Raw genomic sequence first — 144179 nt, 5'->3', positions numbered from 1 at the left:
TGAACACAACTACAAAACACTCGCCACACAACTAAAACTAGACTTGAACAATTGGAAAAACATTAACTGCTCATGGATAGGACGAGCCAATATAATAAAAATGACCATCCTACCCAAACTTATTTATCTCTTTAGTGCCATACCCATTGAACTACCAAAATACTTCTTCACTGATTTAGAAAAAACCATAACAAAGTTCATTTGGAAGAACAAAAGATCAAGGATATCCAGGGAAATAATGAAAAAAAACACATATGATGGGGGCCTTGCAGTCCCAGACCTCAAACTATATTACAAAGCAGCAGTCATCAAAACAATTTGGTACTGGCTAAGAAACAGAAAGGAAGATCAGTGGAATAGACTGGGGGAAAACGACCTCAGCAAGACAGTATACGATAAACCCAAAGATCCCAGCTTTTGGGACAAAAATCCACTATTCGATAAAAACTGCTGGGAAAATTGGAAGACAGTGTGGGAGAGACTAGGAATAGATCAACACCTCACACCCTACACCAAGATAAATTCAAAATGGGTGAGTGACTTAAACATAAAGAAGGAAACCATAAGTAAATTGGGTAAACACAGAATAGTATACATGTCAGACCTTTGGGAGGGGAAAGGCTTTAAAACCAAGCAAGATATAGAAAGAATCACAAAATGTAAAATAAATAATTTTGACTACATCAAACTAAAAAGCTTTTGTACAAACAAAACCAATATAACTAAAATCAGAAGGGAAACAACAAATTGGGAAAAAATCTTCATAGAAACCTCTGACAAAGGTTTAATTACTCATATTTATAATGAGCTAAATCAATTGTACAAAAAATCAAGCCATTCTCCAATTGATAAATGGGCAAGGGAAATGGATAGGCAGTTCTCAGATAAAGAAATCAAAACTATTAACAAGCACATGAAGAAGTGTTCTACATCTCTTATAATCAGAGAGATGCAAATCAAAACAACTCTGAGGTATCACCTCACACCTAGCAGATTGACTAACATAACAGCAAAGGAAAGTAATGAATGCTGGAGGGGATGTGGCAAAGTAGGGACATTAATTCATTGCTGGTGGAGTTGTGAACTGATCCAACCATTCTGGAGGGCAATTTGGAACTATGCCCAAAGGGCGACAAAAGAATATCTACCCTTTGACCCAGCCATAGCACTGCTGGGTCTGTACCCCAAAGAGATAATGGACACAAAGACTTGTACAAAAATACTCATAGCTGCGCTCTTTGTGGTGGCCCAAAACTGGAAAACGAGGGGATGCCCATCAATTGGGGAATGGCTGAACAAACTGTGGTATATGTTGGTGATGGAATACTATTGTGCTCAAAGGAATAATAAAGTGGAGAAGTTCCATGGAGACTGGAACAACCTCCAGGAAGTGATGCAGAGCAAGAGGAGCAGAACCAGGAGAACATTGTACACAGAGACTAATACACTGTGGTATAATCGAAAGTAATGGACTTCTCCATTAGGGGCGGTGTAATGTCCCTGAACAACTTTCAGGGATCCAGGAGAAAAAAAACACCATTCATAAGCAAAGGATAAACTATGGGAGTGGAAACACCGAGAAAAAGCAACTGCCTGAATACAGAGGTTGAGGGGACATGACAGAGGATAGACTTTAAATGAACACTCTAATGCAAATACTATCAACAAAGCAATGGGTTCAAATCAAGAAAACATCTAATGCCCAGTGGACTTACGCGTCGGCTATGGGGGGTGGGGGGGAGGAAAAGAAAATGATCTATGTCTTTAACGAATAATGCTTGGAAATGATCAAATAAAATATATTTAAAATAAAAAAAAAGTAAAAAAAAAAAGAATCTAAATGACTCTAATTGTGCAAATATCAATAATATGGAAATAGGTCTTGACCAACAACACATATAAAGCCCACTGGAATTGCGTGTTGGCTATGGGAGGGGGGTGGGAGGAAGGGAGGTAAAGAACATGATTCTTGTAACTATGGAAAAATATTCTAAATTAACTAATAAAATAAAAATTAAAAAATCTTTGCCAAGGTTGAAAGATTTGCTATATCTGCAAAAATTGTGACAAATATCCATCAGTTCATAGTTTTTTTAAAATGTCATACAGCAACTCATGTGAATCCTATATGATAGTGGTTTTGTAACTTGGCTATTGTAATAATACTTGTATAAATATTGTATAATAATTTGGCTATTGTAATTTTGGGGATGTTGGTATATACTTTAAATGTGCATTATCTACTGTACTGCTGTTCTTTATTAAAAACTTAATTTATGAAAATCATTTGCACTCACACTCATACATATTCAAGTTAAAAAAGGAAATGCATCTCATTTTTAGGTGAGAAACCTCTGTATTCTACATCTCTTTGGCTGACACAGTATGTCACTGATTTTAAACTATATATTTTTTTATTTTTAAAATATTTTTATTATTGTTTTTCCTTGCATGTGTAATATAATATTTGAGTTTTATTTTTTCTTTCCTTTTTGTATTTGAATCACATGTAAATACAATTGAGAATATTTTTCTTTAACTTTTTTGGTTTTGCAATAATATAAGTTTAAAATGCATTTCTTCTAATATTAATGTATACCCCAAAAAGCTTTAGACTAGGATAATGCCATTGATTGTTTAAAAATTTATGGAACTTTGCCTAATGATTCTGTCTGATTCCAGAAGAAGGGAATACAAAAAGAACCACTGTACAGTGCTAAAAAAGCACAGTTACCTACATAGTGCCTATCAAGCACAAGGTCAAAGAGACCAACCGATTCCAGTAGGATTGATGAAATTTTCAGCCAAGACAAGAGGATTTGAACTTGTTTGGCATTAAAGGTTGCTACTGTTTGACATATGAAAGAGAGAAGACTTCCCTGAGCCCTATCAAGCATCTCACTTTGGCTCCTATCTGGCTCCCATAATCTAGTCCCTTTTCTGTCTTTTATAGTGTGGCACACTTTCTGTAGTCCTAGCTACTGATTGGGTAAGTACATAATTTCTTAAATAATTTTAATTGAGCCCTGATTCAAGGACCTGTAATAGGTTTGTTTTTCCTTTACTTGTATTTTAGACATAAAAATTTGGTATTTTATATTTTATCCATAAGTAGTTTTTTCTCTTTTATTTGGATTTTTGATTTTTTAAAATTTCTTTTGCCAAATGATTCATATACCTTATAACTCAGTCATGCATCCCTGAGTGATCCTTATGTTTGTTATTATTCTCTTCAGGGGGGACTGCTATTGTTTGAACTTTGATTTGAATTTGAGCAGTTTTAGGATAAGAAATAAGAGACTACCTCCCAGAAGGCAAATCTTTGGGAGAAGGCACCACAAAAATAGATGCCTGCAGAGACAACACACTGCACTAGAAGATCCAGGGTGAATTTGGGATGTGCTAATTAAATTTGGGGGGGGTTGAATCTTTTTGTTTTGAATGTATAGTCTTATGCCAAAGGGGACTGCCCCCAAATTGGCTTTTTGTAAGTCTAGCAATCACTGGTTTTGTTCTCTTTTCCTTTTATCCACAAATTATTGCAATTTATAAAAGTTAGTTATGTTTCCATGATCCTTCAGGGGAGATTGGTCTCCCAATAAGATCACAGCAGGGGTTGTATAGTTGGAATATCTTTAACCCCTAAAACTACATTACCCAAAATTCCTTTCTATAATACCCAGGATACTTTTCTCTTTGTGTACATTTGCATCTTCACATAATTGTTTATAAGTTCTGAAACTCTACCTTTTTCTTTCTCTTCTTTTGTGAGTGGGCTGGGTGGTTCAGGTAGCTTTTTACTTTAGTTATTAATAAATTTTATAAAATATAATAATTTAGTTATTGTATATTAATTTTAAAATCCACAATCATATAATATTGACATTCTTTGTAAAATTTCTTTAATCATTCTAAGTAAGGAAGGATTCATATTAATTAATTGAATTAATATCAATTAAGTACTAATATTACTTCCTCCTTTGTTCTATAGTATCACTGAGAAATCCTGAAATTTAGGGTTAACTACTTTTCCCATTATGATTATGAAAGTAATCCTATTTCTTGGTTTCCAAGTCTGGTAAGTCTGAAGGAGGGAACATTTCAGTTCACAAGTACAAAATACTCTGCCTGATAGTCTGCTATCTAAAGAAAGATGACTCATTTTTCTGAAGCTCTTGCCCATACAATGGGAGAATCAAACTATCCTTTTTAAAGTTTTCTTCTTTCATATGCCAGAGACTTAGGAATATCCAAGTCAAATGTAAAAATTAATTTTTGTAGAACTGTGATATCTCCATGTGTCTCTCTCATGGTTATAAGTATGTCAAATCCATGTTCATTTTGAACATCAGATAAATCATATTTCTTAGTACCCTCCTTTAGTATGTCTGAGTCATGCAAACATCTAGTTCCAAAGCAACAAAACAGTTTGTCTGAGACTCTGGTTAGACCTTGGCATCATGTTGATTTTCTTTACAAATTGTCTTTATCATTCTAAGTAACAAGAATTCATCTTACATATTCTTCTCTTCTGGTATTTTTAAGCCAACTAAACATTAGGCTCAAAAGTAGAAATTAATTTCTCTAGTTCTTAAAACTAAGGTCTTCTCTATTGTTATGTCTGAGCCATGAAAACATCCAATTCAAAGGCAACAAATATTTTCTCTGGTACTCTGGTTGGTATCTTGAAGTCAGTTGGGGTTTTTTGCTAATTTTTCTCATTCCTTGGCATATTTATAGCATGATGTTGTGATAACCAATTCATTTTTTTTATTCTTATCAAGGAAGAAACAGTGTTTCATAGTCTTCTTCACTTATATGCTGGAAACATGCTATGATCCAGTTCCATAGTAGTAAATATTTTCTTTAGTACTCTGGTATCTCTTTGCTTTCATATTAATAACTAATTGTCTTTAATTCTAAGGGAGCATGATACCTTATTGTTCTGTCTTGTCCTCTGCTCTGTCTTAGTCATGTAAACATCCACTTCAAAAGAAAAATTTCAAGATTTCTTATTTATACCAGATTATTAGAAAAAGGGAAAGTAATTAAAACTATATGTTCAGACAACTCAGACATACCAGTAGATGAGACAAAGTATTAAAGTTTTTTCCCCACCTAAAAATAGTAAAGAAAATTTGAAATTTTGCTCAATGAGATAAAGAGATGCCTGACAGACCTTAGCCCCCCAACCGCAATGCTTGCCAACCCCAGCAACATCTGGCAGAACACTAGGACTTTGTTCCTCAGCCTATCCTGCATGACTGAGCATCAGACCTGAGAACCATCCCCCACCCCACAAAACTGGGACTCCTCACTCACCCAGAAACATCCAATGAAGTTAACTCAAGTAGCTTCAGGCAATCCAAGTTTCCTTGTCCCCTACACCCCCTTCCTTCTCCAAAACTATAAGACCCTATTTCTCCCCCCCCCCCCCCCACAAAGGTGAGTCGCTGCAGCCACCTCTTCTGGTATCAAACCCCTCCTCCTTGCTACTTCTTCCCTCCCAGCATGGGATCCTTTGCTTATCCTCTTGGCATTGGTCCCCCTTGCTGCTCTAAATAAATCTTGCTGTATCGCCCTACCCTGTTCTCATTTGTCTTTTGGTTTGAACCTTCATAAGCTGGACTAACATATGGTACTGAAATACAAGTGCCAGTAAGGTGTAACTCGACCACTCTCTCTCTCTCAGGCCAGGCCCAGTTACCTCAGTTCTCTCAATCAACCTTAAGACATTCTCTCTCTCTCTCTGTCTCTGTCTCTCTCTCTCTCTCTCTCTCTCTCTCTCTCTCTCTCTCTCTCTCTCTGTCTCTGTCTCTGTCTCTCTGTCTCTCTGTCTCTCTGTCTCTCTCTCTCTCTCTCTCTCTCTCTCTCTCTCTCTCTCTGTCTCTGTCTCTGTCTCTCTGTCTCTCTCTCTCTCTCTCTCTGTCTCTGTCTCTGTCTCTCTGTCTCTCTCTGTCTCTGTCTCTGTCTCTGTCTCTCTCTCTCTCTCTCTCTGTCTCTGTCTCTCTGTCTCTCTCTGTCTCTGTCTCTGTCTCTGTCTCTCTGTCTCTGTTTCTCTCTGTCTCTCTCTGTCTTTCTGTCTCTCTCCTCTCTCTCTCTCTCCCTCCCTCCCTCCCTCCCTCTCTCTCTACCTCCCTCTCTCTCTCCCTCTCTCCCTCTCTCTCTCTCTCCTCTCTTTCTCTCTCTCTCTCTCCTCCTGTCCTCCTACCTCATACCTGCTCTCCAGCCTCTGGAAATCTTCACTCTACACTTATCACTCTGTGGGTGTCTGACTCTTATCCCCTCTAATCTCAATGACTGTCCTCCGACTTTCAGGAAAGTTCACAGCTTCAGACCCCCCCCCCCCAAATCTAAGCATTCAGTCATAGCCACTCTGGTCCCCATCCCCTCTCCTTAGAGACCCTTGGGGGTGAGCCATTTTCCCCACCTTCCTATCTTGGAGGGGGGGCAGGGGATCGACTCTGCACCTGTTTCACCTGCCTTTCTCGGCTCCCTCTGATCCCTCTTCCCCTGCTCTGGCAGAAACCTCTCTTAATTCTTAATTGTGCTGAACTTAGAAAGCTTTCAGGTTCTGAATATAACATCAGAATTCAGTACAGGTTTTCCTTCTTTTGAAGGAGATGTTTAAGGACTCAGACATGCTAGAGCCTAGTAAACATCCTGTTTAAAGCCATGAAGGTTTTCTGGTGTACTTTTATGTTTATGTCTTCTTCAAATTAAATACCAATTCTCTCAATTCTGAGCCAAGATGATACCAAATTTTTCTGATCCTTTGTCTTGTATGTATGAGCCAAGTGAACATCTAGTTCAAAAGTAAAAATCAATTTCACTTGTTGTCTGGCATTTTTATGTCATGATCATATGATGACCAATGCACCTTTTCATTCTGAACCAGGATAAAACTTTATATCTTAGTGCCCTCCACTGGTATATCTGAGTCATGTGAATATCCAGTTTGAACATCCATCTCTTTCTCTGGTACTCTGGTATCACTAAGAAATCTGGAAACCCAAGATCAACCATTTTTCTCATTCTGAATCAGAATGAAATTGTATTTCTTAATCAGCTTTTCTGGTAAATCTGAGCCATGGAAACATCTAGTTCACAAGTACCCATGTGAAAGAGGGAAATGCCAAAATGAATGGTTCCTTCTTGATTTCCCTGCTAGTACACCAGATACTTTCTCTAATACTCTATTATTTCTAAATAATGTTGGTATTTTCCCCCAAAAGCTTTTTCAGTTTGTAGAGAGGATCAAACCATATTTCTTTATTTCCATCTTTGATATAACTGAGCCATAGGAACATCCCAGATGAAAATAGAAATCACTTTTCCTAGAACTTTGACATAATCTCATTTCATATTGATGATAATCCATTTTAACTTTGCTAGCAAGAACCCATATTTCTTTTTAAAAATTTATATATACTCAGTGACCATCAACAATAATAAACAACTTTTGAATAACAAATGCAAAAAATTATGTGCAAAACCACAAACTCACATTACCATTTGTTAAAATGTGTGAATTATATATGTGTGCTAATATAACTATTCTCTGTTTTTGAGATCCTTTTGGATTTATTTTACTTTGATACTTTTTTGTTGGTTTTGTGACTTGACTTTTAATGTAAGTATAATATGTATTATTCTTATTCTCTTCTCTTTTCATCTCTTCATATATTTCCTTTATTTTATTTATATTTCCAATATTTGTCATTTCTAATGACAATATAAATACATTATATTCATATTTCATAATCTATTCATCCATTCCCCTCAATCATTGCATTTATGTTATTTCCATTTATTTTCTCATTAAAAACAAAACTTTATGAATATTTACATACACCCAAAAAAAAATCTTTTGCCTTCTCAGTAATACCCTTAGGGTCTAATCCTAGTAATGGGATCCCTAGGTAAAAGAGCATGAATAGTTTTACAGCTTTTAACATGTCTTCTTACTGTTTTTTTAAAAAACAATTCACAGCTATCCTAGCAATGTAATATTAAGTCTGTTTCTCCATATTCCTATCAACATTTAATTTGATAAATTTTTACTTCAGTTTCAAAGAATTGTGATTTAATCAATGAATGCATTCCCTCCATATTCTTTATCCTCTACACTTTAGTATATGATGTGACAGAGGTCTGAACTCAAAGAAAAGTGACAGGCTGAAGTGTTGCTGAATCTTCTCACCTCATGGGGGAGGGGCCCCAGGAGGTCTGGAATCTTGAGAAACCAGAAGGTTCTGACTGAGAGGCAGTTAGTTCTTTCAGCCTTGAGACAGCAAAAGAGGAAGGTCTTGTTAAGACTGGATCCTGAGGAAAGATTCAAATTGAGGGCTTGATGGGGTTCAACTCTAATTCACAGGAATCAGTGGCACACATGAGAAGACAATTTCTCAAAGACAGATATTTGAGAGATTTCTTCAGATACTACTTCACTAAATATGATTCCATCTCAAACAATGAACTCAGGGACACTGCCACCTACTTAAATGAAAATAAAATAGAACAGGAAAGGGAAAAAGAATACCTTAAGAAAAAGCTTCCAGACACTACTGAATCACTGAGGCAGAAAGAGAGAGATCAAGTTAAGAACCTTGCTACAATTAAAACATTCAATAGATAAACCCCACAATACCAGGAGAGCCCTTAAAATCAACAGACTTTTGCAGAATACTTATACTCCCTAAACCATTGTTACCCCATCTGAAACCATGTTTGGATTATGTATGCCTTCAGGCTTAGATAAACTTCTAGCCTCAAGTAGGTCTATACTCAGAGAGCTTTGGAGAAAATAATATTATAGAGGATGATTAACTCTACTAGATGATCCAGTACTTAACTACTCCATAGTGTTAAAATTTATATAAAAGAGAAAATGTAAAATATTTTTAAACTCCTAATAATTGCTTTAATGTCATCTTCATTGGTGGTATATTTGCCCTTTTAATGCTAGTGATTTGGTTTTCTTATCTTTTTTATCAGATTAACAATGGTTCACTTTTTCATGTGCTTGTTAATAGTTTTGATTTCTTTGACTGAAAATTGCCTATTCATGTCCCTTGCCCATTTATCAATTGGAGAATGGATTGGTTTTTTTGTATAATTGATTTAGCTCTTTGTAAATTTGAGTAATTAGACCTTTGTCAGAGGTTTTTGTTATGAAGATAGTTTCCCAGTTTGTTATTTCCCTTCTAATTTTGGTTACATTGGTTTTGTTTGTACAAAAACTTTTTAATTTGATGTAGTCAAAATTATTTATTTTACATTTTGTGACTTATATTTTGTGTTTTAAAATATTTCCCTTCCCAAAGGTCTGACATGTATACTATTCTGTGTTCACATAATTTATTTATAGTTTCCTTCTTTATGTTCAAGTCATTCACCCATTCTGAGTTTATCTTGGTGTAGGGTGTGAGGTGTTGATCCAAGGCTAAACTCTCCCACACTGTCTTCCAATTTTCCCAGCAGTTTTTATCAAATAGTGGATTTTTATCCCAAAAGCTGGGATCTTTGGGCTTGTCATAGACTGTCTTGTTGAGGTCACTTACTCCAAGTTTATTCCATTGATCCTCCTTTTTTGTCTCTTAGCCAGTACCAAATTGTTTTGATGGCTACTGCTTTATAGTATAGTTTTAGATCTGGAACTACAAGGCCACCTTCCTTTGCATTTTTTTCATTATTTCCCTGGATATCCTTGATCTTTTGTTCTTCCAAATGAAATTTGTTATGATTTTTTCTAATTCATTCAAAAAGTTTTTTGGAAGTTCAATGGGTCTGGCACTAAATAAATAGATAAGTTTGGGTAGGATGGTCATTTTTATTATGTTAGCTTATCCTACCCATGAGCAGTTACTGTTTTTCCAATTGCTCAGATATAGTTTTAGTTGTGTGGAAAGTGTTTTTTAGTTGTGTTCATATAAGTCCTGTGTTTTTCTCGGCAGTTAGATTCTTAAGTATTTTATATTGTCTTGAGTGATTTTGAATGGAATTTCTCTTTCTAATTCCTGCTGCTGAGATTGTTGGAGATATATAGAAATGCTGATGACGTATGTGGGTTTATTTTGTATCCTACAACTTTGTTGTTAATTATTTCCACTAGCTTTTTAGTTGATCCTCTAGGATTCTTTAAGTAGACCATCATATCATCTGAAAAGAGTGATAGCTTTGTCTCTTCACTGCCAATTTTAATACCTTCAATTTCTTTTTCTTCTCTAATTGGTACTGCTAGTGTTTCTAGTACAATGTTAAATAATAGAGGTGATAATGGGCATCCTTGCTTCACTTCTGATCTTATCGGAAATGCATCTAGTTTATCCCCATTGCAGATGATGTTGGCTGATGGTTTTAGATAGATACTATTTATTATTTTTAGGAAAGACCCTTCTATTCCTATGCTTTCTAGTGTTTTCAGTAGGAATGAGTGTTGTATTTTTTCAAAGGCTTTTTCTGTGTCTATTGAGAGAATCATGTGATTTTTGTTGGTTTGCTTATTGATATGGTCAATTATGTGGATGGTTTTCCTGATATTGAACCTTGGACTTAGTGAGACAGTTCTTAAATCTCTCCCTTTGAACTACCACATGGGTGAGTGAACAAGGCTGACTCCTTTCCTGGATTTTCTGAAGGGACTAGCCTCAGGAGAGGTGTCCCCTCTTGAGAGAGGCTTCGTGACTAAAGCCCTTGCTTTATGAGGCCCCTCCAGGTGAGGACTAATTAGCCCTGCCTGGGTTGAGCTAGAGGCTGGAGAAAAATACTTAGTGTGTTAGGTTAGATATCTTACCCAATCCTCTCTCTGATTTTCTTACTTTCACTCTTTCTCCTTTTGTAAATAAATTGTCATAGAAAATCATTTGGAATTAAGTAATTAATACCTGGCAACCATACTCTTAAATAATTTAGTCCAACCCCTTACATTCTCCCCCTCACAGTAGAAACTCCTTTAATTTGCTAAATATTCCTCTTTTTTACATTATATGATTATGCTCAGCTTTGTTGGGTGTTATTCTTGGTAGTAAACACAGTTCTTTTGCCCTATGAAATGTTATGTTCCATGTCCTGTGTTCTTTGTAAGAATTAAAATTATGAGACTGGTCATAAATTAATAATTTTATTCAATTAAAATTAGTAGGAGAAAAGATGGAAAAATAGGACAAAGATATGTGGTTTACTTACTGGAACTTTTAGGTTGCTAATCTATGGGTACCATGAAGGCCTTCCTGACCATGCTCACATATCAGTCCAGTCAGCACCAGAACACAGAAGTGAAGAGGAAGAAATCTGCCCTTGCCTCAGTTTATCAAACTTATTCTCTGCCTCCTAACTCTCACATATGATGTCTCCAGAGCCAACTATGCTTTCTAATTTGCCTACACCACCCAGCATGGAGGTCCAGGGGGCCAGTGCAGAGGAAGATCACCAAGCCCTGTGTCTCACAATTGTGGGGAGCCAAGGAGTTAAATCTCCCCTGAACTTTCCTCCTCTTCCCCAGCTGCAGAGAAAAAATGCAACCTTGAAGATAGAGATACAGAAGCAGGGAAAAATTCCCTCCCTGGCTCCAAATGTTAGGTTCTAGTTAAAAATTATCTTTGTTGACTGTTTGATTCCCACAATGATCTAGCTTTGTTCTCATCCTTGAATTGGATATATACATTGCTTCTGGCTCTGCCAGAGAGAAGCCTGATGTAGGAGAAACGTGATGGAATAAATCAGGATTGCTAAAGCTTGCTGACATAATTATCTCTTTTTAACCTTTCCCTCTTTTCCACCACCATTTCAAACATTCAAACAAAGGAACCCCTCTTGCGACACTCTTGCTTCCTATACACAATATTCTTGACTCTATTTTTCTGGCTGCTGTTCTAACCCTCCTTGTGACTAAATTTATCCAATGATATCCCTCACACAGTCCTTGCTTCTGACCCGAGTTCAAATTCTCACCGGGTACACGTAGTTGAAATGGGGCAGGGTAAAATTTCCTTTGGCACATCTTTTAATGTTGTGACTGCTAAGTCTTGTGTAATTCTGAACACAAAAAAGCTCCACATTTAAATTCCATTTACATTTTTTCTTTTCTTGTCACTTGTATTTTCTCCTAAACCTGAGAGCTAAAGAACTTAGCAATGATGTTCCTGTGCATTTTCATCTTTGGGGCTCTTTGATGTGATAATCAGTACATTCTTTCAATTTCTATTTTATCTTCTGGTTCTAGAATTTCTGGGAAGTTTTCCTTGATGATTTCTTGGAGTCTGGTGTTTAAACTCTTTTTTTTTTTTAATCGGAATTTTCCAGGAGTTCAACTATTCTAATATTGTCTCTCTCCTTCATCTGTTTTCTACGTCAGTTTCTTTTGTGATAAGATGTTTCATATGCCTTTCTATTATTTTATTCTTCTGATTTTACTTTATTATTTTTTGGTGTCCTTAGTTTTCCCTCCTCCATTTCTAGTTCTTAATAAATTATTTTCTTCATGAGTTTCTGGGTCTCTTTCCTATTTGAGTAATCTTTCTTTCATAATTTTCTTTATTTTCTTGCATTGCTCTTATTTTTTCCCTAATTTTCCCTCAACTTCTCTCATTTGGTTTCTGAGGTCTTTTTAAAGCTCTTCTAAAAGTTCTTTTTGAGCTTATGGTCCTTTGTATTTCTTTGCTGTTTTTGAAGTAGATGTTTTTATTTCACTGCTCTCTGAGTTTGAACCAAAGTCTTCTCTGTTCCCATAATGGCTAGGTTCTTTCTCCTTTTTGTGCTCATTTAAAAACATTATTTTGATTATGATTTTTATCAGTCAGGCCAATAGATTTAATTTCCAGTCTTGGTCTATGCTGGAGTGCCAGAGTTCCTAGGGTGCTTGGAGGATGATACCTCAGGTTTCAAGATATTTTGTGTTTGCTATTTCCTGGACCCCATTTAGTTACTCCAATTTTTACAGTCCTGGATCTGATGTAATTTCAGGTCCTCTAATCAAGTGCCATTCAGTGATTAACCTCAGGGGCCAATTAACCTCAATCCTCTACTTTACATTTATTATTATCTTAATACTCCTAGAAGACCTATTAAAAAACTATATACTAAAACCAAAAGTACTCAATCCATAATCCAAGTAATTTAGCAAAAATACTAGCCTTGTAAGCCAGCAATGAAGGAAAACTCCTTCCTAGGGCATTACTCAAGAAGAAGGCAGCCAAACATCTCATCATCAACACCCAAAGCTGATATTCTATTTAAACTACTTCCTGACATAAAATTTCATTTTTTTTGCTCTCCCAGTATTAATTTAATTTATCTTAAGAAAAAAACTAAATTTGGTTCTATGTAAATAGTACTTGGATTTATTTACCTCAAGCATATCACATATACATTATGCTCATATTACTAGTTAAGGTTATATTCATATATGCCAATAGCATAAATATCAATTAGTACCATCATTTTTATAGTACATGATATCCTAACCTTAATATAGATCATAATTTTACATGACATTATGTAGATGGACATGTACATTCTATCCATGGTTACAGGATCAACACACCTTAATTTTTCTAGCTTCTCATCACTACTAGGAATATCTCAATCCTCACCTCACAAGAGATCACCATTCCACCATCCACAGGCTTACAGTCCTTCAGAGGAAACCCATAAATTATGATGTATTTAACACCTTTTACTGGCCACTGGTTATTACTTCAGGGTCATATGTTTGTTCACTGCAACCAAACTGCCATTAAATAAGGCATCACGATATTACACTTATTACTAATGAGCCCATAACATGGCATAATGATTCCAACTGGCACAGGAGAGTATATTTTTGTGGGGGAACTATGTCCAATGGGCAGGCACCTGGAAATACCAATACTATGTCATTTGTTCTGATCTACTGGTGTGTCTGAGTCAAATATATATGTTGTTTGAGTTTGAAGCATTTATTTATCCATTTTAATATCCAATTTAAAAGTAGAAATCCATTTTTCTGATACTCTGGCAACACTATATCATGTTAATGTATAGACCAATCCATTTTATCAGTCAGAGCATAGAAGAAACCATATTTCTTATTTTCCTTTTCTTATATGTCTGAGCCATGCAAACATTCAGTTATTTGTCCTTCACTTTTGAAGACCAATAGACCAATAGCATCACTATGTTAGAGTTTGGGTACATTGTATTTGTTTGAGATTGATCAGACCAATATAAACTGAGAAGGCAATATCACATATTGGGCACAAATTGACAATTCAAACATTCAGAGTTAAAGTGACTCTGGATTTGTGAAGTTTCCACTTCCTTTGTGCTTCTATGACTCTACTTTGCTCATAGATTATAGTGTCTTCTTTGAGATGGTCATGCACCAGCTGTGTGACCCTGGGCAAGTCACTTGACCCCCTTTGCCTAGCCCTTACCACTCTTCTGCCTGCCAATACACAGTATTGACTCCAAGACAGAAGGTAAGGGTTTAAAAAAAATGAGATGGGCATGCCATGCTGGATAGTTCTGTGCCAGCATTTCCCATGTCTCACAGACAATACTAAAATTCTTGACATGCTTTGAGCAGATCCTTATATGGCCACTTCTGATCACCTTTTAAGTTTCCAACAAGGGAGAAACCATATTTCTTTATTTTCTCTTCTGATACGGCAGAGCCATGCAAAATCCAGTTCAAAAGTGGCATATATTTTCTCTGGTCCTTATCTTGTGTGAGTTCTCTACATCAAAATAGCAAACATTTTCTTCATTAGTCTAGATGTCAAGTTTTCTTTATCATTCTAAGTCAGGATGAAGCTATATCCTTAGTTTAAAATCCTGTTAAAAGGGTGATTTTGGGGATGGGAACAGATGAATTGTGTTTGGCCAGTTTAAGAAGATTATCTGTGGTCTGGGAAGGCCAACAAAACCCAGCCAGGCAGAGCCTAGTCTGAGACTCCACAAACAGGCCACTCAGTGAAATGGGAAAGTAGGTTGAATTAAAGAGATTAGGGCAAAAAGGGCATGGGATAACCATAAAGCTACATTCCTAACTAATACCCCAAAAGATCTAATGTCTCCAGAAGGAGAGTCTTCATAGAGTCATTTTCCTACTCTAATCTTCTCCTAACTTCCTAAAACCCCAGTCCCTGCAGCTACACTAAACCCCCCTTAGATGGCATAAGGAACTGGTCTGTGTAAGCTTAGTAGGGCCCAGGGAAGATCCTAAATCCAAAAAGACCTAGTTCTAGTCTCACAAGCTCTGCCGGGTTCTGCTTTGGTGAAATACAGCACAGCAGACAGCAAGCAGGACAGGATCAAGGATAGGATCAGCCACTAACGAAAAGCAGCCGAGAGAGAGAGAGAGAGAGAGAGAGAGAGAGAGAGAGAGAGGGAGAGAGGGAGAGAGGGAAAGAAAGAGGGAGAGAGGGAGAGAGGGGGAGAGGGAAAGAAAGAGGGAGAGAGGGAGAGAGGGGGAGAGGAGGAGAGATTTGGGATTTTTATGTCATATTAATATGAAGACCAACAAACTTTATTGTTTTCTCTGGGTAGGCTGAGCATTTTGTTTATCTATTTTGATTGTCAAATCATTTTTTTCAGATCATATATTGTATCACACATGTTAAACAGGAACAACCATTTTTCTTTTTCTGAGCCAAGATGAAATTCAATTTCACAATCTACTCTTCTGGTACTTTGACTCATATGAACAATATTAAAGATAGTAGAATAGTTTCAATAATAGAAATCTTTTTTTCTGTTTCTCTGGCATCTCTATATCATGCCAGATGGATGACCAATTGAATTCACCTTATTCATTCTGAGTCTGGATAAAGTCATACTTTTAGACTCTTTCTCTGACATATGTGAATTATGCAAACATCCAATAAAAGTAATAAATGCTTTTTCTAGTCCTTTGGCCATCCTACAACTTGTTCATATTATTTTCCAGTCCTTTTTTTCATTATGAGGTAAGTAGGTAGGATGAAAACATATTTTATCCTACTCTATTTTGTCTGAGTCATGCAGTTCAAAATTAACAAACAATTTCTCTGGTTCTATGGAATCACTGTCATTACTTCTTAATCATCTTATGTAATTTTTACTTTATTATTATTATCCTATATAGTTTGTAAGAAAGAAATTTAATTAAGCTATTTCTCATTTGTATAAGCTTAAGAATCCCTTTAGTGTGACACCTTATAATTGTATGATTTGTAGTAAAAATATAGTTCCAGACAAGAGTCTGGGTATGTAAAAAGATTAAGAATATAGTCCCAGGATAACATCTGAGTTATGATTTCAAATAACTCTTTTGTTATAGTAATTTTAAGTGTGTTTGTTACCATATTAATCATAAGTGAGTTGCTATGATAATCCTAGGTTTGTGAATATTTTATGATGTACTTCAAATCAGACTAATTCATAGAGGAGGCTACAGGGACCAGAAGATCAGCCAAAGGTCATGGAGGGCAGGAGCCCTTAGTGGGCAGGAGCCTTAGAGAGCTTGTGAAGGTTGTGATATACTATGTCAGAATGATGTGTAAAGAAGGCCAAGTTCAAAAGTGGTCAGATCTATCCATTATCTATAAGTCACTATTTCTCATGTCAAGAGTGATCCCTGTAAATCTTCACCCCAATTTGGTAAGTTCCTTTTTTTTTGCTTTTAAAAACCTATCAGTAGTCAGACTCTGAGGTTTTGAACTGGGAGGAAAACTGCAGACCTCTGTGATTTCTATATTCAAAATAAAGCCAGATCTTTACCCAGAAGGGTCTCTTAGCATCTCATTTATTTACAAATTCTAAGCCCAGAAAAAAAAATCTTTTTTAGTCATTAATTTTGGTATGTCTAAGTCATGTGAATATTCAGTCCTCATCAGTTACCTTGGTATTCTAGGATCACTAAGTCATGTTGAAAGCCATAACCAATTTTTGCATTCTTATCCAAGATGGTACCATATTTTTTTAACCCCTTCTTCTGGTGTTTGAGTCACATGAGCATTCGTTCAAAGGTACCAACCACATTCTCTTGTACTCCAGTATCTTTACGTTACATTTATACTGATAACCATTCTACTTCATCATTCATAGTCAACATGAAACCATACTTCTAAGTCTCTGCTCTGTTGTGTCTGAGCCAGGTGAACATACAGTTCAAAAACAGAAATCAATTTCTGCCCTCCTCTGGCATCTCTAAGCTACTTTGATACTGACTCTCAAGTCTCTTTATTATTTGGATTTAGTTACTCTCATTTGTCTAAGCCATTATATTAGAGGGCTGGTTTGGCTATAATGGAGAAAGAGTAGATGATTCCAGAAAGTAGGAAGGTGAGATGGATTCCCCCTTCAGTCTTCTTCAAATATGTCTCTCCACCAACCCAGCCTTTACTCACCTCTAATAACTGATTAATGGGTGAGCCTTTTCCCTTGGGGAAAAAAGAGAGAAATCTGCTCTCTCCCCCTTCAATATGACAAGGAATACAATTTAAGATAACTGACACTTTATTCTAACAAATGATAGTTAGAAGTAAGATAAACAAGATGTCTACAGGTTGGAATTTATAGGAAACAGGGTAAGGAAAGTCCCTGTCTGTCTAAAAATAGCTTTCTCCCTCCCCCCCCAAAGTTGAGAGACCCAGGCTTGTTAGCCTGGTCTCTAAGAGGCTCAGGGTTTGGTGACTCCTGGTCTTAGGACAGCCAAGCCAATGTCCAGACTCAGGGGTATCACAGGAGCTGTGTGAGATCTTCTGATGCTGTTCTTCTTCTCAGGGTTTGCCACAACTCTTGGTGTCTGGGGGATGAGGGGGAATGGTGCTTAGGATCAAGGAGGGATTTTGTATGGCTCAGGAGAGAAATCTCTGATCCTCCTGTCACCCTTGGCTTCTCAAGCAAGAGAGAGATCAACTGTCTCCCCCTGGAATCTCCTCTTCCCTCAAGATTCCAAACCTCCTTCACCATCCCCTGCTGTGGATGTAAACCTCAGCATGTCCTCCAGGCTCTGTCCCTTAAAGTCTCTGGATCATTCCTCTATCACACCATGCAAACATATAGTACAAAGTATTGAACACTTTCCCTGATATTTTGATGCCTCTAAGTCATGTTGAACCCCATAACTAGCCATCTTGCCTTCCACTACTTTGACCTCTACTATTGTGCTCAAATGCTATCTGTGAGTTGTATTAATACTTTAATGTACCATAATATTTGTCTCTACCACGATGTATTTTTCTTTTACAACTGTTTTCTCCTCCAGTATATTTGGCTCATATTAATCCCCACATTGACATTTTTTATTTAACTGGTTCTCTTTTCAGCACCATTTTTTCTGTTCTTATTCATTTTAGCTGTGGTATAATCCAGCTCTTTAGTAAATACAATTTCATGTTCTGTGTATCTTTCTTTATGCCTCACCAATTTGTCCCTAATATTTTCTCCCAATAATATTACTGATATATTTATGTCCTTTGTAGCAGTTGGAAACAATTGGATGCACCATAGTGACATCAAATTCCGCAGTGGTGATCCTGTTTTCCACCTCTGATATCTCCAAACCATTTATATTCATTTCAAAGCCAAAATGAAAGCACATTCCTTAGTCTCCTGTTGAATAAGTCTTAGCCCTGTTATTCACCAGTCTGACAGTTTCCCCCTCCCTCAGGTGCTATGTTTGAATCTAGTAGGAATTCACTGTCAATACTCTTTTTCTTCTCAAGCCAGGAAGAGGAACAGATTAGCTGCTGTTTCCTAGGCTGGTATGTCTGAGCTACAGAAGTCACAAGATCCGACAGTGTTAGTGATACAGACAAAATCTTTTGAGTTATATTGGAATATTTACCTAACATGCTATTTTTTCCTTAGCTCTGAGGAATTAATGACAACCTGTTAAGATGTCATCAAGGATTCCAAGCACTGGGACGGTTAATATGGCTTGTTTCAACAGAGACAAAGCATTTAAATGTTCTTTATTGAGCTTTAGGGGTTTGGTGACCTCATTCCTGGTTAAGTCTTTACATTACTGGGGACAGGCCTCAAAGCTTGAGGTCAGTCCTTTTTCTGTGGTGAGGCCAGACAAGGCCTGCCACATATCTCCTTTGGGAAAGGTAATATAGAAACCTTCCCCTGGAGCTGCTGACAGGGGAGACTGACATTTATCCCCTCAGCCATTGCTCCAAAAGGGACTCAAGGAATGTCTGCTTGATATCTCTAGAGAAGGTGAGAGAGAGGAATTATCTTTCCCCTTCTCTCAGAGTTTACCTTAAACCCTGCTCCTGTTCACTCTAGGGAGAGAGGTCCTGCCATTTTCCCCTCTCAGTAGATTCTACCTTGGCCCCTGTTCCTGATCACTCGGTCCTCTCAACTCCCCACTGGTATAACACCTCAACCAGTGAGGCAAAACCATCCATTATTATTATAAGAAAGTATCCTCTTTTTTTACATACCTGAGCCATGTGGGCATTTTGTTCAGGACCAGAAATTCTATCCTCTAAAACCTTATGTGGTCTGAATCCATTGGATAATCTATTTCCTTTACTCTTTTTCTGAGCTCTCAACTTTTCTATTGGGTTTTAATTATATCTAAACCAGACTGACATCAATTTCCTGAGGAATTATCACCATGTGGTATAACTGTGCCAGGTTTTTGACCATAAAACCCATTCTTTAGATTATCTTCTAATGTCTCCAAGCCTTGATGATATGGATTACAAAACCTCTGTATCCATTTATGTAAGCAATGTGATGGACATCTAGACATTTTCTCCAGTCCCCATGACCATTCAAACTTTTCCAAAACAGGAATTATTGCTAAAGATAAAGCAATTTCAGCTGTCTCCTTGGTATACAACAACCAGAATCCAAAAGAGAGTTTAAAAGAAAAAGCCAGTAATTGTCACTCACTAAACCTGAGTTCACTTTGCATCCCTTCCTCCCCAATTCCCAGGTTTTGGAAGTGAGGCTAAGCTAGCTGATTAAAAGATAAAAGAATTTAATGGGGGAAGCTGAGTGACTGAGTAGATTGAGAGCCAGGCCTAGAGATGGGAGGTCCTAGGTTCAAATCTAACCTCAGATACTTCCTAGCTGTTGTGAGAAACTGATTACCACAACAGAGAGATTTTCAAGCAGATGCAAGGAATGGAAGCTTGAAGGACTGCCAATCAAGGAGAGAAGGGAAGATTCCAAAGAAGAATTTTGTCAGAGAGACAGTTAAGAAAGTCAACATCTGAAACTTCACTTCTGCTCTACTGAACTCTGGAGAAGGAGCTAGCAGACCCTGCTCTGAATTCCTGGCTAGTAACTTAAGATTGGAAACAATTGGGGCACAGCTCTGAAGATCCTTTTCAATTTATCAACAATATCTCCACCGAGACAAATTGACCTTACTTCCTTGTATTGGATTTTATAATAGATTAGGAAAACCATAAATTCCCTCTGCCCTATCCCAACTCCCTAAATTTCTTTCTTTAAATCCCTTTTTGAAAGTACAATAGTGTGAGATTAGTCTATTGAAAGTTGTTGTTAACTTACCATCTGAGAAGAGCTGTTAAGATCAACAGAAAGAGACAGGAAGTAGGTGGGAGGAGGAATGAGAATCCTAGCTTCTCCTCTAACCTTATTGCCTAGTGTAGCAGTCCACCCCTAGTTATGGGCAAGGGAAACAGTTAGTATGTACAGAGTGTCTTAGAAGAGAGCATGCTCAGTCTTGTGCATGGCTGGGAAAGCCTCTGGCCCTTGACCCCAGCTTCCCCCAGGTTAGGCGGGAAAACAGGTTTCTTTGTGCTCACCTGGCTAAGAGAAACCACACCTATACCTTGTCATTAACCAATGATAATCATCCCTATGTTTTGTGTATATGTGCATATCAAAGAGATTAAATACAGGGCACAGCAAGCTCCACCTCTCTCTTCCTCACTTGGATCTCAGCTCTCACTGATGCCTGTCCTTGCTGGAGCTTGGCCTCTGGCCAAGCTCCATCTTTAATTCCTTTCCTGATCTACCTCTCCCACCTGGGACCTGGCCTTCGGCCAGGCACTTTCTTTTCTCTATCATGTCTCCGACCTGTGTGGTATTACATTTGGATCACTGGACGGGCATAAGCCTTCTGAGTAGTCCACTGATTGGAGTTTTTGCTGTGGCTCCTTGATAATTAATAAGGCCTGGATTTCTGACTCATTCCTGCCACCTCGTATCTCTAACTTGACTCCGCCATCCCCCTCGTGGCATACAGAACTTCTATCCTTCCTCTATCTTCCTATCTTGAGGCTTCTCGCTGGTTCGAGGAAGCTTCATCTAGTGTCACTGTTCCAGTATTTATCTTACCCTAAATATACTAGTTGAAGGAGCCTCTATTACACTGTGTGACCCTGAGCAAGTCACTTGACCCCCATTGCCTAGCCCTTACCACTCTTTTGCCTTGCATCCAATATACAGTACTGATTCCAAGATGGAAGGTAAGAGTTTTTTTAAAAAAGAACTTAAGAACCTCCTCCTCCTCACATCTACTTTACTTGTTCCTAGGTCATGGAGATCCTGATTCCAGACAGTGAAACTTTGTTTAGAGTTCAGCTTGACCACAGCCCTTCAGGAACAAAAGCCTGACAAAGAGCCAAAACCAAGAAGTATCAATGTTGTAAAAACTCTTCCACCCTCACTGGTACTGGCCCAATGAAGTGAGAAACAAACACATTACCAAAATAGGACAGCCCTATGGAGGTGAAAGAGGGAATGATGATGTGTTTGTAGTATTCCACCAAAACTTAGAGAAAAAGAACAGCATTCATTGAGATTGACATCTGACTCCCAAAAGTCATTTGGGACAGAGACCTAGGAGGGTGAACTATGTTGAAGAGCTTTGAGATCCAGCCCCAAGGAAATAACATTCAGGGTTGAGGTAGTTAGGAAGTGATTGATTTTATACCTGAGCATGAGAGGGAGTCTGAAAGTATCAGTGGTTTCAGGAAAAAGAAATCTCAAAGACTTTGAACATATATATATTAATCAACAGAAAAAAATTTAAGAAAAAAAGGAAATATGGCCTCCTAAGCTAGTAAATGAGTTGTAGCATCTAAGAATATATATTGCAAAATGAAGGGGAATTATTCAACATTTGATAAGATAGAGGCCTCTATGAAATTTGAGAACATGGAATCACAACACTTTTCCTCAGTGGTTTAAAAAAGAAGTGATAAATATGAAAGTAGATTTTATGTCCAGCATAGCAAAAAATAAATGCAAAAAGTTTGAATCTGCAATGGAAAATCTCATTTAAAAAAGAGAGAAAAGAGAACAAGAGATTGGTAATACAAATACATGGAAATTAACAACCAGAAGAGAAACAAAATAAGATCAAATCGGAAAAGAATGTTCACTCTGTTAAGGGTAAATTTTAGGGTTGAAATTGAATATATTATTTAATAGTGGCCAGGGATTTAAATTCTAAATCCCAATGAAATACTCAAGTCAGAATAGAATTTTATGGTGGTTTATTTACAATAGAAGGAAGAAATTATGAAAGAGAAGAAAGAGGGAAAAGGGTTGAAGATCTACTCCATCCTGGCCTGAGCCAGGGGAGTTCAGAGACCTCAGCCAAGGGGCCTTTCTCAGAAGATTAAATCTAGCTCAGCTTCCAGCCATGAGGTTTCCTCCAAGATGAGGGGCCTCCTTGGAGGCGGTTGCCTTCAGAAAGCCAGGGAAAGAGAATTTAGCCTTAACACTCACCACGTGGTTGCCTAAGGGAAGCAGTCTCAGGTCTCCACACTCTAGGCCTCCATGTCAAGAACCACCTCAAAAAGCCACCAAAGTCCCTCTCACAGGAAGTGATGTGAAATATAAAGGCAATTCTTTAGATCACTTCCTATGTCTCATGTGTACCAATGGTGGCTTAAACTTGGCTTAGGACAGCCCAAGGAGTCAGTCAGTTGTTTCTGATTTGTTACTTGTTAGCACAGGTGGATCACAGACCACTCTCCCCTACACTTAATCCTTAAGTGGGGGTGTATACATTCCTGGTTGCTAAAATTTTAAAGACTAAGCATGGTGGAGTAAATCTAAAATTCACAACTAAGCAAGCAGACTACTCTGATCTTGAAAATAGATTGTATAGAGAAAACCTAAAGATCACAGGTCTACAAGGAGAACTTGACAGGACAAAAAGCCATTACACTATAATGAAGGAAATAATACAAAACAACTAATCAGAACATCCAAACATAGAAAAATGAAGTCCATTTAGGGGAATTCACACATCACCTTCAGAACAAAACCCTATCTTGCAAACTCTGAGAGAGTAGTTAAAATTTACCAATCCATTTTAGAAATAGCTTTTTCAAGTTGTTAGTAGAACATGTTTAATTATAAAGATAAGGACATATTCCTCAGCTACTAGAAAAAGGAGGAGGGAATAATCTATTTTAAGAGTAATGAAACTCAGGACACATCCCAGGGAAACCTATCCTGCAAATCTGAACATCAGTGTATAGAATAAAAGATGGAAGTTCAGTAATAAAGAAGACTTTGAAACATTTTTATGTTATGGTTTATGATAACCAGAAATAAAGAGTTAGTTTTTTTGAACAATCTAAAAACTAGAAAACAAGAGTATGAATCTTAAAACTGCTCAGACTCTACTTCAGAAGATTTGATTAAGCTATTCCCCATTCTCTACAATGGAGGTACTTGGTCAGGAATGTATTGAGAACTTTAAAATTACTCTACCCTGCTCAGACAGTGCCTTAGTGGAAGATAAAGTTGCAATTCCTGATTGAACAATGAAAAGTCCCCAACTCATACTTATAGTGAAGCAAAAACCCTAAACTAGGTGGTCTATTTTTAGATCTAATACAAAAAGGGTGCTAAGTACCTAAAAAGGTTAAATTAATCACTAAAAGGTCAAGCAACTTACAAAAGGCAAGCTTAACAAAAGAGGTGTGAAGTTTTAGTATACCCAGAGAAGGTGAGAACTAAAGAGTGGTGAGAACTAAGAATGGGCAGCCCTGGGAAAAAACATCTACTGTGATTGGTAAATGTGAAAATTTAGGTGAGGTGACATAAAAGAAAAATCTCTTTAAAAGGAAGCGAAGGAAGAAGTTCAGGGCAATTGAATTCAGCTACAATTTGAATTCAGTTTGGAAGCTAATTTCCATTCAGACTGGAAGAACCCAGCTTGAAGATGATCTTGTGGTAAGTGATAAAAACTGACTCTCCCTTAAGGCTCAGGCCTAGGTCATTTGGCCTAGGTCCTTTCTACTGTTTCTCTCTCTCTCTCTCTCTCTCTCTCTCTCTCTCTCTCTCTCTCTCTCCTTAATTCCTTCATTTGTATTAATTAAAATCTCCATAAAACCCAGCTAACTTGGGTATTTTCATATTTGGGAATTTTCCCATGGCGACCATTTATTTTTAATATAAATCAAGACACTAAAAATTATCTTTATAGTTTGGCTGAAACCTTTACAGTTTTGGCAATTCACAGTCCTGGCAAGTCATATTTTCACAGTTACAAGAGGAAAGAATAAATTCAGTAGGCAAGGACAACAACAGAAATACTTCTTTCAAAATGTACAGAAAGGGTGCAGGTAGAAATCTGGTAGAAGTGAAAGTGAAGGTACAGACAAGAGGACATGAAGTATGGAATATGTCAATACCTTGCCTATAAATGAATACCTACAATTAAGCACAAAGGATACATAGAAAAGAGGGAGGGTAGCTGGAGAGGAAGAAGTGTGATGTTCCAGGGTCTACTGAAGTGCTAGCAATGAGGGGAAAGTGATGTCTCTGGTCATAAAAAGGGCTATCAGGGGAGTGAGATAGGGAAATCGAACAATGAGCATTGAGTAAGAAAAGAGGTCTTACTTTGGAGGAAGGAAGGGTTTCCACTTATGAATTCTTTTTTCAGTCTGAACAGTTATTCCTGCTACATGGAGCTCATTTAGTCTCTTTTGTAGCATTTGAAGAAACAGAGGTGTCTCTCCAGAGCCATAATATATACACTGAAGATAAAGGTTTAAGGTTTTTTTTTGGGGGGGGGGGAGGAACACAGGGTGACTAATCAACATTTCATAAAGTGAAATGTTTTACACTTTGGTCTACTTTGTAGATAGAATAAAGCTAAAGGGAGAATATATGCCATTTAAGGCAGGTCTCTACAGAATGCTTCAATAACATTTTTAAGTTCTCTGTTTATTTGCTCAATCTGGCAAAAGCTCTGAGGTGGTTGAGGAGGGGGCATGAAATTTTGCAGTTACTTCAAGACAGGAGTAGATTTGTGACAAAACAGAATCAGTGAAATGGGAACATCTATCAGGGTCAATGCAGACAGGTAGGCCAAATTGAGGGACAATTTCTTTTAAGATAATTTTCATGACAAAGGCTGCTATAGCTCTCCAGCTGGGAAAAACTTCAACTCATCAAGTGAGTTGGTCTACTGTAAAAATTAAATTAGTTTCTAGTAATAGAAATATTTTGAGGTTTATTAAAATATTTTTAGAAATCAAGGAATAAAGAAATACAAAATAAGAAAAACCACGCGCCTAGGGCTGATTAGCACATTCACAGCTTACTTACAACTACATCTTGAGCTGGCCGAGTAGGGAGAGTGAGAGCACTGGAGAGCACAGAAGAGGTCAAGGTAGGCATTAAAGCCAGTTTAAATACTAATTGTGATCTCGCCCAAGTGGGGACTCAGGTGAGATTATAGGGAATTCTGGGAAGTACCAAGGACTTCTGGGGATTGAAGTCTACAGTTCAAATCTCCATTTTACATTACTATGATAAGAGAGACCTTAATAATGGCCAGATTAGAGCATATTGACAAACTCTATTTGGAGTTGTTTAAAAGGAGGATATGCTCATGGGTAGCCAACAAAACCTATTGCACTAAAGCCGTCTTGATTATACTTGACAAATGTTGCAAGAAGAACAAAGGCATGCTGTCACAGAGGTTATATCTGGGGCAACCCAAACACACTTTATTTTGTCCACAATTTTCCCAAGTTCCAAAGAGACCTCCCTTATGAACTCAAAGGCATACCTGATTATAGAAACTCCTATAAAGAATGGCTGAACATCTACAGTGACCCAGACACCAGAAATCTGCTTTACTTTGAATTTTTATTTCCAGATTTATGCTTCTGCCTTATTGTAGACTAAAGAAAGGTCTTTTTGAAGAACTGGGAGGGAAACAGCCCTCCGACTGTTTTGTTTGGTGTCATCTGTTAGTGGTGTAATGGAAAACATAGGTGCTGTCTATGAATAGCTGCTTCCTTTGCTGCATCATATGCTCAGTCAATTTCCTTGAGAAATAGGGTTAATTCCTGAACTGTGTGCTGGAACAGTGAGTAACAGCTAATGCTTTAGGTAGACAGACAGCAGAAAGGAAGTCCTTGAGAAGTTAACATTAGTAATCACTTTGTCAGAAGAATTTAGAAATCCTCACTGGAATCAAAGCATTCCAGTTGTGGAAGATTACCAAATATAGTCCCTTATTATTATTTATTACACAGTCGCATGACATGCCCCAAATGCATATTGAGAGTTAGTGAAAATATTTACCCTTTGTCCTTGAGAAAGATTATGGGCTTGGGTGAATACTATCAGTTCAGCTGCCTGACCACTAAAGTTAGAAGGCAGAGATGCTGACCATACTGCAGCATTATCTAAGATGGCAGCAGCTTCTGGGTGATGCTCATACAAGACCCAGTTGTGGAAAAATATCATATCTGAGTTTTCCAGGGGGAATATTTGAAAGTATAAAATTAAAATTAATATACAATAACCCCAAATATTCTATTTTCTAAGATTTATTAATAATCACTAGAAGTAAAAGAATAAAAAGGTAATTAGCTAACAAAATAAAACCATATGCCCAAGCTAATCTACCTGCTCAAAAGGGCCTGCTCTACCAAATCTGCCATAGGAAGGAAAGAGAGCTAGACATGGAATTCCACCCAATTTATATCCTGTCTATGTCAGCATGTAACAACAGGAAGTGAGTGGGGTTCTGGGAATTGTAGTTTTTGCTAGGAATTGTAGTTTTGAGGATAACAGATTCTAATTTCACAAAAGATCTTTATGGGTGTTTTTTTTTTGTTTGTTTGTTTGTTTGTTTGTTTGTTTTTGCTATATCCACTATAATGCTACAGTCATAAAGTGGCTCTTCTGACATAGGGAGTTGAGTGAATAGATTGGCTGGATTTAAAATAGAATATTGTTTTATGGTAATTTTTTCATTTCCTAATTACTTCATACCTGGCAAGTCTCTAATCAGAAAAGACTTGGGTGCTATGTTTTAATAGCAAGCTCTTAACTTCATGAGGGCACAGGAAAATAAATTCATTGACCAAAACAAGATCACATGCCTTTTATACTAGGGCAATGGGCAATTGCTGTTACAGCTTACAAGCAAGATAAGAGCACTTGCAACTACAGGATGCATCTGTCCAGAGTATTCGGCTACAGGATGAAGGGAGGGTCCAAAGTACCCTAAATGCAACTCATTTTGTGCACAAAAAATAAAAAAGAGTTTACTGTAATCTGACAGTTCAAGTGCTGGTGCTGAAAGGAGAGATTTTTTTTTTCAGGATATTCAAGGCAGTCAGATGTTCTGGTTGAAGTTGTAAAGGTTCTAGATAATTTGCAACTAATTTTTTTTTGTTTTTTTTTTCCCATTTTTAAATGAATTAATTAAGAATATTTTTCCATGGTTACATGATTCATGTTCTTTCCCCCTCCCCTCCTCCCACATCCCTCCCATAGCCAATGAGCAATTCCACTGGGTTTTACATGTATCACTGCTCAAAACCTATTTACATATTATTAATATTTGCAACAGAATGTTTATTTAAAGTCAACATCCCCAGTCATATCCCCATAGAACCATATGATCAATCACATATTTTTCTTCTGCATTTCTGCTCCCACAGTTTTTTCTCTGGATGTGGATAGCATTCTTTCTCATAAGCCCCTCAGAATTGTCCTAGATCATTGCATTGCTGCTAGTGGAGAAGTCCATTACATTTGATTGTGCCACAGTGTATCAGCTTCTGTGTACATTGTTCTCCTGGTTCTACTCCTTTTACTCTGCATCAATTCCTGGAGGTCTTTCCAATTCACGTGGAATTCCTCCAGTTCATGATTCCTTTGAGCACAATAATATTCCATCACCAACATATACCACAATTTGTTCAGCCATTCCCCAATCCCTCATTTTCCAGTTTTTGCCACCACATAAGAGCACAGCTATGAATATTTTTGTATATGCAATTTTCCCTATTATCTATTTGGGGTACAAACCCAGTGGTGGTGTGGCTGGATCAAGGGGCAGGCAGTTTTTTAGTGCCCTTTGGGCATAATTCCAAATTGTCCTCCAGAATGTTTGTACCAATTCACAACTCTACCAGCAGTGTATTAGTGTCCCAATTTTGCAACATTCCCTCCAACATTTATTACTTTCCCTTGCTGTCATATTGGCCAATCTGTTAGGTATGTGGTGGTACCTCAGAGTTGTTTTGATTTACATTTTTCTAATCTGGAGGGATTTAGAACCCTTTTTCATGTGCTTATTGATAGTTTTGATTTCTTTATCTGAAAATTGCCTATTCATATCCTTTGCCCATTTATCAATTGGGGAATGGTTTGATTTTTTTTAAGCTTCTTATAAATTTAAGAAATTAGACTTTTGACAGAGGATTTTGTTATAAAGTTTTTTTTTCCCAATTTATTGCTTTCCTTCAAAATTTGGTTGCCTTGGTTTTATTTATACAAAACCTTTTTAATTTAATGTAATAAAATTATTCATGATACATTTTATAATATTCTCTATCTCTTGATTGGTCTTAAATTTTTTTCTTTCCCATAGATCCAACAGGTATACTATTCATGTTCACCTAACTTGCCTATAATTTCCTTCAAATTTAAGTCATTTACACATTCTGAATTTATCTTGGTATAGGGTGTGAGATGTTGATCTAGACCTAATTTCTCCCATACTGTTTTCCAATTTTCCAAGTAGTTTTTGTCAAATAATGGGTTCTTGTCCCAAAAGCTGGGATCTTTGGCTTTATCATATGATATCTTTTCAAAGTATCATAGATATCTAATTATTTAAATTATTATCTTCCCAGCTATGAATGTACATAATTCAACCTTATTGAAATGCTTAAGTTTTCCCTTTACTGTTTTATGCTTCTCTTCAGTGTCAAATATGCTTATCAGCTTTGCTTTCAGCTCTAGTTTATTGGTCAGGAAAGTGTGAAATTCCTCCATTTCATTGAATATCAACTTTTTTTTTTCTGGGTATGTAATTCTAGATTATAGTACCAGATCCTTTGCCTTTTAGAATATCATATTCCATGCCTTCTGATCCTTTCATGGAGAAGCTGCTGGGTCCTGTGTAATCCTGACTGTCTTTGATATTTGAATTGTTTCCTCCTGGCAGCTTATAGTACTTTTTTCTTGGACTGGAAGTTCTGGTATTTGGTTATAAAAATTCTAGGGTGTTTTATTTTGAAATTTCTGTCAGGAGATGATTGGCGAATTCTCTCCATTTCTATGTTTTTTGTTTGTTTGTTTGAGGGTATCAGGGCAGTTTTCCCTAATGATTCTTGTAATTTAGAGACCAGTTTTTTTTTTTTTTTATCATGGCTTTCAAGTATTCTGATGATTCTTAGATTATCTTTCCTGCATCTATTTTCCAGTTTGGTCATTTTCCCAGTGAGGTATTTAAGATTTTCTTCTCTCTTTTTTTCATTTCTTTGATTTTGTCTTATTGTTTTTTGATGTCTTATGATATCCTTGCCTCTACCCAGTGGCTTGGCTGAGCAGGTCCCCTACTCTGGGCTCTGCTGCCAGGCCTCTGCTGCCATGTGAGAATGTGAAGTTTCCTATAGTTCAATTTATCCTCCTTTCTCCTCCCTTGCAGCCTCAGGACTCTATACTGCCATGTGGGAGTTTCCTGACTTCTTTGCCTTCTATACCTGTGTAGGATGGTTCTGGCTGGGCTGCTACCCATTCCAGAGCTTTGTTTCTCCGGCAGAGTCACAGTGGGTTTTGCTGCTCCAAGTTCTGCTGGTTTTTATAGATGCTATGTTGCCTGGGCTATTCTTTCTTCTTACCCAAGAGAGGATATGTTCCTCCAGTTTTCCTTTATTTTGAGGGGACTTATTTTCAATCTCTGTGGATCAGGGCAGTAGAACATTTATTACTCTGCCATCTTAATTCTCAGCATGCAACCCATCCAGAGTTGTTATTATATAAACTGTTCTTATTCTGCTCATTCATTATTTATAAGTTTATAAAAGTCTTCAAAACTATTCATTTATTAAATATTGGCATTATAGTATAAATTGATTTTGTTCTCACTTCACATTGTCAATTCATTCCATGTCTTTTTGAAATCATGTTTTTTCTCTTTTCATATACCATAATAGTATTCCACATTCATTTCCACAACTTATTCAGCCACTCCTTAATCATTGTATATACTCTTAGTTTCTAAGTTTTGCATCATGAAAATAGCTGCTATAAATATTTTTGTATGTATAGGATCTTTTCTTCTTTTTTTAAAATCATTTGATATAAGTCTGAGTGGCAAAGTTGGGTCAAAGGATATTCACTGTTAATAACTTCTGGTTGTTGTTATTATAATATCCTTAATATTTATGCCCTTTAAATAAAATGTATATCATTCATTTCCTAATTCTAAAGTGAATTTGGTAACAGAATTCATTAAATTTAGCCATGATATGAATTTATATAAGTATTAATCACTTCTTTTTGTACCCAATGCTGGAAATGTCCTGTTGCCATGTGAGGTATTGGGAACTCCAAATAAAACATGTTTTAAGATTATAAAAATCACCCTGGATGAAAATTTTTTAGTTTTTTAAAATCTAAAATCTAGAGCTTGCATATAAAGAATACCTAGAATCAGCAACACCAGTTTAAATGGAGAATAATTATGAAATCAGTGGGCAATTCAGCAAGAATGCAAAATTATCACAATAATCAGCTTCATAAACCTGTGCCTCTTTTTTCTTCCTCTAAAGGAAATAACAATTTGGTTATGAAATGTTGGTCTTGGTAGCATGGGATATCTAAAATTATAATGAAGGTAGATAGTCGTATGAAAAGGATATTTAATAAGCAAACAAAAGGAATATACATGTGAAAAGAAACCTTAGGTAATAAATGCTATAGTTGAAAAGTGGTAATAAAGGGTAACTGAGGGACTCAGTGGTTAGAGTCAGGCCTGGCAATAGGAGGTTCTGGGATCAAATTTGACCTCAGATACTTCTTACTTGGTGTGACCCTGGGCAAGTCACTTAATCTCAGTTGCCTAGCCCTTACTACTCTCTTTTTACCTTTGAACACACTCATGCTATTAAAAAAAAAAAAAAAACTAGCTCAAGTAAGGGGAGGAAGAGAAAGGGACTAGCTAATGAAAGCCCAGTCCTTAGGAGCATGTCCCCTCTACACTACACAGTGTTAATCCCTAGGGTAAGCCTGATTCAAGAAATGTGTGTGATTGCCTAATGGAGAGGTTCTGCCTACATTCACAGGACTTGCTGTTATAGGGATCCAGAATTCCTTGCTGGCTTATTTTGTGCTGCAGCAACACTCTTGAGTGGGTCTGAACCCAATTAAAATGTAATTAGGAAATATTAATAAAATAAATGAAATTATAGTAGGATATAGGAAATGTTTCTGTATGGTTTTCTGAGTCAACATGCAGCCCATACAATTTAATGGTCTGTTTCTATTGAGTTTGGTACTGCTACTGCATTAAATTTCTCTGAATCTGTTTCCTTATCTTTGAAAGGACAACAATAATAAAAATAGCACTTACCTCTTTAGTTTGTTGTAAGGTTCAATGGGGATATATATGTATATAAATAACCTGCCATTTCATATAGGTGAGATATGAATTAATCTATGTAAAGTGCTTTGAAAAATCTTAGAGTTCTATATAAATGCATACTATTACTACCAATAATAATAATAATAAATATGATGTTTATTTAATGCTATTTTATTTACCTTTTGTTACATTTCATAATTTTTTTTAAAAACCCTTACCTTCCACCTTAGAATCAATACTGTGTATTGGTTCCAAGGCAGAAGAGTGGTAAGGGCTAGGCAATGGGGATCAAGTGATTTGCCCAGGAACCCACAGCTGGGAAGTGTCTGATGCCAGATTTGAACCCAGGACCTCCCATCTTTGGGCCTGACTCTCAATCCCCTGAGCTACCCAGCTGCTCCTACATTTCATAATTTTTCAGTTGTACCTGACCCTATTTGTGGTTTTCTTGCAAAGATGCTGGAGTAGCTTACTATTTCCTTCTCCATTTTTTATTTTACAGATGAACTGAGTCAGATAGGTTTGAGTGACTTGCCCAGGATCACACAGCTAGTCTGAGTCAGATTTGAACTTGGGGGGATGAGTTTTTCTCATCCTGATTCCAGACCAGGCACTTTATCCACTGTTCTACCTAGTTGCTTCCATTTAGTTTTTTGACTTTTTAAAAAATCTATTCAGCACTTCTCCAACATTAGTAAATTACTTTACATATTTTACTTTGTTATAACAATATGTTATACTCCCAGAAATAGTTGAGACTACCTTGACTCAAGGTGGACTTGAGCCAATTTGCAAAACACTGATTGAGACAAAGGAATGGGGACTTCAAGCATCAGCAGCATCATTGTGGGGACAGCATCCTTAGTCCTACACAAGAATTAACAAGGTGAAGGAGATGGAAGGTATGTATCCTTTCTTTTATTATGCTTCATTATAACAGAGTTTCATAAAATAATCCTATTATTATTCCCTGGTCCCCTTCTTTCTTATAAATAATATACTTAGTTGTCTTTATGCATATCTTTTACAGCATCTTTGTTAAAATGCATCTGATAAAGCCACCCAGGGTTAAGAATTTGTATGATTGAACTGTATTAAGTGGTTAATTAATTTTAATTTTATACCAAAAAACGTATTCTCAGAAATTCCCAGCATACACAAAGATGGTAGAAATATGACTCACATCCCAAATCATACTGAAATCCTGAGAGCAAGACTGTTTCAAGGAAGACTTCAGCTGTGTTAAATAGAAATAACTTGAAGAGAGTCCGAAACTCTCTGACGAAACGATCAGGATTTCATAATGCAGCATGGTAATGATCTTTAATTCCCTAACACATAACTTTTTGACCCTTTGAATCAAGAAGGGCTTCATCTTAATTGCAGAATCCTTTTTACACAGCTTCAGGATGCTGGTGTTGGTGCTGATGCTACTCTCTCTTGGCTTCAGTTCAATGTAATACTTCCCACAATATTAAACCTAAGTGTGCCACAGACCTTTAAGCCATAACATCATTGCCCTCTGGAGTCCTATAGTTTCAGAGATTTCTGGAAGTACCTAGCATTAATGTGCACTATATGAAAACAGAAGGGATATTTCTTGCTTAATTCTCAGCCCTAAAAACTGCTAACTAATGCTATTTATGAGATACCTAGGTAGAGGAATTGTGGTATATGGGCTATTCAGGGAGGATGAGCACCATGGAAGACCATTTCAGGGCTGCTCATCTACTTTTGGTGTCCATCTTTTACCCATGGCTCCAAGATGCTGTAGCATGTCCAGAGGCCACACCATGGTAAAGCAAACTCAGGAGGCAGCCTGAACCAGGTTGAGGGTAACCAACAAGCCTCAAACCCATTAGTGAGTTAGGTTTTGCATCAAAGTCAAATAAATTCATCACATTTGGGTCATAAAAAAGCATCCTTCCCCTGGAGGAATGGGCAGATGAGAATTATTTGTTCCAATATCCATTAAGGTAACTGAGGCAGTCACTAGAGAAAGCCTGATCAGATATCAAAGACACCAGGATCATCCACTGCATCCCAGACCATCACCAGTCATCCTGACGTTTGCTTATCACTGAACTTTGATGATTCTGGAAGAGAGGGAGACTGACAATTTTGTGCAGCTCTACCTCACTTAAATCCAATTCACTTGAGAATCAAGATGCCATCTAGTGATATAGCTGGTCCTTTGTGAAAGGAAGGATGAACAATAACAATAGAGTAGGAAATAAAGTCTCATTATTAGGAAGACTTCAGTTAAAATCCTTCTGGATCCACTATGAACACACTAGCTTTGTGGCTTTTGGCAAGTTACTTGATTTCTTGCTAAATCAGTTTTCTCATATGTAGAATAGGTATAAAATAGCATCTCCCTCCCAGGTGGTGTTGAGGATAAATGTTTTATGGATCTCATTGTGATGCAAATATTAGCTATTATTATTGTATGAGTCTTTTATTTATTTATTTATTATATTTCCTAGAGAAGTAGAGGGCTTGACACTGAGTATAGTACTAGGAAATATGGGTAAGAAGGGGAGTAAAGTACAATTTTTTAATTGATAAGAATGTGTTTATATATATATATATATATATAACTTGTTGTTTTGGACTTCTTTGCACCAATAAATCACTAACCAAAATCAGGTCCTGGAAGGGTGCCTGATTTGCAGGAAGGTGAATAAGCAAGCCCTTAGAGGGACCTGGAGAGGAGGAAGGGAACTGGGGATAAGGCTGTTTCAGAGAGGACAAGTGGATTTTATGGAGTTACCCTTGGTGACTGGAATAAGATACCTCTTTGTGGTAGTGATCATCTAATCTCCTGGGTAGAGGTTTTCTACCTCAGACAGGTCAATGCCCAAGGAGTGATAAAAACATTACTGAAACACCTTATTCCTTGGTATGGGTTAATTGAGAGATTCATATAATGGCATACACTTTACAGCTAGAGTATTGCAGTGTTGATGAAAGCCCTAGAAATTAGGTGGGACTTCCATTACCCATGGCACCCCCAATCATCAGGGAAAGTAGAAAGTGTTAACTTGGGAAAACACAGAAGCACCAAAATGGTCAGAAAAACCAAATCTTTAACCAGGTAAGAGACAAGTTTGGCCACCACATGGAGCCAAGGGCTCTAGAATTCTGGGAACATTGTCTCTGAGAGAATGTGCCACCAAAGATGTTTCATCCCAAAGAGTAACAGAACTTGGGGGTCTTATAAAACTTTTAAGGGAACAAAGGGCAAGAAATAATGATTGACTAGCTCTACATTGGATACAAGGAAGGGAGGAGGCCAGGGCTTGACTGACAGGAAGAGGCTAATGATTTGTACTAGCTGCAAAAAGATGTTTCCAGCTAGTGGCTGGACTACTGGGTTAATGTCAATAAACTTTTAAAACAAAACAAGGACACCCAAGATCTGATTGACTATTAATATTGTATAAACTGGGATCATTAAGTATTTCAAAGTCTATTGTTGAGTTCAGAGGTAGGGCCATTCAGGTCAGTCTGGTGCTTCCCCCAAAGCAATTCCCTAAAGGACAAGGGGAAAATTTGAGATTTCCAGAAATAGATTTGACAAAAGAATAAAACAGGAATTGAAGTCCCAGCTCACTAAGTCATGGAAGAAACATGCCTCCCATGGACTAAATTTCTATCTCTCATACTCCTTTGAATCAGGACTAAGCCTGGGAGGGATTTGGGGGTATCTCCATATGAATTGTTGTTTGAACATGCTTATCCACCTGCTCCAAATGATGATTCAGGACCCCTTGATTGGGGAACTAAAAATAGATTTTTGAGGATCTATGTACATAACCTATCCTCACACCTTACTTCCCTGCAAAGATTAGCCTTGGAGGCTCAAACAGCCCTATCCGGATTCCCTGTACACTGGTTCCAGCCTGAGCATTGGGTTTCGTTTAAGACTTGAAAAGAAGAAAAGTTAAAACACGAGTGGGAAGGACCATTTCAGATTTTGATGACCAGTGATACATTGGTCAGAATCAAGGAAAAAGGGTGGCCCCACTAGACTAGAGTCAAAAAAGCCAGGATGCCAAGAGTAGAGGGTGGCCAATAGCCATAACTCCGGTTTGAAGCTCAAATTGCAGAAGGAACCTGGGAACTCTTCAGAATTCACTCCAATTTTTGGTTTTCTCTTGCTTTTTCTCCTTTTCCTTATGGTCTTAGCATCTTACTGTTGCAGTCCCTCTGCTCCTCAGTATCAGAATTTGAACATTCAAGAGTATCAACAGACCCTTTTTGAACTGATGCCTCCTCGAAGCCATGGACTAAGATGAGAAGTGGATGACTTCTGAGGTAGACAGCTTAACCCAGGAATGACTGAAATGAAGTTTGTCTGGCTGCTCTACCATACTGGACTATTTCCCCTGGTTTAGGTTGTGCACATTGTAAAATGAATGTGATGTTCATGTTCATGTTGCTCTTATCAAGGGTCAACTCTGAGAAGTTACCAGTGATAACTGCTACTTGTGATGCCGTCAGACAGTTTGACACACGTGAGAGCCTTCCCTGGACCAGCCAGCCTAGGCAGTGGTGGAATACCCCTGGGTATCTATGCCCCCGTCTGATGATCACCAGGTTCAATCTTGATGACACAAAACTCCTTTTAGTCCTGGGAAGTGGAGATTTTGAACCTGTGGACTCCATCCCCAAGAAGTCTCTAAGTATTTCCCAAAATTCCCTTTAATCTCTCCTGTGTCTCCATGTTTGCCTGATAACGTTATTGTTTTATAAGTGGCTGTAACTCCTACCTCTTCCTCTTTTTGACCTGTGACCCAACTGAGTAGCTTTTTAATTTTAGTTATTATTAATAAGCCTTTTAAAATACAATACTTCGTTTTTGATTATTCATTTTTAAAACCCACATTTATTTTTAAGGTAATATATATATGAAGTCCAAAGGTTCAAAATCTCCATTTATATAGTAGTGAGTTGACTGTAGCTATTGAGAAAAATGTATATTGGACCATTGACAATTCATGGACTTCATCCTCCTGCCTCACCTGGGATCCCCTCAAATAAATTACAGGTGTATGAAGTTAAAATCCCAATTAGTCTTAAGGAGACTTAAGGGTGCATCTAGAATTGTGTACCTCAAATGGGAAATCTGGCAACCCCTTAGCCTTAGACGAGAGGTTCCTCCCTGCAGGTCCTGTCAAGCCCGAAACTATAAGGACAATTCTGGATTAGAGGCACTGGAGGGAAGCATCATAAACGTGAATTGGGTTTCCCTGTCATGGGACAAGACTCCATGGCCAAATTTATTCTGATCCTAACCCATCCTACTACCCCATAGCCTATTGTTTTCAGAACTATTAAAGGCACCGGGGCTTGTGCAGAGTCAACGTTTCACTTTACCCCAGGCTCCTCGTTTTGGGGACCCGCTCTCAGTGGTTGAAACGATAGGGAATCTCTCTTGGCGGTGAAAGCCCTCATAAATTCAGCAGGAGAGCCGTTCTGTTGGTATTGGGTTCCTCCAGAATCATACCCTAGCCCGCGTTTCAGCCCAGCGTACCACAGCCTCCACCCCAGTAATCCCGCGGATCTCTTCAAGGTTTGGGAATTCCCGTACAGCTCTGAAGGCTAACCAGGCGCCAGGGAACTGTGCCACTCATGCTGGGGTCTTTCTTCTTCACCAAGAGATTGCCTATGGGTGTTTCCTACCCCAGAAAAGACTGGTGTGTTACTATGTCCTTCTAATCCCAGAAGCCTTTATTTATAGACGGGCTGGGTTTTCCAGACTATTTGGGGGAGACTTGGAGAACTGGTACTCAAATCAAGAGGACCCCTCCCACCCTCCTCAGAAATGGGCGGTCTCTGCTGCAATAGTAGGGTTCAGCCTTGCCTGGCCATAGCCACAGGGGTTACTAGGACAGCATTGTCTGTTCATACTTATTATACATTCTCCCAAGAATTCAGTCGGGAGATGAAGGAAAGTTGCAGGATCAGTTAAATTCGTTGGCCCAGCTTGTCCTTCAGAACTAGCTTGCTTTGGACCTTCTGACAACTGCAGAGGGGGGGCACTTTTATCTTCTTACAGGAAGACTGCTCCTATTACATTAACCAATCAGGTATAGTCGAACAGAAGGTCAGAGAAATCAAGGTTAGGCTAAAGACCAGGCCAGGCGATCAAATAGCATGTTATCCCAGTTGATACCTTCCCTCTCTTCACTTATGTCCTGGATCCTGACTTTGGTAGGACCTCTCTGTATAATCCTGGTCCTTGTCCTCCTTGGACCCTGCCTTCTAGCTCTGGTTAAACTCATACAGTGGGTCCTAGTCCGAACCCAACTAGTGGCCACCTCCAGCTAGATAGGAAATGGGCACAGAATAATGATCCTTACAACAACATCCAATTATGAGACTATCTAGCACATGAGAATTGGAAAGAAAGAATTCCAATAAAATAAAAATGGGGGTGTGAGGGACTGAAGGGGAAACGTATTGGGTGTGTGGGCTAGAAAGCACCAGAAAAGTCCTAACCACAATCCCCTTTGCCCCCTCTTTTCTTAATTTTTTGCATCCTTCCATGGGTGCTCTATGTTGAAATCCATTTTGCAATGAAACTACAATAGCTGAGCTATTATGTGCATGAGGAAGGAAGTGCAATAGGAAGGAAGAGGGTTTAGATTGAATTAGAAGATTGGGTTTAGGAAAGCCATCACGTACCTTGAGGAGGACAGGACTGGTTGTTAGATTGTGCTCCCCTCCTGTGCATGAGAAGACCTCCCCCTTGAAACTATACTTAAATCTTATCTCAAGTTCAATGTGCACTTCTCAACTGGGTTCCACTTCTGTTGCAGACCTCTTCTGGAAGAGAAATAAACCCGCTTGCTGCTTTATAAACTCAAGAATCTCATATCTTCATTTTGAGTAGGTGGGCTCACATCCCATGCAATTTGAACTTAGGTATTCTTGACTCCAGGCCCAATGTTCTATCCACTGGGCCACCCAGCTGCCCATAGATAAGTAAATATTTAAATAAGGGTAGAAAAACAAAGTTCTTGCTGAATATTAGAATTTCCCTGCCTGGAGGCTGAGAATTATGCAATAAGAACTTCATCAAACTATAGAAGGAACCACATGGATCTATTACCATTATATTTGTTGTTGTTCAGTGGTTCAGTCATGTCTGACTCTATATGACCCCATAGACAAAGACCATGGTTTTCTTGGCAAAGATACTAGAGTGGTTCGCTATCTCCTTCTCTAGTCTATCCCCATTTTACAGAAGAACAACTAAAGCAAATAGGGGCTAAGTGACTTGGTCAGGGTCACACAGCTAAGTAAGCATCTGACTCCAGGCCCAGTGCTTTTTCTACTATACCATCTAGCTGCCCTTAGACTAAAAATTGAGTTATAGAAATGTGTGGATGAGTAAATCTCAAAAAAGGAGTGGAGTTTCCAGAGAAAAAAGATCATAACCTAAACTACATCCTAGGAAAGAGTTAGGAAAGGTCTGGGAATTAATTACTCAGAAGCAATTAAAAAGGATTAAGTTCTGCTTGGCCACCTCTACACTCCATAACAATGCCTTTGGGTTTTATAATAATAATAACAACAATAATAGTTTATATAGTGCCTTCTTTGTGCTGGGAACTGTGGTAAGCTTTATAAAATGATATCATTTAATCCTTAAAACAAACCTGGAATATAGGTGCTATTATTATACCCATTTTATAGATGATGAAACTAAGGTAAACAGAGACTAATTTGCCAAGGATTACACAGGTAGTAAGTATTTGAGGCTTGTTTTGGAGTTATTTCTTCTTCTCTCCAATCTTAGTTCTCTTTACATTCATGTATAGTTATCCATTGCATCCCAGGAGATTGCCATTCATCCTGATTTTTGTCTTGCTACTGGACTTCAATGATTCTAGAAAAAAGTGAAGCTGATCACTTTGCGTAATTCTGCTTCACTTAAATCCAATTCAGGCATGTGTCAAGATATCTCCCCCATGATGTCAAAGAATGAAGGGTGAACAACAATATACAAATAAATATAAAGAGAACAGACACAAAAAAATAGTTAATTATGAGCTAGTTAGAGAGGGCAGGTGCTAGCAATTAAGGGAATCAAGAAAGCTTTCAAGTAGGAAAGGACTGTGAAAGACAGCAGTTGAGTGGGATCTCAAAGGAAGCCAGAGATTCAAGGAAGTGGAGGTAAGAAGTGAGAACATTTCATTCATGAGGCAAGACCCATTCAAAGACAAAGAGGTGGGAGATAGAATAGAACATTGTGTGTGAGAAATAGCAAGTGGGTGGTATGGCTGGATTTAAGAGTGGGAGTGGAGAAAAATAATGTGTAAGAGCACTGGAAGGATAGAAAGGGGCTAAATTTCCATTGCAACCCTGTTTGGTTTCAGCTCTACTAAGCAAGACACTCTCTGGTGTTTCCCACTTTCCCACCCCTTCCAGCTTCCTTTTGTGTGTTGTCTTCCCCCATTCAATTATAAATTCCTTGAAGGTATTTATTTTTCATTTGTGCCTCCAGTACCTAGCACAGTGGCTAACACATGGTAAATGTTTAATAAATGTTGACTGAATTGAATTGGGAAAATGTTGTGTTTTACATACCAGAGAAATTGGTTTTGATCCTGGAGATAAGGAACCAATAGAGTTTACGAAAAAGGGGAGGGCGTCACATGGACAAACCTTGATTTAGGAAAATCACTTTGGCATCTGTGTGGACAATGGATTGGAGTAGAGCCCAAACTTAGGGCAAAGAGAGTGTTACATATATAACATGTAACAGTTTCAATGTTACACATTGCAATAGATAATAATATAATATTTATATGTTATTCCAAAAATAGTAAATGCCAAGTTTATATATAAGAATTTCACCAAATAAGATATAAATAAGCACAAAATATATTTATTTTTAATATTGTGAGTTTTTTCTTCTTTCAAAATGACTTAAGAACAATCCCAGTTTTCTTTTTTCCCACTTGTAAATTAGATAATGCAGATTCTTATATAAGGTTTTTTTGGAGATATCTTTTGTGCCAAATATATAAAGATGGGATCTCCACTTTTAATAAACATATTTGACCTGCTTCCTTGACTTACCCCATGAGATAGAACAAGTAATGAAAGGGTGAGGTATTAGGGTAAATCTGGAAGCCCCACTGTTAGGTGGAATTTGGTTCAAGATTATTTGCTTGCTTTTGTCTCAACTCTCATTTCTAGAGTTTTTAATAACCTATTTTACTAGTTTACTAGTCTCTCTACTTTCAATTCTTCTCTGTGTAAAACCCCAGCTGATTTAAGACTTAATCTTAATGTATGTTTCTAATATATTTGTGACCTCCAGAGGTAATCTCTGTCTCTATCACTTAACATAAAGTGGAATGCTTTTCTTTCCAAATCAAGCCTTCCTCAGTTCTCTACTTGTGGTTAACATTAATCATACAAACAAGGGTGAACATCTCTCCAGTTTTCTTTTTTGACAAAAGGGAGAATGAACCAATGGCAATGAATAGATGGGAAACCAAAGGGAAAGAGTAGAATTTGTGGATATAAAGCAAAGAGAATTAACTAATTGCAGAAGAGTTTTGCTTGTCCTGCTTTTCCATTTCCTGCCTTATTCCTAGAAAGGAGAGGAGGAATATAACAGTTAAAATTTAGGGGAGACTGAGGCAGGTAGAAATTAGTTTCTCTCTGCAAGGAGTATTATATTTTTTAGAGGTTTATTAAGGATTAAAGAGAATACAGGATAAGGAAAATGTGCCTAGGCCAGAGGCCTAGACAAGACCTCACCTACATTATGGAAAGAGCCATGTCTGCTCCAAACAGAAGTCCAAAAAGAGAGAGAGCGCTCAAAAGCCTTTGCAATCAGCTTAAGTACCTTCTCGATCTCGCCTACCTCAGAATTCCGTGAGATTACAAAGCATTTTGGGGAAGTGGAGCAAGGACTTTTGGGGATTGAAGTCCAGAGTTCAAATCTCAATTTTACATTCCTCCATTTGATCCTCTGGGAAGAAGTCCTTCCCCAAAGGATCATAAAAACATAATCAATTTAAAGATTATAATAATTTGAGGATAAGAAGAAAGAAAAAAAAACAATTGCTGAATGCATTGACAAAAAGCCAGTTAGGGGGCAGTCCCCTTTGGCATGAAAGTACACATACAAATAAATGTTCAATCAACCACACCCAAAGTTCAATTTTGTGCAACTTGTGGTCTGGAGGCATCTTCATGGTGGCTTCTCCAACAGTTCAGTTCTGGATTCAGAGAGGTAGCATCTTCTTTACCTAAAATTCTTCTCAAAAGGAATTTAAACTTTGCAATTTAAATAATGATATTTTTTTACATTCCCCCTGTTTAGAGGGTGATTGACAAATACAGAATCACTTAGGGATGCATGGCTGAGGTATGAGGTATATGAATCAATTGGTAAGATATATTAAAAAGATATCAGAAAAATCCAAATAAAAGAAAAATTTCTGGATGAAAATATAGACCATCAAAGTCTTATGTGTAAAAATTCCAAGTAAAAGAAAAATAAATCTACAACAGGTCCTTCAACCAGGGCCCAATCAAAATGATCTAAGCAATGATGCATTTACCCAGTCAGTATCCAGGACTACAGAAAGTTACCACACTATGAGAGGCAGAAAGGAAAAGGGACCAGATCATAGAAGCCAAGTAGGAGCCAAGTTTGGGGATACTCGTCTGTATCTTCAGAGTGAGTGTGGACACAAGGAAAGCCTATGTCTAACAATGTTAAACACAGTAACCTCGAGTCTTCACACTAGGTTCAAGACCTTTGTATTGGCCTAGAAGTGCATCAATCCATCCTGGATTGGCTTTTCTTTGGCTCTGTGCAATGGCTCTTTTGTGTATATCTTGTCCTGGAATCAGACAGAATCATTAAGCAAAGTCCCATAATTTTTAAAAATAATTAGTGGCATCATTTTTATAGTCTATAGCTTTTTGGGGCATGCTCTGACAAATGTATTTCAAACTTGTAGTACTGAACAATCAAAAGGTTAAAGAAAATCTTAATGCTGGTGACATGTGCTTCAAATATAAAAAGGAGAGAAAAAATAATAAAAAAACAAATAGTATATTGCACATGCAAGAAAAATATAATAAAAGTCTTTAAAAATTCAAAAATATAGCTTATAATCATTGACACTCTGTGTGAGCTAAGAAAATATAAAATGCAAGGCTTTCTCACCAAAAATGAAATCCATTTCCTCTTAATATCTGGCCATGCTCACTGTGAGTAGAAGGCAAATGAATTGAATAAGGTTAATAATTTTTCATCTTTAAAAATACAGTAGTACAAATATGTAGTTATCAAAATCCCCAAAATTCTCAATAGCCCAATTAATTACAATAGCAAACAAACACACTTTCATATTTCACATAAGTTGCTGTATGACATTTTAAAAACCTATGAATTGATGGACATTTGTCACAATTTTTACAAACATAGCAATTTTTTAACCTTGGTATTTAAACATTTTTTTAAACAAAATAAAACTCATCTTGGGTTAAGAACATAATCAAGAGATCTATATATCATTCTGGTTCAAGTAAAGTAATGAGCTGAAGAGTACAAATAAAAGGGATGCTCCTTTTTTGGAGGTTTATAGGGATACAAATGCCCTGATATTAACTGCTCCAACTTCCATTCACATATTTAGAAATGTGGGAAGGTTGGGGTTTATAAAATGTATTTCACTTCAGCTACTAGAATGGACCTTACCTCGTGGTAGGGGCAGGCAAAATAACCAGAGATTGTTTTTAAAAAATTACAAACATCATATTTAAAAAAACCCTTAAAATCAGTTGAGATATTTAGCACATTAAATTTTCCAAAGTTGTTAATACAATTATAACCAGTTCTGAAGTCCATCTATCCTCGGCAAAATAGAAAAAAGCTGTTTTTTCATATATGGGCTTAATTATAATAATATTTGTTCAATAGTTATAGGGGAAAAGCAACAGAATTTTAAAACTCAGTACATTCAAAATAAATTCAATCAACCTTCAGTGTAACAGAATAATATTCAATCCAGTAATATATGAATTTAACATCACAAAGTTAAACCTTAAACAAAAAATGCAATAGAATAGAGATTTTTTAAAAACCATTGGAGTCTGAAATGCCTTAGAATATAGCCTTTAGTCTCTTCAAAGTTCCTTGGGGGTTTATCCATTTAAATGTCTATTGTCAGAAGGCAGAGTGGTAAGGGCTAGGCAATGGGGGTTAAGGGATCTGCTCAGGGCCCCACAGCTGGGAAGTATCTGAGGCCAGATTTTAACCCAGGACCTCATGTCTGTAGGCCTGGCTATCAGTTCGCTGAGCCACCCATTTGCCTCCCCAAAGTTGAATCTTTGGGCTGAATCTTTCTTCAGGTGAAATCAGTGAAATTACCAGAACAGTCAAAAGGTGTGCTTTTAAACAGCCCCATTGCTTTTTAAGTTTCTGTTTGAAAAGTCTGGTTCTTCTCTCTCCCCTGCTATGAACCCCCTGTGGTCAATACCCCCATCCACGTGGAGGCTTAGCCTAAGGGAAAATTACCTGGTCTCCTTTCCTTCTCTGCCCTCTCTCTCTCCTCTCCCCTCTGCCCACATGGCCAATACTGTTACCAGCTGGTCACAATGAGTCCTCAGCGATCTGTTCCAAGGATCTGGGTGATGAACCGGCTGGGGTCATGCTCGTGAGTCTGGGGCTGGGGTGATGAGCCGTCTGGGTCAGAGGCCAGATGGGTGAGAGACAGACCACTGGGGTGGGTGTTTTAAAGGGAAACAAGGAAAAGGAGGAAGAAAATAATGATGACATGGAGGAAATGAAGAAAAAAATGAGATGTGTAATAGATAGGATAACTAAATTAGAAAGTGGGCATGATAATGAACCAACGACAATTGCCCCTCTCCAGAAATCCAATTATCAATTCATTACTTGCCACTTCTGTGAGAAGAAGGGACACAAAATGATGGAATGTAGAACCTTTCTTAAGATGTTTGGAAGGAATACACAGTTTAATAATAGTTTTAGAAATAATAACTATAGAAATTATGACAATGGTTATAGAAACCAGAATTCTAGAAATTATAATAATGACTATGGAAATAACTATAATGAATATAGAAATAAGAACTTTAGAGACCAGAATTATAGAAATAGGAATTGGGAAATTAATGACAATGCTCAAATTGAAGAAAATTTTAATGATAATACTCAACAATATATGAGAAATGGAGCTCGTCCAAAAAATACTCGAGGTGCTAATGATCCTCAGAGAGGTGCCCTTCAGGAGGGTGCCCAGGGAACTTCCCAGTATAATAAAGATGATTCTTCTTAGATTGTATTGATTTTGTTGATATTAATTAACCTTTTTCAGTTTTTTTTTCTCCTCTCCAAATAGTAGGAAAGATGAATAAAGAACTTAAGACTATGATTGGCAAATTATGCACTGAGACCCATTTAAAATGGCCTGAAATTCTCCCTCTGGCCCTATTTTATCTTAGAAGCAGGCCTAGAGGAGACTTACATATTTCACCATTTGAGATGCTTTTTGGACATCCGCCTATACAGGCTAAGCCTTTCTCCCCGGCTTATACATTGCTATTAGGGGGAGATATTACTATTGCTTCCTATATACAGGAGTTACAGCACAAACTACGTGAACTTCATGAATCCGGAGCTGCAGTACAAGCTGGACCATTAGACTTTTCTCTGCATGACCTGAACCCAGGAGATAAAGTTTATATCAAGAATTTCAAGCGAACTGGAGCAACTGAACCTTCATGGGAAGGACCATTCCAAATATTATTAACTACTCCAACATCTATAAAGATTGGAGAAAGAGACTCTTGGATTCACTGCTCACATGTGAAGAAAGCATCTTCTGCTGAGACTGATTGACTCTATCCTATCATATGAATTGTGACTCTATCTTATCATAAGAATTGGAGATAATAATCCATAGACAAATGGATGCTTTTTTTTAAAGAATATATTGAATTACTGATTTTTTTTCTTATTTCTTTTCTTTTATTTTTTGATCAGAATATATGATTTTTTTCTCATTTTTTGTACTGAAGGTACACATAATTAATATTAATATTATTTTTCCCTGCAGTAATACAAGTTAATATATATACTCTTGCTATAATATCAATATATGCCTAAAAGCTTTAAACTATGGGAACCTGCCATTTATTGATAAAATATTATAGGACTGTGATTAATGTTTCTGTCTGTTTCCAGGAAAAGGGATAAAAACAAGGAGCACAGACTAAACCTGAATAGTGCCAATAGAGCACACAAGAAATATTAAAGTGAGACTCGAGGTTGCGACGCTTAACTTATGTTTAAGTCGTAGGACTTCCTTGTATCTACACTCTTTTTGAAGTACTCAAACAAGTACAAAGCTTGACTATCATGCTGGCTCCCTATATCCCTGAGGAAAAAATCAGACAAGGGAATGACATTTCCCCATCAAAATAGAATTCTAATTCTTTCCTTCTTATATTATGGCAACTTCCTGTAGTCTTGGCTACAAATGGCTAAGTGAAATATTACTGCATTCTGTCCTACATACTTGTGGGATAGAAATTACTTTAAACTGGACCTATGCAAGGTCTATTTTGAATTTTTCTTATGTTTTTGATTATTTTTCTATTCTTTTGATAATTGACACATACACCCCCATAACTGAACATTACATTCTGAGCTAAACTTGATTTTTTTTTAAAATACTTACTTCAGGGGGGATTGTATTTTAATTTAAAATCTAAGAATTTTTGAATTTTTTTTGTTTGAGATTGTATTTTTATAAAAATCCAAGACTTGTTTAAGATTTTACTGTTATAAAAAATTTCAAAGATTTTGATTTTGTTCGAGAAAAGATCTTCAAGAAAGAAGCTTGAAACTTTTATATCCAGAGAATGAACTGTTGCAGAAAGATGCCGAAACCCTACACTTCATCAAGAAGATCAAGAATGAACTTTGGATGTGATTGATTGGACTGAACTTTTGATTGAACATTTATTGTAACATTTATGCCAAAAGGGACTGCCCCTAATTTGGCTTTCTGTCAATGCACCTAGCAAACATTGGTTTTGCTTTCTTTTCTTTTCTATTTCCTCTCTCACTATTCTAATTTCTCCTAGAAAATTGAATATTGTGTATATCTTTAGTTAGAAGTGAATTTAGAACTACAAAATGATTATGTTAAATGATCAATGGGGAGACTAGTCTCCCAATGATCATCAGGGGGGATTGTAAACCTCAAATTTCCTTAGACTTATAAATGTTGGAAATTTCACCATTGGGATATTTCATACTTGGAAAATTTCTTACTGATAGTCTATTGGAATGGGAACCCCATTGGCATGGGAGGTTCCTTCTCTTCCCTTCTTAAGATTACTTTAGGACAGAAACCCTTTGCTGAACAATGGAAAGGACTTTGACCTATGCTTAAGCATAGAACAGGAATTTCTTTGAGTCATGATTGATTTTAGAATTGATACAATGGAGATACTTGGAATAAATCTCCACCCTATTCAGTCCTAACAGGATTAAGTAAGGGCTGCAGCATAGATCAAAATTTAATTATTCCAATCTCTACCCTACTCAGGTTAACAGGATTTAGAAAGGGCTGTAGCAAAGGAGCAAAGATTTAATCATTTGAAAATATGACCTTCAACAGACATGTGCAAAAGCCAGAAACCTCTGGGCAGTCCTGGGTTAAGCTAGAGCCTCCATTGGCACAGGGAAATTGATGAACAGTGATTGGTAGATAGGAGAACTGAGGGGAGGCAACTTGGATGGTTTCCTGAAAGATAGGGGGTCTGAAGACTCCAGAGGAGGGTTGAGGAGTTGGTCGGTGTGGTTCCTGTGGGCTCTGAGAAGCTTGAGCTGAAGGAAGCTGAAGGTGGGGGCCTCTGAGACTGTTTCTCCATTTTGGTCACGTGAGTAATAGGGATTGATCTCTTTTCTTTGCCCCAGCTATCTAAGGGCTTGGGCCTTTTGGCCCAGCCTAAACAGAAGGGGTATTTAAGCCCTATTTCCTTCTCTCCCTTTTCTCTCTCTCTATCTCTAATTACTTCCTCCTATTGTAATTAAACTCCATAAAAGATTGACGGCTGACTTAAGTTTTCATTTAGGAATTACATTGCTGATTCCTTGGCGACCTTAAATTAATATATATCAGTCTTTTAAAGTGATTCCCTTGTAACAGGTGTTCAGGTGAATTCCTGCTAAATTTAGTAATTCTCCCACTTGGTGTGATGAGATTGTGGAGCATTAGGGCACTCTCAGAAGGGGACATCCCCTAAATCCAGACATTGATCCTAGTTCCTTATTGTGAGCACTTAAATGAATAAATGAATGAAATAGCATTTATTAACAAACCCAGAGAAAATTAAAGACCAATTCATTAATAAATATAGATGCAAAAATTCTGAATAATATATTAACTAGGAAATTAAAATAATATATAACAAAGATTATACATTTTGACCAAACAGGATTTATACCAGTAATGCAAAGATGGTTTAATATAAGAAAAACTATTAACATAATTTATTAAATCAACAAAAATATAACAGAAATCATATGATTATAACAAGAGATTCAGAAAAAAGATTTTTGACAAAATACAATTCTCATTCCTATTAAAAATACTTGAAAACATAAGTATAAATTGATTTCCCCTAAATACATTCGTATTTACTTAAAACCCTTAGTAAACATTTATAATAGGATTAAGTTAGAATCCTTCACCTGTGGAAAGGAAACAAGAACAAGTTCTGAACTTTCTGCCACTGTGTTGGAACAAGCAACAGTGGGAAAATTAGAAAGAGAAGAAATTGTCGACTAACAGTTGGTGGGGGAAGGGGCAACTGGGAATAACAGTGGGTCATGTGACAAACACTTCCTTCCTGGTGTAGGGGGTGTGAGGTATGGTTCTTCCCAGTGTCTTGTTTGAGGTGCCTCTACTTGCTTCAGTCTGAAGATGATCCAATCAGCTCTGAAGGTCAGAACGGTTCTTGTTGCTTGTTGTCTACTGCTAAGATTCTGAAATTAAGAAAACTAGCACAGATATAGCACAGACAGGAACAGGAGAAACCCTCCACTAGCCTGTAAGGTCTGGCCTCAGCTCCAAAGCTGAGAAATACTCCAACCTTATTTAGGGACATCCCTCTTCCCTTTTCCCTGATACCTCTACAATCTGAACTGGTTATTAAAATGTATCTTATTTGAATATTGCAGTCAGATAAGTGGACTATCTTTTCTGGGGCATAGAGGGAGCTGAACCTCAGTTCAGTCATCCAATTACAAACAATCCTAATTGGACCCCTACTAGGATACTAAATTCTGGGGAAAGGCTTGTCCCTCAGGAGGGTCTGTGTTTACCTGCTCTGGGGCAACTTCAGCACAATCCAGGGAGAAGACATCCCCGCAGGCTATCATAAGTGGTTCATTTCTTGGATACTTCATTTGGTCCAAAAATAGCCTCTTGGCAGGGGACATCTCTCTCCTTTTCCTCACCGGTGAGCAGCCATATTCCCTCTCTCCCTTCAACTCCTCCATACCCCTGCTACAAACCTTCAGTATCCCCTGTTTTTTCAATCCACCCTTCTTTCCCAATAAATATTACACCCTATAAGATCAGGTGTGAAACAAGGATGTCTGGTATCATTAATATTATTTAATATTGTACTAGAAATGCTAGCAATAGAAATAAGAGGAAAAAACTGAAGAAATCAGAATGGGGAAAGAGATAATAAAATTATCTCTTTTTGCAGACCATATAATGATATATAGAAAATTCTAGAAATTCAGCTAAAAATTAAAGATATAAATAACTTTAGCAAAGTATCAAGAGATAAAACAGATACACATGAATCAGCAGTATTTCTATATATTACTATGTCCTTTAAAAAGAGATAGTAAGGGACAACACATTTAAATTAGTCATAAAATAAAATACCTTTTTAAAAATCTAGAAACTATATGAAATTAATTATAAAACATTTCTTATACAAATAAAGTCAGATTTAGTGGGAGAAATATTAATTGTTCATGGGTAGGAAGAATCATTATAAATAAAATGCCAATTCTTCCCAGACAGCTCTCATATAATGAGATCTCATTCAACTCATTCAATGCCATCTCAGCTAAATTACCAAAAATTTTTTCTTTTACTGAACTAGAGAAAATAACAAAACTCATTTGGAAAAAAATTAAAGAATATAAAAAAAATAATGAAAAATGTTAAAGAAGAAGGTCTAACAGTACAATATTTTCAAATATAGTATAAAGAAATGGTCACCAAAACTATTTGGTATTGGCTAAGCAGTAGGAAAGTAGGTCAATGGAACAGAATAGTAATACAACAAACATGTGTAAAAGAATAGAATAACTTCACATTTGACAAAAGTAAAGATCTGAGTTTTAGGAATAAAAATTTACTATTTAGTAATAATATTGTTGGGAAAATTGGAAATTAGTCTGGTAGAAACTAGATATAGATTAATATGTTATATCTTTTACCAAAATAAGATCAAAATGGATATCTGTATTGGTTATAAAGGGAGATAGTATAAGCAAATTAGAACAAGGAATATATTACCTATCAGATTTTTGGATAGAGAAAAAATTATGAATAAACAAGAGAAAGAAAATATTGTAAAATGAGTAATTTTGAGTTCATTAATTGAGAAGTTTTTGTACAAATAAAACTAATGTAGTCAAGATTTGAGGGAAAGTATCTAAGGTGGGAAAAAATTTTATACACAGCTCAATATATGAAGGTCTTCTATCTCAAATATGTAGAGAATTTTGTCAAATATTTAAGAATGTGAGCTTTTCCCCAATTGAAAAATAGTCAAAATATGAATAGACAGTTTTTGGATGAGAAAGTTAAAGATATATGCAACTATATGAAATAATGTTCTAAATCATTAGAGAAATGCAAATTAACAGAACTCTGTGACATTATCTCACACCTATCAGATTGGCTAAAATTATAAAAAGGCAAAATGACAAATATTGGGTGGGATGTGGGAAAATGGACACACTAATACACTGTTGATGGAACTATGAAGTGATCCAGTCATTTTGGAAAGCATTTTAGAATTATGCCCAGAATCATACAACTATGTATACTTTTTGACTCAGTAATACCACCATTAGGTTTACTTCCTAAGGTGATTGAGGAAAAAGGAAAAGAAACAATATGTTCTAAAAGATTTGTAGCAGTTCCTTTTTGTGGTGGCAAAGATCTGGCAACTGAAGGGATGTCCATCAAATGGTGAATGTCTGAACAAGTTTGGTCTATAATTATAATGGAATACTATCGCTCCATAAGAAATGACAAACAAGATGATCACACAAAAACCCTGGGAAGACTTGTATGAAGTGACCAGAACCAGGAGAAAGTTGTCCACAGTGACAATAATAATATGATGATCAATTGTGAATGGCTTAACTATTATCAATAAGACAAGAATCTAGGACAACTTCATAGGACTCATTATTAAAAAGGATATCTATAGCCATAAAAGGAATAACGTCCAAATGCAGATAGAAACATACCATTCTTCATTTGATTTCCTCTATGAATTTTTCTCTAGTGTAAGCTATATATGTCTTGTTTTACATAAAGAATTGGGAAATATGCATTATATGATAATATATATACAGCCTATGTCATTATTACCTTTCCTCTTGGGGAGGAGTGAGAAGGAGCAAGACAAAAAATGAATGAGACAGATTTTTTGAGATAGCTAATGTGAAAATGTATTTCTCCTGGATAATCATATTTATTATAATGTATTACATATTTATAGTATATATATTATATTATTGTCAATTATATATTGTGTTACATATTTTAAAAATACTAACAAAAAAAGACAGTTAACCTGAAGTGTACATGGACAGATCTGGAAGTACTACTATAAGCTGCAAGAAGTTGTTAGGTGTATTAGATTACAGTGCCAGGGTAGATGGCAAAACCTAGTAGTTCTGCATCTTCCTGGAAGGAATGGAGCATCATAAAGTTGAGGAGAAGACTTAGGATGAGAGCAAGGAGAAAGGTGCCTCTGGGGAAGTTAATTTTTTTAAAAAGAGTTAAGTTGTTAAGAGGATAAGAATGTTGGAGATCCTAAGGGGTCAGTGGAAGTGAATACTCATGTCTCTTAGTGTCTGGTGCTGCCTACTAAAAACTGGTTATTTGAGGACTAGAAAGATCAACTTTTTTGGAGGAACTGCCCTCTTGTGGTATTGTACTACAAAATAACTTTTATCCCTTTTTCTTAGAACTTCCAAATGAGAAAGTAGATATGAATCAGAAGGCATTCCCACCCCCTCCCCACTCCCCATTATCTATTCCAGTGTAACTGCAGAATATGTTCATTTGGAAGTGAAGAACTTAGTAGGTGTGCCCAGAGAGGGGGAATCCTAATGGAGGATGCTATAGCTGATTGACTAAAATGAGTTCACAAATAGACAAAATATGTGGACTCTGGCAAACCTTTAGGTTAATTACTGGGAGTTGCTCAGATGGTACAGCGAGGTGAATCAGAAATAGCTGTTCAGGAACCCTATAAAGAGTTATTACCTTCTTTGGAATCAAATAAATCAAATTCCAATTTAAGTGTTGGGAGTTTCCTGTATTTGTTTATGCAACCCCATGATTCCTTTTTTCCTTCTAGGCATTTTTTATGGTGGAAGAAATTAAAAAAAAAAAACCTACCCCATAAACTATTATCTGTGGGTGGAGGTACTGTTATCTAAATTTAGGGAATCCCTAGAGATGAAATATAATGAAAATTTTTATTTGTTTTTTGTTATTAAATTCCCCTGGAGTTTTACTTGGGTTGGGACAAAGCCAAATAGAGAACTTGATCCCTTTCAGCCAGGAGCTCCCAGTACTGAACCTGGATCTATAGAGAAGATCAGCTGCTAGAGAGAAAAGAGTGGCCCATTTTGATTGGTATACTTTTTACCAGCTATGTTCAGACAGTTCAAAGGAGGTGTGAAGTGTAAAAATGTTTACTTAGCAGTTTTGCACATTACATTATGTGTCAATGAGACTTAAATATTAGCACTCCAATAAATTGTGCTAGGAGTTTTAAGTTATAGAATCCTATTTAAATCATTCTGTTAATGGGCACATAGCAATAGAGTGATTTAAATAAGTTTCACTAATATGCCTATTAGTACAATGTTTTTATGATATTTTATTCCTGCAAAAGAATATCACATCTATAACCTTTTATATTTATTTTGATTTCTGTTAAGGAATAATGATATGCCCTTTTGCCAACTGATATTGGACATTAAGTACCTTTTTCCCTATTTAACCCTTTGTAAGTGAGCCAAAAAAAAAAAATCAGGATGAATGAGCCCATATGTGGAGGAAAAAGGGATGCTCATGCCTCCTTAATTAGATGTCAAGGTTCTCTAGCAAAGAATCTCCTTGCCACAAATCTGAATCACTTGGTTCAAAACAGGGAATAATATAGGTTATTAGACCTCATGAGTCTAGTCAATCAGTAATTCTATGATAAATAAGGGGATCTCATTCAGCTTTTTGAGACTCTAATTCCAATCAACTCTAAGTGTAAACTCTTTAGGAAGTCTCACAAATGTTCAGGGATTCCCTGACCCTGTTTTCTTTCTTTTTTAGTGAGGCCTGATTCAATCATGATTAATTTGGAACTCCTTTATTTTTGCCTTTTGTAGTAATAATATCCCTTTGGGGAAATTTTTAGTAACTTTAGTAATTCCTATATTAATAGAAGCCTAGAGAATTTGATTTTCTGAATATGGAATTACTGGAGAGATTTGGGCATGTCCAGTGTGTGAAAAGGTAATCCAGGGGGCAGCTGGGTATCTCAGTGGATTGAGAGCCAGGCCTAGAGATGGGAAGTCCTAGGTTCAAATTTGACCTCACACACTTCCCAGATGCGTGACCCTGGGTAAGTCACTTAACTCCCATTGCCTAACCCTTTCCACTTTTCTGCCTTGGAACCAATACACAGTATTGATTCCAAGATGGAAGGTAAGGTTTAAAAAAAAATTTTTTTTTAAAAGGTGATTCAGTTATTGCTTGGACCTTCATCTGGATGACCCTTTGTTGCTAAGAAAATCATGGAAGAATTTTGACAAAGGATATTGATTTCTCAAGACAAAAGGGATATACATACATATACACAAACAGAGGCAGGAAGTAAGACAGAGGGATAATGAGAATGACTTCTAATCAAACCCAGGTTGCTTAATTCCATAAAGAGATACCTACTTATCTGGGCAGTTTACTTGGGATTAGAGTTTCTCTCTCTGAGAGTGGCACTTCTGGTTTCCTTTCTGTTAATTTTATCTTTTTTGTTGTTTTATCTCATTTTCCCTCTCCTTTTCTCAACTTCCTTGGGTTGGAACAACAGATCCTTTGAAAGTAAAGCAGGTAATAACTTCTTTGCTGAATCTGCATACTTGAGAGGAATTGTATTATCCAAAGATCTCATCAGATCCAAGTCACTTTGACTATTTTGAGAATTTTAATGCAAGGCTCTTGAGAGGACAGTGCCTGAGATTTCTCTGGATTCTAGAAAGCATAACTAGATTCAGAATGTGAAATGAGCATCTGAAAAAAAATATAGGAGCTTCTCACGCTACCCACCCCCTTCCCACATCACCTCTACCATCACCATTAACACAGCACTATCATTCTCTTTGAGTAGAAGCAGACAATACCTGCCTGGGTCTAGGCCACTACTGGAAGTTTGGTGTGGGACTGATGGGTGAGACTATTTTCATCCATGTTCTAGAGCTTACACTTCATGATGATGGAGAGTTCTCTAGTTGGTTACTTTGCAGCAAGAGCTGATTATGTAAAGATTTTTTTTTTTTAAGAGAAAACAGCTTCAGACTTGAATCTTTTGGATTTAGCTCTTTTAGCAACAATATCTATTACTCATCACTACGATTAGGGAGAAGGAAAGATAGTCTGCCTTGGCCTTGTGTTCATCTTGGCCATGTATTGGGGGACTTAAACAAAGGAGTTGGCATGGGGGGGGGGGGCTAACTCTCTATTCTTCTCTTTTCTGTTTCCTTGAGAAGGAAACTGAGTTTCATCAGGTTGAGACTTCTGTGGATGCAACTACAATACTTTCAGCTGTGTTGGTAGCAATGACATCTACAGTTGGAGCTGTGGCTGACAGCAGGGAAAGACTTAATCCAAGAGTTTGACAACTTTCAGAAGAAAGGCCAAATGTGACCTGTTTTGTTAGCAGATAAGAGTGACTGAGATACACCAAATGAGGTGAAATGTGAAATGACTAATTAACAATATTGCAAAAATACTTTATATTAGACTTAAAAATATTAGCTTTCTAACTGATTTTTAAAATCCTAGTTGGCACAGTGGTTAGATAGAGTGTTTGGCCTGGAGTCAGGAAGATGCATCTTCCTAAATTCACATGTGACCTCAGTTATTTACTAGGTGGGTGACCCAGGGCACACTTAACTCTGTTTACCTCAGTTTCCTCATATGAAAGATGAGCTGGAGAAGGACATGGCAAACCACTCTAGTATTTCTGCCAAGAAAAAACCAAATGGGGTTTAGGAAGAGTTAGATATAACTGAAATGATTGATCAACAACAAACTGCTTATAACTGTAGTTATAAATTACTGAGTGCTCTTTTCATCATTCTGTAATAATCTTTATTTGTCCATAGTAATAAAATATTTGTCCTATACCTAATTTATATTTTGCATTGGGTGCCTCTTTTACTTTCTCCTTTGGAGAGACCCAGGCATAAACCATAATTCATACTATAATTAGCATCATCATTGGGGGAGCTTATTAGGAAGCCAGTGAGGGTGAAAAACACAGAGCCTGGTTGATCTAATTAGATGAAGACTCTTTTACCAATGGATTTGATCCAGATGTCTATGTGCAAAAGAGATTGGGATGAACACTCTAAGCTCTTGTGGACCTGTGGTGATTGATTGGGTTGGAGAAGATATAGATATGTTTGAAGACAAAAGGAACAATAGATAAAGATATTGAGTTTATAGAGGTCAAGATGAAAATGGTAACTTGCCAGAGATCATAGGAGGTAATGAGACCAAGGGGTTGACATTGACAAAGAGAAGGGATACCTCTTCAACTGAAACTATAGCAAAGGAGCAAAGGGTAATGGATGGTATTAAGATATTTTAAAGTGCCCACCTCTTTGGAAAAAGAGTGAGAACTCAAAATGCATTTGATTTATTTTTCAATTAAATATGAGACAAGGTCCTTTGCTGAAAAGGGAAGGGAAGATGGTATTTGCAAAGAATGTTGTTTGAAAAGAGATGGTTTGGAGATATTATTCTTGAAGATATGATAGTTAATTAGAAAAAAAGAGTCAGAGGATTGGAATATATTCCAATATTGAGTGCTCTGTGGACTGGAGAACATAAATTCAGGAAAGATTCAATCAGCATGTTATCCTCCAGGTCTCTTCAGCAACATCTGAGTAGGAATAAAGGAGTCAGATTGTGGGAATAATTCAAGGTTAGACTTTGGTAAGGAGAAGGTGGCAATAAGATAAGGGATCAAGGGGTTGAAACGTAGAAGATAATGCAGAATCAAAGAAGTGAGATTGGGAATGAAGAATTCTGAATTCAGAGCAGGAGTGAGAACTTGGGAAAGTACTGTGGGGTGATGTAATTGGAGGTTAAAGTGAAGGTGAATGAAAGGATTAAAAAAAGGTTAGAGTTGCATGCTGGGATCTAAGATGGTAAAGGGCACTCTGCTCCCCTGATTCTTCCACATATACAAAAAGAAAATAAATCACCTCAAAACACAGGAAAGCTGGAGAAATGTAACTCATTGGGATAAGAGAAGAGAACAATCCAGGTAGCATCTTTGAGAACTGGCAGAACTTGGAACAACCCAACATGTGGTGACTCCTCTAAAGGCAATGAAGATGCAGAACAAGAATAAGCCCAGCCCAAGCAAGTATAGAAGGCAAAAAACCTACAGTCTCTTATATGGCAGCAGAGCACTGAGGCAACCAAGGAGCAGAGAAGGAGAACAGGAACGACAATAACCTACTGACTCTCAACATGGTAGCTGAATGCCTGAGGCAAAGGAGCCTAGAGCAGGGGACTCCCCTAGCCCAGGCTACTTGGCAGAGACAGGGAAACAGCAGAGTGGGGTGCCAAATATGGCTGGACAAAACAGATGAAATGAGAGGGCAGTTGGATGGCTCAGTGGATTGAGAGCCAGGACCAAAGAACAGGAGGTCCTGGGTTCAAATCTAACTTCAGACACTTCCTAGCTGTGTGACCCCAGGCAAGTCACTTCACCCCCATTTCCTAGCCCTTACCACTCTTCTGCCTTAGAACCAATTCACAGTATTGATTTTAAGATGAAAGGCACGGGTTAAAAAAGAAAAAAGATGAGACAACCCAGTTTGGGTGATTCACATACAATTCATGCTGCCAGAAGAAGTCTAGAAGGTATAGACAATGATTATGTATTCTTGGGCAAACACCTGGAGACCAGAGGGCTGCAGGTAGTATTTTTCTCATTGCTAACCCTTTAAGGCTAGAGAAAAAAAACTGATTTGGGCATTGAAAAGCTAGGAAAAAATGTTTATGATGCCCGATTTGAATTTCCAAACCAATGCCAAAAAGAAAAAAAGCTTCTGGACAAAGATGTATACACAAAGGATGGATTTCTCTTTGTAAAAAATTTGCCCTGCAAATCTAATTAAATGAATATTAAACTTGAGGAAAAAGAGACCAAGAAGCAGTTAAATATCATAGCACAGTGTTCAATAAACCCAAAGACTCTAATTATGAGGATAAGGACTCACTGTTTGGGAAAAAAAAATCTTAAGAGAAAACTAGAAATCGGTAAGGCAGAAATTAGATTTGGAGTAACATCTCATATAATATATTTCAGTAAGCTCCAAATAAATATGAGACCTACAGATAAAGAAGCAGAGAAGAATATACCTTTCACAGCTGTGGATCAGGGAAGAGCTATTTACTAAACAAGAGATAGAAAAGATCACAGGAGATGATAGGAAGTTTTATCATATAGACTTAAAGATTTTGTACAAACAGAAGTAATACATTGACAATTGAATCAGTTAACTCGTAGCAAAATACTCTGATAAGGGTTTGATGTTGTAATATGGAAATCACTTTAAAAGACTGATATATATTAATTTAAGGTTGCCAAGGAATTCAGCTATGTAATTCCTAAATGAAAACTCAAGTCAGCAGTCAACCTTTTATGGAGTTTTAATTACAAACAGGAGGAAGAAAAGTATTAGAGGGAAAGAGAGAGAGGGGGAAAAGGGAGAGAAGGGAATAGGGCTTAAATACCCCCTCTGCTTAGGCTGGGCCAAAGGCCCAAGCCCTTAGATAGCTGGGGCAAAGAAAAGAGATCAGTCCCTATCACTCACGTGACTAAAATGGAGAAACAGTCTGAGGGCCTCCATTCCAAGCACCAGGCTCCAACAACCCCTCTCCTCCACACAGGAAGCAAGCAGCCCTCCTCAGCTGTCCTCTACCTCACTTCCTGTGTCTCACCTGTGCCAATGGTGGCTCTAGCTTCACCCAGGACCGCCCAGAGGTCTGTCCCCTTTGCACATGTCTGTTGAAGGCCATATTCTCAAATAATTAAATCTTGAGCTTTGCTGCAGCCCTTCCTAAATCTTGTTACCCTGAGTAGGGTGGAGATTGTAGTTTCCAAGACCTGATTCTTTTATTCCAAGTATCTCTATTGTTATTGATCAGGAAATAGCCAAATCCCATCCTCTAAAGAATGGTTTGAACAGGGTTGAGTAGTTTTGAAATTCACAATATCCAAGCTAGAAAAGCAAGAGACATTCCTCAAGAGATAAATGGTCAAATGATATGATCAGGTAGTTTCAAAAAAAGAAAGGCAAACTATTACAACCACATGAAAAAAAATACTCCCAAATCATTAATAATGAAAGAAATTCAAATAAAACTACTTTAGACTATTGAAAAACAAGAAAGGAAACTACTAAAACTAAACAAAATTAAGTAATTTCATTATTTGTATTTTTTTAATTGTCATTTTTATCAGCAAAAATCTGCCTTCTTCCTCCACACCCCCACCATTGTAAAAATAATGGGTAAATGAATTGATTATTGATTATAAGCTGAAAATGAAAATGAAGCAAAATCCATTGAGATGTAAAAAGGCTAAGTGAAAAAGGCTAAGTGACTTAATCAGTCTCTCACTTAATAAGTGTTCAAGAACTCCCCAAACTAGTTTTCTCTCCATTATATCACCTTTGCCAGAGATAATACTATTCCATCTTCTTAAAAAACAGTTTTTAAACCTCAATGAAATAGCTCAATAATTAGAAATTGAATGTTTCATTTAATAGTTGAAATAAATATTGAAAATCAAAATATATTTCACTCCCTCTAGTCAACTTCAAGATTAAGAGGAAAAAGTAAACAATTTATAACAATAACATACTCCAAAATTCTATCCTAGGCACTATTTACTTTCTCTATACCCTATGTCTTGGTGACTGGATTAGCTACCACAGTTTTGATTATTATTTTTATGCAGAAGACTCCCATTTCATTTGGTGGCAAATATATGATTATATGGCAACTCTTCATCCAAACTAGGGAAAGGAAAAAGAAATTATGAATATTCCAGAACTGAGTAGACACTTTGAAATGGAAACACAGGACAAGAGTGAGTAGTTAAGAGTTGACAAACATTTATTAGATCTTTACTATGTGCCAGACACTGTTTGAAATTGCTAGTGGTACAAATAAGAGAAAAAAGTCCTGTCCTCAAGGAACTTACAATCTAATGAGAAAACAATACATAAAATGAGAACTTAAAGAGGGGAGGGGCAGTAAGGGAGATAAGATCTTCATGGAGTTAAAACCAAGCAGAGGAATTAATGGAAAATGAAGTTAGCTAGCATTCTGTAAAGGAAACCTTTGAAAGGAGACAAAAAACAAAAGAGTTCATATGCCAAAAAGATAGTATCACTTAAGACATTGCATTATAATAGTTAAAATTATATTATGAGGCTGCTAGTAGCTTTAGTAGCTTTATTATATCAAAGTAGTGATAGAAAAGAGAGGGATATGTAGGAAAGAGGTAGAGCTGATTAGTTAACTACCCTATATGCCATTTGATGGATTGAAGCTCCTTCAGGTTCCAAACTCCAGCCAGAAGACCCTTAATTCCTTGCTGGGTCTCCCCTTAAAAAGAGTTTTCTCCACTCACATCTCAGGAACCAATCATGGTTCCTTAATTTGTCTGGCACCACCTGGGGGGGGGGGCAGTGCTTGTGGGATCAAGTTTCTCATCTTTTTGGTTTCAACTTCTTTTCTCTGAGGGTCTGTCTATCCCTGAACATCTCAATGGTAAATGACCTCCAGGTCCCTGATTTATTACATCAAAACAAAGTGACATAATGGGGGTAGGAATTCCCTTCCAACAGCTTTTAACATGTAAGAGAGCTTAGAATATGATTGTATAAAAGGCTAACAATTAAGGTTTACTTACCACTAAGAATAAGCTAAATTGAAAAACAATATTATAACAAAGGAAAAAATGTAATTTTAATAAAATAGAAGATTTCCAAGTGTCCCTCATGAAAAAAACAGAATTGTGTAGAAAATTTGAGTCAGGTGTGAAATGTCAGTATATATATATACATATTTGTTCAAGTGAAAAAGACTGAATTGTTTTCATGCTAATGGTAGAGAATAAATAAGTTTTCAGAACATTGGTGAATTCTAGAATCATAAAGTTAAATAAGATACACAGAATATCTGAGAGTGAATTGTTCTGTTTTAATTGTCTTAGGTTACAAATTGTAAATCTTGAAATTTCTCAGACTTGTGAATGTTAAAAAATTCCCCATTGGGGAATTCTCCATTGGGACAATTCCATATTGGGACTATTCCCCATTTTAAACAGTGAAGCTACTTAGATCTAAAATGTGAGAACTCTACTTAAATCAGAAATGTGAGAAAACTCCTTGCTGAACAATGAAAAATACTTATACCCATACTTAAGCCATGCCAATTTTTAGAATTAATACAAAGGTATGCTAAGTACCTATAAAGGTCAGGCAACTTGTGAACTTACAAGGAGCAAAGAGGAAAAAACTTACTCAGATTCTAGCCTACTCAGGTGTGGATTACTAAAAGGATTAGTCTACTCAGGTGTGAATTCAGAATGGGCTGTCCTTTGGAAAAGGTGTACTGTGATTGGTAGATGGAAGAACTTAGGGGAGGTGACATAGGAGAAAACCCCCTATATAAGAAAAGGACAGGCTATTAGGAGAGGATAGAGGCTCTTGAGAAATAGTCTCTAAGGAGGTTGTTAGAAGGAGAGTACTTTAAGGAGGAGCTCTGAAGAGAGTCTCTTGAGAAACAGTCTCGAAGGAGGTTGTTGAGAGAAGGATAATCTCTAAGGATGTCTCTCAAGGGAGGCTGACTCTGGCTGGACTCCCTGTGGGGAGACTCTGTCCCCCTGAATCCTCGCTTGAACAGATCTTATGGTGAGTGATTAAGGACTGACTGATCTTTTCTTTTAGGGCTTAGGCCTGGGTTGGCCAGGGATGCCTGGGCCGGCCTATTCTTTTCTCATTTATTTCCTTTTTTTCTCTCTCTTTCTTTGATTCCTCATTGTATTATTAATTAAATTCTCTATAAAACCCAGTTGACTTGGGTATATTCATAATTGGGAATATTTCCCTGGTGACCACTTTATATTTGATTTAAAACAAGACACTGTAGTGGAAACATATTTTCTGCAGTCACAATTTACTCACCCACTCTTATATCTACTACAATTTATATCTTCCACTATTTTACTCACTATAGTTTACAACCTCAAACATTTTAACTCTTACAGTTTATGGCATCCACTTTTTTAAATGCCACAAAATACAGTACTCATTAAGGTGTGTTATGAATGGCCATCCTATGAAACTGACTTTTATCTCATCCAAAGAAAGAAAAGTTCCACATCCCCTCCCCTCTTTACTTACACAAATATATTCAAAGTGTGTATAGATATATTGTGGAAAGGAAACTAGACTAACAGTTGGTGGGGGAAGGGGCAACTGGGAGTGGCAGTTGGGTCTTGTGACTAGTACTTCCTTCCTGCCTGGAGTGGCAGTTGGGTCTTGTGACTAGCACCTCCTTCCTGCTGGGGTGGGCTGGCTTCCTGGTGTTGGAGGAAGGAGAAGCTCATTCAGCCCAGTCTGGAGTGGTGAGCCTCTTCTTGGTTCAGCCTGAAGATTCAGGCCCATTCATCTCTGAAGGTCAGACCTGGTTGCTTTCTGTATACTGCTAAGATTCTGAAATAGACAAAGCGAGGACCGATATACAGTAGACCGGAGTGGGACAAACCCTCCGCCAGCCACTAGGGCCTGGCCTCAGGTCTGAAGCTGAGAAAAATTCCAGTCCCAACTGGTTATAAAACTTTATATTATTTGAATTTGCAGTCAGACAAGTGGTCTATCTTTTCTGGTCATAGAGGGAGCTGAACTTCAGTTCAGTCATTCCAGGACAAACAGTCCTTATTGGACCTCTTCATTCCCACATATGCTAGAGCATTATTCTTTGTAACCCAATTATACTATGCCCTAAAAAAAGGTGTGCATCTAATTTTGGGGGAAAAAAAAGCAAAAGATAATGAAATGGCTGTGACGATTTTAGCCATAAAAGAGGAGGTGATGCAACTAAAGGAAATGATGAAGCAACTGACTGAAGAGAAACAATGTGGCAAAGGTATTAGCACACAACAAGACATACCTAAAAATAACAATGTAGTTCATCAAGAAAATACAGATGGGGCTGAAGGTGGAATACCAATATTGCCACTAAGAGATCAAACAAGCCTACAACCAGATAGCGGCATAATTCATATTAAAACACATAAACCATTTACAACAGCTGACCTTGAAAGTCTGAAAAATCGGGTGCCTTCCTGGTTTTCAGAACCAATGAGATGTTTAAAAGAATTTAAAAGAGCAATTAGGCTTTATGATCCAGATTTCCAGGACACTGAAATTCTTCTGTCAGAATTATTTTCAAAAAGGGAAAAACAGCAATTCCATGATGAAACAAGAAACAATCCAAATTTAACATCATGGCCAGAGGAAGGAACAGACTTAGAGTTATCTAATAATGAAAATCTACGTTACCTAAGAAATACCAGAGAAGACTTAGAGGCAATGAAAAGTTTTTCAAAAAGACCAAATACTTGGGGAAAATTTGAGAAATTGAGACAGGAAAGTGGGGAGTATCCATCTAAGTTCCGCAATAGAGTTATTGAAGTAGCAGAGGATGTGCTTGGATTGGAAAATTTAACTGAACAAAATCTTCAGATATGGAAACACTAAGTCTGGAAGATTTAAGAAAAACTGCAACTTATATATTTTCAGGTCATAAAGAAATGCTAGAGGAAAAGGATGAAATAATAAAAGAGCTTAAAGCCAAGCTCAAGGAGGCAAATAGCACAAGTAAATATAAAGAAATTGAAGAAATAAAAAATCTAGCTACTCTGCAATCATACAAACCCACAAGAAATTACACACAAAGGAATCAAAGGAGAAATGTACCCAGATGTTTCCTCTCTGGAAAAATGGGTCTCATGGTCTGAGATTGTTATTTAAAGGCACAATTATTCAAAGCTAATAACAAACAGAGGTTCTGGAAAAGCAACATAAAGTATAGCAATAATAATACACAAACAAATGTAAAATGTTGTAATTGTCATTGTAAGAATTCATTGCAAGCACCAAATTTAGAAACCATGAAGAGATACATCCAACAAGGAGCAAAACCACATTATTCGCATGTAGTCTCAGGTGCTGCCAAACAAAGTCAGTTATGAAGCCAGGTGCATGGGGTAACATCAGAAAGGAAAAATGGAAAAGAAAATGGGAAAAATGAAAAGGAAGGAGACTGCATGCAAATAGACCTTGAGGTTCCAAAAGCACAAAATAAAACCAAAGAAAAGATAGAAGAAGAAATCCAATTAGATAATGATGTAACAGAAATTAAAGAGAATTTTTTTTGGAACAGTGGAACAAGCTACAAAGAAAGAGGAAGAAACAGAACTGGCAACAGTCTGTAATACACAAACTGCAAATGAGTTAAGTGAAGCAAATGAGCTAACAACAGAAAGGTCCAATGGGGAGGAAAATGTAATAACAGAAAACATTGTAATTAGCAGACCTCCTGGAGACAATGGCATGGAAAGCAGGGATGATATTACAAAATAAAATACCAATGACATAATAGAAAAGTCAACCTTAAATCCTTATGCAGAAGAATTCCAACCGATAGTAACTGCACAAGAAAAAGCAAACACAAACATTATTATGCCATCCTTAAGTCTCCATAATAATGCAATTCCATTGCAACGTGATGATGGATTGCAAAATGAATGTTCAGAGCAACAAGAAAAGTCTGTAGATGAAGAAAAAAAACTGGGATTTGAACAAAATAGAAATAGAGGCACCTATGGTCCAAGTGTGCCAACAAAATGAGAACACAGAACCAAGGGTCATGATAAAAGTGGGTAACGAGATCTACCCAGCTCTAATTGATACAGGAGAAACTAAATCTGTTTTAAAAACATCTCTAGAAGACAGCCAAATCACAAGTTATGTACAAGTTAAAGAGCTTGCAAAAGACTTGGGGAATATAGACATCACCAAGCAAGAGTCAATGCAAGACGCAAATCACACAGAAATACTATATTCAATAATGTTTGATTCAGAAAATGAAGAAGACCAAGAACCTTATGAATATATCAAACTTTACAATCAAGATCACAAAGCTTTATAAGAGGGGGAGACAGATGATTTCATTAACAACTCAAATCAAGAACAAATGATCTGTTCAGAAGAGTTAGTTAAGGAAATAAACTACACAATCTCATTAGAAGAAATGCTGGCAGCATTGGGAGTCAAGAATTACCAAGAACTTTGTGAAAAGTATGAGGAAGTGGATAAAGACACTAAATTTGCAGTACAAGAAAATCATATACCTGATCCAAAACAAAAGGAAGAAAAAGCAAACAATGTAATGTTCCTATCACATCTTCCTTTTTCTAACATAGAACTTCTCACAAACTAGACTGTCAATTAACAAAATATATACAAGCTTTATAGACAAGAATAGCAGAGTTGCATGAAATGGGCTTGATACAACAAACAGTACCCCTGGGTTACAATTTGCACATCAAACCAGGAAACACAGTATACTTAAAAAATTTCAATAGAAAATTGGATACAGACATAAAATGAACTGGACCACATGAAGTATTGCTTACTACCCCAACAGCTATAAAAGTTGCAGTGAAAGACTCATGGCTTCATTGTTCCCAGGCGAAACCAGAAAAAGTTCAACATCACTGAAACAGACATAGAAGATAATTAGACAACAGATAGTGCTGAGAGATGAAAACAAAAATTGATTAACATAAAAAAATACAACACAAAGAAATAATAATAATAGTGACATAATATTCAAGACAACTTTCCAGCCCAGAGGGAAAGCAACCCAGAGGGAAAGCAACCCAGAGGAAAAGTATACCAGAGGAAAAGATTTTAAACCATCCCAGAGGAAAAGCATCAAGAAAAGATGCTAGAGTCAAGAAACAAAGAGGAAAAGCTGAAATGGACAGCTAAGACTTTGAACTTTGTAAATTTGTTTATATAAGAAGAGGACAGATCAAAAATGAGACTTATATGTAAGACTGAGTGTGTTGAAATAATAAAACAAAAGTAATTTCACATATTAGGGAAATAGCATGCATCACCTCATAACTTGGAAGAAAGAAGAGATCCATCAGTCAACATGAGAAGTGGAAATCTGAAGAAACTTGATAAGTATTAATTCAACACAACACTATTAGACACACAACACAAAATCACAAAATGACATATTGAGAGACCTTGTTTATATAAACAAGTGTCTTAAATTGTATTTATGCAAAATGTAAATATATATATAGTTCCATAAGGTCTTAGGAAAATAGAAAGATCAATAGATATTTCTATTTGACTGACATCATGATGTGGAATAATGTATATTGTTGTATTATATGTAAATAATTTCTATAAATAGTAAATTAGTTTTAGTTAACTTAGAGTAAGTAGTATTAGCACTAAGATTCAAATTTCTTGTAATATTTTGTTTAAACATTTATTATACTGAATTTCTTATAAAATCCCAAAACTACCCTTGCCCAAACTTTCCTGCTAAGAATTCCTTAGAGCAGATTTACTAAATTGGTAACTATCATATAAATAAGTGACCTTGGGAAGGTCAAAACAAAAAAAAAAGGGACGATTGTGGAAAGGAAACTAGACTAACAGTTGGTGGGGGAAGGGGCAACTGGGAATGGCAGTTGGGTCTTGGGACTAACAATATAATAAAAGTATAAGAATAAAACACCTTAATATATCTTCTTTCAGTCATAGAAAAATCTACCAAAAAAGATAACTAAGAATGAAATTAATCACATGAACATTTCCTTCCTGCCGGGGTGGGTCTAGCTTCCTGGTGTTGGAGGAGGGAGAAGCTCATTCAGCCCAGTCTGGAGTGGTGAGCCTCTTCTTGGTTCAGCCTGAAGATTCAGGTCTATTCATCTTTGAAAGTCAGACCTGGTTGCTTTCTGTGTACTGCTAAGATTCTGAATTAGACAAAGGGAGGACCGATATACAGTAGACGGGAGTGGGACAAACCCTCCACCAGCCTCTGGGGCCTGGCCTCAGGTCTGAAGCTGAGAAAAATTCCAATCCCAACTGGTTATTAAACTTTATATTATTTGAATTTGTAGTCAGATAAGTGGACTATCTTTTCTGGTCATAGAGGGAGCTGAACTTCAGTTCAGTCATTCCAGGACAAACAGTCCTTATCAGACCTCTGCTTTTTCCTCTCAGCAGTGGGCTTCTCTCCCTCCTTTGCCTCACCAAGCAATATTCCCTCTCTTGGTTGGTGAGAAAGGGTTTCATCACCAAGAGACCAAGGAAGCCAAGAGTGAATCTTGTCCTTCAGCTTTGCCTTTTATACTAATTTTTCCATGTCATTTCCTGAATCTTCGCTTTTCAAAGGAACCAATCAAAGTCTCTCAGTTTGCCTGGTACTACCCAGAGGTGTCTGTGGGATCCACCTCTTGTCCTTTGAGGGTGTGAACTCTTATCAAAAGGATTCACAAGTTCCTGACTAAGTTGAAAGGGTAGAGCATTCCATTGATTAAAATTTTAAGATAAAAAATTATCCTTCATAATATGAAAGTGACGGGAAGTGAGGTTAAGGATTTGAGAGAAAATGGACTTTCCTTTGGGCAAATCTTTAAAGAAATAGACGTGGTTTGGGAGAATATTTATTACAAATATCACAGAAAAAAAAACCTTTCAAAATGTCCAATATCCCATCTTTAAGCCTTTGTACTCAGTATCCATGCCTATAATACTTTTTCTCCTCACTTTTGTCTCTAGAAATCTGTACTTTTCTTCAATAATGAGTTAGAGCTACTCTAACATGAGGCTTTTCCTAAGCCTTCTGTTGTTTGGGTCTCTCCCTCCCCCATAGATTACCCTGCATATACTTTGAATGTTATCTATATGACTTCATGGACAATTGCTTTGAAGAGTTAGAAACCTCAAGTTTTCTTCCCATTTTTCTATTTTATGTCTGGTATTTTCTTTTCACATTTTAGATTCTGTGTGACATTTCTCTTTTTTAGCAGCATATCTACTGCTTAACATTTCTACCATCTCTTCTACTGTGTAGGCTTTTGAGGATAGGGACAGCTTATTTTTTTTTTAATAATTGTTTATTGATTAATTGATTGTAGTCTAAAGCAAATGAAGCACTTTTTAAAAGTTACAGTGATAGCTCAGTTCACAATGGATAAATGATCAAAGAATGCCAACAGAATTTTCTAAAGAGGAAACAAACTGTTAATGAGCACATGAAAAAATACTCAGGCTCACTAATAATCAGAAGAGATACAATTAAAACAATCCCACATCCATCAAATTAGCAAAAACAATTTTAAAAAGTGATAATAGTTCTTGCAAAGTTGTACACTCATTTTTGCTGATAAAATTACAAATTTATTAATTATTTCTGGAAACAAGGAGTACCCAGTAAAAGTTACAAAGATAATCATACTATTTGATCCAATAAACTCATTATTGTTATTATTACAAATAAAATATTACCAAAAATGCAAAGAACAATCTGTTCAAAAATTTTCATAGAATTCTGATAGGAAATCACAAAAGAACTATTAGCAAATTCAATGCCAAATGGTAGGGAACTGGCTAAATAATTTAAATCAGTAAACATACAAGCATGTATTAAGCATTAACTATGTTCCAAGCATTCTGCAAAGTGCTGAGAATGGAAAGACAAAAGATAAGTAGTCACTACCCACAGGGAAATGATATTCTTTGCTTTAAAGATATTTTGATTGATTTTGTTTTTATATCATCTAATTATCTCTTGAATCCTTCCCCTCCCTTTCCCAGAGAGTCATCCATTATAACAAAGATATTTCTTAAAAGAAAACAAAAGAAGGGAAAAAATTCTTTAAATCTGATAAACACATCAAATAAAAGAGTTGTTATATACAACACTTTATTTATAATGACCCTGACACTGCAAAAGAATAGATAGCTATCTCCTCATAACTCTTTTTTGGACGTCCAAAATTATTTGAAATGTTAACTAAGAAAACACACACCTCATATAGAAGAGTCTTAGTTGAATTAAAAAATGTTTTATTAAAAGGAAAAAAACTAGGCATATATGCCAGGGACATTCACATACAGAGTGTAGTAGAATAGGGGAGTCTGTGTGATCCTTCCTAGGACTTTATCCTATCTAAAATCATTACATGGCCATGTTCTTGAAGGATTTATCTGACTCCTCAATAAGAGTCAGTGGAAGAAAGGTAGTGGGGTAAGGATATTACCTCACTGCAGAGTTCCATTAGGCCTTAAAAATGAGGAAAGTTCCAACACAGTAAGTCTGCTAGGATCTCAGCTGTAATTCTTTGTGTAAGAACCAGAATTTTCTTTCCACCCTTCACAAATGCACTCTCCCACAACAGAAAGATAATTGGGTGTATTTAGAATTAAGGAGCACCTCTAATACATGTGGTACATAAAAAAGTTGGTATCTAAGATGGCCTCAGAAGTCTGCTTGACCAAATCAATGGCAACCATGACTTCCCTCAGACACCCATGGTGTCTTTTAGCCATATGGACTAGGGAGAGGTGATAATAGCCCATAGATTGAACACTGTCCCTGTGTTTTTGACAAAATATCCCCATTGCATTCCTCCCTTTTTTCTGCCACAAACAGATGAAAGGGGAGTTTGTAATTAGGTAGCTGAGAGCTGAAGGGAATAATAAGAAGGACTTTAGACATTCAGTGACACCAGAAGATTATGAGGATAACACAAAAGGGTCAAGAACACAGTCCTTTAGGAGATCAAGTAAAAGTCTGGCAACAGGGGGAAAACTGGTTATCCAGTTAACAGTATACTACCAATTCAAGTAAGGCTTTCAGTTGGTTTTTAGTAAATGACAGCTGGACCCTATCAATATCGAGTAGGAGAACATTGGTGATGATGTAGTAGCCTGGGAATTTTACAGAGGTACACACAAATTGCAATTTCTCTTTGGAGACTTTGTATCCTTTATGAGCTAATTGAATCAATAAATCAGTTAGATAAGCTTCAGCAGACAAGCACAACAAGGAGTCAACATATTGAAGGAGAGTTGATTGGACAAGAAAATGAGATCTGCTAGATCATATCTGAGATGTAGTGCCCAGATTTTAACCAATAAGGAATATGAGGCTATTTCCCTGAGAATGACATTGTTTATTAATAGGAACATGTAAGCCCATCAACAAAGAATGGATCTTTTACTTAGTCTCCTGTGAAAAGACCCTGAGTGAGCCTGAACTCTCTTTTATTTTTTATTTTTTAAACTTACACCCTGAATGTATTATATACTTCAAAAGAAAAGAAAGGTGTACACAATGAAGACTCACAATTTCATGTACAATATTCTTTTTTAGTATGAAAATGCTCATTGCATTATTACATTTATTTATTTTTTTACTTATTCCGTAAAGGTATTTTATTTTACAAATTACATGTAATAACAATTTTCCCCATAAGTTTTCTGGATTTATATTATCCAAATTGTCTCCCTCTCTTCCTTCCCTCCCTCTTCTTTTTTTTTTTAACATTATTTTATTTGGTCATTTCCAAACATTATTCATTGGAAACAAAGATCATTTTCTTTTCTTCCCTCCCCACTGAACTCTCTTTTAAAGAGAAGAATGTCCTCTTTCTCATTGGCCTGACAGTTCATCCCTTGGACTTTTCCTGGCTGTCCCCATTGGTGACCTTTACCAATGATTTAGAGTCCTCAATTCTTCTTGCATTACTTCATCACAGAGGTGGTGGTTCTTTACCTAAATGGGCAAGACACCAGCAGGCATATCCCAGCCATATGACTGTGTCTATTGTACTTTCAAAAGGATCAAAGTTCAACATAGCTAATCAGTCCTGCCTTTAATCCTTTCAATCTTTTTAAGACCTTCACAAAAGGTCCCAGCCCAGTTTGATTACTCTTGATAGTAACCTTAGCTTAGAAGCAGGCTGTTTGAGCCTGACCTTGGAAGGCTAAATAACACAATTCAATATTAATTTTCTTTATTTGCCCCTCTGATTCATTAGAAGACACAGTCTCTTCAATGAATCATTCCAGATATGATATATAAATATTTCAGGATTGATTCATCAAGAAAAAAAGAATCTGAAGGTACTGTATAATTCATGGAGAGTCTAACTATGATATTTGGATACTTCTTAACATGATGTTAAAAATGAATGATAGATAAATTAACAGAAATCCACTTAAAGGGCTTTCCTCTTCTGGTATATGAATCTTATACACAAATGAAATAATGGCAGATTTGGAAGACATGAAAGGGAAAGGAGACCCAGTCCCCACAGATCAGGTCATTATATCTAAGGATCTGGAGTCTCATGAAGCAGCTGTCTGATTTCTGATAATATCTTCTATTGCTATAATCTTCCCCATCTTAGTCCTTCTGGGATCATGTTGGCATGCAGAGAGCAGTTTTTCTTACAGATCTACTTTTTCCAGTGGGGTCACTGGGACCATCTTCCCCTAAAATTACTTGAAAAATAGATCCTAATACAATTTAGTATAGTCATTAAAATTTTGCATTGTCAATAGCTAGGTCACATAGTGAAAGCTGACTCAAACCTTATGATTCTAATCTTATTATGTAAAGGATATCCAATTATGAACTTCTACATTAAGGAATTTGCTCATACTTCTTACTGATCTCTACATCTATCCTCACCAGGTACTTGTTTTGGAAACTGCCAATAATAGACTAAAATTCAAAAGAATCTATGAGGATTTAACCTTCAGCAATAGCTTCTCTACTTAAAAAATTCCCACAAATTGGTGTTAGAACATACTCAATGCTTTAGAAACAATTCTCTTTGACATATAATTATTTGATCTTACTACTTTCACTTCAATTATTCTCTTTGTTCACTTATTTATTATTACATATTATTTATTCAATTTATCTTCATAAACTTTAATCTCCTTATTACTGACTCTGGAAGATGATATTCTGCCAATCCTTTATATGAGCCATAGATGACAACACTTTTTGCAAATATGTGGTTTCTATGACTAAACTTGATGGCTACATAAATGAATTTACCCAAAAGATAGTTTATCCTCTTCTTGTAACAATAAACTTGGGATTTGTAAAAGCCTAGGCAAATTATTCTATATTGTATCAAATAAGTTATCAATAGTCAGGTATCAACCATGCTCAAATAAACTAGATTGTATACACACATAGGCACTCTTAGAACTTCTTCCAAACCCTTGTACAATCTGTTTGCAATACAGAATATATTCTATACACAATTGCTGGTCTTAAAAAAAGACAAGTCCTAAATAGAATTAGATGTTATGTAGAGATAACAAAAGCTAGTCTATAAATCATTTTTATCTAAAAGAAGTAATTACATGAAATTCTTTCAAAATAGAACAGAAAATGCTTCTGATATAGCCTTATTAAACAGTGGAATTATATGCTGATTGTACTTGTTCTCAGATCATTACCTAATTGTCCAACTAGTCCTATACCATGCTAAGATATTCAAAGGACCTCTTCATACATGAATATATAATTAAGAATAGGCAGAGATAGCAAGCCCAAATTCTCATCTACTTGGTTTTATCTAGGGGTATTGAAGGAATTAGAATTTCAGGTTGAATAGTTTTGATATTACAAACTAATAGCTTAGATGTGTTTCAGCTGTCATATAATAGATAAAGATTAAATATTGTTTTCATAGATTTCACTAATCAGGGCAAACCCTGATTATACAGAGTTGATATAAAATGTGGGGGGAAAAACACATGATTATAATAAGGGAAAAATGGCCCCATAGTCTGATATAAATTCCAGGCAAGAATTATAGAGACAGACAATTATATTGACAAAAAAGCCATTAGCCAGAGAGGTTTTGAGTGATAATACATGTAAAACCCAGTGGAGTTGTTTGCCAATCCTAGGAGAAGAGAGGGAAGAGGGAAGGGAAACAAAATGAATCACATAACCTTGGAAAATGTATGGGTAGATTTGTTACTGGAATAAAATAAAGATGATTTAATTAATTAATTAGTGTTTAATAATTCATCAGCCATGCTCAGAATCAGCTAGTGGGAATATTTTCCATTCAAGAAGAAATGTCATCCTAGAGAAGTCAAGGATGCAAAGGCATACTACCTCTGCCCATACAAAGAGTCATTCTTTTAGCTTTTCCTTTAAGACACCTGCAGATCACAGATGTTACCCCCTTAGGACTAATGACACTAGGGATCATTGCCTTAATAGCACATCCTGATGAGCATACTGGGAATCAGATTTGAAACAATGTCGATTACAGTCTCATAATATTCCACCTTAAATAGCAAGTTTTATTAACTATAGCTAAATTATTTCTCACCTGGTGTTGTAAAAATAAAAGTTTTACCAGATCTTAAAATCTTACTTATTTCTTATGCTAGAGACTAAACTCATCCTAGTAAACCTATCATTAGAAATCAAGGAATAGATTACATTTTGGAATTCTACATAGATAAGAAATATATGATAATTTTCTCAAAATTCAAGAAAATATTGGCCAATTACTATAAATCTCCATACACATATGTAATATATATGTATGTGTATTGTGAATTTTAGATTTACTCCACCTTGCTTAGTCTAACAAAACAGGAATGTCTACACCCATACTTAAGGATTAAGTATTTAGGAGGATGGCCTATGACAGACATGTGCTAGCAAATGACAAATCAGAAACAACTGACAGACCTCTGGGCTGTCCTAAGTCAAGCTTAAGCTACCATTGGTACATGTGAGACACAAGAAAGTGATGTTAAAATGGTCTATATATGTGGCGTCACTTCCTCTCTCTGCTTTCTTTGCACAGAGAGGTGGTTGGCGGCAGAGTGCTGAGCATCTTGGCTTGGTGGTAGCTATTGTCTGGGTTTGGCAGTGAGTGTCTTTGATACACTATTGGGGAAGTTTAGTAACCTAGTTCAGGTGAGGCATCTTCTCTGAGCTCTCTTGGAGTTTAGGCTGATTCTTTTCTCCTTTACCTTCCAAAACACTATCCTCTTAGGAAGCCTCTAATCTTCTGAAGAGACCTCATGGAGGAGTTCTTTGAGACTCCCCTGGCACAGGCTAGGCCAGAGAAATCCTATATCCTTTCCCTCTCTCTTCTCCTTAATTCTTTCCCTCTATATTAATTAAACCACCACAAAATTTTCAAACTGACTTGGGTATTTTATTTGGGATTTTCCCTGGCAACCAATTAAATTTAGATTGTCACAACCCTAAAATTTACACTTAGAGTATGTAAGGGGGGAAAGGGGTTATTATATAAAAAGGTTGAACTGGATTATATTTAAAATAGGGTCACCAGGAAATTAATTTATTCCAAAAGAGATTTATTTGCAATTTATTTACAAAATATAGAGAGTGAATTAAGAAAATCAGAGAGAGAATAGAGTAAGATATCTAGCCTAACTACTAAGTAATTTACTCTGGCCCCTGGCTCAACCAGGGCAGGGAGAGTTAGTCTTTAGTCCTTGGCAAAGCTGAGGACCTGGGGAAGCCTCTCCTAAGACTAGTCTCTTTAGAAAATCCAATATGAAAGGAATCAGCAGATTCTCCACCAGTCTCCACTCTAAAAAAAGAAAGAACTGTGTCTCACAGGAAGTTGTAATTCCTTTTAAAGACACTTTCTTTTGTGTTACTTCCTGTGTCTTCCTCCACTTTTTACATGGACAAATCATAGTCTAAAACCTTGCTTAGGACTGCCCAGAAAACAGTCAATCAATCCTGATTCATTACCCACTATTGCACACCTGGGTCACAGACCTCCCCCACTCAAGTGTGAATGGGGTGTTTACACTTTTGGTGATTATATATAAAAATAGGCAGGGGTTATAATTCAATCTTCACAATGAGGGGGATGGGTTAATTAATTTTATTTTCACAATCAGGGGAGTTAAATTTAATCTTCACATGTATGTACATACATGTAACTTCAGATTATAATTCGATTGCAGGAACAACTTCATCATGTTCAATAAAATAATTCTATAGGATAACCAAATTTCTAATGACTCACTCCATTAATAACAAATGTCCCTCTAAGAAATGGTTATAATATTGTCAATTAAATATCTGATGAGTTTTAACATTATCATTATTATATATTATTCTTATCAATTTGCTTTGCCATTTTCATAAAAAATAGTCAGATAACTTCAGAATAAGATTTAATGCTTCATTATTAGATTTGGAATTTGAATTAGAATAAAAATTCAAAACCACAATGCTTAAATATTATAACATATTAACAACAGAACTGACAAAATAACATTACAACTTTTCCAAATATGTGTATGTGTGTTTATATATATTATATATGTATTTATATGTAAAATGTCTAATGTTCTTAAAAGTTTAGTTGATAATCTAACATGTAAATGAAAGAGAAATAACTTTTCAACATCATATCTTTATAATAGTTTACCAAATTATACCTTATCACAAATAATATTAAAAATTTAAAATATAAAACAAAATCTATTACCAAATTTTCAAATTATCTTACATAGAATTGCTTAAATTTATTGCCTTTTGCATTATTTTATCACATCTAAAACCCTGCATAAAGTTATATGATATGAAGTAATTATATTCTATTAAGGAAATAATAATAACAATAATAGTTTATATAAAGTTGCCATATAACAAGCAGGATATTGAGCCTTTTAGGTGTTTGCCAGTGTTTGTAGTAAAATCACAGACTGGATTTTAACTTAGAACTTTTTTGAATTATGAATGTACTTTTTAATATTGCCAATAAACAAATGTATTTATCATTATTATTCTTATTTACATTGAGTTCTGATTCAATAAAATTATGACCAAAAAGGAAAATACATTTCATTGTTAATAAGACCATAATATAAGTTCGTTTCAGGACTGAATTAAATCTGGATTAATGATCACTAAAAAACACTTACGTCCCAATTTAATGCTGCAAAAAGAAAAAAATATATACTGTTATCAAAACACAATTTTTAAAAGTTCCTGTTCCGTATAACCTCATCCTTATTCCTTTCAAAGAGCTGGATCAAGTTTTGTTCACCATGTAAAAGCCTAATCACTTAAAATCTCTTTGACCAGTTTTAGAGGTTTTCTTCTGAGCAGCTTCATATTCCCCTTCACCAAACTGGATAACCTGGGATGAAAGGAAAGAAAAGCCATTTTCTAGAAGACTGCAGGAAGATTTTTAAGGAATTTGATCTGATACTGGAAGGGTATGGCCCTCAAAGTCCTTGGGAGGAAAAAGGGGGGTCATGGAAACAAAAGGAAGCATAATGCAATATTTTCCAATTAATACAACATAGTAAAACACTGAAGATCACAATAATCAATATTCATGTAGTGCAAATCCCTGAAGCCAAACAAAAATTCCTTATAAATTATTTCAGAAGATTTGCTAACTTCCAGATGCCCATTTCACCTTAACCTGCAATAGACTGCAAGTTTTAGGCTGTGTCATTTAATGATTAGGCATCACACCAAGTAGGACTCAATCTATATTAGTATTTTCTGGTGCCATGAATTATCACATTTTTGTTGGGCTAATAAGTTAGTGAACTGAGGAAATTTCATGTAACATCTTGTTTTAATTCTAAGTAGCAGAGAAATTTGGCTTATTCTAATTGCATTTCTAAAATCAATCCAATCCCACCAGGATCAAATAATTTCACACAGAATACTCAAGTAATAATACCTAAAACTTTAGCACTGATTTTATTATGCTTTACCAATCCTATCTCAAACACAGAAAACACAATGAATAGAGATACAGAAACAAAAGAATCTGTAACAACTAAGAAGATATCTCCCTTTTTTCCCAACTCCCCAACATAAACTGGAGGACTATAAATTCCAATTTGAAACAAGGACACACAAAAAAGAAAAATCAGTTATTCATTTCCCCTTTTCTGTTTCCTGGACAAGATCTAACTCTAGCATCCAGGGAAAGAGTTTATCCACAACCACAGATTGCCTCAACTAAAAATTCTCTCTTTGGAGATAAAGAATAAGAGGTCATTTTCCTGAGAATAATATTGTTTTTTAATGTGGGCATGTAAGTCCATTAACAAAGAATGGATCTTTCACTAGTCTCCTTCTGCAAAAAGACCACAACTGAGCCTGTGTCCTCTTTTTGACTGACCTGACAGTTTCCCCTTTGGACCTCCCCTGAAAGTCTCAGTTGGTGGATATTCCTAAAAAAAAGGAGATGAATTTAGAGACTTCAGTTTCTCCCTCATTACTTCTTCACAGGGGAGATAGGTCTTTGCCTAAATCAATAAGATGCCAGCATAGTCTAGCCATGTGGTTGGCCTACCATACTTTCAAATGGGTCAGCATTTAACATGGCTAATCAGCTATGCCTTTAATCTTTTAAAGATCTTAATGAAAGACAAAAGGTCTCCTTACCCCAGTTTGATAGCTTGGGGAGGGGAGCCTGGGAGTAGTCTTAGCTCAGAAGCAGGTGATTTCAACCTGACATTGGGAGTCTAAGGGAAAAATTATTCCACATAGAAGTATGACTTCAATAGTAATTTCCTTCAGAGAACTTGAGAAAAATACATGAGACTGTATAGCCTTGGGGAAGTACAATCCTAGTTTTCTGCTTTTCTTTGCAGGTAAAAGTAAAAAGGAACTGGGTTTTGGTCACAAAAGAAATACTAAAGAATGTATTACATAAGTTAATGGCAGTGAAAAAGAGGGAGCTACCAGGAATGTGAGTAAGCCAGGTGTGGGGAAGTTAAGAAATCACACCAGCATTTACACCACAGAAGTGCTGAAGGAACCACCAGCTTTCTTAATAGGGAAGATATAGGTATTACAGGAGCTAGTGCAAAGGACAAAAAGGCCAGAAGTAAGATATCTCTCAAGGAGAGAATGAGCCCCTCAGTGACTTCTTGGCTAAGGGGGTATTGGCAAATATGAGGCACAGAGGGATCAAACAAAATCACTAAGAGGGGAGCGCTAGGAACCTATGTCATTATTACTGTTCTCCCATAAGGTATCAGGGACTTGATATAGCAGAGAAAGGTCAATGAAGGAAACAACTGGAAAGTTTATTGCAAAGGAAAGGAGATGATGCTCCAGGGGTCTACCAATGATATGGGAATGCATTCCTTCAGACAAAACTTAGAGATTGATAAAAAGTTCCAACCCAACAAATGAAGTGGGGCATCAGGAGACAACAGAGAAGAGTGAGGTTCTGAAAGGGAAAGGGCTCAGGAACAGACTGGGAAACATTAGAAATCCCCCAGTCGCAATATTATGTTTACTCTGAAGAAGGAGAATGAGGAATTCTGTGCTTTTCAGAACAGACAAGGTTGCATAAGTGTCTACTAGGGCTTCTCTTGGCTGGCCTCCATAAGAGAAATATGGCCTACCAGAGAGGCAGAGACTAAAGGGAAGATCTTAGCCTCAATTCTTATACCACTATTATCCTCAGAGCCTTGACAATGCCCATTCCAGTTAGGATTTTTGGGAGGATTGAGGGAAATTTGGCTGGGGACTGAGGGTAGCACCATTAGGAGGTCATGAGGGAAATGAATTAGGGGATCTCTATTGCATTCTTTGCAGCCTTGTTCAACATTCATCTTTCTAGTCCCCATACTTTTAGGAATAGTAAAAGATTTTCTGACAGCTATAGGAATTTCTAGGGAATTCCCTAGGCCAGGTCCCAACATCATCCTTTTGGATCTTTATAACCAATTGAGTTGAAGGGTCATGATCTGGTTTTTCATTTTTGCCTTCTCATTGTATAGGGTGGTCTGATGAGAAATAGACTAGGACTAGTGTTGGCGAACCTAGAGCATGTGTGCCAGAGGGGGCTGCTCTCCTCCCCCTCTCCATGCACACCTAAGGACATTTCTCCCATTACCTGCCCTCCTGTCCAGAAGCCCAATGGGAGAGCTTCCTCCCTCTCCTGTCTGGGGTAAGGTAGGGGGCTCACATGTGGCATAAGGGTACAGTTTGGGCACTTAATCTCTAAAAGGTTTGCCATTGCCGGCCTAGGACTACTATGCCTGTTATTTGCTAGTCTAACATATTTCTTGTAATTAAATTACCTAAGTCCTTTTGAAAGCCATTAACCAAAACTGAATTAAAAGTAAGCACATTTTTTAGGCTTAAAATGATCTATCAAGATAGTGTCAAATACAAGGAGAAAGCAGTTATAGTCATTAAAAATAGATTCCCCAAGGTTCTGGTGGCAAGTCTTAATTGTGATCTAGTCAACCAACTTACAGAAAGATGGGAATGGCATCCAAAAAGGCCTTCTCCACCCTGTTGGTCCTTTGGGAATGCACTTGAGATGGAGTGGACGAAGATCTCCTTAAGAGGGGGTCTTTTCACTCCAGCTAATAACTTGGACCAGTTAGTAAATATTGAGAAGTCCCTTAGTATAATTAGACAGGGTAAGTTGGAAATTGCATCCCAAACCTCCAGGGATCTCTCAATTAGGAAATTTTTAGCCATATCTCTGAATATGGCCTTTGTCCAAGGTATAAAGGAATAGGTTGAAGTATTGGCCTTACATGCCTTGATTTTAAAAAGGACCTCATGCATTAGGGCTTTTGTCTTGAGGGCTTCCCCTTATCCTTCTTCATCCTTAGAGTGAGGAGATGAATCTTTGTCAGGGGAGGAGTGGATACATTTTTTTTTTTCTGGGAGAGGCCATTTGGTCTGAAAAGCATGCAAATCCCTAATCTATTTTAGTTGAAGTTTACAATTTTAATTACAATTGCCCAGAGAAAGAATTTGGACATTGCTTTGGAGAGCACAGATTTGAGTTTCTGCCTCTTTCTTTTCACTCCTCAATTTGTTCAATATTTCTTTGACAAAGACTAAATTACTTTCAGCTTCTCATTTGGTGGTTTGTAGTGTTGACTGGAAAAAAAAAAACACATAACTATTAAATAGTCAAAATCACTTTTTAATCAAGGGCAAAAAAGGGTTCAGCACAAGTAGGCCTCAACAACAGAGCTGTATGCCAGACTGCAAAGTCCGAAGTTTGAACTCTGGCCACTCTGGTCACTGACAATTCCACACAACATGTGGCTCAAACCCAGGACCCTGAGACTAAACCTCTGATGGGATTAGCTATTTCCACCCAAACTACCAGGATGTCAATTGTTAGCCTGAGACTAGTAAAGTAGGGCATTCCCTCAGGGAGAAAACTCTCCTATAACAAGGTCAAAACCTGGAGTTTCTACCTCCCAACTAAATAAACTGGGGACTTCTAGATTCCATGTTGACAGTAGTCAACTATTAAAAGTATCCCACTCATATATATATATATATATATATATATATATATATTTTTTTTTTTTTTTTTCCTGGCTTCAAGACATTTCTTAAGGTAATTTATTTTATCTTGGTCAAGAAAACCCCGGGTTGGCCAGCAATGACAGGAGTCATCTTTGGTTCATTTCTGCCAATTTTTTTTTTTAAATGACTACAAGGAGATGTAGGGAGTAAGAATGGAAAAGTTTAAGATGAAATCTATTTTACTACATATAGAATAGTCAGTCCAGAGAACACAGTGAAATATTTCAATAGTTTTATAGTGGGAGTTTTCAAGACTGGGGGTTCTGTTGGACTAAATTATTTGAGAAGGCTTTTTATAATAGATATCTCTACTTCCTTTTACCTCACTCTCATTTTAACTATAGCTTTTTTTTTTTAACATCATCTTTTGAGCTAAAGTCCTCTCTCCAAAGTTCCTAATTATGTTTTAATTACCTAAACTAATGGTCTTTTCTCAATTCTCATTCTTCTTGAGTTCTCTATAGTCTTTGACCCTGCTGATCATCCTCTTCTCCCCATAAATCCTGCTCTAGGTTTTCAAGGCAATGACTCTCTTGATTTTCCTTCTATTTGATTATATTTTTAACCAGTATTCTTTTCTGGATCTTTATCTAGTTTATGCCCTTGAAATCCTAATTAATTTATGGAATTTTGAAATGGAGCAGGCATGCCTGGTTTTTTGGATGTTGGTTGTCTCTCGAACCGAGGATGACGATTGTCTTTGTGTGTTTTTGTGCACAAAGACACTTGTGCATGAAGATTTAAGTGGAAAAGTCGATGCACAGAGACAGTCCCACTCTCTCAGCTTTGGAAGCCTGGGTCCATTGGCACGAAAAGTTGTTACACCTGGAGACTTCCTCAGCTGCATTGGATGGCCGTGTTGTCTTTTGTACTCCAACATGCCCTAAGCACTCCACAGTGCTTTGCTGCGTTGCCATCTCAGCCGTTGAACCTTCTTGTTGGTTTCTTCCGCCTGTTCCGCCGAAGCAGTCTTCACATGCTGGGTGAGCAAAGTGTAAAGATTAAAATTTAGGGGAGACTGGGGAGACTGAGGCAAGGTAGAAATTAGTTTCTCTCTACAAGGAGTATTATTTTCTTTAGAGGTTTATTGAAGATTAAGGATTAAAGAAAATACAGGATAAGAAACACGTGTCCAGGCCATAGAGTGGCCTAGACACAACCTCACCTACATTATGAAAAAAAGCCAGGCCTGCCCCAAACGGAAGTCCAAACCCGAGAGATCTCAAAAGCCTTTGAATCAGCTTAAATACCTTCTCTATCTCGGCCCAGGTGAGATTACAAGGCATTTTGGGGAAGTGGAGCAAGGAATTGTGGGGATTGTAGTCCTGTATTCGAGTCTATTTTTTACAAAAGCCCTAGTTCACCAGGGGTTGATGTCGACCCGATGGCTACCCTCACAAGGTTTAGCCGGCCTGTGGAAGCCGTTGCCCGGGGTATGGCCGCTGCCACATGCTAGCAGCTACTGGGAGCCACAAGTGAGAGCTGGGTGTCAGGTGAGGGTCAGTGGCTGGAGAGCTGCCCTAGAAGGGCACAACAAGCCCTCCATACCAAAGATATTACCCCTCCCTGAGCACCCCATACACCCTGGTTTTTTGGATACTTAATAGGAAAGACTATAAAGGTAACAGGGAATAATGCTTTAATCCCATTTTAATAAAGCACTGAGGATGCTGGGGGTGAACTGAACAGAAAGTGCAAAGATAGAGGGAGAGGATTCCTTCCTCTTTCTCTCTCTCTCTCTCTCTCTCTCTCTCTCTCTCTCTCTCTCTCTCTTTCTCTCTCTCTCTTTCTCTCTGTCTTTCTCTCTGTCTTTCTCTCTGTCTTTCTCTCTGTCTTTCTCTCTTTCTTTCTCTCTTTCTTTCTCTCTTTCTTTCTCTCTCTTTCTTTCTCTCTTTCTTTCTCTCTTTCTTTCTTTCTCTCTTTCTTTCTCTCTCTCTTTCTTTCTCTCTTTCTTTCTCTCTTTCTTTCTCTCTTTCTTTCTCTCTTTCTTTCTCTCTTTCTTTCTCTCTTTCTTTCTCTCTTTCTTTCTTTCTTTCTTTCTTTCTTTCTTTCTTTCTTTCTTTCTTTCTTTTCTTTCTTTCTTTCTTTCTTTCTTTCTTTCTTTTCTTTCTTTCTTTCTTTCTTTCTTTCTTTCTTTCTTTCTTTCTTTCTTTCTTTCTTTCTTTCTTTCTTTCTTTCTTTCTTTCTTTCTTTCTTTCTTTCTTTCTTTCTTTCTTTCTTTCTTTCTTTCTTTCTTTCTTTCTTTCTTTCTTTCTTTCTTTCTTTCTTTCCCCTTACCTTTTGTGTATTGTTTCTAAGACAGAAGAGTGGTAAGGGCTAGGCAGTGGGAGTTAGTGACTTACCCAGGGTTGCACTTCTAGGAAGTATCTGAGGCCATATTTGAACCCAGGACCTCCTGTCTCTAGACCTGGCTTTCAATCCACTGAACTCCCCAACTGCCCCCTAGAGCTTTTTCTAAGCTTTACAGATCATAGAACCAAAAGGCCCTGACAACAAAACTTAACTATTTCCCTCTGATTTAGCATATAGTGTCAGGATGTGATTTTTAGTTAATATATGATACAATTTACAAATTATACTCTTTTAATTATATTATAATTATGAATATATCATATATATATAATATAATTATATCTATGGGATAGTCTAAAGTGACTTCTAGATTCCCCAATGTAATCTTTTTTCCTGCTATTGTTTATTTTAACTGGCTATTTACCAACTTAATTATTGTACCAACTAGAAAGGAGGGGTATATTCAGAGGGACCAGAAGGTGACAAAATTTTAATGCAACATTCTATCATTAAAAGTCCAACCCTTAATGCTCTTTCTTCTTCTTATCTTTATTATTTTACTTGGTGATCTCATTATTTTCCATGATTTCAGTTATCCTCTCTGTTGCTGATTCTCAAATCAGCTTACTGTTCTCAAACTTCTCTGTTGTCCTATAGTCTTGTATCTTCAGCTTCCTACTGGACATCTCAAAATGGATGTTTCCCATTGTGGGGTGCTAGAGGTGAACCCCCGGGGTTTGGGAAGGATACCTTTTGCAAGAATGCAAGACTCCAAAACTTAGCTTAAAAATAAAAAGAGATATTTATTAATTTAGAAAGTAATGTTGAGAATGGCCAGGAGGATAGCAAGGTGGAACAGCAAGATGAAAGGCTCCTCCCAGAATCCATCAAGATGCTATGTCATGGTGAAGATGAGATTCTAGAGTGGTAAACACTCAGGCATTTGGTGTGTAAAGGCTAATTTTAGCGTTGTGACCTAAACTATATTAATGATTTGGTCACCATGGATATCCCAAAAATAAAAAAATAATACCCAAGTCAGCTGGAAATTTATGGTGATTTAATTAATTTAGTGGAAAGAAATTAAGAAGAAGGAAAGGGTGTAGGATTTCTCCCGTCTGACTTGTGCCAGGAGGAAGATCAGAGGCTCTAGGAAGGTAAGGGTTTGGAGAATGGAGGAAGGAATCAGCCTGAAATCCAAGAGGGCTCAGTTAAGGTGCCTGAACCTGAATCAGCTCAAGGGCAAACTCACCGCAATAACCCAGACAAATAGCTGCCACCATGCCAAGATGTCAGAACATTTAGCATGCTGCCAGCCAGAGCCGCCTCTCCGGGGAAAAAGAGACAGCGGACTGGAAGCCCTACAAAAAAAAAAGACCTATACGACTCTACCTCCCTTTCCTGTGACTCCTCTGCACCAATCGTAGCCTAAGCTTGACTTAGGACAGCCCAGGGGTCTGTCAGCTGTTTCTGATTTGTCAATTTCTCTATCAAAGGCCATCCTCCTAAATACTCAATCTTCAAGCATGTTTACAAATATTCCCAATATTGTATACAAAGTAGAGTAGAGTAATGCAAAGTTCCAAAAACATCCCTGATGTTGTTAGACTAAGCACCTTCATTGTTACAAATCAGGAGATAGCTAAATACAATCTTCACAGGTGGGGGGAGGTTTGGTTGTCTGACCAGGGTCTATCTGAAGACCTTCATAGTTTAGGGGACAGATGGATGTCTGAGATACAGCCCAAAGGTAATGAGGTAAAGCCTGGAGGTGCATCTCTATGTCCATCTCAAATCTAAAGGATGATAAGGATAATAATAATCTCAGGGTCTTATAGAAGTTATCAGATGTTCTTGGGTTGGGAGTCACAAGGACAGAAGGAAGCAAAGGAATTTCCCTGCTTACAGTTTGCCCAAGTTTTGGGGTTACAATGTCCATTCCATCTCCTAGATATCTTAAAACTAAAAATGTCAAAAACTGAACTCATCCTATCCATCTTCCCCAACCCTCTCTTTTTCCTAACTTCTCTGTTATTGTCAAGTACACCACAATCCTCCCAGACTCTCAACCTTGATGTCCTCACTGACTCTCTTATCCCCATATAGAATTAGTGGCCACAGACTGTTCTTTTTTAACCTTCCCAATACAGATCTTCCTTAATGTTGTTTGTTCTTTGTTTTTGAAGAAAATCAATGACATGACAATATTGGAGTCAGGCATGGTGTGTTCTGTTATGACTGCTCAGTCCAATACAGGTTCAGAAGACTTTTCCATAGATCAGGAATATTTGGTGTGGAAGTGGATCTCCTGTGCACAACTTACCATGTCACTGGACAATTAAAATTCCTTGCTGGTAAATGTCCCTGCCATAAATCTCTCCCAACTCCGGTCCATCCTTCCCTCAACTGTCAAAGTGATCTTCAAGTGCAATGGCCATGTTATCTGCCTCTCCTTCACCCTCTATTCAAAAAACTCCAGTAGCTCTCATTCACCACTAGGATCATATATAAAATTCTCAGTGACACTGACCTCCTTGTTGTTCCTCAAACAAGATATTCTGCCCACCAACTCTGGACATTCTGAGATGTTCCTGCTAACTGTGTATATTTAAAATATAATAGGGTCATGCAGCTGACATTTAAATTGTAATAATATAGAGTGTGATGGTCAAGAATGCCCACATCCCTGTGAAGTATAGCAGCAGAGGCCCATGGCTTCCATTCCAGAAGAACTTCTGGCCACCCTGATAAGACTGGTTGAACCCCATTCCAGACAATGCCCTGGAAAAAAAGACAATAGTCTTTTTTTTAAACCCTTACCTTATGTCTTGGAATCAATATTACATATCAGTTTCAAGACAGAAGAGGGACAAGGTCTAGCCAATTGGGCTAAGGGGAACTGCCCAAGATCACACAGCTAGGAAGCTTTGAGACCAAATTGGAAGCCAGGATCTTCTGTGTCTAAGGCTGGCACTCCATCTACTGAGCCAGCTTGCTACCCTGCAAGCAGATATTCTAAGGAAGGAGCTCTAAGGTGTCCAAGCATCCTCCCAGGAACAGCAGCTGGCTTTTGGCAATGATATGTAAATGAGCTTAGCCTTAAGGTATCCAATCCAGATTGATATGCAGAGATGTCTGGACAGTTTCCTGATGTACAAAGGAAGCAGATGTGCCTGATAAGGATGCTGCAGAATTCCAGTAAACCAAATTACTGTGACATTCCTGGGGAAGGCTCCCTTTTTCTCAATGATTTTGATATTCCCCATGTCCGGAATTTCTCTTTCCTCAGCTTTGCTTCCTGGTCTCCTTAATTTCTTTCAAGTCTCAGCTGAAATACCACCTTCAACAGAAGTCTTTTTTAGAACTCTAATTTTAATGCCTTCCCTCTCAATTACAATTTATCTTGTGTATAATTTGATTGTGCCTAGGTTGGGTTTGTTTTTGGGTTTTGTTTTGTTTATTTTGCATGTCATCTCCCCCTTTTGATTATGATGGGATCCTTGAAAGCAGGAACTCTTTGTCTTCCTTTGTATTCCTAGCTGTGCCTGGCAAATAGTAGGTGCTTAATAAAAGTTTATTGACTGACATTTATGAGGAAAACAAACAAATCCTAAAAGACCTCCATAAATGATATATAAAAAAGGAACAACAGTGAAGGATTCCATACATATTAGTTGCATGTATGTCAAAAAACAAAAACAAATAAGAATGAATGGATAAAGAATACTGATTGAGGTCTGTTGTGGACTAAACCTGAATTTAAATTTCAGTCTAGAAGGTTTTACATTTTTGTTTTTGTTTTTTAAATTCAGTAGTCCCTTATGAATAATAAAGTTCCATTGAGCTACTTTAATAGTTGAAGTTTAAAAACATAATTTGGAATAAAAAAGAATGTAAACAACTCTATTTCTACCCAGAAACAGAAGGAAGTATCTTGAAGCCAGTTAGACCTTAGTCGAACATTTCAAAAAACTGTCCTTGTCCCCAGGACCATATTGGTAATTCAAACCAAATGGCAGGCAATGCTTCTGGTAGGCAGGAGCCAAAGGGTAGGGTGGAGGACAAGTCATGGCCACAACAGCTGCAAAAGCCCCAGGAGCCCACCCAAGCTTCCACCACTGGGACTTAGTAGAAGTGACTTGAAAAAGTATTATGCAGCTGCTTTATGCAATGAAAAAAATTCATTTAAATGTAAATACTTTCTGGGCAGTATAAATAGTTTCTGTTTGTGTTTATGTTCAACATTGTTTCTAAGTTATAAAATAAGGAGAGTACCAAAATTGCCCATTGTACTTATGTTGTGTGGTCATTTTCTTTTTCCTCATTTATCTAGTTTTGTTTACTATCTTGTTATTTTTGTTTTAGCTCATTTAAATCTATGTAAATTTAAATAATGAGGAAGAGAACAATCCTATTTTGAGTGTATTTGTTTCCCATTAATTCTATATTGGTCATAGGAAAGCATAAAGAACAACTAAGGATCAGAACAGATAGCACCCCAATTAAAAATAAGACATCTAATAAATAAAAGCTAATTTATTACAATTAATTTTTAAGCAATCTTTAGACACTAAAAAGGATGACAAATTCAAACAAGTAGATGAATATATTTTTTGATAAATGATTTTTCAGTATTATCAAAATATTCAAAAACTTACTCATGGCACTTTGCCAGACATGAAAGGATTACTCTGGAGAAGACAAAATCTTTGCTTCCCTGGAGTTTATAGTCTACTAAGAGTGGTAGTATGCATGGTAACTGCAATTTAAGTCAGACTGTGGTAAGTGTCATCAAAGAAGTTTAAACAGTAGGATTTCCGAGAAGGGAGAAATCTCAAGGATTAATGAGGGCTTTATAAAGGTGTCATTTAAATTTAAGAATTCCCAAGATTAAGAAAAACAGTTGGGGTTGGGGTAGGAGTGGTATGGAACAAAGCGACAGAGATAAGCAAGTATGGGTTATTTTCAAAGATGAGCAATTAAACCTTTCTTGGATAGCATATACATTCTCTATAGGGAAATAGAAAATAATGCTGGGGCTAGACCATTTAGAACGTGAATTTCTCCACTAAGACTACGAAGTTGATCCTGTAGGTCATGATTTTGTGGTGGTGTTTTTCATTTGTATCTGACTCTGTGACACCTCTTGGGATTTTCTTGGTTAACTTGGAGTAATCTGCCATTTCCTTCTCCAGCAGATTAAGGAAAATAGGTTAATTGGCTTACCTACCATCACATACCTAGTTAGTTTCTGAGACTGGATTTAAACTCAGATTTTCCCGACTCTAGGCTAAAGATTCTATCCATTGAGACATTTATCTGTCCCATTCTGTAGGCCATAGAGAACCATGGAAATTTTTTGAGTAGAAGAATGACACAAAGTAGTGCTTTAGAAAGATTAAACTAGAAATACTTTATTAGATAGATAGGAATAGGCTGATGGCAGAGAGACCAGTTATATAAAATGACCAGATGAGGTAATAATAGGGGTTTGAAACAAGAGAAAAGAGATGTGGATGGAAAAGAGAGAATAGATGCAAGAGATATTTCATGTAAGAGCAAGTCAATCTCTGAACTACAAAAGTGTTTGCAAAAGTGACAATAGCTATCTACCATTAACACTTATTTTGTGAAAAATTGCCATCCTCTCGCTATTTTCTTCAAATAGCCAAATTTCATTATGGAAAGCAGGGCACCCTGCAAAGCCCATCTTTCCTACTACTATAATTAAAGGTAGGTGTTACATCACAGTAAACTCATCTTACAAGAATCTTTGTATCACTAAAGAGGTGCTGCACTACACTGCATATTTTGTACCACAAAGGTGATCATGAAAAAAAGCCTCCTTAGAAATCTATTTATGAAATGTGACTGACCTACAAAACCCATAAAATGTTGTGTTTGGTATCCCAAACCCTCAATAAACTAACTCCCTCCTCCCTTCCCAGCCTTCTTACTCTAGGACATAAACTCTTCAGTCTAGTGATATCAGCCTCCTGGCTTTTCCATCAAGGAGACACTCTATGTCTTGGCTTCTGGCATTTTCTCTGGCGATTCCCTCCATGCCAACACCACACCATCCTGGCTTCCTTTACAAGAAGCCTTTTCCAACCTTTCTTAATTATAATATTTTCTTTCTGTTCCTATTTAGCTTATATATAGCTTGCTTGGCATAGTTATATTTTTGTATGTGTATATATGCACATAAGCATATTTTATATATGATATAAGAAAGAAATTTAATTAAGCAGTCTTTATATTAGTTTAAAAATCCCTTTAGTTTGATACCTTTCAACCATGTGATTTGTAGAAAGACTATAGACCCAGATAAAAGTCTGTATATATAACCAGATCAAAATGTAGTTCCTGGGTAATACCTAAGTAACAGTTTTAAGTATGTGTTACCATAAGTGTGTTATTACATTAATCACATGTGATCATATTACATTAAACTATTCTTAATATCAAATTAATTCATGTATGAAAGTAGCAAGCCCTGAGGGAGATAGGGGAGTTCTAAGAATTGGGGGTTGGGTTGTACTCCATCAAGAATGATCCCTGTAAGGAATCCATCATTTTAATGATGTGGAAACTGAATAAAAGGGGATTTAGGTTTTGCTCCAGAAGACATAACTAATTATTGAGAATCAGGACTAGAACCCAGCAGTTCTGTCTCCTAAGCCAGTGCACAGAGAAATATTGCTACCACTATCCATTTTCAAAGATGAACCAAGTGACCTCAATTTTCTATACAAGTGGGCCAGAAGAGATGAGTAAGTGTTGAATCTTTCCTAGATAGCCTTGCTGCTTCTTGTTTTTTGTTTGTTTGAACTCTGAAAATCCTTGGCTTGTGGTTATAAATTGGGATATAAACATGAGTTATGGAAAATTATGAAAAACAAAGTTACTACATTTGGTTTATAACTATTATAAGTTAACCTAGTTAGTATTTTAGAAGTCAAAATGTTGAAATATGTCACACAGATCTTAAAACAACAAGCCCTTTGAAAAATAATTTCATATTTCATAATTTATAGAGTATGACTGTTTTGAACCACTAGAATAGAAAAAGCTCTAGGCCAGGAATCAAGAGATTTGGATTCTAGTCCCCTTTGTAATGCAAACTCACTAGTATACTTTGAGTCATTTACTCTTGTTGGATCATCATTTTCTTTTCATTTTAAATTATTTATTGTATTAAAATATCTAGGTAACTCCCTTCAGTTACTCTCTCCATTAGAGAAGGTATCATTTGACAAAAAGATACTTTCTTTATAAAGCTGTGTCTCATTTATTTCTTTTTATCAGTTCTTTCTCTGAAAGTGGACATGCAGAAGTCATTCTTGGAACAATATTTTTGTTGTCATATAAAATATTCTCTTGGTACTGCTTGCTTCACTCTTCATAACTTCATGTATGATCTTTGCATGAATTTTTCTTTTCCATTTTCCATGATCACATTGGGACAAAAACCCAAGAGTGGTACTATTGGGTCAAAAGGCATACACAGTTTCATAACTCTTTGGGCATACATCCAGATTGTTTATAATCTTGACTCTTACTTTGGGTTAGTCAGAATTCTTAATTTAAAAGAACTCCATTTCCCAAGTGTTATTTGGGAATTATTATTCTAAATCCCTTATTTTTCCAGTTGTCTCAGGCTTTCTACTTAGAGCTATGTTTCTGAACACAAAGTCTACTCCCTTGATGTGGTCCCACTTCATATGACTCACAATAGCTAGAGAATGCCTGGCTTTCTTTTGAAGTGGTAGCACAAAGCTGTTCACAACACTGAAAATTAATTAAAGCAATCACCATGTAAATTTACACACACTCTGAGCAAATTCTTTGAAAGAAATCTGCTCACCAGGAGTATTATATATAGGTATTATTTTCTTGGAGGCAAGTAGGTGGCTCAGGACCTGTTTGAACCAGGGCAAATCATATAACTTATCTCAGCCCAAATTTCTGTAAAACACGGATAATAAATAGCACCCACCTCACATGAGGTAACACTGTACAGCATTTTGCAAATATTGATGTGCTAACTCTTATTATAGGAAAAAATCACTTGTCTCTTCCACCCTCCACCATCTCCTTCCCCCATCCCCAGTTAGTTAGACTAATGCTGGCTTGGACACTATGTCTCAGGTCTTTATTAGGACAGTAACTCATTTCCAAGCTCCTAAAACACTAGTCTGATGGCAATTTTCCCAGCTGAAGGAACTTTCTCATTAGCTAAAGGGAAAGCATTCCAGTGACAGAGCCAGATTATGCTTTGTTTATCTCTTGCATCTCATTAGCATTTGTAAGAAATGGCTGAATAGGGCCATCAGAGGATGTTAAATTAATCCTGATTGTTGGGAGGATGATTCAAATCAGATAAATTAGTTCCATCTGTATTATTTCTCTTCTATCTAGCCAAGTCTAAATAAGGTAGTGCCTTAGCAGGTCACCCTCCACCAAGAATGCCAGGAAGCTTGTCAGGAGCACCTTCCAAAATTCGAAATGCTCTGTTTATAGTCCTGTAACAAATGTGAAGGAAACCAGAACCAAAGGAGAGGGGGTCAGATTAGAAAAAAGCACTTTTTTATTAGAACTACAGGGAAAGTGTTGACCATGTCATTGTACTTGCCCACTCTTTCCAGAGAAGTAAAGCAAATTAAAAACTGAATGAGCTATGTCACTTTGGATGTCAGACTACATTTTTGCAAAGCCTGTACCTTATTTTTATTTAAACAAATAACCTTTTGCTTTCCTGTAAATGGAAGAAAATTATTATAGCGCCAAAATGTTCTTTCTGTTAGGCGGCCTTTGAAGAGGAAAAAACAAAAATGTCATATATTCAAAATAGAATTTTTATTTTTTAAAAGTGTGGCAAAATAAAGATGATTTTGTTTACTTCACAAAAGAATAGATTCTTTTTCTCTGCAAAGAGAATATAACAGATAATATTGTGGCATTTAAACCAAGGAAAGAAAAAGCTCCCTTTCACATCACATAAATCATGCAAAAATAAAGAACATTTTTATAATCAGTTAAAATGTATAATATTTTGAGAATTTAAAACTGTTTCTAAAGACAATTGATGAAGAGTCTCAACAGTCTATATTGGAGTGAGCCTATTTTTCATTGTAACTGAATAGATCATGGGTCTAAGAACATGGTGACCTGAATTCCTCCGCTTTGGCCCTGAGTATGAACTTGGCCAATTTCCTTTACCTCTCCTGGCCTTAGTTTTTCCAGACCCTTTTGGCTCTGACATTCAATAGTTCTATGATTGACTCTAAGCAGTTGAAAAGCTGACACTATGACTGTTTCCAATATGTACCAAGAACCCAGATCTATTACTCAAAAGATTATATACAAGAACTTTTGGTGCCCAGTTTTTTTTTTAACTTTTTTATTTCTTTCAATTACAATGTAGAAACAATTTTCAACAATTGTTAACTGACAATTTGCTGTTCAGATTCTCTCACTCTTTTCCTTCATATCCCCCTCCCCTAAGTGATAAATAGTCTGATATAGGTTATATCAATTCTATCATGCAATATGTAATGGATGGAGAAATGTAACCCCATATTCCTCATGCTGGGAAAGAAGACACATATTGTATGTAAAAGGAAAAAAATCATGAAGGAAATAAAGTGGAAAATGGAATGCTTTGATGTGTAATCATTTTCCAACAATTCTTTCTTTGGTTGTGGAGAGCAGTTGTTATCATGAGTCCCTTGGGATTATCTTCAAACCTAGCATTACTGATAATAATTTAATCTGTCACAGTTGATTATTGTAAAAATTTCTATTACTATCCTCTGGCTCTGCTCCCTTCATTTTCATCAGTTCATATGTCTGTCCAGGTTTTTCTGAACTCATCCTTTTTGTCATTTCTTATGGTGCAATAGTATTTAATTACAACCATATACCACAATTTGTCCAGCCATTCTCAGTTGATGGACATCCCCTTAGTTTCTAATTGTTTGCCCTACAAAAAGAGCTGCTGTAAAGTATTTTTGTACAAGTAGATCCTTTCTCTGGCATCCCTTGTTACTGACTGACAGTGATATGAAATAAAGGGAAATTAACATAGAGATCATCCATGACTGCCTACTGTACTGTTAAAAGATATACTGACTCTGACACATCATGCCTAGCCCTGCTGGCCAATTGGTGTGGAGGGGAGGCTTTACTCAGTCTATCATGGATGCAAGTGTCACATGCCTACCTGTATGGGAATTGTCATCCAACTCTAATTCTTAAAAGTGTCACAATCTTGGGGAGGGACAAAGCAAAGGCTCAAACTCTTTTGTGAATGGAAACCTATTAGAATTGTCTTTCTCATTTTGGAAGTTTTTATTATAAAATGCTGGATCACCCTGAATTCCAGGTTCATCTCCAGGAATCAACTCATCAATCTATTACTTCCTTGATGCATTTTTAATATTCTCCTTTTAACTTTCATGTCCTGAATTTTGCCTGGAAAGGAAAGAATTTTTCTTTCAAAATGTTCAAGTTACTGACTAATGAGGTAGAAGATAAATATTTGGTGAACTGTTTCTCTGACCAATATGGTTTATAGCCTGAGGGTAGATGTCCAGGAGTGAAACATTTCTAAATTATTGTTTGCCCCCCTAAGACATCTCTTCTTCCCCAACTCCTAAACCCACATCATTTCTCTACATTATGTTAAAAAAGGTTGAAGAGGTAAAAGTGAACCCAAGACAATGTCATCTCTTCCTGGTCTTCCCACTGGGAGATAAGCATAACTGGTCCAGTTTTACTCCAGCTCCCAAAGTTTAAAAACAAATACAATTGAAAAGATAATTCATTGTTATTCTTTTGGAGAAAGAAAAACATCATTTTCCTGAGTTTGCAAATTTAAGGCATAAAAAAGCAGATATCTTTCTTTGAGGATTTTGCATATTAATCTAGTTAATGCTTTCTGTCCCACTTGGGACCTAGAGTAATAACATGAAGGTTTGGGTGATGTCTTCTCTAATACAAACAACTTGAATTCCCACTGGTTAAGTTTTCCTCCACCATTTGATACCACTAACAAATGGTCCAGTTCCATTTAACTACTAAACATCAATTATCTTTTACAAAGGAATGTTTACTTTGAAGATAGCAAGAACAAAAATAAATATGGAATACTTAAGGGGAAACACCCCTTTCAATTCTTACATAATATCATAACATCAGTCACACTAAATTCACACCTAAATGGGTCTTAAGTTCTAAATGTTACCTCTTGCTTCTTGGGGCACTGATCTGGTTCTGGCTTGTCTAAAGTTGACTCAGCTTTTTTGATGCCTCTAGTTCTAGGAATGAAGCCAATTAAAGGAAAATACTCTTTTTAATGATATAGTTAGTAGACTGGAACCAGTTATGGAATGTCTATTCATGTTCTAATATCTTTTCAAGGAACTTTCATTCTAAGACATCATGAAGCAGCTTCTATACATGGAGAATTTGCATAAGTGGAGTAAGCTGAAGCATTTGCCAGTATGCAAGATATTCACATTATAGTAAGAAATTAAACTTCAACTTTTAGGTGTTGTTAGTATCCAGCTATGATTTGTGATGCTTTTCTTAAAACCAGGGAGTATCCCTCAAAGTAGGTGTATTACCGGCATATATGAAAGAAAAGGATGACATTTGTCATAATATTCTAGATCCCTGAGGCAATCCTGACTGAAATTTCTGGAGTTAATTCTCATAAATCTGTATAATGAGGTTCAGGCTAACTGCATCAGAGATCAGTACATAAAGCTATATAAAGGAGACATTCATTTTTTTTTTTTCTGGCTAAAAACAAAGTGAGGAAATTTTGAAGACCAAAAGAATGTACACAAATAGTTTATCAATGTAGTTCTCCTTGAGAGCTAATACCAATAATGATGAGGGATAGAGCTTTTGCTTCCAGAAAGACAATTTTTAATGCAACACACACAGTATAAAATGTTTGTAATGGAGATAATGTTGTTAATCACTACTATTGCTCAAAAGCAAAAGATTCATTTTTTTAAAAGGTACATACTGCCCTTTAAAATAATATCTTAAGGTAATATTTGGGCATTCTGGTCTTTAATATGAATAAAAGTAATTACAAACATTTGGCCAGGAATGGAGCACATCTAAAAAAAGGTGCTAAGCAGGTAATTGTTGGAAATGTCAATATAATCAATATAATCAAAAGAGCTTTCAATTAATGAATATACATTTATTAAGCACCTACAATAGTCCAAAACTTGTGCTAAGCTCTAAGGAAATAAAAAGAGGCAAAAGACAGTCTTTGCCTTTTAGCAGCCTATGCCCTAAAAATGTGGGAGACAATATGCAAAGAAATATATACAAAGGATAAACAGGAAATAATTAACAAAGGGAAGGCACTAGAATAAAAAGAGATTGGGGAAAGTTTCTGTGAAGGATGGGATTTTAGTCATGTCCTAAAAGGAGCTAGGAAGGTCAACTAGTTGGAGCAGAGAAGGGAGAGAATAAAACCATTCCAGGTATTGGGACAGGGGAACATAGTCAGAATCCTAGAGCTGAGAGATGAAGTGCCTTGTTCATGGAACAGCCAGGAGGCCAGAGTCACTGGATTGAAGAGTTTATATAAAATAGATAACTGACTACATCTAAGTAAAAAAGTTTTGCACAAACACAATCAATGTAACTAAGATTAAAAGACAAAAAAATTGGGGAAAAATCTTTAAACAAGTGTCTTTGATAAAGGTTTCATATCTCAAATATATAGAGAATTGAGTCAAATGTATAAAAATATAAGCATTCTCTCATTGACAAATGGTCAAAGAATATGAACAGGTATTTCTACGACAAAGAAATTAAAGCTATCTTTAGGCATAGGAAAAATGTTGTGAATCACTATTAATTAGAGAAGTATAAATTAAAACACCTCTTAGATAGTACCTCAGACCTGCCAGATCAAAAATATGACAAAAAAGGAAAATAATAAAAGTTGGAAGGGGATATGGAAAATTGGGACACTAATATATTGTTGGTGAAGTTGTGAGCTGATGCAGTCATTCTGGAAAGTATTCTGAGTCAAGGCCAAAGGGCCATAAATCTGTGGCATACTCTTTGACCCAGAAATACTACCACTAGTCTGTATCCCAGAGTGATCCAAGATAGGGACAAGGATCCATTTGTACAAAAATATTCATAGCAACTCTTTTTGTGGTAGCAAATTGGGGAATGGCTGAACAAGTTGTGGTTTATCATTGTTATGGAATACTGTTTTGCTATAAGAAATGACAACATGATCACAAAAACCCCCCTAGAATGACTCATATGAAGTGATGCAAAGCAAAGTGAGAAGAACCAGAATTTTATACACAGGAACAATAGTGTATAACAACAAAAATGTGCAATAATCAACTGTGAATGACAACTATTTGAATTCAGGATAACTCCAAAGGACTCATGACAAAAAATGATATCAATAGCCATAGAAGGAACAGAGAGGGTCTGAATGCAGATTGAAGTATATCATTCTTCGCTTTGTCTCCTCCATGAATTTTCTCCAGTGTAAGCAATATATGTCCTGTTTCACAAAATGTAAAACAGTAAATATGTATTATGTGATACTATATCATATTATCTGCTTTCTCGGGAGGGGAAGGATAGGAGGTAAGGTGAGAAAATGGTTTTCAAAATATAAGAAAACAAATACTAAAAGTTATATTGACATGTAATCTGGAAAAATATTTTTTTAAAAAAGTATATACTAGGGAATGAGATATTAGAAAGGTAAGAGGCAGTTAAATTTTTGGATGCCAAAAAGAATATTTTATATTTGTTCATAGAGGCAATAAGAAACCACTGAAGTTTATTGAGTGGCGGAAGTGGTGGGAGTGACATGATTAGACCTGTACTTTAGGAAAATAACTTTAGTGGCAGAATGAAAGATGAATTAGGGTGCAGAGAGACTTGAGACAGACAGACTCACCAGCAGGCTACTTGTCAGACATGAGGGGATGAGGGCCTGCACTGGGGTGGTGGCAGTGGCCAAAAAAGGAAAGAGGACATATTTGAGAAACATTGCAGAAGTAAAATTGAGAACCTTTGGCAACAGATTGGGTGTGGGAGGGATCAAGGAGAGAGATGTGAGGAATCCAGAATGATTTCTAGAGCTTGAGAGACTGGGAGAATGGTATTGCCTTCTATAGCAATGGGAAAGGGTAGAAAAGGGTTGGAAGGGAGATAATGAATTTTGCCTTAGACATACAGTGATCCCTCACCTATCAAAGGAGTTATGTTCCAGAGACACCACCCTCCCATAGGTAAAAATCTGCCAAGAAACGCATTATATTTATTTTATTATTTATATACATATTTAAAGCTTTACAATCCTTCCCACTCTCCTATAAACCTTTTCCACACTCTTATTAACCTACAACCACTGAGTCAATCAGTGCCCACGATATAGGACACAGTGCTGTGGTTGGTCACCTTTCATTCAATCAGCCAATAGTGTGCTGTGATAAGTGACTCTGTAATACAGCATTATGTATGTGTATGTATATATATATATATATATATATATATATATACACACACACACACACACACACACACACACACACAATACAGTGAAGCCTTGACAAGTGAACCATGATATAGCGAAGGATGACTGTATTGAGTTTAAGATGTTTACTGGATGTCCAGTTTGATACACCTGAGAGACAATTGAAGAAGGCAAGATTAGAGATCAGCAGAGAAATTGGAGCATAATGACTTTGAGAATCATCATCATAGAGATGATCATTAAATTCATAGGTGCTGATGAGATCACCAAGTGAAGCAGAAGAGAGAAGAGAAGTTCCAATACAGAACCTTTCTATCTGAAAAGGAAGGAGAAGGGGAAGACATCATAGATAGATCTACCAAGAGAGATATCAGAGAGGGAAATTACAGTGTAGGAAAAATTATAACTGTAGGAACACCTAGAGAGTCACAAAAGAAATAGAGACATTATCAAACTATTAGCTCCTCTTCATAATGGCTTTTTTTAGATTCTTTCTCTCTCATTAGGAATCTTTCCCTGAATAGGATTGGAAAATGTGTGCCTTTGCTTTCAGATCCAGGACCCAGAACAGTATCTCTCTTCTGTCAAGCTTTCTCCAACTCTTTCTCTTGGGCAGGCATGGAGCATCAAGTCTGAGTCATAAGTCTCTATCTGTAAGGCTATGGTCTTGAGCCCCTGGTTATACACACAGAGGCACATGCATGTACACATACACGTTTGTGTTTTTATAAATGCGTGCATGCACATAATAAGGGATAGTCCCGCATAATGGATAGAGAGCTGATCTAGAATGTAAGAAGACCTATGTTTAAATCCCACCCCTGACTATGTGGGAGAAATGATTTCTCTCTCTCAGTTCACTATGCATCTCTTTAAGACTGTAAGATGCAGAGAAAGTGTTAACTACTTTGGTAGAAGAAATTTCATCATAGAGGAATTTCCTATACCAATGAAACTGAAGTCACATGTGAGCCCAGTCCCTGTCCTCTCACCCTCAACAAATATATAGAAGACAGAAAATAAGATAGATCAGGAATCACAGTATTTTCGAGTTTAAAGGGACCTTAGTGACCATCAAGTTTCATGAAAACAATCTCTACTACATACATAACAGATGGTCATCTGTTGCCCAGTCATATCCAACCCTTTATAACCTCATTTTGGATTTTCTTGGCAAAAGCACTGAAATGGTTTACCATTTCTTTCTCCACTTTATTTTATAGATTAGGAAACCAAGGCACATAAGGTTGAATGATTTGCCTGAAGTATCATAGATACCAAATGTCTGAGGCCAGATTCGAATCCAGGAAAATGATTCTTCCTGACTCAAATTCTGACACTTTATTCACTGTACTACCTAGCAGCCAGATGGTCATCTAATTTTTTTTTTTCATTAAAGACTTACAGTCAAAAGGAATCAACTATCATCAGATAGATAGATAACTCATAGATAACTTTAATCATTAGGAAGGTTTTCCTGGTGTTAAGACTACATTTGCTTTTTTACTATTTCAACCCATTATTTATGTCCCTTTTGGGCTAAGCAGAACATGTCTATTTTCTCTTCCAAATAATAGTCTTTCTCTCCTAAATTCTTTCATCTCCAAAATGAACTTTTTCATTTCCTTCATCTGATCTTCAAAGGGCATCGATATAAGTCCCATCAGCATCTTGGTTGCTTTCCTTTAGATGCTCCCCAACTTATTAATATCTTTCCAAAATGGCGACATTAAAAACTGAAGACTACTTCAAATGTGTCCCGATGGAGGTAGGGTAGAAAGGAAATGTCATTTCTTTATTCTTGAAACTTTTCTTCTTTTATTACAGCCTAAGACCACACTATCTTTTCTGACTACTATATCTTATAGTACTTGCTATCCTCAGAATATCCAGATTATTATTATTTTTTCAGATGAATCATTTACCCAATTTGTACTTACAAAGTTGATTTTTTTCACCCAAGAATGACTTTGAATGTAACTCAATTCAATTCCTTCTTATCAAAATTTTATTATAATTATCCTTGCACTCCAATCTTACATCCTTGATGTAGATGCCAGTAGCCCCAAAATATTATCTTTGTGGATTATCTACCTGAGAAGGGAAGCTGGAGACTGAGGGAAAATGGGTGAAGGGGTTAAGAGAGAGGAAACATGATAAAGGAAGAAAGACTCAGAGACACAAGGTTTAATAGCATGGAATTTTGTATGTGTGCTCCTCTGATGGTGGAAAGAGAGAGAAAGCCACACACGTTTCCCTGACTTTTATTGCAGAATCAAGGAATGGGGAATGGGAGGGAGTCAATGAACATGTGACATGACAGAGAATGAAACACTGGCTCAGTTAAAAGTCACAAGATCAAAAAGGTGAAGGCTAAAATAATTTAGGACTCAGTTACCCCCCCCCCCCCCCCCCAGGTCCAGTTGATCTTTGGACTCTAGGCTTAGGAAGTGGTCAGAATACAATAAGATCAGAGTTACACTTTGTTACAAGGATTAAGTAATCAGTCTTGAGAAATATAATCACAAGTTTGTAACATGAATACATTGGTTACATAGTCAGAATTTGAATACATCAACAATACTTTCAAGATTAGTTCATATCTGGATCCCCATACTTGAACGTGAACTTGCTGGGAGAAAAGCTTGAGATTCCTCAGAGGGTTCTGGTCAACACTACAAATAGCTCCTGACGATATGTGCTTCCAAGACACTACTGCCCTATAAAGCCAACATGTATTCCTTCCCCTAAAGATAATTACTTCTAAAGGATAAACTTCTTTGCCAAAGATCCTATGAGATCCTTCCAGTTGCAGCCTTTCTAGTTCCATATATATATACACAAACACACACAGATACATATATACATGTTCATACATACATATAGGTGTATATATGTATGTATGTGTTTGTATATACAATGTTTTATGCTAGATTTAAGCTTTGAACTGAAAAAGTGAAAGAAAAAAGCCACATATAAAGATCCATCAATTGAGATATACCCTTAACTCTGATTTTTTAAAAATATATATAAATACAAACCTAGAGAGAATGTCTCTTCCTCCATGTACATGTGAAATTCCACCAACTTCAAGATTAGAAAATTGTATCCTCAGTTTTCAGATTTTATAAAAACCTTTATTTTTCTATAGGAAGGTGAGTTAGTTCCATTTCCTTGTGGCAAAATATTTTCTGGGATATTAGGGACTTAAAGACACTGCTGTGTAAAAGGATTCTCAATAGCAGAAATATTCCTACTTGTCTTGCATGGAATTTAGCTGCTCCCCCCAGAGTTCAAACCTAAATTCTAACTTCTGACTGCCCCAGTGTGAGGGCAACTCCATTCAGATAGCTGTGATCTATAGGAATATAGTAACATTTTCCAAAAGACCAGGGGAAGATTGCAAAAGAAGGGGGTGGCCATATAATTATCAACAACTCGGGGCATGTAGGGTAATGTCATGGGAATTAGTTCCTCTTGGCAAATGAATTGATTGGGAAAGAGTCAAAATTTACTTTCACCCTAAAGATCAGGATTGTATGGAAGAAGTATTTAATTCTAAAACAAAGTGAGAAAAAAGATAAAGGCCTCTTTAATGGAATCTTCTAAATTCTCCCTCTGTTCTAGAACTCAAAAACAATGAGATGTCTGGGTTAAGAGAAGAGGGGAAACAAATTTCCTTGATTTGTGTCAGAACTAGGGAGGCATGGGAGAATTTGAAAATTCCATTTCTAGTACAAACTCTTTGTATGTCGGATTTGAATTAGAAATGTCCTTAGGGACTAAATACCTTATTTTTAAAAAAATTAAAATTTATTTATTAATTTTCTTGTTACATTAAAACACCTAGTTAACACATTCTCTCCCCTTGCCCCTTTAGATAAGTCATCATTTGACAAAAACATATGTGCTTATAAAACTATGTCTTATTTTGAATTATTAGTTCTTTCTCAGGAGCTGGACATACATAAATCATTCTTCAGACACTATTTCTGTTACACTTGTTTCACTCTTCATAATTTCATGTAGATCTTTCCATGGTTTGTTTGTTTTTTTTTAATTGTCATTTCTTAAGGCTCAGTAATATTCCTTCAAATCATATGTCACAACTCATTTGTCCATTTCTCAACTGATGGCCATCTCTTTAATTTCCAGTTCTTTGACACAATAAAGAGAGCTGCTATAAATATTTTGGAACAATTTAGTTTTCTTCTTTTTAACCTGATCACCTTAGGAAAAAAAAAGTTTTATATCTATTTGAGCATCATTAATGATTGCTCTCTAAAACGGTTGAAGTTTATCTGGCCACACAAACCCAGAAACTACATGACCATAATTATAAAATGAATTTTTATAAAATAAAGTCAGTTTTAAATAACTGGAGAAATAATAATTGTTCATGTGTGGCTAGAGACAATATCATGAAAATAACAATTCTACCTAATCTTAATCTACTTATTCAATGCCATCCCAATTAAATTAACAAAAAATTATTTTATTGAACTAGAAAAAAATTTAAATTTTTTTTTGAAAAACAAAAATCTCATTTTACAGAGAGGAAACTATGGGCCAGAAATACTCAGTGGTATTTCCCCTAAGATCTTACCAATAGAAAGTACTGGACTATGGTGCCAACCTAGATCCTTTTGAGTCCAAAGAGATCTCTCTCCAGGATACCACACCTGTTGCTGATATTTACTTAGGTTACTATAAAAACAAGGGCTGCCACTGGACAACACTAAAACACATATTTTTTTGTGTTCATTCCACCCTTTACCCTATACTCAACTCAGATTTTTTTTAAAAAGAGAATCATATAAACGCATACAAGTAGAGAGGTTGTCTCTCCTGGTCATATGAAAGACCCCTTTCCAACTTCTAGGTTAGAGAATTATTATCCTTAACCTTGTGAATCAGTTTTAGTGAAAATATTTATTTTTTAAGAAGAGATTTGTTGAAAAAAATCTAATCTTTTTCTACCACTTATGTCAGTTCCATTTTATGCTTTCTCCCTTATCCCCCCTTCTCCAAACCTGAACAGTGCCTGTTGTAGCTTACACAAGTGTAACCAAATGACACTAATAAAGTGGTCTGTGTGATTTAATTATAGCTTCTGAATACATAGTAATTGTGATTCAGGGTATTTAAAAGCTCTCCCTTAAAGCAAATTTTGAATTTGTTTCCTATTATTTTATTCATAAATTATAAATATGTAGAACTACTTAAAAATAATTGAGAACAAGACTTGTTTCATTTCTTTAAAATAATTTTTTATCTTAATCTTGGTATCTACAGTGTCTAGTACAATATCTGGTACATAGTAAGCACTTAATAAGTACTCGTTAATTGTAATTAATGTTTGATTTTCCTTGCTGCCTATAGTTTACTAATAAATTAGGTCTTTCAGTAGCTTTACTTTTGCTGGCTGCATGGGTGCCATTTTGTGGATCTCAAAATTCATTGCAATTATTTCAAACCTGTTTTATCCAGTTCCAGGTTCCAATCCAAATTCCAATAGGAATTCATATCTAAATAATTTATGTCAGGCCAAACCAGTTTTAATTGATTCTGGCCAACTCAAATCTGTTTTAGCAAGTTAAAATAATTTTCCAAGTTTCAAAACATTCTAAAAATGTTTCATTATATTTACAGAGATCTTTGATATGTTTGAATTTCCATGTTTTCAGTTTCTGGAAAAATAGAAAATTTTCCCAAAAATTTCCCCAAATGTTTATATATTTATTTTTTAGCATCAACATACTATTAACATGCCCTTAACTTTACACATGAACATATCAAGTTCAGATATCAGAAATGCGCACAGACATGTTTCTATCTATCCATATACCAGAAATATGTGTATGTATATATATGTGTGTGTTTGAGTATGTTCATATTTATTAGTTTTAGTTTTTACTTTTTCTTGGGGGATAAGAGGAAAGGGAGACTGCTGGTATATTCTCTCTATAGGTGTTTTGGATTTTGTGTCACAATTGTTTTTGAACAATTTCTGATACTATAGAATCCCACCCCCCCCCCCCCCCAGCCTCCTCTCCTCCACATTTTCTGTGTTGTCCTTTAAAAGGAATTTGGAGTCAGTTCATTCACATTATATCTGCATTAATAGGACTGGATTAGAAGAATTGGGGAGTAGTACATTAAAAAGGGTTCTGGAATTGAGGTCAAAGGATTTGGGTTTAAATCCTAGCTTTCCCCCTACCTGTGTGACCTTGGGAAAGTAAGACTACCAAATGAGATAATATATGAAGTACTCTATCAATGCTAGTGATGACGATGATGATGATGATGTTGATAATGATGAAACTTCTCTGAGTATAACTTTTTCATATGTAAAATGTCAAATTTTGTTGTGATTCAGTCATTTTTCAGTCATATTTTGTGACCCCATTTGAAGTTTCTTGGCAAGATAGTGGAGTGGTCTGCTATTTCCTTTTCTATCTCATTTTACAGATGAGGAATTTGATGCACACAGGGTTAAGTGACTCAAAATAGTAAGTGTATGTAAAATTACATATCTTAGATCTAATACCTTCCAGTTCTAAATCTCTTACCCTGTGATAATTTTATCATAGTCAATGGGCTAATGTTGGAATACCAAGTTATAAATTCTGGCATAACATGATTTGTTATGAAACTACTAAAAAAAATCTTGTTCTATAATAAGAAAACCACTTACTGACTTGGCTTTCTAAAGTGCTGTAGAATATTTCAATAAATGATCTTTTCTTTTTTCATCTAAATATATATTCAGAGGCACAGAACCCAGCATAGCCTCTCATTTCAAAGATTGTACTTCTCAGGCCCCAAAGTACTTTTCTTAGAGTTTCAAGTAAAGGAAGAAAATGGCAACAGAATGAGAGAAAAATTGTTTTTTCCATTTGCTTTCAGAGAGAGCTATAATGCCAATCCAAACATGAATCAAGATTATAATATAATATTGCGTTATGTTTTTAATCTATATTTTTATGTTTCATCTGCAAAGGCTCATTTTTATCCAAGAGTATTTTATTGTTTCAGCTAAATAACCAAGAACATAAAATAGTTTGTCTTTAGCACTGTCATCATCATCCATCTCTAATCTCTCTTTTAAATTCCAGTCCTGAATCAATTGCTACCAATTGTAATATGGGCTTCTCAAACCCCACACATTCAAATCCAAACTCATTATTTTATCCTTAAACATGCCGTTCCTCCCCCTACTAAAAAATTCCCATTTCTGTTGGGAGTATCATCAAGTAAACAATGTAATAATAATTTTTCAGTTCTTTCCTCTCCCTCCTGCCTCAACTCCAATCAGTTGACAAATCTTGTCCATCATATTTGTGCATCTGTTCTTCTACTTATAGAGCTACCACCTTCTTAGTCCTCCTCACCTCTTGTAATAAAATAGGTTCTTAATTGATCTTCCAATTTCAGTCTCTCCCAGGGTTTTTTGAGGATGAAATTAGATAATATATGTATAAAATGCTTTAAAAAGTACCTGGCATATGTAGTAGACACCATATAAATGCTTATTCCTTCCCCATTTCCAATCTTTCCTTCTCTCAGCTGCTAAAATTATCTTCTGAAAATGCAAGTCTCCTGTCTAGTTACCCTGCAAGTCATTTAATGTTATTAAGATAAAATGCTAATTCCTTAGTAGGGTATTTAAAATTCTTCACATTCCACTTCCTTTTGGATTTCTATCTTTAAGTTTTAAAACTCACATTCCATATTAGAATCAATGCTATGTATTGGTTCTAAGGCAGAAGAGCAGTAAAGGTTAGACAATGGGTGTTAAGTGACTTGCTCAGGATCCCACTTGGGAAGTGTCTGAGGTCAGATTTGGACCAAAGACTTCTGGTCTTTTGAGAGTTCTGCCTCTCATTTCACTAAGCAACTTACATGCCCACCCCTCCTCCCTCATCTAACTTTATTTTATGTACTATGATCTGCATTATCACTAAATAAGAATCCTAGTTTTTCCCTGAAGTCAGCATTCCATTTTCTACCTCTGCATTCTTGTGGGCTTTGCCCCATTCTTGGAATGAACACCACATTCATCTCCATCTCAGAATCCTTAACTTCCATTAAGACTCAGTTCAAAGGTCACTTCCCCATATGAAGACTTTCCTGATTTCTTCTAGCTGATAACACTTGACCCTTCCTCAAATGACCATTTATTTACTTACCTGCTTTACATTTTGTATCAATCAATCAGTCAGTGTATTTGTCAGTCAATAAGCATATATTAAACATTTGCTATGTGCCAGACATTGCACTAAATTATGAGACTACAAAGGTAGGCAAAAACATGGTTGCTGTCCATGGTAGCTCTTGCTGTTCTAGAGGAGACTTATGTAGACAAGATGGGATATATACATAGTTCAAAGGGAAAGCACTAACAATCCATAAGCTAACATTTATTAAGTACCTACTATGTACGAGGGCACTAAGTGCTAGGGCCTGGTAGGTAGTACAGTAGAGAGAGCATGGAGTCTGGAGTCAAGAAGATCTGAGTTCAAATCCAACCTCAGACATTTAGTAGCTGTGTGATTCCATGGAAGTCACTTAACCCCTCTTTGCCTCAGTTCCTCATCTATAAAGTGGGGACACATTGGAGAAAGAAATGTCAAACCACTCCAGTCTCTTTGCCAAGAAAACCCCACAGACAAAGTCCTTGGGGTCACAGAGTAGGATGTGACTGAACAACAACAATGTGACAGACACTATACTAAGCAGTGAGAATACAAAGAGATATACCAAAAAACATTCCATGCTCTCAGTCGGGAAGGGAATGGAAGATGGGAAACCTGGTAAGGCATTCTGTAGAAGGTAAGAATTAAACAGAATCTTAAAGGAAGCCATTGAAACCATACAATAATATAAGTTCCTTAATAATAGCAATAACTAGCATTTAGATAGGGCTTTAAGGTTTGTAAAGCAGTTCACAAATAGCTCATTTTATCCTCACAACAACTTTGGGAGATATTATTACTACTTAGGTTTTCACATATGAAGAAACCAGGGAAGAAAAGAGGTTAAAGAAATTTTGAAGAAAGGCAAGTTACAATCTTCCTGGGCCTTATTGTTTACATCTCTAAAATCAGGGAGTTGGCTCTTTGTGGTGGCCAAAAATTGGAAAATGAGGGGATGCCCTTCAATTGGAGAATGGCTGAACAAATTGTGGTATATGCTGGTGATGGAATACTATTGTGCTCAAAGGAATAATAACGTGGAGGAATTCCATGGAGATTGGAACAACCTCCAGGAAGTGATGCAGAGAGAAAGGAGCAGAACCAGGAAAACATTGTACACAGAGACTGATACATTGTGGTACAATCGAAGGTAATGGACTTCTCCATTAGTGGCAATGCAATGTCCCTGAACAATCTGCAGGGATCTAAAAAACACTATCCACAAGCAGAGGATAAACTGTGGGAGTAAAAACACCAATGAAAAGCAATTGCTTGACTACAGGGGTGGAGGGGATGCAACTGAGGAGAGACTCTAAATGAACACTCTAATGCAAATACCAACAACATGGAAATGGGTTTGAATCAAGAACACATGTGATACCGAGTGGAATTGCTTGTGGGCTATGGGAGAGGTGGTGGGAGGGGGGAGGGAAGAAAAGAAAATGATCTTTGTTTCCAATGAATAATGTTTGGAAATGACCAAATAAAAATAAAAATTTTTTACAAACAAAGATTAGATAATAGAATCTTAGATTCAGGGTTGTAAATGACTCCAGAAATCATGTAGTCTACACACTTCATGTTACAAATGAAGAAATTAAGTTCCAGAGAGGTTACATGGTTGTTCAACGTGTCAGAGGCAGGATCTGAACCCAATCAAAATCTGAATATAAATCCAGTTGTCTTTCAACAATGTGACTTTCTAAGAAGTATATTTTATTTTTTTGTTACACTGGTGATGTCACATTCAAATAGAAATGGACCACTAAACCACAAGATTCCGGTAGGATGCATATTGACTTAGAAAGTAACACATTAACATTAATTATGTTATATCATAATATTTTTATTCATTTTCTTAAATGTTTACAATTTTTATATCACATTTTATATTTATGATTTATTCTGGTTTAGGCAACTCCTGGGAGTGTTGTAAGTCTCAAGGAATCTAGTTTGGGTGTTTGACACCTCTGAATTATACAATGAAAGTAATGTAGAATGATAGACATCAGTGATAAGAATTCTTGACCCCTCTTCTTATCCACTTAGAGGGGGAAATTCTTATTAACTTTAAAATGTTTAGCTTATGCTAAATATTTTATTTTGGAACCTAGTTTTTTCTAAACTCCTGAGATTCCACCAATCAATAGGTATTTATTAAGAGTGGTAAGGGCTAGGCAATGGGGGTTAAATGACTTGCCCAGGGTCACACAGCTGGGAAGTGTCTGTGGCCAGATTTGAACCTAGGACCTCCCGTCTCTAGGCCTGGCTCTCAATCCAATGAGCTACCTAGCTATTCCCCCCTACCTCCCCCATAATGTCTTTGATTCAAAATTCTTTCCATTTGTCAGCGTGTCTTCCATCCTTTGGTGTTGCTAGAAGTTGTCACAGGTCCACATGTCTTCTCCTTTACTGGATACATACTTGACTGTTGTCTCACCTTGGAAGATGTCTCAGGTATCCATAACTACAGGATCATGAGTGTAAGATTAATGTGTGCATGTGTGTAAGAGAAGATTTTCATTGGGGGTGTGCAAGTGAGATTTCTTTGTAATGAATGTAGGTATCTTTCTTAATGTGTGATTGTAAGACACTTATTATTTTCCTATGTGGTTAATTGTAGAGGTTAATGATATTTTAATCTAGAACTGAAATGGAGAGTTGTATATTTGTTTACTGTTTGTTTTAGGCATTATTCTGTTTCATTTTCACTGTCATTTGGGCTGTCTCTGTTCAGTATCTCAATTTCTTCTTGTACATTTTGGTGAGATTCATGGGCTGTCTGTTTGTTAAGGGCTGTTCTTGGGGGTGTCTGTGTCTGCATGGATTCTGGGGCTTCAATTAAGTTTTCTTTTGGCTTGTCATCATGGACATAGTGATGTTTAATGCAAAAGGCATGGAACCAAGAGTCTTTTCCTGTTACTTTGTCATAATCTTGTAATGCGGTTTCATTTACTCCTATTTAAAGTGTCACTTTCCCCAATCCCGTATTTCTCATAAAATTCTTCATCACTGTCTGCATCAAATATTATTGTATTTATTGCTTCTGTATTATCTATGCCTCTCTCTGACTCTTGTTCAATGATTTCTGTATTCCCCAGGTCTTTCACTAGTCTTGTCAGTACTTATGTTTCTATGTTCTGTGGTGATAAATTTGATTCTAGTGTATTTGTTCCTTCCTGAGGACCTGCTATTATGTTGTTGGCAAGCACAGGCTCCTCAATCACCTTTGCACCTTTTTGACCCCTGGTGTGTAATGCACTTGTATAGTCAATAGATGTTTTAGGTTTTGCAGATGTCAGAGTGTAATTATCCATTCCCTTTCCAGTTATTCCATCCCCATTCAATTCACTCTGATTGACTAGCCCTGTAGACTCTTGGACCACTACTTTCTGTGAGCTGACAGTTTGTTCATAGGAAAGGTTTGTGTTGGAAATGATTCCTGCTTGAGAACTGGTTGGAAAATATTTCTCTATCAAAGACTTTTCTGTTCCCACTCCCTTAAAAATGTTCTTCAGCCTCTGGTTCAGGGAACAGTGATTGGAAGTTTGGTACTGACCTGTGCTAAACCCTTCCCCACGACTAGTATCTTTGAGTGTTATAGGATTTTTGATTTGATCTTTGATTTGATATTTGCAATAATCTTAAGAGATAGGTGCTATTACTATCAACATTTTACAAATGAGAAATTTGATATGGAGATTAAGTGACTGATCCAGGGTCACATAGTTAGTGTAAGCCTGGATTTTAACTCAGATCTTCTTGACTCCAGGCCCAGTGTTCTAGAGGTACTAGGAAGACACTCACAATAATCAATTAATCATTTTCCATTAATGTTACAGGACAGTTAAATACCTTATAAGAAAATAATGCTATTAGTGCTATGTTACATCAAACTTCTTCATTATTGCAGCCCAGATTTAAATTTAGCCCTGCCTTCTTGTCTTATTCAGTCTTTTTCCATGTTCTCCCATGGAGCTTTCACATAAGATCTATATAGAGCATTGGAGACCTTCCTCTCGGTAACAAGGATTCTTAATTTTTATTGTATCATAGTTAGCAAAAATTAAGATGTCACTTTTTACCATCCAAGTTCAGACCAACTGGCTGAAGTCAATCCATTGACCCATTAGGGATCCATTGACCCCATGTTAAGAACCCCTGTTCTAGGTAGGGCTTTTTGACATTTTGTATGAACCAGCACTGCACTGGGGCTATCCTTCTTGTTATATGACCAACCCATCTCCTCTTCTGAGAAAATTTCCTGAATAATATCCCTCTGCCACTTCTTATCCATTGATCATGGAAATATAGTGCATCTACTTATGTCCACAGAGCATTTCTCTCATTGCCCTTTGAGTCACTCAAACTTTGTTTCTTTGAAATTGTGTTTTTCCAAGATTTTTTACCATTCAGTGTCAACAGGAGAATACTGTTATTAAAAAGCTGACAAAAATAACTAACACACTGAATAACATGGTGAGGATCCAAAAAAGACCTTGAGGCACTATAACACTGGACTGAATCAAATGTTTCTATTGCATCTATGGTTGAATGGATAGAAGAGAGTGGTTTGGTTTGCATTTGGGAAATTGTGCAGTATTTTCTGTGATCATAAGCAGCCCCTCTATTCATACAAAGAACCAAAGTTCAGAGTTGGTGGTCCAACCTATATGGGAATAAATATACTAAGATTCAAACATCAACTTCAGAAATACAAAATGGCGAATGCATTGCCAGACAGTAATTCATTTGAAAAAGTTCTAAGGAAAAGAAAAAAGAAAAAGATCTAAAGTTTTTAGTAGACTACAAATTCAATGAGATGACAAAGTAATGCCATTAGAAAAACTTATGGTGTACTAAGTCTGCCCCTTAGAACCAAGTAGGACTACTCATCACTCTTCCACAACATCCCTTCAAATACTTGAAGACGATTCCTTGATCCTCCTAGCCTTTTATTTGTTCCATTAACCATCTTAATTATATTTGTTTTTGTTTAGTTCCACAGGGCAGTACTAGGAGCAAAGAAAGGAAGTTGCAGAAAAACAGATTTAGAGTTGAAATAATACTAACAATGAGACCTCAAAAAAAAAAAAACCAACACAATGGGATTCCTTGGGAGGTAGTTCAAACAAAGGCTAAATTCAAACTTAAAATATGACACTGCAGGAGAGCTCAGATAAAGAGCAGCAGAGCTACAGAAATATAGTAACAAAACTCTATGACTATTGTACTCACAAAGGGAAGAGGAGAACAGATATTAATCAAGAAAAAAACATTCTAGGTGGATGATGACCCTGATTTTTCCCAGCCTCTTTCATAATGCTGCACATCTTGGGATGGTTTCTAAATGGGGAATCATGCAACAGCTTTTGCCTTCTGGTAGAAGGTCCAGACCCCACTCTGGGTTCAAACTTACATAGAGCTTCACATAAAGAATTGACTGGTGCCAATAGAAGACTGCTCTGTTATTCAGAAAGGAAGATATTATAGCCAGGACCAATGAAATAAGGGCATTTTTCTAAATTGCCTAAAAAGGTGTGAGGACTTGAGGGGCAGGGACCTAATAAAGAACTTAAATCTAATTGTGCCAATTGCTCAATCAAGAGACTGGGGGTGATTAATTATCAATGTCTAGGTTTATTAACCTAAGTATATATGAATTCTGGGGGCTTAGACTTTACTAATCAATCTACTTTTTACTCATCACCATGCACATTATATAGTAGAACTGATGTTTGTTCAAATACAGGTTAGATTCTGAGGCTTCTGCCAACTCTGAGTTTCTAGGGTAGGTTCATTTTTTCTTCTTCTATTTTTTGGTGTGTGTATTAGGAAGCACCTTAGGGTCATTGAAAAAATCACACTATTTCCCAAATACAATTCAGTCTGCTTTCTTTTTTCTATTCAACTGGGAGTACAATATAAAAATTGTATGTATTCTAAAAATGACACTTTTAACCTAAAAAGAAAAGAAGAGAGCAAAAGTAAAATTCTTACCAGAGGACTCTCCTTGTGAGACTTAGGATTATAGACTTGTGTTCTATTTTTCAGTTTGGGGCTGTATTCAGAGATAATGTTTAGAGATGCATGATCTCAGGCATTTGTTTTTATTTAAATGATTTTCCTGTAAATGATGTAACAATTATCTACAATTCAAGGATCCAGGACCACTCCAAGGAACTCAGGATGAAAAAGGCTATCTGTCACCACAGATAGTTATCTGCTATCTTATGGAGGGGTAAAGGGGGAATGGATAGAACATGAATTGCAAAATGTAAAAAATTACATTTGTGTTTTCTGAGAGGAAAAATAAAATTTAATTTTTTTTAAAAAGTAAGAGAATTACAGCTTTATGGATGAACATTTGTGGCAAAAGATGAATTTAGGAAATTCTATTAAGTCCAGTACAGTGCAATGAAAAAAAAACAACACTGGATTTCAAATAGGATTCAGTTCAGAGCTTAGCTTTGTCCCTTTCTACCACCATGATCTTGGAAAAATCAGAGGACATTTTAGTTGGATTAAAGCTTCTAGAGGGCAGAGATTGTTTTGGTTTTATCTTTTTATTTACAGTGCCTAGTACAATGTCAGATAAATATAGTGGTTGGCCCTGAATTTTTGTTGAATTGAATTGAACTGAAGGGGATAATAAATAACAATGATCCTTCTAAACAAAAGGCTCATCTTGTTTATTATTTCATAAGGCACAATAGTATTCCATTATAATCATTTACCACAACTTGTTTAAGCATTCCCCAGTTCACGGACATTCCTTCAGTTTCCAATTCTTTGCTACCTCAAAAAGAGTTGCTATAAATATTTTTGTACAGGTAGGTCTTTCTCCCCATCTTTGATTTCTTTGGGATACAGACCAAGAAGTGATGTTGCTGGGTCAAAGGGTACACAGTTTTATGACTCTTTGGCCAGGGTTCCAAATTGCTCTCCAGAATGGTTGTATCAAATTTTTTTCACATCCCTTCCAAACTTTATCATTTTCTTTTCTTCTTTTTTTTTTGTCATGTCAGCCTGTCTAGTGGGTATAAAGTGGTACCTCAGAGTTATTTTATTTATGTTTCTCTAATAAATAATAATTTGGAGGCTTTTTATATGACTAAAGGTAGTCTTAATTTCCTTATCTGAAAATTACCTGTCTTTTCATTTGACCATTTGTCAGTTAGAGAATGCCTTTTATTCCCATAAATTTTACTCAGTTCTCTATCTATTTGAAAAATGAGGCCTTTTTTTAGACAGTTGCTTTACCCCCCCCCCAGTTTTTCCCCTTCTAATCTTTGTTGCATTGATTTTGTTTGTACAAAACCTTTTCAATTTAATATAGTCAAATGTATCTATTTTATATATTATAATGTCCTCTATATCTTGTTTGGACATAAATTTGTCCCTTATCCATAGGTTTCACAGGTAAAATATTGTTTATGGTATCTGCCTTTATTTTAAAATCATAAATATATTTTTATTTAGCTTGGTATATGGCATAAATGTTAGTCTGTGCCTGGTTTCTGCCATGCTGCTTTCCAGTTTTCCCAACAATTTTTAGCAAATGATGAATTCTTTTTGCAAAAGCATGGATCTATGAATTTCTCAGACACTGTTACTGTGGTCATTTATAACTGTATGTTGAGTGACTAATCTATTCCATTGATCCATTTCTCTATTTCTTAGCCAGTTCCAGATTGTTTTGTTGGTTTCTACTTTATAATATAGTTTGAGATTCAGTACAACTAAGCCACTTTCCTTCACATTTTTAAAATTAATTCCCTTGATGTTCTTGGCCCTTTCCCCTCTTAGATAGGTAATTTGAATGGTATGGCACTTGATAGGTAAATTAATTTAGGTAGATTTATTATTTTTATCATATTGGCTCAGCCTATCCATGCCCAATTAATGTTTTTCTATTTATTTAGATCTGACTTTATTTGTCTAAAAAGTATTTTGTAGTTGTGTTTATGTAGTTCCTGAGTTCATCTTGGCCTGTAGACTCTCAGATTTTTTATAATTTCTATACTTATTTTAAATAGAATTTCTCTTTCTATCTCTTGCTGTTGGGCTTTATGTGTAATATAGAGAAATGCTAATGATTATGTGGGTTTATTTTATATCCTGTAACTTCATTAAAATTATTCATTGTTTTCATTAGTTTATTTCATTCTCCAAGATTCTCTAATATACTATCAAAATTTGCAAAGAGTGATAGCTTTATTTCTTCGTTGTCTATTCTAATTCCTTTAATTTCTTCTTTTATTGGCATAGTTAAAATTTCTAGTACAGTATTTAAAAGTAATGGAAACAATGGGTATTGTTGCTTTACTTTTGATCTTATTGAGATGGCTTCTAGTATATCCCCACTACAAATAATATTTCCTGATGGTTTTAGATAGGTGCTATTTTTAACTTTAAGAAATGTTTCATTTATTTCAGTGTTCTCTGATGTTTTGAATACCAATGGGTGTTCTATTTTGCTAAAAGCTTTTTCTACATCTATTAAGATAATCAGATGGTTTCTGTCAGTCAATTTTATTTTTGGTATAGTCAATTATGCTGATAGTTTTCCTAATATTGAAACATCTTTGCATTTCTGGTAAAAAAAATCCATGTGATCATAGTATATGATCCTTGTGATAAATTGCTATAATCTACTTACTAGCATTTTATTTGAATTTTTTTTGCATCTGTATTCATTAAGGGGATTAGTCTATAGTTTTCTTTCTCTATTTTTGTTCTTACTGGTTTAGGTATCAACACCATGTTTGTGTCATTAAAGGAATTTGGTAGAGTTCCTACCTCAGCTATTTTTCCTAATACTTTATATATTTTTGGAATTAATTGTTCTTGAAATGCTTGGTAGAATTCACTTGTGAATCTATCTGGACCTGGGACATTTTTCTTAGGGAATTCATTGATGACATTTTTCAATTTCTTTTTCTGAGATGAAGTTAAGTATTCTATTTCTTCTGTTAATATCCTTGTTGCTGTTCTCTTTAAGAAATAATTATTTTCTATGATTTGTTCTTTGACCCACTCATTCTTTAAGATAAAATTATTATTTAGTTTCCAATTAATTTTTTAGCTCATTTTGAAGTTCTTTGTTGAATGTAATTTTTATAGCATTATGGCCTATAAAAGGTGCATTTAATGTATTCTGCTTTTCTGTATTTGGTTGTGAGAATTTTCTGTTCTATTATGTGATAAGTTTTTGTAAAGGTGCCATGTACTGCTAGAAAAAAGATTTCTATTTCCATTCAATTTTCTCTAGAAGTCTATCAAATCTAACTTTTCTAAATTTCTTTTTACCTTCTTAATTTCTTGTTTATTTATTTATTTGGTTTATCTAATTCTGAGAGAGGAAGGTTAGTATCCCCATCTGATATAGTTTTATTGTCTATTTCCTCTTGTAACTCATGTAACTTCTTTAGGAATTTGGATCTATGCCATTTGGTGCATATACATTTAATATTGGTATTACTTCATTGTCTATAATACCTGCAATCAAGATATAATTTCTATCCTTATCTCTTTTAATGAGACCAGTTTTCACTTTTACTTTGACTTCTATCATAATTGCTACCCAAACTTTTTAAAACATTAGCTGAAGCATAATAGATTCTGCTATAAATGTGTTACTTATAGACAGCATATTGTGGGATTCTGGATTTTAATCCACTCTTCTATTTTATGAGTGAGTTTATCCTGTCCATATTCACAGTTATGATTACTATGTGTTTCCCCCCATCCTATTCCCCTCCATCCCATTTATCCTTCTCTTTCTCTCTTTTCAGCCTTTCTCTGTTGACAAATGTTTTTGCTTCTGACTACCACTTCCCCAAATTCAACCCCCCTTTTTTCTATCCCCTTCCCCTTTTCTTATTCCCCCTTCTTTTCTTACTTCTTTATAGGGTAAGATAGATTTCTATAGCCAACTGAGTGTGGATGTTATTCCTGTTTTGTGTCAATTCCAGTGAAAGTAAGATTAAAGCACTGCCTTCTACCCTACCCCTTCCCTTTCACTGAACTGATTCTTACATACTCCCTCCTCAGGTGAGGTAATTTACTTAAAATGTTCTCTCTTAAAAAAAGTCTTACCACTTGTCTCATTATCTATGTTATTATTTCCAAGGCAGAAGAATTGTAAAATCTAGGCAACTGGAATTAACTGACTGGCCCAGGGTCATATATCTAGGAAGTGTCTGAGGTCAAATTTGAACTCAGGACTTCTCATCCCAAGAGTTGAATCTCTATCCTCTGAGCCACCAAGCTGCTCCTGTATTTCTCTTTCTTACAACTTTATTTATTTATTCATTTACTCATTCATTTATTTGTTTATTTTTTATTTGATATTAGCTCATCATATTCAATTTATTCCTTGAACTTTACATAGGCTCCTATTCACTGCCCTAATAATAAAAGTTTGTAAACCTTTAGTACCTTATGTATCCTAAGTATTTTTAGTGCCTCACATACTTCAAGTATCATATATATTTTAAATATCTTAGCAATTACTTTTTCAAATATGGATGGAGTACTTTAACTCCATTGAGTGTTTATCTTTCTAGTAGTTTGCTTCTACTTTTGTAAGGTGAAATGACCAAAAGGTTCTATAAAATTGCATCTTGTTTTCATTGATATTATGAAAACAAACCTGCTAAATCCTTTATTTGCTTTGGTCAGCACCATAGAGTTAGCTCATTTTATGGTACTTTCTTCTGGTTTTATAGTGACAAGTGATAATATGAAGAGGTTGTTAGGTAACACAGTGGATAGACTGTTGGGGGCCTTAAGTCAAGAAGATCTGAGTTCAAATTCAGCCTCACATATTTACAAGTTGCATGAGCTTAGGCAAGTCACTTAACCTTGTTTGCCTTTCATTATCTGCCAAGAAAACCTCAAAAGGGGTCATGAAGAGTTGGACATGACTGAAACCACTAAAAGACAACAGCAACAATTTAATATGAGGGGCAACAGCACAATGAGGGTTAGAGTGATCAACTTTGAATCAGGATGGCATGGGTTCAAGTCTGACTTCTAGCAACTAATAGATGTTTCACATTGGGTAAGACATTTAACTCCAGGAAACTCTATAAGACTATACACTGCATGATTAGTGCAGATCTGTATTGACACAGGAAATTTCCTAATTAAAATTCCCTAGACCTGTGTTGGCAGGCCTATGGCACTCATGTTGCAGCATGCTGGAGAGGGATGTTCACTTCCCCTCTCCACATGAATCCAAGGACATTCCTCAATGCCCCACCTCTCTGCCCAGTAGCCCAATGGGAGTGCCTCCTCCCCCTCCTCTGGGCTAAGAAGGGGGGGAGGGGGCCCACATGTGGCATGGGGGTTGCAGTTTGGGCACTTGGTCTCTAAGGACTCTAAAAGATTGCCATCACTTCCCTAGACCAATGAAATCATGAATATTTTTATATATGCATATATGTCCATATAGGTATAATTATGTATAATCAATGAAGCATAAGTTCATATTATAGGCAAAGTACATATATATATATATGATATATATATATATACATACAAAGTAATACTACAGATGGAAGATATAAATCAGAAAATTACAGTTCCTCCTCTCAAGGTGCTCATATCCTCATGGGTTAAACAACATGTATCTAAGACTTTGGCTGTAAATCCAATGAAAAGGACTTTTGGTCCTTAGGGTTCATCAATTAAGCAGGTGATAAACCCATTCTTTAATGTTTCTTCCACTGATAAAAATCTTAATAGTTTCTTTTGTGAAACTATTTGACAATGACAAGGACTTTGGTGACAAGAACTTTTTTGGTGGGTCTTTAATAGCTATCATGGAACCTATAGGATCAGTGGTCAGGGCTGTATCTCCACAAGGAATGGATTTTAATGGAGAAGCACCATTAAATGGAAACTAAATATCCAATTATTTATCATCTTTCTGTCTAATAATTGATTTACCTCTCCAACTTCCAGTCTTTTTCTCTGTCTTGAACTAAATATTGTATATATATCTTCTGCATTGAAGTGGAGGATATAATTGTCATGACATATGGGAATAGATCTGCTTAGAATCAATGAAGATCTCCATTATTACCAACAGAAAATTGCCTCCTTGATCTAGTGTTGTGGATGTTGCTAAAAGAATTGTAGATAAGATGCAATTTAGATGGAAATGTTTTTGGTTCAAGGTGAGATTCACATATATGCCTTAAGTCCAGATTTTGGTATAATGTAGTGGAAAACTCTCCTAACAAGCAGGTCAGTCCAATAGAAGAAAAAGCTGCTTTGGGATATAGAAAGTTCACCCTCACCAAAGGTCTCAACACAGAGGCTGTTATGGATACTTGGGGATATTAGAGAAGAAATTGTAGATCAGGTTCAGGTGAGACTAGGTGGTCTTGTGAGTTTTTATTCCAGCTTTTAGATCCTGAGATTATATATATATATATAAATATATATATGCATATATATATTATATTATAGATGCATAGTCCCAAGCATAGGTAGATGCCATAACATTTTCACAGTATTTAAACAGGAACATATATTAATCTTAGCATCCCCCCTCTGAGATTACCTGCAATTTATCCTATGTATAATTTATTTGTATATAGTTGTTTGTGTATTACCTCCTCTATTAGATTGTGAAGTCCTTGAGAGCAGAGACTATTGCATCCCCAATGCCTGGCACATGGTAGGCAATTAAACATACTTCTTGACTAGATATCTATTATACACGCATTCACTAATATATAATGTTTCTAGTCCAAAGTGTTGCCTACATGTGTGCATTGACATATTTCTATTAAAATGTAGTTCTATATACATATATGTGTATATTTGCATATGTATATACTAATATTAATAATAGTCTAGAGCTGAAAGGGACCACATAAAGTCATATAATCAATTTCATGCCTGATCTAGAATCTCTTCAACAGCATCAGCAATAAGTGGTCCTACAGCTTTTACTGGAAAGTCTTCAGTAAGGATGTACCCACTATATCTTCAAGAGAGCCCATTCTACTTTTGAATAGGTCAGATTCCCCTTATGTCAAATCTAAATTTGTCTTTTCAGTTTCTACCAATTGTTGCTTTTTTTAAAAAAACTCTTTGGGGTCAAAAAGAATTAATCTTATTATTCTTTTATGGAATGGATATAACCAACTCCTATTAAAACAGTCTTAGAATAAGGAATTGGATATCCAGTCAGGTTTATTTGTCTCTTGTTAATGAGATTGGAATTTATTTATTGAAAACTGAACTGGTTTTTAGAAAACGACAGTGGAACACCTACTTTCCTCATCAATAAAATGAGGGATTCAGATTAGATAGAACAGGAGGGCTTCAATGGGTCATGATGATAGATTGAAGGAATTTTATTGTAGGGATTATTTCATTGTTCGTACTCGTAGCCCTAGTACCTAGCACGGTGCCAAGAACATATTAGGTGTTTAATAGATGCTTATTGATTGATTGATTGAGAAGAGAGCACAATATCCATGGTTCAAAGCAGATTTTTCTTGAGAAAGAGAAATATTTATCTTTCTATCCAATTCTGATCCTTGTATTTGGCAAAGAGCTTGGTCTGTAGAAGGTGCAATTTTGCCTCTAAACTTCAAGAGTTTCTGGGAAACAAGATAAAAAAAAACACTTGTAACATGTGATCTAATTGAACAGGAAGTAACAAAAAGGACACAAAGACACATAAAGGCTTTGGCACAGCACTTTGGTTCTTTCTTTAATCTTCTGACAAAGTGGCATCTGAACCCAGAAGTCAAATTTGCTTTCACTTGGTATGAGAACCCAAACACAGCTTTTCTCTCTGGCTTTATCTGTTTCTCTATTTCTCACCTTGTTTTCGTCTCTATATCTACCTTTATCTCTGTATCTCTGATATACTCTGTATGTCAGTTTCTCTGTTTCTTTGTCTCTTCCTCTAAATCACTTTCTCTGTCTGTCCATCTTTGCCTTTTTGTCTCTATCTCTGTCTCTGGTTTGGAAAAGCATGGCTGGTTTTATGTCAAGGAAGTCCAACTGGGTTCAAAAAAGAATCTCAGTACATCTTATTAGCTGATAAATATAATCTCAATTTATAGAAATGATTTTGAAAGATTTTCATATTTATATCAATGTAGAAATTTGATTTAAATTCTATGTGCTTGGTAGTCCTCATGAAGTATTCTCATTCTCTCTCTCTAGAGCAAAACTGTCCAATTTTTCAGTGGATCTGTGTAATTAGAATTTTGTACCCTTGAACTACATTTCCCAGCAGTCCTCTTTTGTCCCCACATTGTAACCTTAAGTTTTGAAGATAAGTTTGTGTAACCCTGCCCTCTCTGACTCTCCCTCTCTCACTTGTGCCAACCGGGAAACTCCTCTTTATTGACAGTTTTTAATTTTCCTCTACTTCAAATAATTATTAATAAATCTTATAAAAATAACACTTGAAGTATTAGGTATTAATTTTTAATCTTACAGAGCTAAACCAGACATTTAATGTTGGTTACTTAAATATAGATCTCAAACCCTGCTGGCTGGGAAGAGGTCAGCTGTGCCTCCAAACACATTCCCAATTCAAAACCATTAACAAATATGGCACAATCTGTGGTTATGACCTTTAATACCAGATAAACTTGAATCTTCTGAGTTTTCTCCTAAGGAGTCATACTGAAAATTCTATGGGAACTATTGTTTATTACAACATTTCTTTCTATTAATAACTACTTTAAAATCTACTTTAGACCCTACTTGCTAATTTGTCAGCCTGCCATTGAGTGTTAGTAATCAAGAAGGCGTTATTATCTCCTCCTCTAAAATACTACTTTCCTACCCACACACAGCACCCAAAAAGATCTTCCATTTCTCTCACAGGCACCCAGTTGTCAGAATAACAATCAGTACCTTGCTCACTTATCTCTGGGCTTATTCTTGCTGGTACAACCATCACAATTATTTCCCACTCTTTATATTCTTCTACAGTTTTGAAAACCTTTACCTTCTGTTTTAGAATTGATACTAAGGATTGGTTCCCAGGAAGGAGAGTGGTAAGGGCTAGGCAATTGGGATTAAGTAATTTGCCCAGATTACTACTCTCTGCAGGTCCTTTGAATTTACCAGTACTTTCTGAGGATTTAAAAGAATTAAGTGAACCGTATCAGAAATATAAAAGACTGGAACTTAAAATGGTGTTTCTAGTACAAAGTAATATGTGTATATTTAATTCAACTGGAGGAGGATACTACTATATCTTTGGTAGAATTATAGAATTTTGGAGTCAAAAGGATATAAAGGATGATGTATAAAACTTTATATTTTACATTTGAGAAAACTGAGCCCTAGAAAGATGACAAGATTTGCCCAAAGCCACAATATAATTAGAATAAATTAGAACTAATATTCTTTTCCTAGGTTTTTGAGTTCAATGATCTTTCTACTCTTTGATACCAATTAGTTGTGTGAAATTTTATAATTATAGATTCTTATCTCTATGCTTTAATACTTTAATGATTTTTATTACTTTATTAGTGAGGGTATTCCACTACTACAAATCACATAATTATTATCACATCTTATAATTGTACATGTTTTCTTAGAAAGATTCTCCCCTAGAATTTTGGACCAAATAAGACATAGAGGGCATTCTAAAATGTAAAATGGGATAAAGGTCTAATTTCTCAAACATATAGAAAACTGAGTCAAATTTACAAAAACAAATTTCATTCTTCAATTGATAAATGACCAAAGAGTATGAATAGGCAATCTTCAGATTAAGAAATTAAAGTCATCTAAAGTAATATAAAAATTACTCTACTCTACATCTTGTTTAGAGAAATGCAAATTAAAATAATTTTGATATACTACCTCATACCAATTACATTGGCCAATTGACAGAAAATAAAATTGATAAATGTTGGAAGGGATGCAGGAAAATTGGGACATTAATACACTATTAGTGGATTTTTGATTTGTGTGAACTTTAAAACTACTCCACCCTACTCAGACCATACTTTAGGGGAAGATAAAGTTGTCATCTCCTGATTATAACAATGGAGATACTTGGTCTAACAGAATCAGGAATGTCTTGTGAACTTTACATTGCTCCACCCTACTTAGTCTAACAAGGTCAGGGATATCTGTACCCACACTTAAGGATTAAGTATCTAGAAGGATGGTCTTTGATAGACATGTGCAGAAACAGTGACAGACTCCTGGACTGTCCTAAGTCAAGCTAAGCTACCATTGGTACAGATAAGATGCAGGAAAGTGATGTAAAATTATCAATATAGGGTACATCACTTCCTCTCTTCACTCTCTTTCCACAGAGAGGTGGATCTGGCTGGTGACTTCCTGTGAGCAGGCCTCAGTGCCAGTTCAATCCTGGAACTCGAGCCTGGAGGAGCTCCCTTAGATAGCTTCCTTGAGACAGTCATGTGGTGAGTGATAAGACTGACTTCCCTTTCCCTTGGCTCTCAAGGGAGGCCCCCTTGGCCAAGGCCTTTAACTCCTGCCTGGATCAGCCTGAGCCAGAGCAGTTTTAATTAACTCTTTCCCTCACTCTCTCTTTCTTAAATTCTTTTCTCTATATTAATTAAAATCACCATAATTTCCAGCTGACTTGGGTATTTTATTATTTGGGATATCCCATGGCTACCAATAATTAAATATATTTTATGTCACAACTATAAAATTATCCTTTACATTTGATCCAACCATTCTAGAGAGCAATTTGGGACATTGTTCATAGGGCTCTAAAACTGTTTATATCCTTTGATCTATCATTACCATTACTAGTTCTGTATTCCCAGTGAGATCAAAAAAAGGGAAAAAGACATATTGATACAAAAATATTTACTGTAGCTCTTTTTATGAAGGCAAAGAATTAGAAATTGAGAAACTGTCCATCATTTGGGAAATGACTGAACAAATTGTGGTATATGATTATGGCAGAATCCTATTATGTTATAAGAAATGACAGGCAGGATGATGTCAGAAAAATCTGAAAAGACTTAAATGAACTAATACAAAGTGAAATGAGCAGAACGAGAAGAACACTATACAAAGTGATGGCAATATTTTTTTTTATGAACTGTGAATGACTTAGTTATTCTCAGCAATGCAGTGATCCAAGACAGTCCCTGAGAATTATGATGAAAAATGCCATCTGCTCTCTGTGAAAGAATTGATGGACTCTCAATGAAGAATTAAACATATTATATTTCACTTTCTTTGTACTTCTTTTTCATTTGAGATCTCTTCCACAAAATGATTAATATGATAAAATGTTTTACATGACTACACATGTAAATATCTATATTATATTGCTTATCATCTCAGTGATGGGTAAGGATGGAAGGGAGGTAGGGTAAAAGGGAGGCTGGTAAGGAAAGAGATGATTTGGGACTCATATTTTTAAAAATGAATGTTAAATGTTAAAATTTATTTTACATATAATTGGAGAATAATAAAATATTATTTTTAAAAAGCATAAAAATTTCTCTCTGAAATCCACTATAGAGAATTTATTCAATATTATGGATGTTTTCCTTTCAGACTTTTTTGACCTTCTGGATATGTCATTGTAGCAGTTACAATCTTTATCTTTTATCTCTCAACTCAGTTTGGATTTCAGTTATACTGTTCCTTGATGGTGCTTTTATGTCACTTCTCAATGTGTAAACCAACATTGCTCCAAGAACAGGGAAGAACATGTGGCTTTATAGGCATCATTGAGACTTGATGGGATGACAAGATGGCTAGGATGAACAGTAAAACAGAAAGATTAAATAAATGAGGGGCTTGGGAAACCAATTTCAAGCCTGATATAAAGACATAGCACAAAAATAATGGTGTTTTCAATTCTTTTTCTTTTTCTCTTTCTCTCTCTCTGCCTCTTTCTTTCTTTCCTTCTTTCTTTCTTCACTATTTAAAGTTTGCAAATACTTTGTACACATTATCTCGTTTTATCCTCATAGTTACCTTGTAATATAAGTGCAGCTATTATCCCATTTTACAAATGAGGAAGTTGAGGCAAAAGTAGCCAAGTGACTTGTTCCAGGTTAGAATGTGTCTGAGGCAAGATTCAAACTCAACATTCCCAAAACAATCCAGCACATTCCACCACAACATCTAGCTATTTAGACTACTATATATATCTATTAGAGATAGATAGATATAGATACAGAAGAGAGAAGAGAAATCGGGAAATGTAATGAATATATGAGAGGAGCACAACTTGAATTACATAAATAAGTTCAGAATAAACTAAGCCTAGTAAGAAAACCCAAAGACAACAAAAAGAACTATAAAAAAAACAACTAAATACTGAGAGAAAATGGGACTGTCAAGTAAGTAATAGGACTATGGCTTGGGACACATGGGATGGTCCTAACTAGCAACAGAGAAAAGGAAAGGATGCTTAGATTTATTTTGCTTCAGTTTTCCCTGACAAGGAGTGTGGCTTTTGCCCAGGAATGACAAAACAAAAATGGCTAACAATGAATTAATACTATAATAAATAAACAAATCTTGAGAGTGTACCTATTTGCCTTTTATGATGTTTGTTTAACTGGCCTGGATGAACTGATCCTCAGGAAGTAAAAGAACTGTTACATTTGATTGCTTAGCCCTCTCTCTGGTATGTGACAGATCTTTGAGAATGAGAGAATTACCATGGGACTGAAAAAGAGAAAATGTTGATGTGATAACCAAAAAAGAGAAGAGAAGAACTGAGTTTACAAAGAAGAGGGAATTAAATTTAACTTTGATCCCTGGGAAAATTCTAGAAAGGAGAATAGAGAGATGTTTAGTGAATTTCTAGAAAAGAAAGAAGTTATAAATTGTCAGCATGGTTTCTTAAAGAATAGTTCATGCCAAACTAACCTTATTTCCTTTTGTCACTGTTACAAACCTGGTAACCCAAATGAATGCTATGTAGTTCAGCTAGATTTTAGTAGTTTTTTAGAATCTATCTTATTTTTGCCTTGTGAAAGAGATGGAGGATGTGGATTAACAATAATACTGGTACATATACTAAGGACTAGTTGAATGGTGAGATTCAAAGGATAGTCACAAATGGTTCAACATCAAATGGGAAGGAAGTTGTTGGTGGAGTCTCCCAGGGATCTTAATGATTCTGTGCTATTTAACATTTTTATTAGTGACTTAGATAAAGTCAGAGACAGCATGCTTAAAAATTTGCAGATGACACAAAGCCCAGACTCAAAATGACCTAAAAGTTTTATAACATTGTAATGAATTTAATAAGATGAAATTCAATGGTGAAGAATGTAAGGTCTTACACTGAAGAATTTATTTTTAATTGACTTCTTAAGTACAAGATGGTTAAGGCATGATTAAATATCAGTTTATCTGAAAAAGGGTCTGGGTATTTTAATGGACTTCAAAATCAATAGGAGTCAAGAAAGCGATGAGGCAACCAAAAAAGGGACTGCAATCTTGGGTTATATTAAATGAGGCATGGTTTCCAGTAATAAGAATATGGAAGTGCTCTGCCCTCAGAAGACTGCATCTGGAGTATTATATTAGGTACTTGGTGTCATAGGTTAAGAAGGATGTTGATAAGCTGTAGTGGGTCTAGAGGAAGACATCTAGGATGATGAAGATTCTAGGGCTGATTGAAGGTAGATTGGGGATTTTTAGCAGAGGAATGGGAGTTTTCAGTATTTGAAAGGCAAAATATGAAGAGGGATTGAATATAACTATAATGTGGGTTCCTTCAGAGTAAAATTTGTATACTTATATCCCCAAGACCTGGAAAATGTGTCAAATACTTGTTGATTGATTGGCTCTAGAAGGCAAAATTGGCAGCAGTGGGTCACAGTTACAAAGAGGCAAATTGAGTCTTGATATTAGGAAAACCAAACCAAACAAAAACAACAGTAAACAATTAGATGTCTCAAAGTGAAATGGACTGCTTTAAAAGGTGGCAGGTTATCCATCACTGGAACCCTTTCAACAGAGGTAGGATGAATTCATGTTGTATATTTAATAGTGAGGATTCCTTTTTTCTCACATGGGTTATAATGTCCACTGTAGTCATCTCCAGTTCTAGGATTTCCTCATTGAGAAAATGGTATGTTCTTTAACACTTCTCTACAATGCTCTCTGGGATACCTTTTATTTCTTTAATTCTTCTGATATTTTGACTTTTTTTGTCTTTTGAAATCATAAAGCAATAATGGAAGACTATAATATCTAAAATATAGTTGTAGCATATGATTATAATGGAATACTATTGTGGTATAAGATGACAAACAAGATGATCAACAAAAAACCTGGAAAGACTTATATGAAATTATGTCAAGTGAAGTGAATAGAACCAGAAGAGCATTGTATATAGTAACAATAACATGATAATCAACTGTGAGTGACTTAATTATTATCAATAAGACAAGTATCCAGGGCAACTTCAAGGAACTCATGATGAAAAAGGATATCTACTACCAGAGAAAAAGCAAACAAAGTCTAAATGCAAACCCAAACCTCCAATTCTACAATTGATTTCCTCCATGAATTTTTTCTAATGTAAGCAATATGTGTCTTGTCTCACAACATGATAAACAGGGAAATATGAGCTAAATGATAATATTTATATAGCCTATATAATATTACTTGCCTTCTTGGAGAAAGGGGAGGGGTGAGAGGGAAGGGGAAAAGAAGAATGAGATATATTTTTGAATAAAATAAATGTGAGAATTTGTTTCTCTTGGATAAGCATATTTATTAAACATTATTACATATTTAGAACAACTATGTATAACAAATCATGTTATGTTACATATTATATTGTCATATATAAACCCCAAAATAAGGTAATAAAGTACAGTGTTTTATGTCAGGGTACAGCTTGATATCCCTGAAAAGAATATGCTGTTTTCCTTTGTTTTAGTTCTAGGAGCAAATGATTCTCCATCTTTAGCATCTGCCCGAGATAGGCATATTTATGTACTTATTCAATGGGTTTTACAACAAATCTTTCATGATACTGGCAAATATATGTTATCCTATCATTTGCCTTACTTGAAAATTGTTAATGAATGGTTATTAGATAAAGTTATAGAATACTCCCTCTATAAGACTGGCATATCATCTTCCACTATGTTTGTGTCTTTATATATCTTATACACAGCCATGTACATGGGAATATGGACATACAAAGGGTTTACAAATTAGGAAAAACCATGTAAGGAAGTCATGTGACTAAGACAAATGCTTCTGGGACAACAATTGCCTCTGACCCGACAGGATTGTCAATATTATCAAGTCTTGCTATTTTGATTTCTTTTCTGGGTCATAGCATCTTTGTGTTTTTCCCCGGTACTCACCAGACATGGTAATTTCTGCTGGACATCATTCTCTGCTCCAGACTTCTGTTCTCCATCTATTTAGGACCTAGTTCCTGCCTGATAGTATATATTGACTAGAATTTCTGACAAGATTAGTGCAACAATTTTTAGTATATTCAGTATGCCCAGCTAACAGAAACCCAGGCAGAGTACCTTCAGGCTAAAATTGCTTTTTCTTAATTTCAAATCCTACTTCTGGGCAACAAGCAAAAACCTCTATTTCAGACCACCATCTCATTTAGGGATATTCAGTTCCCTTTATTCTTAATCTATGCCAGCTTGATTGTCACAGGTTACCAAAAAGAAAACAGAAAGAAAAGACTATGTAGAAGAGCAAGTACAAACAATGCTGAGATCATATCAAGGGATAATCAAAGGAAGTCAAATGAAATAAAAAGAAGAATGTTGGTGCTAAAAATATGAGCAAAACAGGAAGAGAAAGTTGTGAGTGAAAATAAAATTATTTATAGGAAGGCAGTTATATGAAAAACTTTTAAATTACAAATATTTTGAAATAAGTGATTATTCATAGATTTGCATGTAATTTGTTTTTGAAATTGACAGTATCTCATTTTAGAAGGGATGTTGACAAGTATGTCTCCATTAGAAAGTGATCAGAATGTGAAAAGGCTAGAAACAAATTGATAGAAATGGGCATGCTTACCCTAGATAAAAGAAGACCAGGGGGTCACATTGTATCTAATTTATTTTTCTTTTAGAAAATTGGGACATTTGTCCAAGAGATGTGTTTTTTTTTCTTCCCTCTCCTCTCCTCTCCTCTGCTCTGCTCTGCTCTCCTCTTTCTCTTTTTCTTTCATTTCCTTTTTACCTGACCCAATTCACTTAGACAGTCTGGTGGACCTCCATCTCTGGGGGCTCATCATATTGGTACCAGATTTATTAAGAACATCAGATCATTGATGCTCAAACTCTTAAACTTAAATAATCCATTAGTTTTAGCCTCCCCAAGTAGCAGAGCCTACAGGCATTTCCAAATCCACAAATTTTCAAAGATTAGGCAGAAGTTCAGAAATAGCATCTAAAAGTTCTTTCAGTTCCCTGGAGACCCTCTTCTTCCAGTCTTAATGGCCTTGGCTCATAAAGTGGAGCTAGGTAAATCCTTTCTTACTTGCTTGATTTCCTGAATTTCTATATCTCTGCTGATCATTTTTGTTCTATACTTATCAGTCTAAAGGGTTATTTTTTTCAGCAAATAAAAAGAAGCTAAATGAAAGTAAAATTATTTTCCCTTCATTTCTCATCAATATTTCATCACATCTGTGTAGCTGTCAGCAAGCATATATTAGAAAAATCTATACATCTATACAAAGCTGTGTGTGTGTGTGTGTATTTTATGAGATAGGCTTACTTAGATAGCAGAGGTTTGTTTTAGTGATAAAAAAATAACTCGAGGAAAGGAAGATTACATCGGAAGGCCTTGAAAGCCTAATGCATGAGAGCTTTATATAGAATATGTGTTTGCTATTAGCAACTCTACAAATACAAATGTAATTCATCCTTTTATTAAACACCCTAACATTTTCTTAGGAACCTTTTTCTAATAGTTATAGCATATATTAGGAAGTACTAACCAGAAAGATATTTACTTAAATTATTAATCTGCAGGCATATGGCCTTTCCCATAGGGCTGGTATAAAACAGGGCATTAAAATCCTATATCTCTCACAATCCTCAGAAGCACTTAAAGTAGTAGGAAGGTAATATCTGTTTAAAAAAAAAAGGCAAGATCCATTGCCAAAAGTCAGCATCTGCTTCCCTCTCCCTCCACACCTTTAACCCAGGCAGTGATTTTTATTCCTGGTAAGGCTGAAAATTCCTTTCACTATGTAAAACGACCCAAGAAAACCAATATAAAACATCACAAACACTCCACATTTTAATGGATTAAAAGGAAGAAATAATTTTCATTCGGAATCAGCTACATCATGGAATGCTTCATACTAGAATTAGAGGACTATCTGTGACAGATATTCGAGGCTCTGTATTCTTTGCCATCTCCATGCCTTTGTTTTGGCTATCCCAAATGCCGGGGAAATACTCCTTCTTTGCTACTGCTTTATATGGACTCTTTCTTCCTTTAAAATGAAGGTCAGATCATCTAAATGAAAACTTTCTTAGAGGAATCATTCTAAATGCTTGTTCTTCCCCTTCCAGCTACTTCTTGTATTTAACTATTTTGTATACCTTTCTATTTATTCACTTTATACACATATGTTTTTATGTGTTTGTATAATCATATCTGTATGTATATCTAAATATATATGTATTTATATACATACATACTTGTTTTTCTCAGTTCTTTTCAGTTGGGAATTACTTAAATCTTTGCCTTAATATGTCAAATTCTTAGCCCATCACAGTTGCCTAATAAATGCTTATTGATTGGTTGTTTCAATTAAGGGGTATGATATCTGTATTTCTTCACTTGTAACTTGGTATTTCAAGTGTTATTAATATGTATTGTGAACTGAATTTCTTTAAGACTCAAGATAAAGAAGACAGAGGCAGTCATAATCCATCTTTGGTTTCAAATGACATTAGAAAATTTGGATAGAAACTAAAAAATCTAATCATATAAATTCAACTGAATTTAAAAATATTTTCTAAGGGTCTACTCTATTTAAGGCAATGAACTAAACACCATAAAGATAAAAATGACAGGAGGCAACATTATATGTAAGGGGAATTAATAAGAACAATAGTATTTATGTAATGCTTTATAGTTTGCAAAGTAGTTTACCTAAGTTATCTCTTTTGATTCTTATAACCCTGTGATGTCTATGCTTTTATTGGCCATGTTTCATAAAGGAGGAAACTGAGGCAGATAGAGACTATGTAACTTGCTGTGATAGTGGTTGGCATAGATATGTTAGAGAAAAAGTGCCAGACTGAAGAGTATATGAAATTGATCACCTTGATGGGGGAGGGGCCCCAGGAGTGAATTTCCTGAGGGGAGAAGGAAGACTCTGGTGAGGAGAGCAGTGAGGGTCTCTCGGTATTGAGAAGCCAAAGAGAGAAGTTGGGAAAAAGACTTTCTCCTGAGGGTTACCCACTTTTCCTGCTGGTGACTGGAAATCTTTCCCCCCAACACTTCCCAATTGAAGGGACTTTCTGAAGAGAAACCTGAGCAGACTTTACCTCAGCTCCTGTTGCCTAGGGGTGAGTCAACCTGACTTTCTCTCAGGGGGCCCCTGGCTACCAAGGCCTGAGCCCCCCCAAAAAACTCGAGGAGGGAGGGGAAAGGGTTTAGATTAGAGACAGAGACCCCCTTTTCCCACTTTCCTTTCCCCATTTCTTCCCTGCCATTATTCCTTTTGTATTACTTGATTGAGTTAACATTAAAAGTTATCTGTTCCCCAAGCTGAATGTGAGTGACCAGATCAAGGGGAGACCTATTTGGTCTCGAGTAGTGGAGGGGGGCCAAGAGGGACAAGAGTCTATTGGGGAGAGCAGCTTTAGCTAAGGAGGGAAGGCAGAAGGGGGAAAATCTTCAAACCCCCTCTCCTCTCTCTGAGCCAACCCGTTATATCTGCTGTCCCTGTGTACCCCACTTTGCGGGAAGGTGGGGTTTTCCTCTCTTTCCCTCTCTCCATACCAAAAGACCCAAGCCTTCCCTTTGGGGGTACATCCCTTCCATTATTTTTTCCCTCTTTTATTTTTTTTTTAAACATTGCTCAGGGTTACGCAGCTGGTGGGTATCTGAGGCAGAGTATAAAATCGAGTCCTCCTTACTCCAAATATGTATATTTTATACATTATGCATTTTATACAATGTGCTAATAGCAAAGATAACAAGAGATTAAGAGAAGGGATGAGTGGGATGGGAAAAAGAAATACGGGCAAGGTGCTCTAGACATATTTAAGATGAGAAAGAACAGAACATTTCAAGCTGGGAAAATTAGGGAGTTTCTAAAAGGAGGAGCACCAGCAGCAAGCTTGAAAAAGAAGATAAGGACTCTGAAAGACAGAGCAGATAAGAGAATATATTTCAGACATGGAAAATGGTTTATGTGAATGCATGGAGGTGAGAGATAGCATGTCAGATTCAGGGAACCAGCTACCAGGATAATTTGCTTAGAACATAGATTACACTGAGGACAGTAACATGGAATTAGCCCCTGGTGAGAGAGCTAGAGGTTTACAAAGTCATATAAATAATTAATTAGCCAGGGAAAGAAATTTAGAGAGAATAACATGAAGGAAATTTTAATAGTAATGCCTTTTAAACAAGGCTATCTGCTTTTACTTGAATTTTAATGAGTATTGTGTCCCTCAAGTAGAGACCATTCAGTGCTGTTCAGTATATAAGAGACAGGATGTTGACCAGATGTACGTAGACAATTTTGAGCAGAGTTGCAAGTATCTAGTAATGGAGCTATAATTGCCAGGGAGAGGAAATGGAATATTATAAAGTGCCACCCACAGAAAATATTAAGCTGATCTAGCAGCCTAAACACAAATGCATACTTTTACAACCAGAAAATCATGTCTTTGGGCGACACGTCTCCCTATATGTAGGGAGAGTTGCAGCTAGACTATATTCTTTTCTCTGTGCTTTTGCCACATGTAACATGTGTGATCCCAAACCCAAGGGACCATCAGGGTGTCAGGAATAGCTACAGGGACCTTGATCTAAGGTATCTGTCAGAACTGTTCCATGACTCTGCCTTTCAGAGGTTGGGTCCCAGGTCCTTTCTCATCAGAAGAGCAATTTGACATATGAATGGATTAACCAATCAAATCATGGTTTTTACTTGCTTCCTCTCTCCACAATCTTTAGATTCCGCCTCTTTCTGTTTCCTGCATAGTCTAGAACAATACACAGGCAGACAGGTGGCACCTTGGGGACAGTATTGAAATTGGATAAGATAGATAAGAAGGCTCAAATTCAAATCCTGCCTCAGACAGCTTCTAGCTGGGTAATCATGAAAAGTCATTTTTTTTCTCAGCCTCAGTTTCTTTATCTGTAAAATTAGGATAATAATAGCACCTACTTCCCAAAGTTGTGATAAGGACAAAATGTAATGAAACTCCGCTAATCTTAAAGCAGTGGATAAGTGCTAGCTAATATTGTATTAAAATTCATTAGAATAGTTATAATAAATCATACTAGGCTGACATCACTGATTGCACAGTGCAACCCTGAGCCCATCTAGTTCCTCTAATAATCCACATACAGCAAACAGAACAAGCCCTTTTACACCCTTGACCCTCTTCCCTCAGTCAGGCCCTTTTACTTTGAGTTTCTCATTCCCAAAATCTTTGTAGTAGTAACAAAAATATTGGGTCAAAAGCTTCTTATTATAGGAACATGTCTTATTGAGTCTCTCCAGGAGGCTCCTTGAGCTGAATGGCATACTGGAGATTTGATACTTTGTTTTTACTTGTGTTGTCAAAAGAAAATATTTTTTGGGGGGCCGTGTTCCCAGTAATGAAGCAAACCTAGGAAGGGAACAATTTTAAGGACTTTATTATAGTCTAAAGCAAAGTCACATTGCATGTAGACAGGCTATGATCTCAAACTGCCTGCTGCTTTTACTTACAGACTTTTTATAATAAGAGAAAACAATACTGATAGATACATACTTCCAAAATGGGTTAGGCCATTGTCATCTCAGAGATGAGTGTACAATCATATCTCAAAAAGGGGCCCAAAGTGCATGCAAGGGCCCTTTCCTATGCTCTTAGTATATACTGAGACACATTCAAAGTGGTATAAGGGGGGAAAAGGGTTAATTTTAAAGGGGTTGGGCTAGATTATTTAAGAGTGTGGTCACCAGGAATTTAATTTATTCCAAAGAGATTTTATTTATAATTTATTTGCAAAATATAAAAAGAGTGAAGTAAGAAAATTAGAGAGAGGATAAAGTAATATATCTAAGTCTCTCTCAAGAGGTAAGTCTCTCCTGAGGTTAGTTTTTTTTTTTCCAGAAAATCAAAAGCAAAGAGTCAGCTTTTCACCCACCAAGTGTTAGTTCAAAGGAAGAGATTTTATAACAGCCTCACCAGGAACAGGGTCTCAGGTCCAGCCTCCACTCGAAAGAATGAAGAATTGTCTCCAATCTCCACTTCTAAAAAATGAAGAAGTGTCCCTCACAGGAAGTGACATCTCCTTTTAAAGATGCTTCTTTTGCATTACTTCCTGTGTCTTTCCCTAATTTTACATCTACCAATCACAATTGAAGCTTTGCTTTAGAACTGCCCAGGGGCAGTTAGTTTAATTCTGATTCGTCATGCATTATTGCACACATGGGTCACAGACCTCCCACTTAATTATTAAGTGGAATGTTTACACTTTTGGTGATTATATCTAAAAAATAGGCAGGGGTTACAATTTTAATCTTCATAATCAGGGGAGAGTTCATTTTAATCTTAACAGTGGCATGCCCTGTGGCCATTCTTTACATGGCACATACTAGGAAAATAAAAATGGGAAATCATGGGTTTACCTGACTTAATTTAGTAATAGCACCAAATTCTATACAATGTCCACTAATTTCCATTCCAAGCAATCTCGACTCTGCTTGAAACCAGGTGTATGCATTAAAGTAGCATCCCTGTCCCTTTTAGCCAGGGAAAGCCTAAAGCGATGCTGCTTAAGGGATATAATAGCACAAGATTTTCCTGGTTCCAGAGCAGGCAGGTTGCTGTCCAAAGGACATCTTGGCTCAGTAACTGCCTCTATAAGCCCTTTCCCAAATTCCCTGCAGGAATTAGGACTCTATAACCTAAATAGGTTATATGCTATTGCACATCCCAGACAAATCTAAAGTGAGCTTCGTGAAATAAAGCTGGAAATGGAGAATAAATCCTGCTTATAGCGGACGTAAAATTCTAAGCCTAATAAACACTGAAAGATTTTGGGCAGAGATCAGACCTGGACCTCAGGAAGATGATCTTGGCAGCTCTATGGAGGATGATCAGTGAGGGCAAAGACTAGATGCAAGGAGATGGGTTAGAGAGCTATTAAAACATACTAGATGGAAGAGGGTGACAGGTTGAACAAAGATGGTACTAGTATGAATGTAGAGAAGAGAAATTATAACAGGTAGAATGGATAAGATTTGACAACTGCTTGAATGTGGAGACTAAGGAGAAAGAAGAGTCAGAAAGGACTCTGAGTTTTTAAGACTGGGTGACTGGTACTGTCAAGATGTCATCACAAAAATAGGGAAGTTAAGAAGGGAGATAGATATCAGAAGAAGAAAGTGATGAGATCCATGTTATGCTGAATTTTGAAAGCCACTAGGATATCCAGGTGAAACTGTCTAGGAATCAGTATGAGAAATGGAACTAGAGTTCCAGATAGAGATTTGAGCAGAATCTATGTGTTTGCTTTGTTTACACAATATGGAATATCAGGTATTTAGGCACATCCAGAAATTCTTCCAAGAATATTTGGCATTGTATAATCATGTTCAAAATATTTGTTGGTATGGAATTGCTTTATTTTAAGAGTAGAAAGCAAATAGAAGGGAAAAGAAGAGAAAAATAACTATTTTTTAAAAGTATAGGGGAAATATAGACAAAAAATAAAAGAAGAAAGTATGTATACATTTACTGATAAAAGAATAAATGTAATTTCAGAAGTCAACTTAAACAAATTAAATGTCTGTCAGATTTACAGATTAGGGAATAATTTATGACCAAACAAAAAATAGATTACAAGGTATAAAATGGATACTTTTGACTACATTAAATTAAAAGGATTTTGTACAAACAAAACCAATGCATTTAGGATTAGAAGGCAAAGAGAAAATGGGGGGAAAATTACACCAGGCATCTCTGAGAAAGGCCCAATTTCTCAAATATAGAGAGAGCTGAGTCTAATCAATAAGAAAATCATTACTTGATTGATAAATGGTCAAAGGATATGAATAAGCAGTTTTCAGATGAAGAAATCAAAGCAATCTATAGTCTTACGAAAAAATGCTTCAAATCATTATTGATTAGAGAAATACAAATTAAAACTACTTTGGTACCATCTCACAAATGTCTGATTGGATAATATGACAAAAAAGTAAAATGATAAATGTTGGAGATGTGGAAAAAGGACACTAATGTAATAATGATGGAACTATAAACTGATCCAACTATTCTGAAGAGCAATTTGTAACTATGCCCAAAGGATTCTAAAACTGTGCACATCCTTTGAATCAGCAATACCACTGCTAGGTCTATATCTCAGAGCTAAAAATAAATGAGAAAAGGCCTAATTTTACAAAAATATTTATATATTCTCTGTTAGCAGCAATGCAATGATCCAGGACAATTCTGAGGGACTTATGAGAAAGAACACTATCCACATCCAGAGAAAGAATTGTGGATGTAGAAATGCAGAAGAAAAAACATATGATTGATCACATGGTTCAATGGGGATATGATTGGGGATGTTGATTTTAAATGATCTCTCTATTGCAAATCCTGATAATATGGAAATAAATGATACATGTAAAACCCAGAGGAATTGCTTATTGACTCTGGGAGGGAAGATGAAGGAGGGAAGGGAAAGAACATGAATCACATAACTATGGAAAAATATTCTAAATTAATTAAACTTAAAAAAAATTAAAAATATATTTATATAAGCTCTTTTTGTGATGGCATGGAATTGGAAACTAAGGAGATGTCCATCAATTGAGAAATGACTGAATAGGTTTTGGTGTATGATTGTAAAGAAATACTATTATGGTATATGAAATGATGAGCATGAAGATTTTGGAAATACCTGGAATGATGGAATGATGCACATGAACTGATGCAAAGTGAAATGAGCAGTACCAGAACATTATACACAATAGCAATAATGTATAATGAACAACTTGAATGACTTAGCCGATCTTAGCAATACAAAAATCCAAGACAATCTCAAAGGCTTATGATAAAAAATGTCATTTCCCTCCAGACAATGAATTCATGAAGTCTGAATAAATATCAGAGCTACTCTTCACTTTATTTTCTTCATGGTGTGTGTGTGTGTGTGTGTGTGTGTGTGTGTTCTTCCACAACATGAAAGATATGGAAATATGTTTTGTATGATACAACATATATAACCCAATAACAAATTGCTTGCCATCTTGGGGAGGGAAGAAGGGAATTTAAAAATGTTAGAAAAATTCCAGAAATTGTTTTTACATATATGTATGAAAAATAAAACACTACTGAAGGAAAAAAATAAGGTGAGAGGAAATGTCTTTATATAAAAAAGACATTTAAATGACTTTTGAAATCAAAGAATGATTTGTCCAAGAGAAAGGAAGTTAAAGGTTAAAGAAAACTGATAGCCAGTACTCTAAATTGAAAGATGAACAATTTAATAATGAAAGACAAAATTCCATTAAATTACTTTATCAGAACATGTGAATGTGAATTAGGGCATGGGCTGACTTTCTTGCCCTCAATAACTCCCAAATAGATGATATTAGAAATTCAAATTTGCACAAACTCAGTCATTATATTTCAAAGCTTAAACTATCTTTGGTGGTCTTTCTATGTTGTAGGAAATTTCAAGGAGAAACATAATAAAAGACTTTTGATTGCCATGGCTTAATAGCAAGTTTATTTTTCCCAAGTGGATATCTAAAGAGGAATAGATACAATTTAGAAATCTTTTACCATTGTTTTAAGACAAAGAGTAGCTTCACTCAAAGCCATAATTAGGATGTTCCTACTACTAGAGTTTTGCCTCTTCCTTCTTCTGCAAGGAATTAATGTCTTCGGCAGTCATACATTCTCTCTGTATTCATTTTGTGTGCCTCAAAAGTTCTTTGTCAGTTCTGGCAGTAAAATCTCACTCCTAATCCACAATTGCTTTGTTCAGCTCTAGACTGCCATGCCTATCATTGTAACATTTCTCTCCCAGAACTTCACCTACATGACTCTATCTGACCAGAGTAGCATTCATTCCCCTTTCCCAGCTAAATTTGCCCTAAGTTCCACAACTCTTCCTTTATTAGTTCAAGAGAAAATGGAGGACCAAACAGCTAAGGAGATAGAATTCTCTATCCTTCATGGCCTCTAGAAATGTGTCCTACATACAGTAATTTCTCAATAAATATTTGTTGAATGAATGAATGAATAATCCTAATGTTATTGGTGCAGTATGGCTCAATAAATAGAACCACAGAATAATAGAGGTGGAAGTAATCTTGGAAATTGTTTAGTCAATTCCTTTCATTTTCTCAATGTAAAAGATGAAACTCAGAAAGACTAATTAAACTCATCCAAAGGTAATTAGATATATCACTAAGATACTGTGGGTTTGGTTCCAGACCACAGAAATAGAGTCATGCTAATTTTTTTGATTTCCCAATGCATATAAAAGTTATGTTTATACTCTATGGTAGCCTATTAAATGTGTAGTGGTGGTATGTCTAAGAACTAATGGACATATCTCAATGAAAAGTATTTTATTGCTAAAAATGTTAATCATCATCTGAGCCTTCACTGAGCTGCAATCTTTTTTTGCTGGTGAAAGTTCTTTTCTCTATGCTATTGGTTCCAGAATGATCAGGGTGGTGGTTGCTGAAAGTTGATGAATTGCTGTGGCAATTTCTTAAAATAAGACAACAATGAAGTTTGCCACATAGCTGACTCTTCTTTTTTATGAAAGGCTCCTCTGAATCATGTGATGCTTTGATAGTATTTAATGCGTAGTAGAACTTCTTTTAAAATTGGAGTCAATCCTCTCAAACCTTGCTTCTGATTTATTATCTTAGTGTATGTAAATTTCTACAATATTGTTGTGTTTGGGGGAATAGGGAGGCCTGAAGAGAAGCCTAGCGGGAGAATGGCAGATTTGTAGAGGAGTCCAAATACACACTCCATTAATTGAATGGTGGCACCTCCAAATAATTTAATTAGTAAAGTAAAAGTTACTGATCATAAGTCACCCCAACAGACATAATAATAATGAAAAAGCTTAAAGTATTGCAAGAATTACAAAAATGTGACACAGAAAAACAATATGAATACATGCTGTTGGAAAAATGGTGCCTTAGATTTGCTGGATGCAAAGTTGCCATAAGCCTTCAGTTCATTAAAAAAAAAAGGAATATGTGAAAAGTTTAATAACTCTAAATGTAATAAAATGAGGTATGTCTGTAGTGGCAAAGACCAGGACTAGCAGTAGATGGATATAGTGCTGGATCTGGAATAAAAAAGACCCAAATTCAAATCCTGCCTATTACAAACACTTCCTTGATGTATGATGACACAAGCAGGTCACTTAACCTTTTGGTTTATGCTTCCCCATCTGTAAAAGGAATAAAAGAGTACTTAACTCAAAGAAGTGATTGTGAGGCTGAAATGAGACAATGGAAGCAAAGGAACTTTGTAAGTTTTAAAGTACTATCTATATAAATAATTGCTGCCTCTGCTGCTGCTGCTACTGCTATGGCAATAATTAGTACTGTTGTTATTTCTCCTTACTCTCATTCTCTGGCTCTTTCAATCACGCCATGTGTTTATCAGAGGAGAAAGCTGGAAAGCAAGGAATGATGATGGTTAAGAGGAGAAGAGGACGCCTCTCTTCCCCAATCATCTCTACTTGTCTACTGTAAATTTATATGACACACCACACATCCTTGTGAGATAGAGAGTAACCCCAAATGTGTCAAACCTCCCACACTTCTGCTAAATAAATGGCATGCCCAGAAGAAATGGTTCTTGTTAGGAGCTCTAGTGACTTTAAAATTCTGGCAGGGAAATGAAGGATTTGGGAGCACTGGCTTTTCTTCTCTCTTCTGTCAGACAGAAATTTGGCATAGAGAGGAGTATATAGGAAGTGAACAGCTGGCTTTGGGGATGGTTCCAAAGAACAGGATTTGAGTTTTTTTGGATGACAACTTAAAATGCTGCAGTGATGGACACCTCAATAAGAATGGAGTTCACATCCATCTTCATGGTCTTAAGAGAATGAGGCTCAGAATAGGAATAAAGTAGCAGAAGATTATAACTTGTACCCTAGAGATCTACTGACAATAGGGGAAGCTGTGTACAAGAGTTTAGTTGTAATGGAAATCCTTGAAATATTACATGAAAGTTCAGCGAAGGGCATTATTTGTATTGTAAGGATAAAAGAAATGCGAAACAGATGTGACATTGTTTTTTAAACATGACTATTCTGGAAAAAACAGTAGCTTTCTCTCTCTTTTTTTAAAGTTCTAAATTAGTTGCTAATTCTAACCTTTCTCCATTACTCTGCACCTATGCAAATAATGAATGAAATGACAATTTAGGGTGATTGTCTTTAGCTACTAATCTCTGACCAAGTAAAATCTCTTTTCTCATTTATTTGCTCTTGATTATCCTGTGAAGAAAGAGAAGTAGGAGAAGATGTATTATATCTGACAAATTTATTCATGTGGAAAGGATCTGTATCAGAAGTTCAAGTTTACTAAATGATCCCCTATCTCTTTCTACCTTCTCTGCCCCTCACCCTCCTCCCCCAAGTTCTTCATTAGTTGGAGAAAAGCTGGTCCATGTTCTTAGAAAATTTCACTTAGTCTGTTTAAAAAATTTTACATGAACTATAGTAATAAAACATTTCTTTGTTGCCAGTTCTTTGCTATGATGATAGCCCTGAATATAATTATTCCATAATTTAATTAGTCTACAGAGTGTTTCTCTTTTCATATTCTGCCAGAGATCAGATTTTTCCAATCCCCTTCTAATTATTTGTAAACTTCCTCATTATGTATGGTATTTATATGCAGAATTACAGAGTACACTGTGGGCACAGTAATATTTCCAAACAGATTGGACAAGAACATTTTTTTTCTTTAGCTGGAGAAGTTCCAAGCAGATAATATAAAGGACACAAAATGGCCAGATATATCATTGATTATAGATGATACTCATTATTATCTTTAAAAAGTATTAGTATTACAAATGTATTGGTATTTTATTAGAATTAGTATATTAGTATTATAAATAAAGAACACAAAATGGCAAGATATATCATTTATTATAAATGATATTCATTAGTATTAAACAAGAAACATACTAATTGTATCATTAATATGTATGTGTTGTGTGTATAAAAGCTTAGAAGTGCTGGGTCCAAAAATTGGAAGTAACTATCATTATTTGTGGATTGCCAATATTTTTCAGGTCAGACAATCATAGACTTAAGAGTAATAAGTCACACTAGAGGCCATCTAATTGAAGTTCTTAACTTAACAGATGAAAAATTGAAGCCCAGAGAAATCAAGTGAATTGCCCAAGTTCACATAAGTAGTAAGCAGTGGAAATGGGATCTAAATTCTGGTATGCCTGCTTGTCATCATCAACAAACATTGGTGGTAGACCATTGTGCATTATTGAGGACTGGAAAGAAAGGCAAAATTCCACTGACTAAAAATCCAAGATTTCCCACTGTATTCCTTCTGCCTTAACCATGTGTCTCAAGACACAAGAAAAACTATGTCTCTTGTCCATGGTGAATGTTTTACAAAGATATTTTTATTTATTAGCTTTATATTCATGCTATATATAATTTTTAAAGATTGTTATCTCTCCCATTCAAATGTAAGATCATTAGAAGTGTGGATTATCTCATTTTTGTGCTTTTATCTCTAGGACCAAGTATGTAGTAGGTGCTTAATAAATACTAAGGCAGTTAGTTTGAATACTGGACCATCAAGCTTTGATACTTAGTAGTCATATAACCCTAAGCAAACGACTTCACCTCTGCCTCAGTTTTCTTATTTGTAAAGCAGGGGTAGTAATAGCTCCCACTTCTCAGGGCTGTTGTGAAGATCAAATGAGAAAATAATTGTAAACAATTAGCATAGTGCCTGGTAATATGAAGTACTAGAAAAAGTTAACTATTACTCTTATTTTGAGTAAGTGGATTGTCTAATCTCAAAGATCTCCAGAATAATGGTCTTCCATATGTAATAGAAAAGTAGCCCCATCACTGTGGTCGGTGAAATAGCTGAGTATTTTCCTTTATGGTAATTGGGTATCTCCCTTAATGGAAACTAACCTGATTTAGAAGGCATGGAAATTGAAAACTGAGAAGTTTTATATGTTGAACATCACATTTTGTTGAGGGAAGGATTTTTCACTCCACTTCTTTCATGTGTTTCTTCTAGATGGAATTGTATACCAGGTCTATAAAAATCTCATTTTCTGTCCTTGAACATCACCTAGTTTTCTCATTGTACAAAACTGGATGGCTCATTCAAGTTGACAGTTCAGTCCCACTCATCCCTCTTGTACCTGCTCTTTCAGTCCCTTTATTTGTTTACAATCTTAGACATAATTAAGTTAAAGAAATTTTCCAGATCATATGTTGATGTAATTTTTAATCATGATTTTCTGACATTTTATGATCCATGTTCTCTTCCCTTCTTCTATTCCTCTCCCGTCCCCAAGATGGCAGGCTATGTGGTACAATTTGTACTTGTGTTATTGTATAATATTTATTTCCATGTTCATCATGTTCTGCTTTTCCATTCCATATACTCTAGAAGCTGTGTCAACTGATTTTTCTTCTCCAAAGAGGAAGAAAATTCAGAATTGTGAGTGCTAACTAAGGAGACTATCTTTAGGTGTACTTTGGTGCTTCACATTCTGTTTGAGTCAAGGCCAGAGTTGGGTTTGGGTTGGGGCAACCTCTTTCTTCATTCCTAAAATTATTGTGAAAGCCATCCTCTCTCATGGTCCATGACCAATAATCCTATGTATAAGTCAGTCTTCATGGCATTCTTCTCTCTGTCTGAGCTCATCAACCACATACTTCTCAGCCATTTGCTCCTGAGATCAAAACCTCTACAATAATGCCTGCTTTCCTGGATATTATATTGACCCTTACCTTCATAAGAGGCTATATACCACAATGGACCATGACCTTCCTGTAACAATCATAATACTTGTCTCCAAATATATATCACCCCTTAGAGGAGATCAGTCACCAGTTTTGCTGGTGTTAAGACAGGTCCAATGGTCTTCATCAATCTTGCCAAAATCCCAGTTTTGATCCTGATTGAATCCAAAATAATGATCATCCTTTTCTGTCTTTATTCTGTATTTGGTTGGCAACATTCACATTTTTCTGCTGCCTAGAGATTCTTCATTAAGCTTAAAAGGACTGAGCAGGAGTGCCAGGTCCCTAAGTCAGCATAACCTAAACCTTTCAGCTTTGCTAGATTGCTTGATTCAAGTGGCAAATGCAATGCATTGGGATTCAGTCCTTTGAAGAAATTCTTAAGACGATCTTTGTTCATAGTATTAGCCAGGTTCTCTCTAGGTGTTAGTTACAGTCAATATTGAGTTTCAAATCAGCTCATGCAGTATCAAGTAGGAAGAAATGACCAACTAGAAGTACTTGACAATTTGTCTTTATCATGCTACACAATGAAAGCATCTCCTTTCAGATGAACAATCTCATTAACCCAGCTAACTGGTTTGGGGATTTATTTCTTCCTCCATCATCAGTCCTATGATCCTCAGCATGGAAGTTGGTCAATTGAGGATTTTATTGTTTTATTATTATTATTATTATTATTATTATTATTATTATTATTATTATTAATTGAATCCTTTATGTTGGCACCAGGCGGGGCCCCAGAAGGGATTGTTGTGATAATCAAATGAGATAGTATTTATAAAAGCATTTAACATAGTGCCTGGCATATATAAATGTTAGCTGTCATCATTATGTTGGTAGCTTTTCAGCTGCACTTCAAGTAAAATTACTTATGGAAATAGATACTTATTGCCTTAATAACATAGCCATATGATTATATGTTTAATTACACCCACTCCTTATGGGGAAAGAGGCAAGAGAAAGGAGAAAACTTCTATTGATGTACACTATAATATGAAATCCACATTCCATAGAATCTTAAAGTTGGAGGGGAGACCTCAGGAAAGCATCTAGTCTAACCCATGCCTAAGTGAGAATACCTTCGACAGCATATTTGTCAAGTAGTTAACCAGCCTTTATTTGAAAATCACAAGTGCAAGAGATCATCCTGTGCCTCCCCTGGTAGCTTATGTCATTACTGGTCAGCTACAATTATTTGAAAGATTTTCTGTCTCTCCAAATAAAATCTGCCTCTTTAACACTTACCTTCTTTGATCATAGAAGGGCAAAATGGAATAAAACAATACCTTTGCTAATAATAATAATAATAATAATAATAACAATTTAACAAAGCCATTCAAATACTTGAAGATCGGCATAATTTCCCATCTATATTTTCTCTTTATTAGGATAAAATCCCAGAGTTCCTTCAGTTAGCCCTCATATGACGTAGTCTCTAGGCTTGGACATCTTGTTTATAATCATTGGATATTCTCCTATTTGTCAAGGTCCTTACTAAAATAAGGTGCACAGACTAGAACAGAACGTTGCAGAGATAGTCTGAAAAGGATAGATCTATTATAATGAGATTATTATTTCCACATTTTTAGATACTGTACCTTTTTTAAAAAAAATCCCTTACCTTCCATTCTTAGAATCAATACTAAGTATCAGTTCTAAGGTAGAAATGTAGTAAGGGCCAGGATATTGGGGTTAAGTGACTTGGTCACATAGCTAGACAGTATCTGAGGTCAAATTTGAACTCAGGACTTCCTGTACTTAGACCTGGCTTTCTATCCACTGAGCTACTTGTTTGCCCTAACAGTATACCTTTTAATGAATTTTAATGAAATTAATTTTTTTAACTTAATGAAAACTACAAAAAGATATTTTCTGGTTTCCATGCCATACTCTTCACTCATATTAAGCTTGCTGTTGACTAAAATCATCTTTTTTGCTTATTTGTTTGGTTTTTCTTTACATGATCTACCATAAGCATTAGAAAGGAAATGGAAACTGCAAAAAAGTTATTTCTCTTGAATTGAAGCTTAACATTTTTTTATGAGGCCCAAGCATGTAAGAGCACAGTTGTGAAAGGAGATGTGCCCAAGGGAAAATCAAGAATTCTCCTAGGACAAATTTCTTATATCTACTTTGACATCCTCTGGGAAGGAACAGATTCCACTTCATACACTGCTTACACAGCAATCTCTTTCATATCTGTCATGGAGCCATGAGATTCTTAGGACTTGACAATTCTATCATCTTCCAAAACACTGAAAGGGAAGAGAGATATGTCTAAGATAATGAAAAATGTATTATTCCTGTTTACAACTGGAAGAGCATATAAAGTCTGAAAGGTCCTTCCCCATAATGAAAAGGGACCATCAAACCCTAGAGCGTTTGGTTCATTGTGTTGGGCATCTAAGTAGTGGGGCATTTGCCCTCCAAACCTTTGTTCTAACCTACCATTTGCTTTTTCTTGGGTTCATAGTATCGGGTACTAGATGGATTAGATGGTCTGGACAAGCATCCAGTTGGGTAGGGGACACAGGGAGACTCAGTATTTCATGTGCCTTTAACTTATATTTCATGTAGAAACTTCATTACAAAAATATTAATAGTAACATGTGGGTTTCTGTAATATATAAAGGATATGATATGATATTATGGAAATAGCACTGGACTTAGAGTCAAAAGACCTGGGCTTGAGTCCCAGTTTTATTCTGCATTAGCTATATGACTTTGGACAAATAATTCAAATTATTTAAAACCCTTTTTTATCATTTTTAAAAATGTGGATAATAATGCATACATTTTCAACTTTCTTAGAGTTTGTATAAGGTTCAAAGATGTTAATATACCCAAAATGACTCCACTACTGTCAAGTATTAATATTATTATTCTAGTAAACCCTTATTTTGTGTCTTAGTATCAATTCTAAGACAGAAATGCAGCAAGGGCTAGACAATCAG

Source organism: Monodelphis domestica, chromosome 1, assembly GCF_027887165.1.
Source record: "Monodelphis domestica isolate mMonDom1 chromosome 1, mMonDom1.pri, whole genome shotgun sequence".
Lineage (NCBI taxonomy): Eukaryota > Metazoa > Chordata > Mammalia > Didelphimorphia > Didelphidae > Monodelphis > Monodelphis domestica.
Note: the sequence above shows the minus strand (reverse complement) of the source record.